We start from the raw sequence: 144179 nt of genomic DNA, 5'->3' as shown, positions 1-144179 counted from the left end.
CCAGGATTTATATACGACACCATAGTCAAATTTCAGCATTAAATGAAGTAAACTTTTTGAAAAATAAAGGAGAAAAAGGAGGAAAGTTTTCAAAAAGGAAGTTGGATTGAAAGGACCTTTCTATTTAAACATTCTCTTGCTAACATAGTGTAGCAAATTATATCATGAACTTAAAGCCCAGAGGGAGATAGGACATTTGCAGGATGTTACTATGCTTTCTGTTTAACTGACTTAAGAGCTCTAATGGCCATCTATGAATACTCTTTCTCTATGATAAGCTAAACTAATCAATGCTGTACCAGTAAATCAAGCAACCCAGGCAAGCAGGATTAGATTAACAAAGAAAATAAATGGAATAATTTTTATTCTGAGGCTGTTTAAAGATCTGGAAATTATCATGGAGGTCCATTTCCTAGAATTCAAAAGGCCAAAGGATTTTTGGAAGCTATTCTTTCATAAGGATGACTCCAGGGATTTGGATTTTACCACACAGTGATCACCCACAGTCAGGGAAAAGGACCATGACATTTCTTCATTTGGTGACTTGATAATTCTAGTGAAAACTTAATGGGAAACAAATTTGCTGGGTGTCGTCAATGGAAACATCTAATGATATATCTTGAAGCCATTTCTCCAGTATCACCAGGGGTCATTTGCATCATTAACATATTTATTTCAGTTCTCTACAGATAGAAGTTTAAGCACACATAAAGACTAATCATTTGTTGCACAGGGTATAAACATTTAAATTATCTTGGATTTATTAGACTACTTGCTGCTGTGACTTACTGGGTCCTGGGAACCTGATGAGGCAATGAGGAGGTGAACAACAGGCACACAGACACGTCACAGCATCTTTTAATAAGAAGACTTACTTTTTATGCCTAAGCTATCTGACTTTCTTGGGCACACAAAGCCTAACCCTGACTAAAATGTTAACTCAATCTTGTTGTGCAGGCACTCACAAAAATGTTAGATTAATCAATGAAGGGCTTCAGGAGTCCATGTGAGGCAGTCATCTAGGGGGTCTTGTGTGATATTTTGTTTGTGTTCTGACAAATAAAGCTTGCCTGGAGATCAGAGGGCAGAGCTAGCCACTAGTTAACCATAGAGGCCAGGCAGTGGTGGCTCACATCTTAAATCCCAGTACTTGGGAGGCTCCTGCCTTTGATCCCAGCACTAGGACCCAGCTCAAAGGGACCTCCAAGCTGAAAGGCCTTGCAGAGCTCCAGGTGACCAAAGGAAAGAGGCAAAGGGCTGGTAAAGAAAAGGCAAGACTCCTGGAAATGCTGAGGAACAATGGAAGAGAGGAGAGGGAGGTGCTGCCTGGACAAGAAGACCAAAGCCAAAGCCCAGGAGGCACTGAGGATGCAGGAGTGTCCAGTGGAAAGGACCTTGCCAGGGTTTCATATGTTAACCCAAACAAAGTCAAGGTGTATGATCTTCAGCCTAATTAACAACTTGCTTTAGTTCATTTAGTACCAGCAATTTTTCTCTTGTATTTAAAATCATGTTCTTTGAAATAATTGAGTGCTCTTATTTTCTCAATTATTTGTACCTAAAATGATAGTTGTCTTTAGTCATCAGTGCATATGATTTTTACACTAAAAAATGTGCTATTTAAATTCACAGAGTGAAGGCACTTTGCTATTCTTTTATTTGTTTATTTATTTTTCTGTGTGATACATTTGAGCCACAGCTGTAAACATTCGGTGCTGTTTCAACTGAGCTTGCTCCTCCATATTGGAAGTCCCAGTGTTTTTTGTAGTACTATATCCACTCCCGTGACTGTAAAGTAGCATCACTAGTACTGATGGTGGCATTTGTGGTCCACATATGTCATCTTTATTTTAAAAATGTCTCACTCAAGTCCTCACCCAGACCATTTAATATTTTTCTCCAAAAAGAAACACATTTCCCTTTTGTGTTTGCTGGAGAACTCATTTTGGCATTTGGCAATGTGATGATGTGACAGAAAAGGAAAGCAGTCTTCCCCAAGAACTGGGACAGTGGATGCTAATCAGACATCTCAACAGTGGGATTTCAAACTTCATGGCAAGGTGAGGTAGCATGTTCCATTTTCCATGTTCTCACTGTATTCCATGATGACTTCCAGTCCCCATGTTTGGACCCATGTGGGGTGAGATGGTTAACTCACATGAATCCTTTCATTTCATGCTTCAGCCTTAGCAAGTCAGATGATGAATTTTACCAAGTTACGTGGGAGGCACACTCACACTCTAATTATAATGAACAGTGAGATACAATGTATTTTTGGTACTTATATCACATCTGGCTTGAACTTGAGATAAATCATTTTACAGAGCAATAAATCAAATTTTCCAAAATTATGTGAAGAACAATTAACAAAGTGACATAAATAACTGGATATATAATAAATATGTAAGTATTTATTATGTTCATATGATATATACAATATATAGTTTTATATATAATACATAATATTATGTATATTTTTTTCTTTATCCCTTTCAGCAGTAACACTTGCAAAACCTCATCTTCCTCATTTGTGACAGAACTCAAGTGATTATCTGCAATATCCATTCTCAGCTTTCCTCACTTAAGGAAGTCCAATTAAAATAGTTCTAAAGAGACAAAAAGAACAAAAACTTCAAATTTGTTGAGAAATCTCTGGTGAAATAGCATTTGGGACTGCTGGTACATCTGACTGGGAAGAAAAGCAGAGTGGGTGGCATGGCAGAGCGGTCTGCACCACTGGTTGGTAAAGGAGATGTTAACCGAAATATTTAGGCTAGCTACATAACCCAAACAACCAAATACTCAAGTATATAGTAAATCCACTAGGCTTAGGATCAGCCTCGAGAGTATTAGAGGGGAAATGTCACCATCGTGTTTTCTGTTAGTTATGGTTTCCTTAAAATGTTCTAGAATTTTGGCAGATTAGTGTTTTGAAAAGTCTGTGGGTTTGCAAGCATTAGTAGAACAGGTCATGGGGAAGAGTAAAGAGAGACAGGAAAATAGAGGGGACAGGATACGAAAATTAAACACGGGTCTGTGCTCAATAGAATCAGGCCGATAGCACAAAGAGGACAGGGCACCAAAAAGGAAGCAGCTTTGTGCCAAAAGTTTGAGAATTTAGTTCCGGATTGCAGAGTTGAAATGTGTATTGATGTGAAAATGGGATTTTGCATGACAGGGACTGTATGTCACTGTCTAACAGGGAAACTCAAGTTCACTTTGTCTGAAATGCTCAGTGATCACTTTGAATTAAAACAAAATGGAACACATATTTTCATGCTGCCTAATGAATTATTTCTCATCACTGCTCAGCCAAGCGCATTTCCTCCTTTCAATGGATGGGTTGGAAGCAAACACATATTTACAGCATGTGCTAGAGAAGAGCCTCAAACCTCAGCTCCAGTTGGGCAGTTATTTCTGTGGTAAGCTCTGCTGTTTTATGGTCCTATATACTAGATTCCAGCATCGGCCCTCCCAAACAAAAATGTCTCCTTGCAGTGCCAAAAGTCCCTTGAGAGAGAACAGTTACACCTGGTTGAGAACCCTTTTGCCAGAGGTAGGGTCCCATGAAATGTTCACTGATGACAGGTGCTGAGGAGATGAGGCAGAGGTAGGTGAGTGGAGTGTGGGGAAGGTGCATTGCAGTCCAGCGGTATTCTCTGGAGCTCTGCTCGGTCCATCTCCACCGTCCAGGGTCCAGGAACAGAGCGCTGGCCCATCCAGATCTATGGGTCTCCAGGCACCTCCCTTGGCCCCGCCTTGTAGGCGTGACAGTTGCCGAAGCCTCAATGGAGGTTGGAACTTCCAGATCAAAGCTGGAATGGCTACCCACTACAGTGGAGTGTGGGAAGAGCTGCATTAAAATAATAGATGAGGAAAAGTGGAGAAAAGGAGGAGTTTGTACATGAGTCCCAAGGTTGTAACATACTGCCCCAATTCTGGATGGTTGAAAACAGTAGAAATGTGCAATATTCCTGCTTTGGAGACCATAATCAGGGTACCAGAGAACTTTACTTTCCCTCTTCAGGCTGGAGGTGGGGGAATCTGCTTCACGCCATTCTCTTCGATTCTTGTGTTGCTAGCAGGATTAGAATTTTTTGTTTATGTAGCATCATAGTCACATGCATTGGAAGAGTGAACTTCATATCTGTTTGTGGACCATAACTCATCATGAGGTTTGAGGAAGATAAGTTTCCTTCTATATTATTCGAGAGAAACAGTCATGGGGAGGATCTGGGGTGCAGCTGAAGACTTGGGTCCATTGAGGATGTAGCTGTCAAACAGAAAAGACAGCACTGAAACTGTATACCATCACAGAACCTCTCTCTAGAATCTAAGATACAACTGAAATGTGAAGGAAAGGTTGTGTGTGGCTTTCATGTGTACACGTGAGCACTGTGGGAGGCCAGGTTGTGCTTCTCCAAAGATGAAGGACTGTCAAACAAAAGGCAGTTAAGGACAATCACATGTAGGACCCTTCCTCGGTTTGCATAAAAGTAGGATATAAACTTACAAAGACTGAAGATATCCTACAGCCCTTTTTACTATGGAGTGCAAAAGTTGGTCACTGAGGGTGACTGATTGCACAAAGTTATACAAGAGGAACCAGAATTAACAAGCTCTATGAACTACGTTTTCTCTAACCCCAGCGACTCAGTCTTTGTCTTGCTACATCTCTAAAAATTTAATTTTTTTGTGTGTGTGATTTTATGTAAAGCAAAAATTCAAAGTCATTTGTTTGACAAATACTCATTCCTTGAGTGCGGCACGCTCCTCGGCCAGCGAGGAAGAACGACCACCACGCGAGGATTCTTCTCAGATCACACTTGATTGGAGCGCCTCTTGATTAAGGGAGAGCGGGAGGTGAGGGGCCCCGAGGACTAAACTGCCGCTGCTTATAAAGGGAATCAGGCAAACATGCTGTACTGTGATTGGGTCCCGCCAGAATGCTAGCACGGGGAGCCATGGGATAGGCTGAGGACATAAGGCCAATTACCATACTCGTGCATCATAGCCAAATATGGAGTTGTTTACAGCTAGGCTACCAGGAAGCCAGCGCCATCTTTGAATAGCGGCTCCCTACACTTGAGTGCTTCCATATTTATGTGAAATGCATATTTAATAAACTATAATTTGAATTTCTCTTATATATCTGCCTTTCATCACAGTGGTCTGTCCTGTTCACTACTGGGCAAGGCATTTGGGAATTATATAAGCAATTTGTAGCAAGTATAAGTTAGAAAAACTTGAGCAGAATTGAAAACAATTACCACCATCACAACCAAACCAAAACCAAGACTATTACAAAGGTGAGGCCAGAGTATAAGGAAATCAAAATAATGATGTGGAAGTCTGAAATTAGTAGTTGAAAAGGACTCAGCTATATTAACCTTTCATTAGGATAAAGAGTGACCATTGGCACAAGGGGCATTGGAGGCAGGAAGCTCATAGTCTGTGGAATTAGAAACCTAAAATGAGATTATAGCCAGTATGGGTGCAGCTATCCTGTGGGACTGCTACAAGGGGTAAGCCCGAGGGGATAAACGTTCAATGTTCCCTCCATCCTATTCAACTGTGAAACCTAACCCAAAGCTAGAAGGTAATGTAGTGTTATGGTTTATCCGAATCAGGTCTTAGCCACGAACCTGTGCTCTTCTGTACCAAGCGTATAGATAAACAAGGTGAGGGTGGATCTGAAAACCCAAATTAAATGTAGGTAGAACATATAAGAAAAGTTGTAAAGTACATATTCTTTTCTATATTATGTTATTATTAAAAAAGTAAAATGTAATATTTATTAATATGGACAAAATTAAACTTTTGATGTAAAGAGTACCACCTGTTTGATTTTATTAGTTCTTGAATAAAAACAGCAAAAATATTTCACAGTGGATCAAACTGTTAATACACAGCAGTATCTGTCTCAGGTTTGGAAGTCTGGCACACTTTATAGAGTAACAGTGATATTTCTAGTATACTATAGTATTTGTGGACTGCTTCTCAAATAGGGACACAAAGCTGAAGAGGAAAGTGTAAGGTGGAAAGTCAACATGATGGTTCTCATCCCAGCCTTCCTGAGAGTTGGAAGATAATGTTCAGGTAAATTAATTTGTTTTCCACTGTGAAACTGGGGATCTTGGCATTTCTTCCAGGTAGGCAATTTTACAGCCTCTGCTTTCTTTTGTTTTGCATTCTTTCATTCGTTATCATATCATCTTAATTATATATCTGCACTATGTTTTAGTTACACGTATTGCCATTGGTAGAATAGGTGACAGAAGCTAGTTGAGGGAGGAAGAAGGACATAATTCAGCTCATGATTTCAGAGGACACCAGTGCATCATGGTGGGAAGGCACAGTGGCAGAAGCTTGTATGTGGTTTGTTCAACTCTTGGTGGGTCAGGAAGCAGACCATTTGGCTGGCACTAGAAGCAGACAAAACCTTCAAAGCTGGATGCTAGTGACTCACTTCTGTTAGCTAGGCCACACATTGCAAAGAGTCTTTGATGTCCTGAAGCAGTGCCACCCATTAGGGACCAAGGGTTGAACCCGTGAATACAAGTAAATCAACAGACACCAAGATATTCTAAAGTCTTAATGGCTGTGTAAGCCTAAACTTGTTCTAACCTTTGGTTAGGCCATTCTCTCTTCTAAAAGCTTCCTAGCCCTCTGACCTCTCCTTCATAGTTTAGCCATCAGATGATGATTCCCTCGCTCACTTCTTACCAACGCTTAAATGGGGGCTCCTTCAGTTGTTCTCTGTGGTGATATATTTGTAATCTAAGAAATGAAGCTTATTTGAAGATCTGAGGACAGAGTCAGCCACAGAGTTAGTCATAGAGGTCAGGCAATGGTGGCACACACCTTTAATCAATCCTAGCACTTGGGAGGCAGAAGCAGAGATCCTTCTGGATTTCTGTGAGTTCAAGGCCATACTGGGCTATACGAGAGTAATCCAGTCTACAAGAAACAGAGCCAGGAAGTAGTGGTAGACACCTTTAATCCCAGCACTAGGAAGGTTGAGACAGGGAGTGATATGGCTGGGCAGAGGAACGAGTATAAGGTGGGAGGAGACAGGAACTTGGGCTCTTGCAGGCTGAGGAGCTGGTGAGGTAAGAGGTGGTAGCTACGGCTTGTTCTACTTTTCTGATCTTTCAGCTTTCACCCTGATTTCTGGCTCCAAATTTTTATTTTATACCAATTTAGCATTTGTGCAACAATTTTCATTCTTAGAATCGATTTCTTTTTATTCATTGTAATTGTTATAATTTATGACTATGTATTTGTATGGGTTTTGTGTTTACCTTCTGTCTTTTCTGACTGTAAAGTTATAGTGGCTGAGTTCATATCCAAATCCACTCATAATCTATGTCCCAGAGTTTAATCCAATGTACTTCCCATATTAGATTTTTTTCAAATTAATAGTGCTATCAATCTTTTCCACCCAGCTGTGTAAATGCTCTACCACAAAAGCACAGTTGGACTTATGAATTTTTCTATCTACGTTTTCTTTTTAGTATACATTTGTATAGATAGTGGCTTTTGATGGCAGAATTGGTCTTGGTGTTTAATCGGTTTTGAGAAACATTAACTTTGTCAAGTTTGCTTTGTTTCCTACTGGATCAAACATGGGTAATTTATCAAACAGGATAAATGCACACATGTAGTATGAATCTTAGAAGGTCTTATTAATAAAATCAAACCCCAAAGCCAGATATTGGGGTGAATGCTGGAAGATCAGAGAAGCAGAACAAGCCACAGCTACCTCACCTCGCCATTTCCTCAGCTGATTCTGTTTCCTCAGACTGGAAGCCTCTGAGTCCTCATCCAGAATGAATCTTAGCTGAACTGCTGCTCAAAAGCCTGAAGCTTAACCAGCTAAAAGCTTCCAGTTTCTGATCCTCACGCCTTATATACCTTTCTGCTTTCTGCCATCACTCCCTGGGATTAAAGGCGTGAGTCACCATGCTTGGCTGTATCCTGGAACACATGGATTTCTGCCTCTGGAATGCTAGGATTAAAGGTGTGTGCTACCACTGCTTATCCTTTATGTTTAATATTGTGGCTGTTCTGTCTCTGACCCAAGATAAGTTTATTAGGGTACACAATATTTTGGGGAACACAATACCACCACAGTAGTATGAATCTTAAAAGGTCTTATTAATAAAATCAAACCCAAAAGCCAGGTATTGGGGTAAATGCTGGAAGATCAGAGAAGCAGAACAAGTCACAGCTTCCTTACCTCACCAATTCCTCAGCTTATTCTGTTTCCTCAAACTGGAAGCCTCTGTGTCCTCACCCGAATGGGTCTCAGCTGAATTGCTGCGAGAAGCCTAAAAGCTTAATCAGTCCCTAGTTCCTGGTTTTCATGCCTTACATACATTTTCTACTTCCTGCCATCACTTCCTGTGATTAAAGGAGTGTGTCACCATGCTTGGCTGTTTCTAGTGTGGTTTTGAATTCATTGGATGGATCTCTGCCTCCAGAATGCCAGGATTAAAGGTGTGTGTGCCACCATTTTCTGGCCTCTATGTCTATCTAGTGGCTGTTCTGTTCTCTGACCCCAGATAAGTTTATTAAGGTGCCCAATATATTGGAGGACATAACACACAATTGTTGAAACAAGAGACACTGAAAGGAGGTCCGAGACAAAAGATTGTCAGAAAATCAGACGGGCGAGATCCACAGAGCTACAAAGCTGCAGAGACAGAAGCCCAGGCAGACACACAGATACACTGTGTATCAAGAAGGAAATGAGAAATGGGGGGTTAGTGGGAGAAGAAGAGCAGAGACTGGAAAGGCTCCCAGGATGAAGGGAACTGTGAAGATTGGGGGGAGATGGACTGATCTCTGTAGGGTTTTGGCCTGTCAGAGGCCCAATTTCAAGATGCTTCAGGCACTCTGCAGTGTGTTCAGGATCATTTCTCTCCTCTTGAAAAACACAGAGAGTTGTCTGTATACTGTACTGTAAGAAATCTCCCATTTGTTCTGATGACAGCCCCTGGAGAACACTGGACATGAAAACCCTTGTTTTCCTCTCTCTCACCTTCTGTCCCCTTCTCAATTTCCCTGTGGCCCTACAAATCCAAGTGCAGCTGACTTTATATATGAAGAAATGTTCAGAGCAGGATAAGCAGGCTGCAAGCAGCTGTGCAGAGCCAGGGTGGGGATGGCGCAGCCTTGAATTCTGCATTTGGGAGGACCTCAAAAGTTTTCTCCCTTAGGACCACTCTGGCCATTCTACACTTCTGCCTTGAGGTACATAGCACCAAGGCAGCTACTATCCATTATAGCATCATAATAACAGAGAAACCTGACTACACTGGGAATGGGTTTAGGTCTTGATCCACATAGAATTTGATACCTCCCTGTGGATCAGAAGGCCCCAGTGTCCATGTCCAGGATCCAGATTTCCTAACTGGCTTTTCAGATGATAGCCAGAGCAAGCCATGGTTTCAGCCAGACTGTGCTAATCTGACAGTCAGAGCACAGAACAGCTAACCTTCAGGTAAGATGCTGAGCTGACACTGAACAGAGAAAAAGTAGTTGTCATCATTTATGATGAGAATACTATCTTAATCTATGGCTATGCCTCCTGTCTATCATGATGCTAAAATAAAAATACTGCAAAGGAACTGTCAGGAGAATGGTTGCCATTGATCACAGAGATCCAAACCACGTCATGACAGTCACCATGCTGCTGTGTTCTAAAAGGGGCTGCATAGAACTGAACTTAGTGGCCTCCCAGTCAAACAATGTTCTTCACTTAGGGGGAAACCCAGAACTATATAGGTTAACACACTTGTTTCATTCTGTGAAAAAAGAGCACTTAATCTTGTGTTATTTCCACATAGGTCACTTAAGTAAACAGTAATATTTAAAATAGAAATTTCTGTGAAACCTTCTGATAGTTACAGGAATATCAACACATAGAGTGAATATCTAATATGCAGTAAAGGTAGGGATATCACTTACTGGTAGATAACTGTGTTAAACATCCACCACTGGAAAAAAAAAGCAATGAAAATCAGCTAGAGAATTCAGAAGAGGAATCTATTGTCTGGCCTAGTAGATGCACAATATGTATTCATTGAAGAAATGAATGAGGCAAAACAACTAGCACTAACTGTAAAGATGTTACTGTTATATGAGACAATCATAAAGTTATCTCCCTTAGTAAAGGCTCACAACTCAAAAGTTGTCACTTCAGAGAAGTGTTTTTCTTCTGCAATTAAAACCAATGGAAAATTCTCTAAGCAGTGAAATACTGAAGATATAGGGTGCCCAAGAGATTAACAGATGCAAACCATATGTGACTACTTAAGAAAGTACATTCTCGGCAAATGGGAAGTCCCCTGACGTCCCTGCAGACTCAAGCAAGTCCTATTTCCCAAGTCTCTTTATTTTGGATTTTCTCCTGAAGTAAATGTTTCTCTTCCCTGTAAAATTCAACAGCATGGATTACAAAGCCAGGATTTCAGAGAACTCTTAAGTTGTTTGGAAGGAATTAACCTTCTCCAGCATGTCACCTTTAAATAGGACATTTCATCAAATTCTGCCACAGCAAAATGGGTTAGGGAGCAATATTTCCTCTAGAAGTTGGGCTAGCATTGAGGCAGAATCGACCAGACTGCATGCTGCATATTTTAGATAACCAGGTTCTTGGGGGAACAAAGTGTTGTAAAAAGTTTAATGGGTCCTCATCGACTCTCTCAGGCCTCTTATATTTCACTGTATTCAGAGGGGAATCACGCAAAAGTTCATCAGAAGAACCAATTTCCCAGCCATGTTTGTCTCTTCAGGCCTTTGTTGTTTGGCAAACTGAGTGTGATGATCTGTCTGTGGCTTAAGGTCGCCTGAGTATTTAGGAAGCTGTTCTGTTTACAGCTCTCCAAATGTCTCCTGTTTTCAGAGGCTACATTATCCTGGCCCTTTGACATGTTGGAAGGACAGAGATGTTTCGAAATGGCTCTCAGAGCATATCTACTTTGATTGAGAAATTGCTAAGCAAACACAGAAAGTCCAAGATTTTCTTTAACAATACCTCCCCGTGTTAACACAAGCCAAAATAAGACTCACCAGGCTCACTTTTGCCTATAATTTCATTCAATGAATTTTTAATATGCAAAAAAAGTTTATTAAGGCAGTTCAAAGAAACCATGAGGCATTAAGTTAAATGGAGGTGAACATTTTAATTTACTGATTAAAAATTAAAGTTTACTTAGAGAATTTTGTAATACTTTGTAATAATTTATCATATATATTATTTATATAGTTCAAGTATCCTTATACAAAAATGATTCTAAAAGAATACTTCATAAAGTATATGCCCCTTTTTGGAGTTTTTTTTAAAAAGCTACCCCTTTTGTTCAGATAACATAAAAACAAAGCTTTTAGCAAGACTTTCCTAAATTATCATGAAAGATATAAGTAAAATTTTAAAAATACTGAGGGCAATAAGGCCCTGGTTTTACAGATGAACTTTGATCCATATTTAAGGATCACAGTTTCACATATTATCTATTTGACATTCCTCTGTCTTTTCATTATTGCCATTTTCTAGAAACTTCTCCATCCAGTAGTCATTTTTTTTTCCCCTGTGCGTAGCCCATGTTCTATATCGTTCTGGTTCTGTATAGAGGCTTCAGAATCACTTGGAGGCTTAGTAAGACCCAGCTGGCTTGGCTGCAGCACACTGTTTCTACTTCAGTAGGTCTGGAGACCCTGCTGAATTCACACTTGGAGCTGGGCCCCTGGCTATGGTGATGGTGGTAGTGAATGCCAGTACTGCAGATGCAAGGCTAGCATTTTAAGAACACAGATCGTCTGAATTTCTGGTTATTTCAATGTTTTCACTTTGCCATTTAATACAAGGAAAGGCAGAGAAAACTTTGATTTTAGCTCTTCTCTTTCAGTTTCAATTAACTAAAATAATCAAGCTTTCATTCATTTATTGTTTATTTATTTTGCATCTAAGGAATGTCATAATCCAGTACAGCTGTAATAGCTATTTTTAGAGGAGAGGCAGGTTTCTTCACTCCATTTATAAAGAAGCTGTCTCCTACCAAGGTTTGTGTGCTGGGACCCAAAGGACATGGAAGAAGAGTCCTGTGAGGAGCTATTCCTGAACAAATTAGCATGAGACAGTGAGAAATGAGTGGGGTTTTGGTCATGTAATTTAACTTTTGTACATTCGGAAATATGAGGCGATTTACTTCTGGTTTTCATGATAGGTACAGAATGCTACATGGAGCCTGTTGGAATCATTGGAACTATTCCTCTTAAAGTCATTGCTCATAGTAATTTTGTCTTATTAGAAATTGATTGACAACTTCAAGACATTAGGCTACCCACTGAAGCAAAAAGAGCATGAAGTCAAGTCAGGAGTGGACTGACATTGGTGGAGCTGGAGTTAGCGTTAAGGGAACATCTAAAACCCCAGCAAAGTGTGTAACACGAATCTTAAATGATCTTATTAATAAAAAACTCAGACAAGATCGGGCATGTTCAGGGTGGTATGGCCATTCCAAATATGTTAATTATATATTTTACACACTAACCTGCCATGACCTATTTAAAACAGATGATAACTGAACTACACGCCCTGTTATTGCTTACTATTGGGCCATCCTGTTGAACGCCACAGAGTTGTAGGCCATTGCACGTTTGTGAAAGGAAAAGCATTGTGGGAGTTGAGGTGCTTGGCATCATCACTCAAAAGAGAATTAGAAAAAATTGTATTGTAAGTATATATAAAAATATAATAATTAAACAAATATACAGTAAATGTATAACTAGTGACTAATATATAAATATTTCAGTAGAGAGCTTTTCCACATCATGCTGACTTCTTTCAATAATCATTAACAATAAGGGTAACCTGGGGAAACACTAACTGTTTTAGGTTTTGTGTCATGTCCATGAATTGCTTAGTAAAAGTAACTGAAGACTGAGTCTTACATAGGGATATAGACAGTCTTTTATGTCTTAATTAGGATGAATGAATTATAATTCTAATGCCAGACTTTGTTGACTCCCCAAGGGAGGCCTTACCCTCTATAGGAGTGAATGAGGTGGGGGGCAGGAGAAGGGAAGGAGAGGAAACTGGGATTCGTATAGAAAATGAAAGAAATCCTTTTTTTTTTTTAAGTTAAAAAAAAGAATAAATCTCAGACTACAAAAAAAAAAAAATTAAAATACTCAGGAGCCAGGTATTGGGGTGAACGCTGAAAGACCAGAGAAGCAGAACAAGCCACAGCTAATCTCACCTTACCAACCTCTCAGCTGACCCTGTTTCCTCAAACTCTTGTAACACGACGGTCCTGGCAATTGTTCTCTGAACAAGCAGAGGTAAACCCTTCATCCCCAGCAGCAGCGTCACTGCCACCACCATGATGAGAAATAGCCGGCAACACAGAGCCACCTCCATGGTCCTGCTGCCACCCTTTGTGGCCTTCTCCCAGCCACAGCTTCTCCTCAGCCAGTCTCCCAGGCTGCCCTTAAACTCAGAATCCTTCTGCCTCTGCCTCCTTCAGCAAATCCTACCTGAGTACACCACCACCACAATGGGCTGTGTGCAGCTCAAGCCTGAGCTGGGGACTGCAAGACCACGGGCAAGTAGCTTTTCTGAGAATTTGAACCAGACAAGTTGGATGCCAGGTCTTGTTTGTGTTCACACTGATAGGCCTCTTGGACTCTGAATTTACAAGCTATCTTAAAGTGTGTACAAGCAGATCTTATTTTTAAAAAGTATTTTGTTTGACTCAGTTAACTGAAGATATGTCCCATACCAGGCATGGCTCCTGCAACCTGGAAATTAAATAAGTACAGGTATGGTAGGGTAATATCAAACCCTATGGTTGGAGCTACATGGGGAAAATGGGTTTCATCACAGCCTGTAACAAGTTTCTTGGGCTGGGGACATTTCAAAAAGAGCTGAATTCTGAAGTGCATAATCCTTCCCCTATCAGCTGGGTCTCTAGCAAATGCTTTCTAGCTATTCACTTTGTCATATGGTGAAATAACTCCATTGGAAGAGACCACTTGTCTGTCCCAAGTATTGGTTTTTTCCCTATGAAACACCTTGTCACAAGAGGTTAATATCTTGAGTTTCTGTGGATGACCACAGACTGCTTGGAAAGACAGCAGTCCTGATAAAGTGAGTCAATAAAAATGGACAGTTCCTTCTTCCACCCCACATTGCCAAATTGTCAGCTGTATTCTCCATATACTGCTCTTTAAACACATTCATTATCACTGTGCTGACTGATGCCTTGGGATATTTATGCCCTGTAAACAGGTCTGGTATTCTTTGCAAACACACTGCAAAGGACCCCTTGGGTTCTAATGCATTGCTGTTCCTTGCTGAACATTTGTTCTTTGCAAACCACAGACATGGCCATTTTCCTTGTAGCGTTCTTCTGTGAATGACAGCAATAAAGACATACAGCTCTCAGGGAAAATAAATGAGCGTGCCTTCCCTTCATCCAGTACTGTTCCACTTTACTGGACAAATTATGTCCCTCTGCTGCCCCTTTGAGAGAGTCTTAATGTCACCCAGGAAGGGAAAAATCTTTGGACTTATTTATCCCTCTCATTAACGTTGGATCTGCAAGGCATGTGTTCACTTTTGCCACCATTTCAGTCCTCGGCAGAGGGAGACCCAGTTCTACTACCCATGCCACCATGATGAGGTTTCTTCCGTGCCAAGGCACCAGAAGCCGATGCTGTACTGATCACAAGTGACTTGAAAGTGGAAGTGCAGGGGGATGCTAACACATCCACATTTGTTAACGGGGATCTACTTGTGCTGGATGAGAGGAGCCTAATCCCATGGACGTATGCTTTCAATTTTTCATTGAAATTACAATCAAACAAATTGCCAGTGCACATTTTTCTCTGTCAGATGTTTCCCTTATGGTGGATTTGGAGTACCTCTGGGCCGGCTTTTGAACCTCACCCTCTGCCAGTGTTGCCACAGACTTCTCTCTTCAGTTTCAAATTAATTTCATCTTTTTCCCCAAGAAGTGGATACATTTGATATACAGTAGTACCTGGAGGAAAATGTCCCTTCCACACTGACTTGGTGTAGGACCGTGATGGAAAGGATGACATGTTACTGGCTCCTCTTCAGCTCTCTGTAGGGAACTCAGTATGATAAAAATCACAAAAGCCAAGAGCCTGCAATGTCCTGATTTTCTAGCACTTATTAAAATCGTATTTATCAAGGTTGACTCTTGGCTGCCGCTTGAACTGGCTCTCTGGAAGGAATGGCTTTTAGACGCTGCTTTGGGAGCAAGGGACCCTATGAACACTGCTGGACAAAGTAGTATTGGAAACGGCTGCACTGTTTTTAGACTCACAAAACCACAGGCTCCTCAGGAGAGCTGATCCCAGCTTGGAAATTATTCCTGCCCCGCTTCCCTTTCAGCAGGCTGTGTCAGGGAGAGCAAGCAAACAGTAATAAAGACCAGTTGTTTTGATGTCTGGTTCCACTGCCATGTCCTTGATGGGTGAGAATCTACATCAAAGAGGTTGTGATGACCCCAGGAATTGACTGTGTTTTTGTTTTCAGAACATCTCCAAGCAAAGGTGTGATGGAATTGATCTGGCCTAAAGCTCAGGTCATGTGACTCTTCTGGAAATTGTCAAATGTTACTCTCTGGGCCAAACCATGCCTTTGCAGGTGCTGTTTTCCAGAGCGACTGTCTCTCCCAAAGTGACCATATCTGCTATGGTTGGAGAGGAGGTGAGTCCCACAATAAAAAAATAATCTATCTACTATTAATTCTGCCAGTGGCAGGAAGGTTGTTCTGGTAAATACCTCACTGTGCATAGAAAATGTTTGAGATGGGCATGAGATAGTAATAGCCATATACTTTTTAAGAGAGCACTAGAAAAAACCAAGGCTCAGGCGCTGTCTTAATTCTAATCCTCATATAGGTGTCATGGAAGCTTGATAGCCCCACATCAAGATTTCTTCTGTACAAATTCTACTCAGTGACACAAAGCCACTGACTCTCAGGAGTGGAAGAATCCCCAGAATATCAGTAACTCTACCTGTTTAGTGCTGTTTTGTGGACCAAGGGAAGAGTCTTGATTTTTGCATTTCTTTCCCCCTGACCACTACTATGCTACCAAACGACACTGAAAGGAGAACAGAATGGAAATCACAAAGATGAAAAAACTTGATCCTTTGCTGACAAGCTTGTCACTTCGCAGAAAAGTTCACTCTATCCCGCGTAGGTATCAAGAAACATTTCTTTCAAGCTCTGGAGCAGATGGTGGGGAGACAAATATAAAAGACGCAGGTCTTTGTCTGCCTTCAAGGATTTTTTTCCTTACTAGTGAGATAGATGAGCAAATATTTAACAGCTTGGATAAAATCTTGCATAGTGGAAAGACATCAGGGAGGCTTTTCAGGGGAATGGTAGTTAGTGTTTTAGACATAGTTAATACAACAGGTGAATGGGAGGGAGCAAAGAACCGTTAGGAGAGAGGGACAGATGACAAGTAGCACTCAGGGGGAAGCAACTCTAAGAGGCTCAAGGCACATTTCTGGATGCCACAATGCCCAGGTATAAATGAAACCATGGTCTTCATTGATAGTTCATTTTCTAGTCCTAGAGAGGAGTTTCCGAACCCTGTGAAGAAGTCACCCTTTCAGTTTTGTGCTGGTTTCTGAAAACGACACACACCAAGGGTACAACCACTGCCAGATTAAAAACAATGGCAACAGATCAACCCCCACCACAACCACCACTATTAGATACTACAATTGATAGCATCATCACCCAAGGCAGCCACCGACCCACAGCCATCACTGTCCCATCCTGAGACAGGAGCTAGCTTTCTGCAGGCAGCTAGGGCAAAGGGACCATGATGAAAACTGCACGTTGCTCACAAAGGTTGCAGTGACAACAGGCTGGCATTGAAAACAAGATTAGGGGTTAATGCATCAAAGTCTGGATAAGTGGAGAAGATGAATACAAAGGCTATAGCTGTGTTTAAGACAATCAAGCTAGGTAGAGCAAAGGAGAGACAGAGCTCTGGGCCAGTGATAGCAATCACCTCCCTCCTCTTATCCTAGACCCTCAAAGAATCAATGTTAAGCACTACTGTTCCTTTATATGTTTTTCCTTTTAACATAGCTAATTTTGTGACAGAATAAAATGTAAGTAAAGAGGGCTTATAACATGAAGCTCCTCCCAGGAAAACATTCTAGACTGCTCTACAGACAAGCGCTAAATATGAGGTAACAAGAAAAGAACATAGCTTTGTCTTGGTGGCTGTGATAGAGGTAACTCTGCCAGGGTAAAGCTACAGCCAGTGCTACATAGTAAGACCTCTGTCTCAAAAATAAAGAACAGAACAGAACAGAACACCCACTTAACAGCACTTGAGATAGCTACGAGTTCAGAAGGTAGTAATGATAGCCAAGGGACTCATAGCTAGCAGACAGTCAAAGTTGGCATCAGAGATGGAGGGGGCGGGCTTTGCCTATCCCTAACTGGATGGGTGGTTCATGAATAATGCACCATCATTGAGTTGGATGCAAGAGTGTGTGGCCCCTTCATTGGCTTGACCCATGATAGTCCAGAGGATTAACCAGTCTCAGTAGAGATTGCCTCAGCCTTTGTCCAGTTTCTGCCATGGACTTATAACACCTCCCAGATGAAGCAAATTTTATATCTTTTTCTTTCCTGGAAACCCCTTCCAACTCTTGGGAATTTCTCCTAGTTAATTTCTCACTTTCCCCAATTGCTGACTTTTTTTTGCAATAGTTTTAGTAAAGCCTGCCATCTGCTTTGTATTCTCCCAGGAAAGACTGTACTATTAATCTTCTTGATTGTGATACAATGAACTTAGAACCACTTTCCCACCTTGATCTTCGATGACTGCCAGTGTCTGGCATCTTAGGTCCTTTGGATCATGCATAACTGGTCTTTAAAAGTTTCTGTCACACTCCAAAAATGAAACACCACCTCCACAAGCACCACTATCATTATTATTACTACCAGCATCTAAGGACAATCATTATCAGTACCACTGGCTACTAATCCTACCATCACTACTAATCATCACCGATGTTAAGGTCTCTGTGACAACGCCATCCCTGCCATCAACACTAGTACCACCATCATCACTCTTGTTTTTAATTTTAAGGACTTACTTTATTTTATATATCTGAATATTTAACCTGCATGTATGTCTGGTTACCATGTGCATGCCTGGTGCCTGTGGAGATCAGAGAGAACAGGTCATTGGAGTCACTGGAACTGGAGTTATGAATGGTTTTGAGCCACTGACTGGGTGCAGTGACTCAAACCCCAGTCCTCTGTAAGAGCAATGAGTGCCGTTAACTGCTAAGCCATCTCTCTAGCCCCAATCAGTCTTACTTTTACCCACAGTACTTCTGACAAATCTTCATGTCTATTTATAGCTCACGTTGGAGCTCTCCAATGGGTAAATGGACAAACAACGTTGTAGCCCATTGTTATATGCCAACCGAAAGGATGCTTTCGTAACAAACATTTCCAAAGTGACTAAAGAGAACTATCCAGTTTCAGAAAAGAAACCTGAATTTTAAATGAATTCTTTCTTAACGGAGCATACCGCTACCTTTTTAAGGCATATTACTGCACTAATGGTCAGTGTGTAGAAAACCATCTGAAATGTCTTCTTTGTGGGCATAAGGATAAAAGAACATAGTGATTACTGTGGAGATGATCTGACATGTCTCCAATACTCAGTTTTGCCCTAGGAAGTCTGCTCTTTCCAAAGACTTTTAAATCAAGGGTCAAAATAGCAAAAAGGCCACTAATAAGCAAGAGGTCTGTAATTAAAGGATCTGCTGATTCTTCCAGTAATGAATATGATTCCAATAGGTATGCACTCAGCGTCAGTAACAGAGGCAATAACATGGACAGTGGAGAGTTTTTAGAAAGTTGTTTCTGAGATTGAATTCTGGAAAAAATGTGCCTTAGTCTGGAGTCATTTTTTTTTTCTGGAAGAATCACATAATTTGGGTGAATGTAAAACAATCACAGCTGTTGAACCAAAATGATGGGTCATTTCTAAATTCTAATGTAGGATTCACTTATGTTTCCCAAGTTGTGCTGGCATCTGCTAGCACTCATTCATGTCACTCAGGAAGTATCTCATGACTGCTGTCACACGGTTAAATGAATATGTGGATACATCTTAAGGAACATTTGCCTTGAAGCTTGTTCCCATCAACAGCAAGAGTAAACTGCTAACAACATCACAGAAGGACCACGCTCTGGTGGATATGTGCCCCGAGATCCATGAAAGCACCCGAGACAGATCTCTAACTGGGGGCAGGGGGAGGGTAACAAACATGGCCAGAAAAGGAGGCTGGGATTAAACAGCATCCATTTGTCACAATGTTTTGGGTAAATTGAGAGAGTGAAAAGACATGGATGGAAAGAGGAATTGTAAGCAAAGGGAATAAGTATTTCTTGCAAAGTGAAAGGGAGATGAAGGAACCTGTAGCTTGTTCTAGGAACTGCTGAAGAGATGAGTGAGTAGGATGATTACAGTAAACAGCAGGCTCCAGAAGCATATGAAAAACTAAACATTAAAGAAATTACATCCCTTAGCAGTGCCCCTCCCCAGCCACGAACTGAAACTCCTCCACCCATAAGCAACAAAACTTTCTGGGCTCCATTTAGAAGATAAAATGCCGGAAGTTCACGTGAACATAAATAACTTCAACTAGCTGAGAGTTAAAAGAGTTATGTCTTGTCTTGGAACAAAGCCTAATAAGAATTTAAATCTATGACTACACTTGAACTTGGAGTAGAAAATTGGCAGGATGCAGAGTGATAGTGGCTGGGAATTTATTTGGGGGATTTGTGAGTTTGTGTTCTGAGGTGTATCCTTTACTCTAGGATATAATGGAACCAATGGAAAGACAGACAGTTATGAGTTGAGGCTCCCTTAGAGGGCAACAACAGAATCCTGGTCTGTACACATATTTTATTCTTGTTCAGCTACAAACACTGAAAATTGGAATGAGACTCAATGCCACTTGTAGAAAGTAATTACAGAATTTCATGTTGAGAAAATGGGTCTCTAACAAACGAGTTCTGATGGCCCATATTTTAAACCATGTTTTTAGGTTTTTTTTTTCTTTAAATAAATCCTAAGTAGGCATGCTTCCATTCATCCTAAAAAGAACTATAATGTTCTAGTCAGAATAATGATGTGTAATCCTTTGTAAAAATTAATACAATAAAGGATCTAGGAAGATGTCTTAGAGGTTAAGAGCGCTTGCTGCTCTTTAAGAGGATTGCAGTATTCTCAGCACCCACTTCAGGTGGCTCACACTGCTTGAAACTCCAGCTCCCAGGGAATTTGACATTCTCTTTTGTTCTTTGTACACACACACACACACACACACACACACACACACACACACACACACACACCCCTTACAGAATCCTTCCCTTCCTTCCTTCCTTCCTTCCTTCCTTCCTTCCTTCCTTCCTTCCTTCCTTCCTTCCTTCCTTCCTTCCTTCCTTCTTTCCCTCCCTCCCTCCCTCCTTCCCTCCTTCCCTCCTTCCCTCCTTCCCTCCTTCCCTCCTTCCCTCCTTCCCTCCTTCCCTCCCTCCCTCTTTCCTTCCCTTCTCCTTTTTCCTTCCCTTCCCCTCTCCCTCCCTCCCTCTCTATTTCCCTCTCTTCCTCCCTTCCTCCTTTTCTCTTGCTCTATTGCCTTCAAAGAGCTAAGATCATCTGGACATGTTTAACCACCTAAGGGAATGGCTTAGAGGTCCAAGCACTGGCTTCAATTCTCTTTACCTTCCTTAGAACAACAGTTTCAAATTCTTCAAGTTTTATGCTTAATTTGCCAAAATAAGGTCAAGAAATCCACAAAATGTCTATAGGGTGGATGTTATTCCACCTCTTTCGTTATTCCTTCTCCTCTCTCCCTCTTCTATCTCTCCTTCTCCCTCTCTTTCCTTATTCTTCCGCTGTCTTCTATATTATCCTGAGTTGGTAGTAAAGTATAAATGTGTCCAGGCCACTCCACAGGTCAGTATTGGTAAAACGCACAGTATACTCAAGGGTCTGTAAAGTTAACAAGCTTTCCCTGTAATACAAAAAGGCAAAGGTCAGTAATTTTTGGCTTAAAGAAAAGTTGTTAGTCTTTTTATTACAGCCTTTTTATGCCTATAAAAGAAAATGAATAAAATGTAACTTCAAATTGGACAGGCTTTTAAACCAGATTGGAAGCATGACAGTTACTTTGAAAATCCAGTTGGTTTTCTTCTTGACATGTAAACCAAAATATTTTGTCAGCTATTTTTACCAGAGTGGTAACAAAAGAATTGATATTGGCTGTATGGCAGTATTTCAGTTAATTCATGTCAAAGCAAGTCAAGAAAAATGGCACATAATGTATTCATCCCTGTTTTAGCTGGTAACTGAATCCATTTCTGTTAATAATTTTCTTCCTGGGAAATTTAATTTTCAATAGATCCATTTTAGTAACATTTTACATGCTTCTATAATACTAAGGCCTTGGGCTACCTGTCTCATATATTATAGCATTTAGTTTTTATAATAATGCTACAAAGCTATATTATCAAATATATCTTATTAAAGAAAAAATAGAGGTTCAAATAATTTAAATAATTAGTGCCTTGAAATGAAGAGAAAATTAATGGTAACTTTGAGATCTGGACTAGGTTTGGGGTTTGTAATGCTAGCTGCTGTTATTCCACTGACTTTGTGTGTGTGTGTGTGTGTGTGTGTGTGTGTGTGTGTGTGTGTACAGGTACCTTCAGAAACCAGAAGAGGGTTTTGTATATCTTGGAGCTCAAGTCACAGGTAGTTGTGAGCTGTGTGTTCTGTGAACTGAACTGTGGTCCCCTGTAAGAGCATCAAGTGTTCTGAACTGCTGAGCCATCTCTCCAGTTCTTCTGTTGATTTTTGACCTATATATTATGTACTATATATATCAAGCAAAAAAAAAAACTGGTGACTTATTTCTGAAATTTAAAATAGAAATAAATCATTTATATAACGGAATGAATATTTATTTTATTCTTAAATATTTCTTCTTAAATATATATAAAATAATTTTATTTTATATGTATGAATTTTTTCCCACATATATGTAATACATCGTGTATTCCTGATGCTCAAAGAGGCTGGAAGAAGGTGCTAGATCTCCTGGAATGGATGCTTCTAAGCTGCCATATGGGTGTTAGGAACTGAACTTGGGTCCTTTGCAAAATCACCAAGTGCTCTTAACCTTTGAGCTATTTCTCCACCCCTGGAATGGATATTAAACAAATGAAAGTCTTAATTAACTCTGCCTTATAATGCTGTTTTATTATCAAAAATGAGGAATTTAATAACTTTCCATCTGTGGTCTAAGAGCCTTTGAGTTTTCAAAGAGTGGGTCCTTAGAGTAAGTTTAAACAGTAGCCACTGCTTCTAACTTGACTCGGAGAGCATAGAAACAGTCCCTGAAGGAGTGGTTTTTCCACAAGTAGAACTGGATCATAAAGAGCTTCGGGTCACATTCAACTTCTGAAAGAAAATTCTTTTTCTTCTTTTGTACTTTCCAATTAAAAGCACAGGTTTTATTATTAAGAACAGGAAATTTGCAAAGTAGTTAATTCATACTATGATCTTATTATTTTACTGTATGTGGGAAAGAAATGTAGACTAAGAAGAAGGTGCTGTGTTATATTCCTGGTCACAGAATGAGGTAGGTGATGGAGGGGAAGAATTCTGTTTGCTCATCTGTCTCCATCCAAGTGTGTGCTTGCCCTGTGGGAGGCATCTTGGAAAAGTAGATGAAATCTACCAACACAAATCCTGTTTGTGATAGAAGAGAGCTACACGAAAGGATGGAAGAAAATTGTCATATCTAAAGGTTGGTGGGGGCCTGGAGGGAGCACTGTCTGCTCTTGCAGAAGCCTAGGGCTCAATTCCTAGCACCCACCACAGCCATCTGAAACTCCAGTTCCTGGGGCTCTGACACCCTGTTCTGCTCTGTGTGGGAAACCAGACATGCATGATGTTCACAGACATATGGCAAAACACCATACACATAGAAATAAAATATAGATGTGAAACAACTTCATAAAGCAAACTTTCCTAATCTTTGATTCTTTGCTCCTAATCTTCTACACTAGTTTATTCAATAATTATTTCTTTAACTGGGAATAAAGACAATAAGAGGAGATGATCGCTAGCTAGGTGCGGTAGTTCATGTCTGTAATCCTGTTACTCAGGAGGCTGCAGCAGGGGCATCGTGGGGTTGAGGCCAATCTTGTCTACCTGGTGACATCTCATGAAAGCAGCAAAACAAAACAAATATTCTAAATGAATAAACAATAAAACCCAAGATTCTTCTCCCTGTAAGAGCCCGTTAAGTTCAAGTCTGATAAAGAGATTATCTGTTTCTCACTTCCCCCTCCCCATCTCTCCTCTTCTCCCCCGTCTCTGTGTCTCTCCTATTTCTAAAAGAGTTTCTTCATCTCCAAAGTGTAGAGGACAGAGAAAGGGGTGTCTGCCCAGCTCTGCCCAGAGCTCAGGGAAGGTTGCAAAGAGGGGAAGCTTCATGTAAACCTTCATGTGAGTGTGTGCCTGGTAGGGAGACAGAGAAACTCAATCAACTGAGCTGAGCCTCTAAGGATCGCTGTGCAAAGAAAAACCTCAAGATTGGAAACAGAGGCTGGGTGTCAAGTTTTGTACCCAGAATTCACTTATCCACTTGCATATAGATAAACCAAATTATTCTTAATTTACAAACCCCTGAAGACACGGGGCAGCCATAGAGGGAACTTCAGAGCAGCAGCAGCAACTGAAACATAAAGGGTCTGCTCCTTCAGACAGCTTGTGTGTTGAGAACTTCAGAGTCTGCCCTAGCCTCGTGTGTTCCAGGGGAAGCATGTAAGTTTTAGTCTTTTAAATCTAAGCTCAGTGAAGCCTTTAATCTGCCAGCTTGTGTCCAGCTGTCTTGGGGGAAGGAGGGGAGTGTGCCATGTCCAGGTTTGAGGAAGAGTAGGACTCTCTGAGCCTAAGGAACAGGAACCAATGCTACTGCCATCCCAGAATTCCTGAAGAACGGCACTCTCACTTGGGTGTTTTGCCGTTGGCCTTCTCTGTCCCCAGGCTGTCTTATCTTTTCTAAAATGAAGTCCAGAAGTCACCGGCTCTCTTTGTCCCTCTTCCCAATGTGGCCAAACTGAATAAATAAATATCCTCATTGCTTTTCACTATTAAAAATATGGTTAAAATATTTAATATTAAATTTAGTATTTTAATCACAAAAAAATCCCACTCCATATGTGTGTGTGTGTGTGTGTGTGTGTGTGTGTGTGTGAGAGAGAGAGAGAGAGAGAGAGAGAGAGAGAGAGAGAGAGAGAGAGAGAGAGAGAGAGAGAGGAGAGATTTTGGGAATTCTCTTATTTGAATGTAGAAAGTGCTTCATCCCAGGAAATTCCTCTGCTTTGGGAATAATAATTTGTGACACTGAGATAATGTGTCACAAAACTATGGTGACAGTACTATATAGTGTTCTTTTATTTAAATGCTACTAATCATATCTGAAACCTTGGTTGGGAACTTGGCAGTTATGCATGAAATAGCACCATGGACACTTTGCCCAGAGAAACCATCTTGTACACTCATGGCATTATCACCTATGTGTTGATATTGATATGACCCATGGATATTAAATATCATTTATATTTAATCAAATTCACTGGTTCTCGTGTGTGTGTATGTGTGCGTGTACATATATGGGTGTGCATTTGTATATGTGTGTATAGCTTTATGGAACTTCATCACCTGTATAGATTTACGAATCTTTCACTGTAGTCAAAATATAGAGCTGTCCCATGAGCCCCAGAAACCTGCCTATTGGTTGCCCTGTAATAACCGTATCAAATTCTCTCTCATCTTTTCTGTCCCTTTTTTATCCTGTCTCTGAACCCTGGCTAGTATTCATCATCAGTTCCCCCTTCCAAAGTGTGCACATATTCATATGTTTATATAATTCATGCATTTGTGTGTAATTGGATTCATGTTGTAGTATGCAATTCTAGGGAATGACTCATTTAGTGTAAGCTCTGAAAGTTTATCTGTGTGGTTGTGGTCAGTAGTAATGTTCTCTCAATTGTTAAGTATTATGGTTATACTTACTACATGTACCATAGTTTAAACATGTAGGTAGATAGGATATGAGAATCTTTTCTAGTTTGGGGTTATTATGAGTAAAGCTGTTACACACGTTCACACATGGGTTTTCTCTGTGAATACATGTTTTTACTTTCTTTAGGATAAGTAACTAAGAGTGAAATTGTAGGTCATATAACAATTGCATAGTTTGTTTTATAACTCCACCATTTCTTCCTCCTACCAACAATACTTTGACCCATTCAGTTTCTCGACATCCTTGCCAGAGTTTTGTCTTGTCATTCTGTTTAGTGTGGTCATTCTGATAGGTGTGCAGTGACATCTCTTTGTAGTTTTAATGTGTGTTTCCCTAGCAGCTATGGTGTGGACATCTTTTTGTGTGTTCATTGTTCTCTGTACATCCCCTTTGGCAAACAGCATTCTCGTGTCTTTGATTAGTTTCTAATCAGGCATTTTTATTTTTGTAATTGAGTCCTCAGAAATCATAATGTATTCCAGATACTAGTTCTTTGTCAGACATGGTATTTCTAAATATTTTATAGCAATACATAGCTTGTCTTTTACCATTTTATGTGAAATTTTATACGGCAAATGTTTATAACTTTTTAAGGTTTCATTTACTAATTCATCCTTTTGGATTGTGTATGTAAAGTGTGAGGTTTCTTTGACTGCTCCTACATCCCAAAGATCTTCTGATACTCTTTTCCCAAAGTTTTATGTTTAGAATTTCAAACACAGACCACCTTTCATTTATTGCTAGGTGGGAGATTCAGGCTGATGTTCATTTTTGACCTGTGCTGTTCCTTTGCTTCAGCTCCACTTGTGGAAAAAATATGTCCTTGATATTTGAATTGCTTTTATACTTTTGTACAACAAATATTGATGTAGGTTTAGTTTTTGATACTTTGCTGTGTTTCATTGATCTATGTGTTTATTTATGCACTAATACCACACTATCATGTATTTACATAGCAAGACTCAGAGTCAGGCAGAGTGATTCCTTCTGCTGTTTTCTTTTTCATTAAACATCAGAGTAGGCTTGACCACATCTCCATAAGCCCAGCTGAGCCATTGTTAGAATTTCATGAAGGCTATGGAACAGGAGAGTTCACATGTTTACCATGTCACAATTTTGAACTATGTGTATAGCATACCTTGTCTCTTTATTCATTAAGATCCTCTTTGTCTTCTTTGATTAGTATTTTGTAATTTTCAGACTATCATTCCTTTCCTTGCTTGTTAAGTGAAAACCTAAATATTTCATTTTCTTTGAAGTAATTTTGATTTCATGTTTGTTGTTGGTATTTCGGATTTCCCACTGAATATGTCATGTGTAAGGGACACTTTTACTTTTCCCTTTTAGTTTACACATCTTAATGTCTTTTTTTTTTTTTTCTTATTGCAGTGACTAGAGTCAGAGTGATGAGCACTCACACTTTCCCTGATTCTGGTCTTAGAGGGAAATAAGAATGATCGGCTCAGTTTCTTTTCTTTCTTGTTCTCTTTATCAAGTTGAGGAGAATATCTTTTATTTTAGACTTGCTTGCAGTTTTTGTTATTAAAAATATAGGAGTTTGTCAAATGCTTTTTCAGTACCAGTTGATATGATCAAATGAGTTTCCTTACTTATTTCAATGTAATGATAGATTATATTGATTATTTTTTAAATATTTAGCCAGGTGTCCTTTGGGGATAAATTCCAGTTAGCCATTTTACCTTTCCCCTGCATTTTATTGGATTTATTTAGCTAATAATTTGTTGAAAGATTACATATAGTTTTGGTAAAAATATAAACTGGCCATGGCGACATACACTTTTAGTCCTGGCATTGGGGTGGCTGAGGTGAGATCTCAAGTCTGGGCTACACAGTAAAATCCTGTTCAAAATTAAAAAAAAAAAGAAAAGAAAAGAAAAAGAAAAAAGAAGTGGAAAGACAGAAAATCACTCACAGTCATAGTCAATTTATCTAGTGATATCATTCAGGCTATGTATTTTCTTGTGTTGAGTTTTAGTAATTTGTAATTTTTAAGAAATTGGTCCATTTATTCTAAGCTGTTTAATTTATGAGCACAAAGTTACTCATTGTTATTTTTATCCTTTCAGTAGCTATAAGATCTGTGGTTCTCTCTCTCTCTCTCTCTCTCTCTCTCTCTCTCTCTCTCTCTCTCTCTCTCTCTCGTGTGTGTGTGTGTGTGTGTGTGTGTGTGTGTGTGTGTGTGAGTTGGTGATTTGTATCTTCTTTCTCCTTATTCCTTCAATATTTCTAGGAGCTTTCATTTTATTGCCCTTTAAAAGTCAGTTCTTTTTTATTATCTCTAATTATTTTACCCACTTTCATTCATTTATTTCTAGTTGTATATTTGAATTTTCTTGTTCCTTTTCTTGTTTCCAGTTTACATTGATTTTTCTTTCCTAGTTTTTTTTTCTTTTTTGAAATAAAATACTTAGACATGTGAGCTTTTCTTGCTTTTGTGCATTTAGGTCTTTATTATCTTAGTGTTCCTTTAGAAGTAGTACAAATCTACTTGGGTATATTATAGTTTCATTTTAATACAGTGCTATGTATTTAAAAAGTTACTTTGATACTTTCTTTTCGACTTATGATTATGTAGATTTATGTTTCTTGTACTTGGTAGTTTCCCGTTTATCCTTTAGTTTTTTTAATCTTAGTTTGATTTGATTGGGGTCAAAAGTTACATGCTGTTAAAACTTAAATTTTAAAAATTTATTGTATTTTATTTTATACTCCAGGACACGGTCTATTATTTCAGTAATGGAAAAGGTAGAATTGAGTCCAAATGTTTTCTCTTAGAAGCTAAACTTTAATTGGATGCTAGGAATGTGGTCAAACCTTCACTGAAGAGGCCTGAACAAACTAGACTCAAAACTAATCAATAGTGGGACTGTAAAGGTGTTTCATGACCACAAATGAAATGAAAACATAAGTTTTTTTTTTTTTTGAGATAAGGCTCATTGTTTTGTTCAGATTGGCCTAAAATTCACTATTTAGCTCAGTCTCACTTTGAACTCACAATCCTCCTGCCTCAGCTTCATAAGTGATGATATTCTAGGCATGTACCACTATGCCTGGTTTGAAAGAAGCAAAATAATTGCATCATAGATCTTGTCACCATAATTTGACACTAGAAAGTTTCCCTAGAGAAAGATACTAGGAAGGAATCAGCAAAAGGGCTGAAGGAGGTGTGAAGAGTGAGTGAGAGGGATGTATAGGAAGAAGGTGGGTGTGGCTCAGCATGCTTTATGAAAGAGAATCAAAGACTAGTAAAGTGAAAATTGAACTACTCAAAACCATACGGCAAGTAGTTGAGATTGAATGACAGGTGTTCTCATTCCCCATGTAGACTGTTTCCTTATGCTTTCCAAACATAAGGCAATAGCAACTAGAGTACAAGTCCTCACTGTCTGGAAACCTTGAAAATTTAAAGTACATTTAACTAAGTTTAGCAAGCCCCTTTTTTGGACCTGACCAAGTAGCCCAGAGCCATTTTGGGGAGTAGAACTAGGTGTTATAAGCAGAACAATCCTGAAATAGCAATGACTTAGTGTAGTTACCATCATCTTCCTCATTCATGCAACATGCAATTGGGAGGGTTATCGTAGTGGAGGATAGCCTCTGTTCCTTGCAGAGTTAAAGAAAATGAACATTCAAGAACTCAGACAATGTAAATCATTTAAACATAAAACTTGCATGACCTCCTTGGGTTCCTTTCCTGCTGGTGAATTGCTAAAAAAAGAGTGTATGTTTACCTGGAAGGTTTCTAGGGAGCCAGCCAGGATGGTATGTACATATTTTAGCACATTTACTTGGTTATAAATTAGTCAAATTACATAATCCTCACTTAGACACTGGCAGGGGTTGGTCCCAGAATTGCCCATAGATACTGAAATCCCCAGTTTTCAAATCCCTTGTATAAAATGCCACCATATCTCCATATAACCTACCCATATCATTCCACAGGCTTTGAGTCCTCTCTAGATTACTTACACCTAATACAATGTGAACCCTATGTAAATAGTATTATATTGCTTAGGAATAATGACAAAATAGTGTGTACATGTTTAGTACAACAGAAACATCTTAATTCTTACAGCACAGAATAACATGTGAACCTGGTTTAATCTGCAGCTATGGAACTGGTAGATAGAGAATATGGACTACAGTAAATAGAAAATATGTCCTCATTTTCTGTCTAGGAGAAAGGTAGAATGGTTTGGTGAACAACTTTCATGTCTTTGCCACACACTATCCACCAGGACCCTTACATAGTGGATCTAACAATCATTAATGATTATTGCCATTCATTCTTTGATTTTGTAAATTGTTTAGTCAAAAGACTTGGCATGTACTTATGATGGGTATTAATGGATTTTGGAGACATAATAGTGTGAAGATTAGTTTGTCAAAAGAAATATGTATTATTCTGTTGCTATGACTATCATTTTTAAAGTATGTCATTGTACATATTGAAAACATATGATGCCAATTAATTTATAAGAAGCAGGGCAAATTTTCATTGAGGGTAACAGCTTCCCTCGCTGCCCACTTTCTTCCTGTGAGAATGTGTGTGGAGAGGGAATAAGAGAAATGATGCTGAAGTACCTCTCCATTGAGAAATATGTGGAACCACTGAGTAAGAGCAAGGCTTCGCCAAATCATTCTAGAAGGGCGAGGGTCGAGGGAAAGAGAGTGGGAGATCCCAGCTGGATCAAGAACAGAGAGGGAGAACAAGGAATAGGAGACCATGGTAAATGAAGACCACACGAGAAAAGGAAGAAACAAAGTGCTAAAAAGGCCCACAGAAATCCACAAAGATACCCCCACAAAAGACTGCTGGCAGCCGGGCGGTGGTGGCGCACGCCTTTAATCCCAGCACTTGGGAGGCAGAGCAAGGCGGATCTCTGTGAGTTCGAGGCCAGCCTGGACTATCAAGTGAGTTCCAGGAAAAGGCGCAAAGCTACACAGAGAAACCCTGTCTCGAAAAACCAAAAAAAAAAAAAAAAAAAGAAGAAGACTGCTGGCAATGGTCGAGAGACAGCCGGGACTGACCTACTCTGGTGATGGGATGGCCAAACACCCTAATAGCTGTGCCAGAACCCCCATCCAATGACTGAGGAATCTGGATGCAGAGATCCACGGCTAGGTCCCGGGTGGAGCGCCGGGAGTCTAATTAGCGAGAAAGAGGAGGGTTTATATGAGCAAGAATTGTTGAAACCAAGGTTGGATAAAGCACAGGGACAAATAGCCAAACGAATGGAAACACATGAACTATGAACCAAAGGCTGAGGGGCCCCTAACTGGATCAGGCCCTCTGAATGGGTGAGACAGTTGATTGGCTTCATCTGTTTGGGAGGCATCTAGGGTACCAGGTCCTGGGCTCATTGCATGAGTTAGCTGTTTGAAACCTGGGACTTATGCAGGGACGCTTGGCTCAATCTGGGAGGAGGGGACTGGACCTGCCAGGACTGAGTCTACCAGGTTGATCTCAGTCCTGGGGGAGGCTTTGCCCTGGAGGAGGTGGGAATGGGGGGTGAGCTAGGGGGAAGGGGAGGAGGAAAGGAAGGGGGAAAACAAGGGAATCCGTGGCTGTTATGTAGAACTGAATGGTATTGTAAAATAAAATAAAAGGAAAAAAAAAAAGAATACTAATCCTTGGATATGTTCCAAAGTGCGAAAATGTACGTTACCGAATACATATATGCATGCAATAACAATTGATGAAAAACAGGCCATGGATTTGAAGGAGAGCAGGGAGGGTTATATGATATGGTTTGGAGGGAAGAAAGGAAAGGGAGAAATGTAATTAAAATACAATTTCAAAAAATAAACAAATTTGGAAGAATGAGGCTGAAATTTCCCTCTTTGGTGTATGGAACACATAGGAAAACATCAACAGTTTGAAACAATCCTGTCATTAAAAACCTTTGGTTTTAACCTCATTGTCTCTTAACTTGTGGTGCATCTCTGTCTTTCCACTCCATATAGTTGAGTATATGGGGTATCTTCATTTGTTTTCAGTTTGGCTTTTGTTCTTTATTTTTGGTGCTAGGTGTTGAATGCGGGGCATCCTAAATACCAGGCAAGTCCTCTCCTATTGAGCCCCTCTCCGGCTACTGCTTTTAGGGTTGTGATTTTTTTCCTACTCTGACAGGCAAGGAAAAATAGAGCTATGATACATGAAAAATAATCTTGTATACACTATCAACATTTATTTTTTTCATATAAATAAAAATTACTTTCTACTGGATTTTGGAGACAGAATAGTGTGAAGATTAGTCTGCCAAAAGTAATATTTAGAATAGGCTGACATTTATAATCTATTTCATTAAAAACATTTCTAGAGAAAATTATTAATCTTCCTTTGTCCTCTTTCTTTTTCAGTACAAGTACCAGTAATTTTAGATTTGTGAGCTCATATTTGCACATAGAGATTCACAATCATTGATTTGAGGCCAGTTGAATCATAGTCTTCCAAAAAGACAGGCTTTTCCCTTTCCTTTGGGTTGGCAAGATGCACCATTATGCAGATGAATGCACTCACACACTCTTTCACAACTCCCCCCCACATACACACATACAGACACACACACACACACACACACACACACACACACACACACACACACACATTAATGATGATGAGGCATTTTTTTATTCTGGATAATTATAATTTTGCATTAAGACTACCAGAAATTGAAATATTTATAGGAGCATACTATGGTATTAGTTTGGCCCTCAGGAAATCAGAAAGTAAATATGGTGTTTCAAGGGTTATTAAACCTAAGATACTTAGTGAAATTTGCTTTAACAAAATAAATCTTAAACAATCTATGACTATGTTTCTAATAAGCGGCTATTAGCCACATGTAACTGCTCAAATTAAAATTGAGCAAAACAAGTCATTAGTTTTTCCAGTTACATTTCAAGTGTTCAGTAGTCAAAGAATTCAAGAGGCTGCTGTAATGGGAAGATGACAGAACATTTTATCTTTTCTGAAAGAAAGGGCTAATCCAACGGACATTTTTTTTTGATTCACATATGAAAGACAAAAAACTGTATTGGTGATTATTAGTCACTTCATTTAAATCAGTCTCACTGTGATATGAGATGCTTTATTAAGTAGCTGTATAGTCTATGGGGAAGAATATTGTGTTGGGAGCGAGGATGACTGGAGTTTGTCCCAAACATAAACTCATGCTTATGAGAAAATCCTTTAATGTCTTTATCTTGACCTGCAAAGGCTAAAACTCTGAGACATCTGCAGAACAGAGTTAGCATCAGGAGCCTGGAAACTGTTCTTAGGAAAATCTGTTCGTGAAGCTGGCCCTTGGCTGGCATCTGTAAACTTGTCCTTTTGGAGACTACCCATCATTTTCTCGTAGAGCGGCTTACTTACCAGAAATGCTTGTGCAGTTGATGATACAGCTTCTATATGGCTTATGTTGAACACCCGCTGTCCTTCTGGGAGTCTGGAGTTTGTGTTCATGCTAGGCGGAAGGTATCTACATGACTAGTCCTCATAAAAACCTTCACTCTGAGTTTCTAATAGGCTTGCCTGGAAGACATTTGACACTTATCACAACTTATTGCTGAGGGAATGAAGTATATCCTGTGTATGTCCACTGGGAAAGACTCTTGGAAGCTCATGACTAGTTTTCCTCCAGCTTTGCCCCAACATGCTTTTTCTTTTTCTGATTTTGTTTGTATCCTTTTTGATAATAAATCATAATCATGAGTATGACTATGCAAGCAAGTTCTCTGAGCCTTTCCAGCAAATCAGCAACCCTGTATCTGGTCTTGGGGACCCTCAGAACATTGCACAACAATGTTGAAAGGGAATTGTCATGTCTAAAGCTTGAGAACAGGTTGGAATCCAAACACAGCAACATATGCCTGCAAATTGTTGTAATAACTGTTGTGATTCTGGGGAGAAAGAAAAGAATTGTACAGATTTTAAAAAATATGCTGAAAAGTATAAGTTTTTAAAGTGACCATAAAAAGCTGTGTGATTGAATTTATTAATTCTAGAATATTTGAAGTATAATGGTGTGACTTTGCCTATTATAACTAGGAACACTTAGAATTTCAATGGTGTACTGGGGTTAGAGGGAAGATACAATGTCATGAATAAAACCAAACCAAAGCAAAACAAAGCCAGAGGACTCCATGCAGTTTACATCCATTGGAAACTTCAAGCACCATCAGAAAATGTGAGCTGGAGTGGTTAAGATAAGACTCACAGTGGAAAAAAACAGCAGTCATACTTCCCTGGACTCAGTTTAAAGAAACCAGAAAGTCTTCTGACTAGGTCCCTGGTTGTGAATCCATCTTTCTATTGTAGGCTTAAGTGACAGAGGATCTTAGACCTGAGATATTTGGGTGGATCTTGGCAGGAACTGAGAAATATGGCCTTGGCTTCTAGCACTCTGAGTGGGAGCATTTATAAAGTATCACCTTACAGTGAGTGCTCTCCTTGCTCAAACATCATAATCTTTACACAAACATGAAAATCTATCATTTTACTTGGTAGTATGGTTCAGCCATCTCCAAATTCCAAATGTTGACTCTCTCCTCTCCTTTTTGCAGCCATATTTCACATAGGATTGATTTCCTAGGGTGGTGCCCAATGAGAGTGCCCGAGTCTTCCTTCTGTTTTCTCCTCTTCAACCACCCATCAGTCTTTATCCACATGACCAGTTCTGGAAGGTTTAGATGGAAATACTGAGGGTGTCAGAACAAGTGTGGCCTGGAGTTCAGGGTACTAGGCACTGTCCAAAGATTGTTCTCCTTCTTGAAGAATCCCATAAAAGAATACCAAGGTGGGGAAAATAAAGCCAAACTTCATGGGCAGTAAAATAGTATAGGGTTAAAATTCTAGATGTATAAAAGCAGATGTTTTACTTCAACTTATATCTTTTCTTTTTTTCTTTTCTTTCTTTCTTTCTTTTTTTTTTCTGAGACAGGGTTTCTCTGTGTAGCTTTGCGCCTTTCCTGGAACTCACTTGGTAGCCCAGGCTGGCCTCGAACTCACAGAGATCTGCCTGCCTCTGCCTCCCGAGTGCTGGGACTAAAGGCATGCGCTACCACGCCTGGCAACTTATATCCTTTCTATGTATTTATGTGTGGCTGTAGGCAATTCATCACCTCAAGCCTTGGTTTCTTCATTGGTATAATGGAATAACAATAGCAACTAACTTACTGATGTAAAAACTAAATGAGTGAATACATGCATATGGCACTGAACACCTAACAAGCAGTACGTTACTATGATAACTACTTTTCATCCAAATTGAGACACATTTGAAGATGAAGAGGGACATCATCTGGAATTATGCTAGAACATCAGTAGTCCTATAATTGTCAGTGTTCACTATTAGTATTTTCATCTTTCCTTGAAAGGAAACTTACATTTTGAAGAAGCCAGCTCTCCCACAGACAATAAACTTACCAACAATTTTTCTGGAGGTTTGTAGAAGTCAGGATATGAGAAGAGATAACTATACCCTGTGATGGGCTCTGGTTGAAGGTGAGTTCCTTTGGGCATCAGAGAGCTGTGTCATCTTTGTATGAGGTTGGGGACACAAAGCTTTTGAGGACAGTAGTAACTCTTAACATGCCCGGGCAGCCTCGTGTTCCAAAGCACGTGGAGTGGGGGCCAGGCAACTTTAACCGAAGTTAAGTTGCATTAACTTCACATTGGCCAGACAGTTATCAGAGCTGCTAATACCAAAGCAGGCATAAGGCAGATCAATTTGCCATGTGTCTGGACTGGCTGCCTTTTATGAGGGTGGGTGTGCTTATTTTTTTCAAAAATTACTTTAAAACTATGATTGCTAGATTTCCATTGCTACAGCAAATTGCTGAGACAGTCAACTTACAGAGAGCAAAGGTTCAGGTTTTCCCACAGTGTAGAGATTCTAACCTATGGTTGAATGGCCTTATCCCTCTGGGTCTGTGGTAAGGCAGCATATTATGATAGAAGCAAAGATCAGAGAAAGAACTCTTACCTCACAGTCAGGAAGTAAAAAAGAAAGAGGAAGGGATTCGAGCCCCACTTTATCCTTCCATCAAACCTTCCACAGTGGCATGAAGGCCTAATATGAGGTTGCATTACCTCTCAGCCCTGCCACACGCTGGGGACCAAGCCTTTATTACACAGGCCCCTAGGGACATTTCAGATCCATAGCAAAAGTGATCAAGAGTTCTGTAGTAGCTCAAATGATCTCACTTGGTAAATATTGTTTCTTTTGGATGTCATTTGTATGTCTTTGTTTTGATTCTCATTTAACAATTACAGCAACTGTTTTTCTTCTTTCTCTCCTGTTCTCTTATCTAATTTATGGTCCTTTCTTGGCACTGTATGAGGGGAGGGGGCTGATGGGGACTAACTCTTCTTAGGTGGCAAGACTCTTCTGAGTGGATTTGCTTTCAAGGTCAGGATGATGGTGACATTGAAACAGCAAGGAAATTAACAGTCTGAACCTAAGGAAAAACCAAAGTATACCAAAGGTGTGTGTTCAAACCTTGGCTTACTGCCAAGTCAAGTCTGGTTGAGCAGCATCTATATACGCCTCTGGATTTTCTTCTGAAATTTTTGCTTTGAAGATAGATAACCTATAGAATTAAACAGATGATAGATGGCCTAAGTATGGCTCATGTTCAATGATGAATGAATGTCAAATATGAGTGTTTGGGGGTGGGTTCAAGAAGATGGTAGAGAAATACAACTTTACAAATTTTAAAATACTGTGCATTAACTAAGCTATTAGTTAAAAATTGAAAAACTGAATGTTTGCAAACATTTCTTAAATATGTGCATGTAAAACTAGCTCATTTGTAACTATAAACTGCCATTATTACAGCACAGATCAGTTAGTTGTATTTTATGTGGAATTGTGCTTCATTCTTTGAACAATAAAATTTAGGGGTCTTATGTCACATAGTTCATGACCTGAGCCGTGTACAGACTGAGTCTGTACTCTGCGCGCAGGATATGTGACGTGTAATTCTCCATACCTTCCTGCACATATTTTGCTTTTGATCTTCATAACAGTCCAATGAAGTAGGTATCATTATTGCCTCTGAGGTACAGGGAATTTAAATTGCTTTCTCTGGGTCTCACAGCCAGTAAGTGAAAGAGCAAAAGTTCAAACTCCAGAGCTCACAGCCATAACTCTTGTTCAATTCTAACCTTGGCACCATTACCAGAAAGAGATTTGAATCCGAACACATATCTCATTAATGCTAAATGCTTCGTGATTTAATCCATGACACAACAAAGGCACATGGAGGCAAGGAGCCATGAAATGTGGCTTTTGTTGAACTGATTCACAGGTCTAATGTGGATTTCAAATAACTTGTGTGTGTTTATGAGTATTTATATATTATTTGTGTCAGCTAGAAAAAGAACCAAGTATTAAGTATCAGGACCAAAGCCAAGTAAATTGAAGATGTCAGAAATATCTAAAAGCTCAGGATGAATTACATGGGTTCTTTAGAGCACCCTGGGGTACTTCCAGAAGATGTTTCTAGCTCAGCTCTCAAGGCAATAAACTCTGTGTAAGTCATCAAATAAATAAATGTAGCGCTGCATAATTTTTATTCTGCCTTGTTTGAGAAATGGTTTTCTCTCAGAGAAGCAGACCTTTTACACATGACATTGGATTGTGTAGCCTATTGCTTTTAAACCGACCAGGGCCTTGGAGGTTTACAAAAAACCTACATACTTAGATAAGCAGACATATTCCTTGAATAAGTCATTCTAAACATGTCTGTGGGGCAATCTTCTTTCTTAGCCCAGGGTTTACTGCAGACGAAAGCTGAGGAGCTCTGGCTGAGGAAAGGGAGGTGGGTGTGGTGGCTTGGAGCTTCCAACAGCTGGGACTTTCCCCATCTTGTACACTTGGAGCTCTGGGAGGCATCCATGGGACTGGTCCGAGGCACCCCTGTCACACAGTTTGGAAGCCATAATATAAAAGTCAAACACAACAACGTGTGGCAACAAAGTAAATAGAAAATTAAGGAAATAATAAATGTAAAGAAGCAGTTTCAAGTAGACTTGAAGGACCCTATTAAGTTTGATGTATACATGTTTCTAAATGACAGCTTTGTGTTGCTGAATCAAATTATGCCCATTAAAATATTCTCTTGTTATTTTAACCTTTTTGAAGAAATAATATCCCTGCATTAACTGATAAGCAAAAATTTAAACTAAATCTCTTCAATGTCACAGAGGTGTCAGATCACCACTGGAATTTTATGGAGGAGATTAACTAGAAATCCTGTGGAGTTAGCACGCCCCCTCAGACTATCCACATGTCTTTGAACTGTGGGCCTTTACAGCCTTTAGGGTCCTGGTTTTCTAAGGCGATCATGGAAGATTATAGCTATCTGTGGTTGGAAAGCTATGAGTTCTTATCTTTTAAGAAAAGGATTATTTAAAATAAATGTGAATCAACTAGTGTATGGAATTTCAAAGCTCACAGGTGAATCCAATCATGGCTTATTTTAATTTCTATGAGTAGCAGGTGGAGAGGGCACAAACTTGGGGAAAATGAGTTCTTCCTTCTGCACTGGTAAGGAGGGGAGAATACAGTTGTAATAAGGTCATTGTAGTTTAAAATTGCATCCCAGGGGGGCATTAGGAGTCCAAGGGGATGTCCTTATTCTATTCTCAGAACTGTGATTAAGAATTTGGGGTTGAGAATAAAGGAGGAATACCTTGGAACCAGCATACTTCTTTCTAGGAGTGTACTTGAACAGACTAATCTCTCCACTCAGCTTTTCACCCAGAAAACACTATTTTTTCACCAATTAAATCAGTGGTTCTCAACCTGTGGGTCACAACACCTGGAGGGGTCAAATAAACCTTTCACAGGGGTCACATAGAAGATACCCTGCATATCAGATATTTACATTGTGATTTGTAACAGTGGCAAAATTATAGTTATGAAGTAGCAATGAAATAATTTTATGGTTGGAGGTCACCATGACATGAGGAACTATATTGAATGGTCACAGCATTTTGAGAAACCCCAAATTAAACGAATTAAAAAAGCAAAGTGCTGAGAACAGTATAGTAAAAGCTTAATTAAATTTAGTGGACATTTTGTCAATGTTAGGTTTTCTAAGGTTATTGCGGTCAGCTAATATATACACACAGCTATGAACACAAAAATTGAAACCAACTTTTCAGCATGCAGATATAGTTATGAAAGTTCATCTTGTGGCACAAGGTGGTGGTACATAACTTTAATCCAAGCACTCCGGAGGAGAGGTGGGTAGATTTATGTGAGTTTGAGGCCAGCCTGGTTGACATAGTGAGTTTCAGGGCAGCCAGGGCTGTGGGGAGAGATCCTGTCTAAAAAAAAAAAGGTATTTCTTTGTGCTTGCTTCAGCAGCACAAAGTTGAAATACACTAAAATTGGAATATTAGCAATCCCTACACAAGGATGGCATGCAAATTCATGAAGTGTTTCATATTAAAAGAAAAGTTGGCTGGGCTGTGGTGGCACACACCTTTAATCCCAGCACTTGGGAGGCAGAGCCAGGGGGATCTCTGTGAGTTCGAGGCCAGCCTGGTCTCCAAAGCGAGTTCCAGGTAAGGCGCAAAGCTACACAGAGAAACCCAGTCTTGAAAAAACCAAAAAAAAAAAAAAAAAAAAAAAAAAAGAAAAGTTGATCTTATATTAGGTTATAAGAAATAACCATCAATTCCAAGCAGTTGGTAATTTCTGAACATACAGTAAAATTGACTGTCATAAGAAAGCATACTAAAATGTCTCATGTTTAGAAAGTCACAAGAAATTCAAATGATTAACTGGTTAAAAGTACTATAATGAAAAATTGTGTTATATACTTAAAGTATTGTGAAATATTTATAAAAAGGTATGAGCTAAATATTCAGGAGTGACTTTATACATAAAATGTAAAAGAAAAGATGAAAAATTAGCAAGTCAAGCATTTCCCTGTATCATGTAGTAAAAGAATAAAAGAGTCAAAATGGTAAAAGTATGAAGATGAGAGTAATAAAACATAAAGAGCAAATATTCAAGAAATAGGAAATATCATGATGTTCAACAATTCCAACAATCACATTAAAGGAAATAAAATTAATCAAAATGCAAAAAGAAGCAATGTTGAATGGACTAACAATCAGTAAACTATTCAGTCAATAATCACAGCTCACTCCTATTTATCTCACTCAAGTTCTATCAAAGAGTCTTAGAAAAGCTTTAAGCCTCAGATAGTTTTGACATTATACTTTCAAAGTATAGAAGGAAAAAGTTAATTGACTCAATTTTTAAAGCTGCTATAACTTCATACTCTTGATACTCAAACTATAAGAAGGAAAAAAGGAACAAAAAGGCTAATTATCAAGTTCACGTATTATGTTGGAGACATAAATGATTTGCCCTATGTGCAAATGTAGTGGACACGGAAATAACAATGCACATCTGAAACAGCCTTGTTGCCCTTATTTCAGAAGTCCCAAATCTGTTTTTAGAGGAATCAGAGAAGTCTACTGTTGACCTTCAAGGACCTAAGAATTTGAATGCCATTCTTCTGGTGGTTCAAAACTTCTTAGATCTATTCTGAGCATATGAAACACAGAAGAGATGAATGAAAGTTACAGGACGTATTTGATTATATTTACTATATGAACATGCATATTAATACTTAACACATGCGTATGAGCATATTTAAATTATTTGAAATAACAGATCACTATTACTATCATTTTTGTTCCTAGTCTTTCAGTCTGTTTTCTGATCTCATAACAATGAACAAAGGACACAAAGATGAAATTCAGAAAAGAGAAGTCATAGCTAGTCACCTATGCAAGTTTAGTAATGAAAAAAATTACAGCTGAAGTAATAGTAAAACATAACTCCATTAAAAAATGGGTTAGCAATACCCATTGCCAAGAACTGCCAAACAGCTGCCCAATATGTAGAAAATAAGTGATGGAGGTGGGTCCAGGTCTAAATAAGCCACTTATACCTCCTCCTCTAAGGCTCAGGGAACACTGGAGAAGAGGGGTGGGAAGTATGAGAAGCCAAGAAGATAGGATGAAGAGTTGTGAAATGCAATTCCTCAGACTCAATATAACCATCGTAATCAAGTGACATGAACTGTGGTCACCTGCACTGGATTCACAATGGACCAACCCTATGAACAATAGTCAAGGAATGAGAAGACACTCATAGGGACTCTCTACTATTGGCTGTGGATAGACTCTGAGAAAGCGGAAATAATTATGTACTCACTGCTGAACTCACCATTCTCTGACAGATACTCCAAATCTACAGTCTGACAGATGACCAAGGCTAATCTTGGTTGTAGCTAGAGTTTTCCTGCCTTGCCCACAGTCAGGACAAATCTTTGTCACCCACCAGTCCTACAGCCACTTAGACCCAACCAAGTAAACACAGAGACTTATATATTGCTTCAAACTGTATGGCCGTGGCAGGCTTCTTACTAACTGTTCTTATATCTTAAATTAATCCATTTTCATAAATCCAGGCAGTCTCCTTCTGCCTTCCTGTTCTTTTATTTCTCTTCTCTGTTAGTCCCACCTATACTTCCTGCCTAGCCAAGGCCAATTAGGTTTTATTTATTGACCAATCCGAGCAACTTGACATACAGACCATCCCCCCAGCACAGTCAAGTGCAGACCATTTCAGACACCTGCACTCAGGCCCGTGGTCCTAATCATCCTCTATGCGGACCTGCTGGGCAAAGCCATGAGGAACCCATGAACGGGCTCCCACAGGACATACAGAACATCCCACAGCACTTGGTAGGTCACAAAACAAAATGAATAGACATCATTCCAAGAGAGAGATTTGTGGGTAAGGAGGAGGGAATATAAGTGTGGTAGGGAGGTGAGCGGTGAGAATGGACAATATGAAAGATATGCATATGTGAAACTGTGAAAAAATATCAATGATTTAAAAGAACTTGAAAGCTCCCTGGGGATGGTGGCACTTGACCATAATCCTGGTACTTCAGAGGTGGAGGCCAAGGGACTGAGAGTTTGAGACAAGTCTGGGCTGCAAAGCAAGTTGTAGGTGACCTTGGGCTACATAGCAAGACCCTGTCTCATAAATAAATAAAATAACCTCTGAAAATTCTAAACGTTTATGATCTGAAAATATGAAGTGAAGACTTAAAGAAAAAGGGAACTCCCAGAGTACTGAAAGGAGCATAAGTTTTGGAATGTAATCTGACAAACAGTATCATTAGAAATATACACATGTGGCAATCTAGCAGCTCCATTTTTGGTGTGTAACCCAGAGGATCTGTTGGCATGTATGCACAGAAAGACACTTGTAAATAGCATAACACTGATTTTAAAAGTGAAGACTGAAAAATACCTAAATACATGTCAATAGAAGAGTGAATAATAATGCAGCATATAATGAAGAGATGATCATAATTAAGAGAGAAGAGCTATGTATACATGGTTTAGTATTGATAAATCAAAAAATCTAATAGGTGAACAGTAACACATATACTCAAGGATAAAATAGTTCAATGTATTGTATCCAGTTATTTCCATCTGGAATGACTGAACTCTGTGAAGACAAAAAAAAAAAAAATAAAGCTAATAGGAGAACAAAAAAAGCAGTATTAAATGGACTCAGCAGGTGATATTTATATAATTACTCATTTATAGGTATATATGCAGCATAATAACTAATAGAAAGGAAGCCATGCATTTGAGAGGGAGATGGTGGCCACAAGAAGTGTGGAGGAAGAAAATGATGTAAATACACATATACTAAATTTAAAAATATATAAAAAACAACTCCCCTGATTTCTACCAAAATAACAGAGATTTCCTGTGGAGATAGATGTAGCAAACTATGACTAGGGATACTTCTTCAGTAATATGTTATTTCTCAATAATGTGAAAATTATCAGTAGACATAAAGGCTACATCAACAGAGCTAATGTAGAAATTCGGATGTCTTCATTTGTTAATTATTGCATGTGATGGATCTGGGGGGGTGTTCTATGCTACTGTTTATAATTTTCTATATTAAAATGAGTGAAGAAGCTGAGCATGGTGCTGTACTCTTGTAATTCTATAACAGAGGAGGCAGAGACAGGAGAATTGTTGCAAAGTTGAAGTCGACTTGTTTTGCATAGCTAATTCCAAGCCAGCCAGGGATACATAGTAAGATGCTACCCACAAGCAATTGAGCAACAAGTTGTTCCAGTGTAAGCAACTCACTCTGTATCTGTAAGTGAATGAGCTGTGGGAGGGATTGTATGCTTGGGATCTGAAGTATCCCCCAAAGGCTCATATGTTAAAGTCTTACAGGCTTATGGAACCATTGGAAGGTGGGGTATAATGGAAAGAAGGTAGGTTATTGGAGGCACACTCTTGTTTCATTTGTGTGTGTTGATATGTAGTGTGTGTGTGCATGTGTATGTGTGGTTATGCACCTGTGCATGCACATGTGGAAGCCAGAGATCGACATCAGGTGTCTTAATCTATCACTCTCTACCTTATTTTTGAGACTGGGTCTCTCTCTCTCTCTCTCTCTCTCTCTCTCTCTCTCTCTCTCTCTCTCTCTCTCTCTCTCCCTTTCTTTTTTCTTTAAGAATTTTTTATTCATTTGACACACAAATCACAGATTTCCCTCTCATCCTTCCTCTCAATCCCCCCAGCCTACTCCCCCCATCCCCTCCTCCAAAAGAGTAAGGACTTCCACAGGGAGTCCACAAAGCCTGGTACATTTGAGACTGGGTCTTTCTTACTAAACCTTGGGCTCATGGCTTAGGCTTGGCTGGCTGGCCTTCAAGTTCCTCTTGGCTCCCTTTTCTCCCAGTGTTAGGGTTATAGGTACAACTGGCTTTTATATGGGTGCTAAGGAATTGAATTCAGGTCTCCACACTTCTGTAGCAAACCCTTCTTCTACTGAGCTATCTCTCCAGCCTAGGGTGGAGTGATCTTGAAAGGAATATTGGGAAACAAACCCTCAACTCTCAATTGTCTCTCTCCTTTCTGGCTATCATGAGATGAGTAGCTTTGTTGTACCACACTCCCCATGACACATTATTCTTCTATGCAGGACCAAAAGCAATATTGCCAAACGACCATGGATTGACAGTGTAAAATCATGAGCTGTGGTGATATTTTATTTGTGCAGAAATGTGATATTTTATTTGTATGTTAATAAATAAAGTTTGCCTAAGATCAGAATTCATAGTGAGCCATAAACAGAAGTCAGGCGGTGGTGGCACACACCCTTAATCTGATGACATGCTGATGGGAATGTTGTTAAGTATGCTATGTGTGTTGTTCTGATTTGGTTGATAAATAAAATGCTGATTGGCTAGTAGCCAGTCAGGAAGTATAGTATAGATGGGATAAGCAGATGAGGAGAATTCTGGGAAGAGGAAGGCTGAATCAGGAGTCACCAGCCAAACACAGAGGAAGCAAGATGTAAAGGCAAAACTGAGAAAAGGTACCAAGCCATGTGGCTAAACATAGATAAGAATTATGGGTTAATTTAAATGGAAGAGCTAGTCAATAGTTAGCCTTAGCTAATGGCCAAGCAGTTTTAATTAATATATGACTCTGTGTGTTTACTTGGGTCCAAGCAGCCACAGGGCCTCAGGAGCTATGCAGGACCAGGATAACTTCAGCTATACATGGCAGGCAGAGTCTCTGTGTGTTCAAGGGCACAGCCAAGCATGGTGACACATGCCTTTAATCCCAGTACCAACCATAGAGACCTAGAGGTCTGTATAGACAGGCAATGATGAGGAAGTAATGTGGCTGGGCTTAGAGCCAATGACAAGGCAGAACAAGAAGGCAATAAAAGCATAGGTTAGACAAGAAGAAGCTCTCCCTTGGGAAACTACAATGTGGTGGTAAGCTATGGCTAGTTGTGGCTATGTGCTATTTCTCTGACCTCTTAGGCTATTACTCCTGTATTTGGCTCTGTGTTTCTTATTTAATAAGACTGTTTAGAAATTCATCTACAAAGAGCCATAATATATTTTTTCTCATTGTAATTATCTCAGGTGTATTGTCAGTAATAGAAAGCTGAGTATCACAAGGACTCTACTTGCCTACATCATTATAACTTACAGAACACATTCCAGGTAGTCAGCACATTTTCTTCCCTTGTTTTATCTTTCTAAGGAATAAAATCACTTGCAGGGGCCAGTCTGCATAAAAAAAAAAAAAAAAAAAAAAGAGGAGCACCAGTTCCAGAGTACTTGTTTACTTAATATATCATCACCATATGGATTTTCACATGTTAAAGCTAAACAAGAGAACATTTTTATATCAGGCTTAAACTGTGATGATAATTATATGACCTCAGTATAATAAGTAAAACTGTTTTTAATAAAGTTTGAAGGATATAAGCCTAGACCAAAACATTTGATATTCTTAGATATGGAATCTTTTAGACTGGGAATTAATATTGGAGCCAAGTACCATTATTTAAAAATATTTTTTAATACAATGATGTGTGTGTGTGTGTGTGCGCGTGCACGCAATCACACATGTGTGGAGGTCAGAGGACAATTTTCAGGAATCAGTTTTCTTTTCCCACTGTCAGTCAGGATCAAACTCAAGTCATGAGGTTTGGTGACAGGCACTGTTACCTACTGAGCCATCTCACTGGTTTCTCATGTATCATTAATGAACAGTTTTTGAGTCCTTTAGATGCTCATCTTTCTATACTAGGGTCTTTTCTCAGCATTGTGTCTGGGAGTCTTGTACTTGATCGTCTTATATCAATTATCATTAAAACAAAATGTGCAAATCTAATACATCACCACAAAAGTTTTTCCATCTCTTGTGCTCTACTTAGTTTTTCAGGTTTAAGAAAAACACAGAATAAAATATTCGAACCACATGGTGCCTTAGAGTGAGTCTTGACAGCCGGACACTGAGTCAGTTTACTTTAAAAGGAATCAAAAGGAACTGAAACAAAATCAATTTGCAATGCATTAATGATCGTGTGATTAAATTGTTCCATGTTTCACAAAACCATTTGAAGTCCTGGGCAATCTGTTGTGTAATAGAAAGTGCTTTCTAAATATCACAGTGTTTTAATTAAGACCCTTTGTGCCATTCTTTTTATACACATTAGAGAATTTTGTGTGCCCTCAACCCCTTTTGGATCCAGCTCTGTTGTGTCTTGAACATCATTATTTTCAGTAGAACTGAGAGGAATGTTCTTTCATGGTCCAGTATCTCAAAGGCTGGGTCATTCATGGCTATCTTCTATAGCTGGAGGTTTTCCTGGATCCCGCCTGGTCCTGCAGCTGCTCAGACCCAAGTAAACACACAGAGGCTTATTTACAAACTGTATGGTCTATGGCAGGCCTCTTGCTAGCTAGCTCTTATATCCTAAATTAACTCATAACTATTAATCTATGTATCGCCACATGTTCCGTGGCTTTACCTGCGTTCCATTATATGTTGCTCCTTGGGCAGCAGGGTTGTGTCTATTCCCTTCTGCCTTTCTTCTTCCTGTCTATCTGCTTGTATTTCCTTCTGCCTTTCTTCTTCCTGTCTATCTGCTTGTATTTCCTGCCTTGCTAGGATAATACAGCTTTATTTATCAGCCAATCAGAGCAACACATATTCACAGCATACAGAAAGACATCCCACAGCACTTCCCCTTTTCTGTCTAATCAAAAAAAGGGTTTAACTTTAACATGTAAAATTACATATAATAGAACAGTTATCAAGCAGAAATTATAATTATAATATCTAGTCCATTCATATTTGGCAAAATTAAAGAAAATATTCTATCTATCCTATATTTATGAGTCTAAAGTTTCATATCTAATTTATCTTTTCTTGTAACCAAGGAATATTATAACTATTTAGTCTTCAACTACATCAAAGACCCCAGAAGGATATAATATTACCTAAGTAAACAGAAAATGCATTGTAAGCAACTTCCAAAATTCTTGAAATGACAGAGACAGCTGACTGCCTGGACAGTCATTCAAAGTTCTTATGTAATGTTGGGGCATCCATCTTCAGCCTATAGGCCTAGAGTCTCTTAGTTGCTTCTCCCTGTGTCCTGCAGAATGCCTGGCAGTCTCTTTCTGTATGCTGTGAATATGTGTTGGTCTGATTGGTTAATAAAGATAACACTGATTGTTATCTGCCAGTAGCCAGGCAGGAAGTACAGGCAGGGTAAGCAGATGAGAAGAATTCTGGGAAGAGAAAGGCCTGAGTCAGGAATAGTCACTAGCCAGACACAGAGGAAGCAAGATGACAAGGCAGAACTGAGAAAAGGTACCAAGCCACGTGGTTAAATATGGATAATAATTATGAGTTAATTTAAGTGTAAGAGCTAGTCAGTAATAAGCCTGAACTAATGGCCAAGCAGTTACAAATAATCTTAAGTCTCAGAGTGATTATTTTATAAGCAGCTGTGGACTATGGGGCCTGGAGGGTTTGAAGAAAATCATCTGATTAGAAATGGTGTCCAGACATGGTGACAAGAGTTTCCACCTAAAACTTGAGAGAACGTAAAAAAATTCTAAGACGGATCTAAAAACAGCTTCCTAAATGTGTCTCTCAGGCCAGCTGTAGCCTGTGAGCTTGAGCTACACTACAGCAGGTTCTCAGCATGTGGGCTTGACCTGCAGCATGGTGAATTCCTGCCATGGTACACAGAGGCATCTCCAAGCCATGCAGTATGCCATGTGGTGGATTTAGCTTTTGCTAGATTTTAAAAAAAAAAAATTCTGATCTATACGTTGCTGGATGCAGGCATGGACCCATTGCCTCCCAGAGTCAGTAGAGAACATGGCTCCCAGAGCTGGAAGTGAATTACCTCTGCCATGTTGAAAAGTTGAGATAGGCAGAGTCAGCAGCCAAGGCTGCAGCTTTAGTACTAGCCACTGCAGTTTAAAGCAACAGATTCACAATAAGGCAGATTCCAATGGAATAAGACTTTAAATGGCTTACAGTGTGTGTAAAGATGTATGTGGGCTTGGAAGATAGAGGAAAATGAATATGGACATAGTTTTAAAAAATAAAGTATTTAAAGAGACAGTAAAAATAAGCCACATAAAGATGGATATTACACAGAGAATCTGGATTGTGTTATCTTTGGGATTTTTAACTGGAGAGAGAAATTTGATTATAAAGGCTGCTGAGTTAAAGCAATATGTATATTTTAAAGGTATCGACTTCAAAATTTATGTCTAAGGATATGTTGCTTTGGAAAAGAGGTTCTGCTTTTGTTTCTACAGAAGATGAGAACTTATGGATTATTTCTAGGCTAACATAGTTTGATCAGTCAAGTCCCCCTGAGAGGTCTCCAGATGATTCAACATCCAGAACAGGAAAGATATTTTGTAGTGTGGAATTGTGGTCAGCAATGTCAACTTGTGAGCCATTACTGGAGATTACTTAACACCTGCTGTGTGATTGACAAGGCTTGCTCTTCTTGGTATACCTCATCTGTGACTTCTGTGCTTATGAAATTTCATGAACAGATTCTGGGGCAAGATAGAAAGATACTTATGACTTTAATTTTCTAGTCTTGAGGATGACCTCAGGATTTCAGAGGCTAATTGATAGTGGAGGGTAAATGACCTTCCTCTTCTAAATATTCAATGTATCTCTTGCTACTTCTAATAGTCCAGCTTTCATCTTAATGTAGTAATCATTTTTTGTGTCTTGTAATTTCATAGACTTAATGATTTAGCACTTTCTGAGGGACTTGGTCCAAACATCCATGGCAGAAGCACTCACAGCTGAAGCTGAGTTAAGAGTAAAGAGGTCAAGAGGATAAGCTTGGGCTGTAAATAAACAGGGCAATCTCTGAGTTGTTACTGTAAAGATTTAGATGATGTTAAGGACTATGAGGAAGCTCACCCTATGCCAGTATTTCACCAGGAGCTGCTGTGTTTGACTGGAATTTTTTTTTACATCTCAACTCCTTCTGTGAAGATCAAAGTCCCTCTGCGGATTCTTAGATTATGGTGCATACTTCCTGGCATGTCCACTCCTGCTGAAGGATTTTATACATAAGTATATTCTATTTGTATTGTGTCTACTCCAAGTGCTCCTGTGTCCTCCACAACCAATCCCCTTGAATTCATGACCTCTTCTGTTATTGAGTCCAGATAGTGTTGCCCTTATTTGCACATATTTAAGGCTGACCATCTAGGATTGGGGGCATTTCCTTGAAAAACAAAACCAAGCCAAACTAAACAGACCAACCAACAAACTAACCAACTGACTGACTGACCAACCAACCAAACAAAAATTAAAATAAAAACTCTTTTGCCCTCCCTCAGCAGCTGCTGACTGCTTGTGGGACATTGTGATAATTTCTTCCATCTATGTTGACTGGTGTGGTCTTTCTAAGCCTTGTACAAGCATCAAGTTGTTGAGAGTTCATGGGCACAACATTGCTATCTTGGTGGCTCATACTTTCAAAGGGAAGTTTCAACTAGTTAATTTCAATGATAGCAGAAATAAATTTCTAATTAATTTTTTATCTTAAAAAAGCTTATAAAACACAGCCACATGGCTCAGTTGACATACAGCATTCTTTATTAAATGGGTAATCAAGTTCCTTTTAAGACTCTGGGCTTCAGGATCCATAAAAGAAACAATCAAATATACTTAACATTCCAGAGTAAATTGTCTCTGCTGAGGGAGGAGACCTAACTGACACAGTGAGCTTGTGAAAAGATGGCGTTATCTCACAAAACGTCTTGGCTTTGTGATAAAATAAGATAATGCAGTAGAGGGAGGAGCAGGGATCAAATAGTCAAGTGAGCATCCAAAGACCAAATGTCACTAGACGCTAAGGAAATGGGAGTATGATGAGCACTGTGGGGACAGAATGCCAGACAGAATCTGCAAACAGTTCCATCACTCTGTCTCATGGTCTTTGGGGGAAGCAAAGCTGCCTGGGAAACTCTCAAAGTACAATTAAAAAAAAATAAAGGGATTCTGCTGCCCCAGAATAGGATAGGTGTCAGAATTACGATAGAGACACACCGAATTCTTAGTTGTTCTAACAAATGAATACAAATGTCTGTTCATGACAATTTTCTCACTGTTTCAACATGAAAAACATTGCCATACCTTTTTCATCTGTTGCCCATCTCATTCAGTTTAGCAGTTGAACTTTTTGCTTTCCCTTACCTATTTTATTTGAATTCAGGGCCCCCACAAACAAATCCTCTGTTTGTCTAGGTTTATCAATTAGCACTGACTGCTAGGTGACTCTAGAGTTCTCAGAAGAGTCTACTGGGTGTACAGTTTAACAACTCTCAAATATCTCACACATTTCTTCCCAATTTCTTTTATTCTAATATTTTATCGTTTCCATGCACACTCATCACTGGTTAAAACAACAACAATAAAGATAATAAACGAAGATAAATATCACTATCCCAGGCTGAAACATCTTCATATATATATATAAAAGGTAGATTCAACACCAGAGTACTTACAGACTTTCAAACTATCTTTAAAAACAAACTTGCTAATTAATTAATTAATTAATCAAATAGTCCTGGGATTTCAAATAGAACCTCACACATGCTAAGCACATGTTCCACAATTGAACCATAGTCCCAGCCCTGTTCATTCTAATTCTTAACTTAATCTAAGGGGTCTAAACTCAAGATTAAAGCAAAATTTAAAAAATGTATTTAAAGTTACAGTGACAAGAGATGAAAATTCGTGAATGATTCTCTCTTCCTCCTTCCCTCTCCCCGTTGTCTAAACCAGAAGACTGAAACAGATTTGGAATTTGTAAACTAAATATTCCTATCCAACATTTTAGAATACTCTCAATATAGTAAGCCAAGTCCTGTCCTTCCAGGTCATGCACAGGTAGACATCAGTCCTTACTCAAAAGAATTGTAGTCACATATGTCCCCAACTGCTGCTTTTATAAGTGAGCCTATCCCAGTGGTGGTGAGAGGCTACTTGCTCTAACATCTTGTTTTGGTCCCCACACCTGGAAGGCACAGAGTTTAAGGGAAAGCACTGACTCCTGCCCAGAGCTTGCTGGCTTGTGAGGGCATGGCATACATTACTTCTGATTCTGCACTCCTGCCTACAATACTCAGGGCTTGCTTGGTTGTTTCATCTCTTTCTGTTGTTCGTGAGGGCACACATTACTTCTGATTCTGCACTTCTGCACACAATACTCAGTGCCCAACAGACACTTAAGCATGGCAGGTAGAAGCTTTTGGAATAACTAAGTGAAGAGATCGATATTCCAGTGCAGTGCTTTTCAAATTACCTATGGAAAAGAGCCAACATAGTTTTGGCTTTCCAAACTCTTGCATGCTGATTCTTTAAAAAAAAATTCAAAAACAATAACTCACTAAAAGTAAAATATAGAGACGAAACAAAATACAAATTCCAACTCTCTCTCTTTTTTTGTTTTCTTTAGATGAGATGGACATAAAACCTCTCTGTCAAAATGTTCTAAAAGTTTCTCGATGTGTTTTTCTTAAATTCTTCACTTTTCTTGTGAACTCTCAGGTGGTGGTAGAGGACTGTACTGTGAACAGCACTTTTTAACCCTTTACCTCTACCTTAAACATAGGGAATCTGTTTTAGACACACTGAGGTCTGTTTTGTCATTTATAAAATAGAGAATTGATCTGATCCCTAGAGGCTGATCCCAAGATCATTTTGATAAGTTCAACAAGCATAGTACTGTTGAGAGTAATATAATGTTAGCTTCAAGGGTTCTCCTTTATCCTCTTACGTGATGCAGATCTATGAAAGCCTGGGACCAAGACTTTTACAGCTTAGAAGCTGTTCAACTGACAATTGGAGCAGATGAATTTAGTGTGGTAATTATCTTTCCCTCTGCTGAAATATTTCATGTCCTCTTTCCTACTTCATGTCTTATTTCTCATAAACATGCTACATATTTTACTTATCTTGTTTATAATTTATAATTTATCATCCTGTAAAATGTAAGGTTCATTAGAGCTAGACTTTTTTTGTTTTTGTTTTTTTCGAGACAGGGTTTCTCTGTGTAGCTTTGCACCTTTCCTGGATCTCGCTCTGTAGGCCAGGCTGGCCTTGAACTCACAAAGATCCGCCTGGCTCTGCCTCCCAAGTGCTGGGATTAAAGGCGTGCGCCACCACCACTGCCTGACTAAAGCTAGACTTTTTATTTTTTATTTTATTTTTTTTATTACCATGAAAAAAAAAATCTGTGCTTGATATGTGATAGATAGCAAATAGAAGAAATTCCAGAGGTTCTAGCCTAAGATCTAAGATCTAAGGATGGCTCAGTATTAAAGGCTTTCCTTTGCAAACACGAGGAACTGAGTCCATCCGAAGCAGCATCTATCCATCTATCGAGAGAGAGAGAGAGAGAGAGAGAGAGAGAGAGAGAGAGAGAGAGAGAGAGAGGAAATTTCAGCCTTAAGGAGGTGTGGGTGTGTTTTTTCTTAGAAGAGAAACATCAACTACCTGTTTTCAGATACTTTCAAATTTTCCCCTCTACAATTACACCTGACATTCTATAATCAGTACCATAAGCAACAAAGTCATCCTGATTTTCATAATTCCACATTTATACTACATTGAGGAAAAATATTGTCTGTTGTTCATGTCAAGCAGTTTTTTCTTTTCTCTCTTTTTTTTTTAGGAATTCAAACAAGGTAATGCTAAATAAGAAACAAATTTGCTTTATTATGTAACCCACCATGGAAAAGAAAGAATGTGCAGGTATTTAAACATATATGAATTTTTCTATTTATTTTTTGGCACCATGAGCCTTAATAGTTAGAAAAACAAAATTCCCGTCTTTATTTATTTATATTTTCTTGTTCTTGCTTGCTTCCATCTTGGCTAACCAACTTTTCAAGTTTCTCCTTTTGTTTCTCAATCTTTTTACTTCTGTATTCATCTTTTAGCATATTTTTTTAATGTTCATTTTCATCAACTTTTCTATAAGAGGCTTTCTATAATAAGTGAAAATTATTCCTATTTTAAAGCTTTGGTGTCTAAGGTGGGCCCAGCCAGCATCATGTTTCCTCTCCTGGGGTTCCCGATTTGGACTTCAGGGATGTAAAATACAATGGAACACGAGGCTCCAGCCTTCCATCCATTTACCTGTCTCATCTGCCCTTTCAACAAGGCTGACTTGAGAGACTAATAACGTTGAGAAAAGAGCCTTTGTTGCATCCTGCACATCTCCAGGGAGAGACTTGACGGAGGCAGTGAGAAAATGAAAAGTCAAACACGAAGACACACAGAAAAGCTGGGTTTGGGTAAAATGGGCTGGTTGATGGAGAAGCATCCTGGAAACTCAGTGTATTTATTCTATAGAGTTGAATATGGAGGCAGAGTTATCATGTGTGGCTGAACAAGGAGAAAGTTTTAGCTAATCTCTCTAGCATCGGTCTCATTTGGAGAGCAGTCTTCAGGCAGTGAACATGTCACAGGGAATGAAGGTGTTGGTTGGGTTGGGGAGCTATGAGGAAGTTTTCTGCACACACTATCAACATTTGTACTTGGACTAGGAGAGAAGCCTTTGCCATCCCTCTGATTGTTCCCTGAGTGTAAAGTTTGGGAGGCTTTGACATCACCAGGCTCCTGTCACTAGCACACATTCACTTAGGACTTCATTCTCCCAGGAATTCCTCCTCCCCAGGGGTCTTTATCCTTGCTTGACTATGTTTCCTTTCTCCCCTCTTGAGCTCTGCATGCTATGAATAAATAGGCTCCTCAGCAGGGTATATGACTTCCAGAGTCACATTTGAGGCTCCAGGAATCTCTGGGTTCTCAGCTCCAGCAGCCTGAAGGGTTTATGGATAACTCTTGCTGCCTCACTTCCCTAGCTCTTTTTAGAAGAAAGATTTTTCATCTGAAATTTAGAGAAAAAGTGATAGTGAGAAGAATGTGCTTTCTCCAGTTTAAAATTACCTACAAATAATACAACCGTTATTTTGACAAAGTCTAGATGCAGTCTAGTAGACATGCATCTGCTTGGTTACTGTGTCTGTTCATCATCACCTCTGCACATGGAGGAGAATGCTGACTTGGTTCTTACATTGAAAATAGGTGAAGATTTGTCAAGGGATATAAAAAAGGAGGTATCCTGCTGTGAAGCCCACTGCTAAAGTATGTTTTTGTGACTGGTAAAACCTGGTGCACCTTACTCTGCTGTTTGGAGCTTCAGTAGAGAAAATATTAGGTAAAATAGAGTGAGAACTAATGTGTTTGTTGTTATTCTGTGTAGGAAAGAGCCATGAAAGATTTTTAAAAAGTTACACATATGGATGTTTTGTCTGCATGTATGTCTGTGCATCATGTGCATACCTGGTGTCCATAGAGGCCAGAAAAGGGCATCAGATCCCCTGGAACTAGAATTCTAGACCAGTAGAAGTTGGGAATCAATCCTTGGTCCTCTGGGATGCCAGCCACCTCTCCGGCCCTATGGAAGATTTTTAATTGTTATATTTAAATAGTAAAAGATAAAACGGGTGGTGTGGAGAAAGTCTGAGATCAGAGATAAGAACAACCAGGAAGATCAGATGGGGGAAAATAAGGAAAAAGTAAAAAAGGACTGGAGGTCAGCTAGACAGCAATGGCTGTCTGAAGGGAGGCAGTCAAGATAAACAGGGACGATTTTAGAGCTGGAACAAAACCTACCTGTTGACTGTAGAAGTTGAGGATGAGATGGAAGCACACTTTGACAGTTCAAACCACGGGGATTAGGAGAGTATTTTCCTTAACCAAGAAAGGATATACATATATGCACAATTTAAAATTTTTCTTTCTATTTCTTTATTCCTTTATTCTTTTCTCTCCTTCCTTTTTTATCCTTTTTTCTTTCCCAAGTTTTATAGTAATCTGATCTGTTGATCATTTAATGGACATGTGCCTTTTAATTTATTGTCTCATTTAATATGTACAGTGGTTCCTTTGAGGGAGGCAGACTTTCTTTCTTTTTTTTGTTTTAATTTACAATTTTTTTTGAAATTTTACATATGAACACTATATTATTTCCATCACAATCTCTTCTCCCCCCACTCCTACCACCCCTTACTCCTTCTTAAATTCATGACCTCTTTTTAAGTTAAACGTATATATGTATATATCTTTCTGAGTTTATTTAGTGTTGTTCAAAAGTCCACATGTTTAGGGTTAACCACTTGGGATTGAACTTTGTTTTCTTGATAAACTTATTGACTTATCCTTAACTAGAATAACATGTCCAGGGTCACTGACTAGCTAATGTGGGCGCTCAGGTTGGAATCCAGTTGACTCTCATTCTGAGGGTCTTGTTTTTAATATTTTATATGGTAACTACATTTGAGGAAGAAAATGCTTTCCATGTGAAGTGCCTTCAAAATGGTAGACAAATGCAGAAGGCAGCTAGAGATATAGGTGTGGGTACCAAGGAGGAGTAACTGATTTGGAATAAGAGGATGTAAGGGAGTTAAACTATTTTTTTATGGGCTGAGTTGCAACTTTCCACAAATTCACATGTTGAAATCGCAGCCTCTACTACCCCAGAGTGGATTTATATTTGTCGATAAAAGTTCACTAAGGTGGCGATCATGTGAGAATGAGACTGTACCGTACAGGACCCTTTTACTTATATAAGAGAAACAGCGGGAACTTGTGTACAGGGCTTCAGCCTTGTGAAGTGGCAGCAAGTTCAGGAGGGACACCTTGCTGCCAGCCTGATGCAGGATTTTTGGTTACACTCAGTAAGGAGATGATGTACGTGTGTGGAGCCTCCAAATGAGCTAGCTCACTCTGGAACTAGAAGTTTTTCTTAGGAGAAGCTGAAAAAAGTCGGGGAATTGCTCCATTAAAAAGCGTCAAATGAGTTGGATGGTGGTAGCACACGGCTTTAATCCCAGCACTCAGGTGGCAGAGGCAGGTGGATCTCTGAGTTCAAGGCCACCCTCTACAGAGTGAGTTCCTGTACAGCCAGGGCTATACAGACAAACCCTGTCTCAAGAAACTGAAAAAGAAAAAAAAAAGAGTTAAAAAAGAATTAGAAAAAAACAAAAAGAAGAAGGATCAAACAAGTATTATTTTAGAGTCTGTCTAGAACAGACTCTTAAAATGTTTAAGCAGATCTGCCACATTTTCATTCCCTAGGTTAGGAAAGGGACATTAGTTCTGATTACTTAAGGAAAGGAGGCAGAGACTGTGTTAATATTTAGTGGTGAAGTACCTTCCCCATGGTGCACAGACTAGAGTAAAAGGCCATTTAAAAGACCGTGGCTTTTCTTGTGTGATTTTATTCCCATACCATGGCTAAGGGGACAGGCAGGGCAATTTAGAAATAATGAACATATAAAGTGCAAGCCAGCCACTTTTATTCTTTCACAAGAACTTGTAAAGATGCCTGAAAAAGCACACAAAAATGTTCCTTTTAATGTTTTTAGGAGCATGGCTTAAGGTTGTTTTCAAAGTTTCAAGTGCCAAATGCAAAAGATTTCACTTCTTTACAAGTGGTTTGATCCCGTGGGTAGTGTGGTAATAAACCAGATGAGCCTCTTGGGGGGCAGCAAGAAACAAGGCCTATATAAATATATATATATTTTTTTTCGTTGAAAGGACTATAAAGGAGAAACAGATCATACTTTGTGGGTTGATAAATAGTTCAGCACACACAGCCAAAAGTGCAAACCTCATGTATGTTGTATAGCTAAGCTTTTTTTTCTCTTTCTTTTCCTTTAATGCAGAAACAGAGAGAAGAAGGTTATGGGTTTTTGTTATTTCTCTGTGATGACTTCACACTTAGCATAGCAAGGAAAAAAATCGCAATTTAAAATATGACATGGAAAGAACAAGCTTAGAAGATAAAGACTTGGCTGCAGAACTCAACTGGATTTCTTTCCTCCCAATTTCCTTTTTAAAAGGAAAAATTGCAAGTGGGTTTCAGAAGTCATTGGAGACAAAACTTTGGTGGTCCCGTTGAGGTGGTGTATGAAAGGAAAATTGAACATTGACCTAGGAACAAAGGAGAGCTGGCTTTGTTTGGGAGGATCTTACACTTGGTGGATAACTTTGGAAAGCATCTATTTGAGACATGTTCATTCTACCAGAGATCAGGGCACACAGCACAGAGGGGTTTGTAGATCCTAAAAGTGGAGCAAATGCAAATCAAGCTGCTGTTTTAGCTATGGATACTCACTTTGAGCTTACCCTGTACCCACACAGCCCACCTCCTTCCCTGTTTTCCCTTTTGTTGTATGAGACATTTCTTAGTGGTTGGCTACCCATTCCATCTCTTACAGGCATGTTGTTTGGGACCCCAGGGAAAGATCAGCACGGATACTCTCTCCTCTCTTATCCCTAAGGGTTGTCTGTTCTAGATTGGGCTAAATGAAAAAAATTTTTTTTAACTTTCTCACATAAATGAAAACACCATTTCCTTAAACATCAAAGCCCATTTGAATTGGGTCACTTCATAATTTATTTTATCAAAGAGATTTTAATTTTTTCCAGATTGCAAGAATTTCCAGATTATTCCAAATTTTATGGGCCAAATTCTGCCCTCAATTATGTACACGCAACTAATTGCACACACATAACTGAGGGCAGGATTTGGCATTTGGAGCTGAAAGTCTTTGGAGTTCTGTCTTTTTAAACAGACTTTTATCTATAAATTAAAAGAAATGTGATTATTGCCACCACTCCTCTGGGGTTGTTTGCAAATACTGAGTAAGTTAGTCTGCCACACCCTTGGAATAATCGTTATTATCTTCTTTTAAATGAGAAAAATAATCCTAAGATGTGATTCCATTGTCTTCTTGAATATTGCCCCCTTTTATTAAGAATGGTGATGGTTTTATAATATTTTTCTGAATATTAAAATTGGAGACAATTTAATACAGAAAAATATTGAAAATAATATAAGCAGTTATATTTTAACCAATATGAAGGGACTTTTGGTATTTCCCTGGATATTTCTCCAGGAATATTTTATGATGTTCTCTTAAATTTTGTAATGATATAATATTGGATGTATTAGCATAATAAACTCTTTGCAACAAGAAAATGCTAGCGATCTTTTAGAGTTGAGGACTACAGATAACCTTGTACCTTTGTAACTCCCAAATTGTAGCCAATTTTCAATTTGGTTGGCACAAATCATTTCAACTTAGGCTTTTAAGTAGGTCTTTTATTTTCTGGGAAAATGGCTTTAAAGCAATAAAGCCATGCTGTCACGGATTCTTACATGTTTCATAATTAACAATAGGAAGTGACTTCTTCAGCTTCTTGGCTCTTGTAGACTTCTTTGGCACTCTCAGATTTCTATTTAAACAGTTTTTTGTCCCTTAATAAAACACAACTGAGTGGTACATACAGAATTGCATGGCATTGAAGATGTAGAATAACACAAATGAAAATAATATAAGGAAGTAAAATATTCAGAATACCTTGTTTGTTTTCTGTTTTGAGACAGGTTCTCTTAGTGTAATCCAGGCTGACCTCGAACTCAGTGACCTCCTGTTGAGTCTGCAGAATGAAGACCATTTAAAATGTGTTTTCACTTTTGGTTACCCAATTTTGACCTGAGATAATTTGGTATAGATATTCCAAATGGGTCTAGGTTTTGATTTTTATTCTTTTTCCTTGCTAATTGTTGGGGTATTGAGTAAGCCAAAGAATGAATACCTTTGACCAGGCTTTACTCTGGGAAATTAACTGTTAAGCACTGCATTTAGCGTTGAGTACTTATATGTTGGCTTCTTGATACATAGACACTCCATGGAGACTCTATACATTGCCATTCTATGATGTTCTCCACTCCTCAACTTCTCATTCTGTAGCTCACACAAAGACGCAGCCCTAACAGCACATGTTCCCATAACAGCACATATCCCCAGACCTCTTACACCCTGTTACTTCTAGCTTGCTTCACATGTGACTCTAGCAATAGTCCCTTCTCTTCCTATTTTCAGATTTTCTTCCTCTCCCAAGTTATCCTTATGAACTTATAAATATATAATTTCCCTTCATCTTTAAAGAATTTCTCTTGTTTTGTCTTACACACCATCCACCACTCTTTTGCTTGGTTCTTGTTTGGAGCAACAGAATTATCTGTATTCCTCCAATTCTTTTTCCCCTCTCATTTTAACCCAGAACAAAGCAAAACAAAAAAATCATCAAAGCCTCTTACCAAGGTGATGAATGCTTAGGATGAATTCCCAGTTTATATCTTAACCAGCCTGTCAGCATCTTAGAAACAATTTATCCCCACCCATCCCCTGTCCTTGATAATCTTTCTACTCATTTTCCAGATTTACCTACTCTCCCTCCCCATTTTGCTAGTTTGTTCTTTCTCACTCCCATCCTCTTTGTGATAATTAAATTTTAAAATAATAGATTTCTTCATCTACACTCACAGATTGAAGTGTCATTTATTTCCTAATTACTCCATATCCCCACCTCTAGGACCACCTGTCTTTAAGACGTAACATTCATGATCCAGTCATATCTCTACTGGGAAGCAGACTACTTCTCAGTCCCAACATGTCTAGGTTAAAGTCCTGGTCTTTCTCACCCATCCCTGGTCCTGCTTAACTAGTCTTTGTCCAGGCAACTCCTCATTCCAGTGTTCTGGACAATCAGAAAACCATCATCATTTTATTCTTTCACATCCTACATTTGTCTTACTTAGTTCTAATCTCAAAATCTGCCCAAAGCCTGCTTGTTTCTCACTACCTTGACTGAATCTTCATAATCCTTAGTTAGATCTCCTTCTATTTTTATCTTCTTGGAGTCTATTTTCAATAAATCATACAGCATGAGCTTTTAGAAACTTGAATCATGCCATGGAAACGCACTGTTTAAGTTCCTAAAGTAACCCCCTTTTCACTCAAGGTAAGAGCTGAACTCTGGCTACAAGGCTAGACTCTCTCTTCGGTGGTTCCTGTTTTACTCTGTTTTTTGTTCAATCTCCTGCTGCTCACATGAGCTTACTGTTCTTCATACACATCAAGGATCCTCACCTTGGGATCTTTGCTTTGGATGTTGCTTTATATGGAAAAATATTCCCCAAATATCTGCTTTAATAATGCTTTCCTCTTCTCCCAGGCTTTGCCTCACTTATACTTTTGAAGTGGAACCTTCATTGATCACCTTATTTCATTCTGCAATCAATTGCTTCCACCTCTGGCATTTAATTCAAGTCTCTACCAGTGACATAAAAACAAATAAAAATTAAAGAAGGTCCAGCGTCAGAAAGAAGAATGTTGCAGCAAGAGGAGATGGTCAATGCCTGTTCTTCCTTCGTGAGCTGTCCTGCTCTTCCAAAGATGCTGGAAAGAGTGAAGCAGAGGCTACAAATGTCATATTTAAATATGGATTTAAGATTGACTGAGGATTATGATGATTTGGGGGATGAAAAGGGATAATCTCGGGCATTAAAATATAAAATGTATGTATCTTTGGCCTATCCCATCAGCTGTAAATGATTAACAGCTAAAAATGTCAAGGTTTTGTTCAAGGATATTAAAAGCTACTCTAGGGCTTTGCAATAATGAGTTGGCCAAGACCTCAGTAAGAAGTAGACCATATATAAAGCTGTAAAGTTGGCTAGGAAAGAAAGGAAAACTTCTGAGCATTTTATTCAATTTGGCCAATTAGTGCTCCTTGGTTGAAAGCGAGTAATTCTGAAGGGCTTATTTTTGAATTCAATATCAATATATGATTAAGTAGTTAATAATCACGACTAAGAAACCATGAAGCATAGTATTTTAAAACGGGCGGGTGTGGAGATAGAGATTCTTTAAAAAGTGTTTTTTTTTTAAATTTTAAGATATAAGGCAGTTTTTAATAATTTGTTGGAGTTGTGAAAGTTTGGAGTTTTGTTTGAGTTTAGGGGGACCTCAAATGGGACATCTTATATTCCCTTAAAAGAATCAGGTAGTTGGAGACCAGAGTGTTCACTTTACAGCTAGCCAAAAGGTGGTTGAAGAATGCAGATTAGGTTGGTGACCATAGTTTTCTTCCTTCCAAACACTGACATGATAGATGATACTTGTGGATTTCTCTTCCTGTTGGGATGTTTATATGTTGCATGGAGAGACTAAGACCAGGGTCCTCAGGTGGATTGCCCCATGAAGAAAGAAAGTGGGAAAGGAAGAGGTAAAATGCTCTATCGTCCTTGCCTATTAGATTAATTAATTCATTGCTCTAGGGGAGAGGTAAGCGAGAGAAAAGCTGGAAGGTTTCTTTCTTGCTAATGTTTCCCATGATGGAAGCAGGAGCAGTCAAGACTACTTCCCACCCAAGAACAGGCTGAACTCATCACATGTGAGTGATCTATTTTGTTAACAGCAATTAAGCCATGAGTTTCTAAACATATGTTTAGGAAAGAAAGGAATGGGATTATTAAATTTCAAAATTTCCCCCTCCATTTTTTCATAAAATTACACAGAGACTTGCAAATCTGAGAGATCTATAAATTGTTGGCATGTGCACTGAGCATTAATACTCAGGAGCTAAGAGGGCTTAGATCTGGAGTGAGGAAAAAGGAAGTACATAGTGTCTTTGCTTTCTTTTTTTTATGAATTAAATTTATTCATTTATTTCACATCCTGACCACAATTTCCCCTCCCTGCTCTCCTCCCATTCCCTCCCCTATCCCATCCCCCACAATCCACTCCTCTGTTTCTGTTCAGAAAGGGGCAGGTCTCCCATGGATGTCAACAAAGCATGGCATATCAATTTGAGGTAGGACTAAGCTCCTCCCCTCATACTGACTTGACAAGGCAACCTAGTATGAGGAATGGGTTCCCAAAACCTGCCAAAGCATCAGGGACAGTCCCTGCTCCCATTGCTAGGAGTCCCACAAGTAAATCAAGCTACACAAGTGTCACACATATGACATGGGCCTTGGTCAGTCCCATGCAGCTGTCAGTCCAGTGTCTGTGAGCTCCTATGAACCAAGGTTAGTTGTCTCTGTGGGTTCCCTTGTGATGACCTTGATCCTCCTGGCTCATTCAATTCTTTCTCCCTCTCTTCAAAGGAATTCCCTTTGCCTAGTGGTTTGCTGTGAATCTTTGCATCTGTTTCCATCAGCTACTGAACGAAGGATCTCTGATGACAATTGGGATAGTCACCAATCTGATCACAGGAGATGGCCAGTTCATGTTACCTATCCACTATTGCTAAGAGTCTTGGCTGGGGACATCCTTGTAGATTTGTGGGAGTTTCCTTTTCACCCGGTTTCTACCTGACCCTGAAATGCCCCCCAAACCACACAGTGTGCCTTTGTAAATGAGCCAAGGGTGGGGTGTTGCTAACCTCTGTTGCTGGGGAAGGTAGCACTGCTGCCCTCTGGTGGTGGTGACTACTAGGAACCTAGGCATGGGAAAAGTCAATGTGAGGCGTCCTGTTTATTTGGTGCTGCGGTGGGGGCATCTAAAGATAACTGAACCTATTCTCTGTCCTCGGGAGATGGAGGGCTTAACTTGAGATATCTCATCCAGGTGATTGTAGTGACTGTGGTGCTAATGGAAAGGCCATGAGATGGAGGGAGTGTGGGAAAAGGTTTACAGAAGAGGAGCTTTGAGTTTATGTTAGAATCAAAGTTAGATGCAATAGGGAGAGATGGGGAGAAGAGAAAATGAAGCAAGTACAACTCTAGGGCTTGTGAGAGAGGTCAGTTGTAGAGTATTTTCCTAGCATCAACAAGACACTAAAATCAATCCTCACTGTTTCACAAAACAAACCAAAGACTCCTCCAGACAGCTTGAATTGCTCTTCTTTTGGAAGTAATCTACTTTTGTTTGTTTGTTTATGATTAACCTATCCAGTTTATAACTGCTCTCGCCTATTGACCACACTACTGTGGTTCCTTATCCTAAGAATGGCTTCAGAATATGGAAGCCATGGTTCTGGAATAGCCAGCATGATGCCACTTTGTCACAGTGCCTTGGCTGACCATGTTCTACTCTCTGCTGCAAAGAACATGAAAAAACAAAACACCATAACATTAGTGAATTTCTTTGGTTTGTGGTTTACCATAGCACCCATTTATGGGACTAAACTACATAAATTCAATTTTAATAGGTGTTATTTTTGTCCTAAATAGTACTTTCATTTGGTTAGAAGTTATCCATAACTCATCCATGTAATTAGGTGTAAAATGGGGAGACTTCACACTCTCCTGCCTCAACACTCATGATTTTATATTCAATATGATGGCCAATTGGAAGTCTCCTGATTATAAGCTGTGATGTGTTAGGAACCCACAGACTGAAAAGTAATAATTTTAGATTTGGCAAGAGCATAATAAAATGTGGCTAACCTAAACTGTCACCAGCGTGAACTTCGACATACAGCAGAGGGGACTTCAAGGCTGTGAGTGTAAGATCACAGAGGTGTTATTCAAGAATTTCATTTGGCTTACCTGTGCTTGTCAAAATAGGTTTCTGTCTTCCTTCCTTCCTTCCTTCCTTCCTTCCTTCCTTCCTTCCTTCCTTCCTTCCTTCCTTCCTTCCTTCCTCCCTCCCTCCCTCCCTTCCTTCCTTCCTTCCTTCCTTCCTTTCTTTCTCTTTATTTTTTGTCTTTGTGTCGGTGGAGGTTGATTTGTGTGGGACCTGAGTGATAAACCTGTCAAACACAACAGAGTTTGTGAATCCATTGGGCTCTACCATAAAAATCAGTTTTGAAACCTGCCAAACAAAAGAGAAATTGGCTGATTCTGGGCCTAGGACTTGTTGCATAGATTTGGAGAGTGCTTGCACACATGTTTTGAAAGCCTCTTAGTGCAAATATGTTTGTATTTAAAACTCCTTCAGCAAAGGATTTGTAACAGTAAATAAATACAATGGAAAACAAATTTAAACAAAGAGTTTAAATTTATTTATGTACTTCATGTTTGAAATACTCCATCCTTCACCCAAAGCTGTGTTTTCATCCACCACAACCCTTTCTTTTAAAATTCCAGTGTTCTTAACATTAATTTTGAAAATGCGTAAAGGCAGGCCAAGGGAGAGGAAACAAAGTCTAAGGCACGTCAGCCAAATTGGAATCAATGCCAGCATCCAGGACAACACAGAACCATTGACAAAGAAACACACGAACAGGGATGAAATCTACATGTATGGAGCCACAAAGACAGGCTAGACTTCTGATGACTTACAAATTTTTCCTCCTCGTCGCCTGTATTTTATCAATTTTTGAGATTTTTATCAAAGACCATTTTATTAGTGTCTATTGAGATGATCTTAGGATTTCTGTCTTTGAGTACATTTATGGATTTACATATATTAAACCATCCCTGCATCTCTGGGATGGAGCCAACTTGGTCATGATGATTTGCATGTGATCTTGAATATGATTTGCAAGCATTTTATTGAGGATTTCTTTTGCATCTATGTTCATTAGGGAGATCTTTTTTTATTGTGTTTTGGCATCAGGCCAGTACTAGCTTCATAAAGGTTTTTGCAAGTCTTCTGTCTTTTTTCTGCTTTACAGAAGGATCTTAGTAGGGCTGGTTAGTTCTTTAATGTTCTGGTAGAATTCTGCTCTGAATCAATCTTGTTTTTTCTAAGTTGGGAGATACTTTATTATTGCTTTAATCTCATTGATAGTTATAGATCTGGTTAGATTATTTATTTAATTTCTTCATGAATGCAGAAATCTCTATTTGTTTTAGATTTTTCCAAACTCAAAGGACACTGAAGAAAGAACTAGATGAAGACATGAGGTGATAGAAAGCCCTTCCATGCTCATGGATCAGAAAAATTAGTATTGTGAAAAATGGCCATCTTGTCAAGATTAATCTACTAATCCAGTGCAATCTCAGTAAAATTTCCAGAACCATTTTTCATTAACATGGAAACAAAACTTAAAATTTATTTATAAGAACAAAAGACAAAGCATAACCAAAATAATCCTGAATGAAAAGTACTGGTTGTATCACTAGTCAATTAAGAACTAGGGAGGGCTCCTGGGATTCCAACCCTCCCTGTGAATTATTGGCTAGTGATGGATTCTATAGGAGGGGCAGTGATTGTTTTCAGTGGTGTACTTACTTCGGAGCCTGCCAGGCTCTAATGGATGGTTTCCGACCTGTGGTCCCACAGATGACCTTGGTTAAATTCAGTGTGTCTCAAGGAGAAGAAAACAAAAGCAAAGTACTGAATGTGGAAAGGGGACTTGTGTGTGTGTATGTGTGTGTGTGGGGTGCGGTCACAGAAGTAGGAGGGAGTTTGAAGAGAGTGAGGGTTACAATAATTAGACCACTTTTCTTTCAGTATCATATCATTGATAACAATATTAGAAATCAAGTTATAAAACCCCTCAAAGTTGTTTAACTAATGTGATAAGGACGACCTATAGTTGGGCACTGAAAAGAAGTTATTCTCAAATGAAAACAGCAACTTGTTTTAAAGTGTGAAATCAGTTGGAGAAATAATGGAAATTCTTCAGTAGCAAAAGTTTAGTTAATGATTGTTTTACTATTTCTTAAGAAAATATGTTTATGTGTCCTCTCTAAAAATTTCCATCAAAGTTTTTATATTAGGAGATGAGGAAGTCTATAAAATAGGATCTCATTCTCTTCCATCTTCTTTTCAAACCTGGCTCAGTGTCTACTCCACTTCGCTGTTAAAACCAGGATTCCTCCATTCACATTGAGTTTAAATTACCTTTTGTCTGAGATAACCTCCTTGACTTCTCAGACTCAGGAAAGAGACAGGTTTCCCAAGAAGAGGGAGACCATAGATGAGGCGAGTTTAATTTTATTCAAGCCTTATGGAGTTTTGAGTATGAGGAGAACTGACTGATGATCTTAACTTGCTGATGTAAGTAGAACTGGAAGGTCTTATGAGAGCCAGAGACAGGTCATCTAGCTACACACACACACACACACACACACACACACACACACACACACACACACACGTAATGGGTTTTTGTTGGCTCTATGAGACAAAGATTCATTTTGTGGTTCAGATTAGACTGAAGATCTTCCTGCCTCAGCCTCTCGAGTACTGGGTTATAGGCATGTACCATGCCAAGCTTTCCTGCAGTTACAGTTACAGTTAAATTATGTATAATATTAAGGTCCTCTGTTCCATCTCCAGATATATTGACTTCTAGTTGTTGCACTAGAGTGACCAAGTACCGTGTTTATTCTAGTACACCTAATTCATTTTTTTCTTATTAACTAAGAGCTAAGGCTCCTTGCACAAGTTTGTGTTCACTACTCAGGTTATAGTTTAATAATTACATAAATTGATGAAATGTGCACACAAAAGAATGAATGTTATAGGACATGATGTTGGAAATTTTGAAAAGCATGAGTGTGTTTGTGTGTGTAAAGGGAGTGGCAAGCCAGAGAAGCACCTAGAGAACCACCGAGGGAACTTTAGAAGGATCACGTGCTCAGACTGCAGCACAAGGCGTGTCTGGAGTTTTCTCCTGTTGTCTTTCCTTGTATCCAGTTTTAAAGGCTCAGTACATTCAATGGTTAAGTTGGAAAAGTTTGACTTCTCAAAAACATCCCTAAGAATTTTTGGACATTATACACATTAATTTGCTTTAATGCTAAATATGAAGACTAACTTTTTTTTTTCTTTCCCTTGTATGGTGGAGAGACAAGTTATTGAACAACCACATACTCCCTTACTTTTTCCAACAAATTAACCTAGAGTTATTATCTGCCACATATAAGAAAGGTCACAAATCCTGACCTCTATTGTATGTAGCTGAAGGTTTTTTGTTTTTTGTGCTCACCTAGCACCAAGGACCCCACAGCCGCTTATAAAATAATCACTCAGAAACTTTTATTAATTAAAACTATATGACCTAATGGCTCAGGCTTCTTGCTAGCTAGATCTTACATCTTAAATTAACCCATTTTTATAAATCTATACCTTGCCACACAGTTTGTGGCTTACCGGTATCTTTACATCGTGCTTCTCATCCCAGAGGCGGCTGGCAACTCCTGACTCAGACTTCCTGTTCCCTGAATTCTCCTCTCTGCTTGTCCTGACTATACTCCCTGCCTGGCCACCAGCCAATCACCACTCCATCTATCAACCAATCAGAGCAACACATTCAGAGCACACAGAGCGACATCCACAGCACTTGTATATTAATTTTTCAATAGCTATATAATAAATTAGTATACGGGTAGTAACTCAGGACAATGTATACTTGTTATAACATGATTTTGTGGGTAAGAGTTCTGGGTAGTTTTGCTACATTTTGTATTTTGGGTTTTGCAAAACTGAAATCAAGGTGCTAATGATGCAGCTCCTATTGGAATTCACCCCTTCAATTCTGTTCATGTTATTAACAGCATCTAGTTTTCTCAATGTAGGGCTGAAACTCCTTTTTCCTGACTCCTGTGGGCCAAGAGCTGTCCTGGACAATTTGAATTTTTTTTTTTGTGGTCCTTACTGTGTGGTTCTCTATGTTTAGGACAAAGAGAGGTATAGGTATTGAATCATGCTTGGATTCTGACTTTCGCTTAAGCTGTCTTTTTTTTTTTTTTTTTTTTTTTTTTTGTCTTTTAGTTGTCAAATATTCTTTGGTTTTAAGGACTCATATGATTGACTTGGACAATCCAGTATATCTTTCCTGTTCTTAGGTCTATATGTTAATTTTATATGTTCATTTCTATCTGTCACATACCCAGAAGTCCTAAGGATTGGGTGTGGGCATTTGAAGGAGTTGCTCTACTTCTAACAACTGGCAACTAGAAGTTCTGGGTCTTGAAGGAACTTGAGATGTTGCATAGGATTTGTAGTGTCCCCTCCTGCACAAGACATTTGCCTTTTCTCACTCTGTCCTCATTCTGCTGCCTGGACCATTGGAACAGCCATTCTTGAAATGCGTGTCAAAGCCACACTCAAAGGATGGCCAGTCGAAAGCTGGATGGAGTTGCTTTCCATTGTGATGACCCACTTATGAGGTTGCCATTGCTTGTTTCTTTGAGTTCGTTTTCCATGAGAGAAAAGTAAGTTTACTATTTAAGTCTCCATAATTTGAACATTTCTAACTACTGAAAACTCTGCCCTGTGATGTTTATAAGGTTTCTCTTGATTCATTACAATATTATGGGCTGACTAGACAAAACATACAGATTTCCAGTTCATGGTATTTAGTATAAATAACAATTATCCAAAGTTTGAAAATGATTTTTCACATAGTTATAAACATATTTGGGTTATGAAATAAATTTTTTTTCAGTGACCTGTTTTTTTTCCCTCTGTGCTTAAAAAAAATGCCCTTCTGTGCATTCCAGTTTAATAATTTTTCCATTAGAGAGAAAAATAGAGGAAAATTTGACTGTAAGTCTCAAACTGAAAAAGACAGGAAATGCCCCATCTTAGGTTTAGAGGACACATTTGAAGTTTAGGAAAAGAATACTAAGACTTTAATGAAATACACATTGTCATAAATCCTATTCATTTAATCAGCTGCTTTCCATATTGTCTTTAAACATTTTCTTATAAGATAAACACTGAAAGAATGTCAGTTATCCCCAATTGAACAGTATCTGCTGTTCACTTACCTTGCTTATTTTGGAAGCTTTTGATTACACTCTGAAGTTCAAATGTTCTTTAATATGGATCACACAGAACAGTTCTGACAACGTCCCATAGCCTCCTGTGGATATAATATGCATTTGTAGAAGACAGAGAAGAATCAAGAACCTTAAATTTGCATCTCATTTTAACAACCTTACTGACAAAGAATTTTTAAAAACATTGGCTTAGTCTACATAATTAGCCACCTCAATTGAATGTTATTTTTTAAAAAACTAAATAGTGATAAACAGTATTTTAAAGATATTTATTGTGAAAGGAAAAAGACTGAAGAGGAACAGTTTAGTGAGTCTCTGACTCTTGGGCCTTCTCTTGGGTTCTTTTTCTTCTGTTGGTTTGACTTGTTATTTTATAAAATAATGAGTGAATGAATGAATGAATGAATGAATGAAAGAAAATCTAGACACTAGGTTAAAGGTTAACAACTGAACTGTCATTCATACTTTCTGGGAAAGGGAAAACCAGTTTTCTCCAATAGAGTGACACTGGTTATATCAACTACTCCAGGGTAGGCCTGTGTTCAGGAATTGTTGACCAACATGTAATGGATTCTACATCTTTTTTTTTTTTTTAATGTGTTTTTATTTGGTTGCAGTTTGGTGGGTTTTTGTTGTTGTTTTGTATTGTTTTGTTTTTCTTTTTTACTTTTGGGTGGTGTTTTATTTTGTTTTCTTGGTTTTGGGGGTTTTGTTGTATTGGGTTTTTGTTTTTGGATTTTTTTGGGGGGGTTTTGTTTTTTTGTTTTTTTTTTTTTGAGAAAGAACTTAAAGTTGTGTGGGTAGGGATGGGGAGAGGACCTGGAAAGACCCATAGGAAGGAAGAATATGATCAATATATATTTAAATTTAAAAATTATTTTAAATAATAAAAATATAAAAAGAAATCATAAATATTTAAAAACAGATATTTACTGTGTCTGAAGGCTGTTTGCTAATTGAAGACTTAATGTTTTCAAGGTTGTACTCATGGGGAATGCCTTTTGTCACATTCTTAATTACATAAAGCATACAGTAATGAATGTAGTATTAATAGTATAAGAAATAAGCTATAATTCTTAGTTATTGTTACAAAGATTCTTTTTTTTATTTTGTTTTTTGGTTTTGTTTTGTTTTTGACAGTGTCTCACTAGGAAGCTCTGGCCAACCTTGAACTCACAGAGATATGCCTGCCTCTGCTTCCTTAGTGCTGAGATTTAAGGAGAGCACCACCACCACTCTTTTCAAATTTAATCACATGCTACTTCACACTTGGCCTTTATGATTTTATAGTAAGGAAAAACAAAAAGAAATTTGTAAAGCTTAGGTTTGTGTGTGTTCCTAAAAATGTTTTTGAGAATAACAAATACAAAATGCATACTTTAGAAATATGTATATAGCCCTTTCACACACACACACACACACACAAAAACATCTGTTATTACAAGTCAGTGGCTGCTCCAGAAATGTCTTTGGAATGATGTGTTCTACCTTAGGAATCTGTACAGTACAATCTATGTCCAAAGTAAACATAGTATTAGATAACCCAACTTAGGGATGTGGTCAACAAAATTTCCAAACAACTTAGAGGGTTTACAAGAAAGACTAATATGTCATTCCATTGCAACAATTTGTGAATATTTTTGAAAGCGCATTTTGATTTTAATTGGCTTCTACTTTAATGTTAATAAAATAGAATTTTGAAATCTTATTTAAGAAAATAAATTTTTAAAAGTCAACACATGGTTTCAAAGCTATTTATAGTCTAAAATACTTTATGCATGTCCTCAAAGAACTTTCTAGAAATATATAAATGCATATTTTTACCAGCTACTTCTGAAATTCTTTCTACAAAATGATCTAAGTCCTTGTGTGCAAATAGGTTCTCCTTGTTTATATTTTCACATTGTTTTAAGAATATATACTTTGTTGCCTTTTCTTTTGCCAATGTTCTTTTTAGATATAGGTCTCCTTCATTAAAAAGAACACTTTATGTACTAACAAAAATAAATATTTGGTATACACATACTTAAAATTGTATACATAGTCTGTTGTTTCTCTTAGTATTTTTGTGAATGGAATGACATGTTTAAGGTAGAGAAAAACAAACTAGACATTAATGTTTATTAAAAGTTCCATTTATTAAGGGAAGCGAAGGAGCAGGAGCCATGATAGGCAGGAAATTTTGGTGGGGAATTGGACATCCCATAAATATACTGACCACATAGGCATCTTTAAAAACATTGCACTGATTAGCTGTTGCAATTGTGCTTAGAAGAAACCTCAAGGTAAAGTGAATTGTGGGACAGTAGTAATCTTCGGAAATCGTCTTTATGGCCTCTTTATTTGTGGCTGTAGTGAACCAAGATATTGCCCTTCTAATTGGTGAGAATTCTGTGCAAACCTTGTGGACACACTTAGCACACTGGTTCTCAGAGCCTTCTTCTTCCAGGGCTGCTTCTGGTGTCAGGTTACATAGTCAACATGCCAGTTCTCAAATTCCCTTTCTCAATCCTGAGTGGTGAGATTGATATTAGTGTGTTCCAGTGATGGACTGAATGCAGTTAACAGCAAGCCAGGGTGGGGGAATGCATCTCAGGTACTTAGCTAGCATCCCCATCCTGTCTCAGGTTCTGTTTTCATGGCCCAAAGACATCAGCGATTTAGGTTTTGATAAGTACTCTGCCATTACATACTATACATTTCTAAGATTCTTTATCTGAATCCAAAGCTGTCAACTGGACATTTTCACAGATCCTGGTGCTTGTAATTATTTTCTTAAATACTGAGCATTTCATATTTCACATCTCACTATCCTGCGATTCCTGATAAAGCTGTCTTGGGTGTTACAAATATCAATAATTTAGTTTCAACTGGCACTAATGACTCCTTAGACATTATGCTGATTGATTACCTTCATTGTGAAGACCCAGATCTGTAGCTAAAGTCATTAGTTATGGTGATTTTTTTAAATTGATTTTGATTGGAGTCATCAGTAGTCTTTCCATCTGCCCATTCTTTCAGATTCAGAGTGAACCATCTTTCTTCATTGAACATATGTCTGTTGGCATTACAGTCACCCAGTGAGTGACAACCATTGATTTGAAATTTATTTTGCTTTTGGAGCACTTTTGTTTAAGGTCTAATTTTGTATTTTAACCAGCTCTTGATTATAGATCAATGAGCAGATGAAGTTAAGAGAAGGCAGAATATATCTTTATCTATATCTATATCTATATATCTTTATACATACACACACACAGACGGGAGAGGAGAGAATAGGAGAGACAGGTAAAGTTCATTGAGAATACAAGCTAAAGTTACCACACAATAGTATGAATTATTAATAACAGACAAGATGAAGACAGGGAGTTGGAAATAGCTACTGAGTGAACAGATGAGTGAAATAATGTATACAAATTATAGGGGTATACTCTTCCTGGTGAGATCCATGTTGAATTGGGGAACATTCTGCAACTCATGATTCTTCTCTTCTCTCTCCACAAAAGGAATAGATACATTCACCAAATATAAGTAACTCTGTTACAAGGCATTTACCAGAAAATGGGTGAGAACTGAGTGTGGTGATGCATATCTTTAATCTCAGTACTTGGGAAGGAGAGATAGGTGAATCTCTGTGGGTTCAAGGCCAGCCTGATCTGTATAATGAGTTCCAGGACAACCAGGGCTTCATAGACCCAGTCTCTCACACACACATTCACACAAACATCACTATTGCCACCACTGCCACCACCACTACCACCACCACCAACAATAACAAAAGAAAATGTAGGAGGATCCACATTAGCTAACAAAGGTGTGAGCAACCTCAGCAACTTCCCCATTCTGTTCCTTCCACCTTTTTTTCTCTTTAACATATACAACACAATCAGGTTCTAAATACAATGAAAGGAAATTTTAGAGAAAAAGTGTTTGATGCTAAGCAAAAGATTTAGCATAGCTCTCTGGGTTCAGTGTAACAAGATAAAAAGAGCTTCTGGCAAGCTGCCTCTTTTGCAAACAGTTAACCACTTATCTTAACTTCTGTTAAACTGATTGGTTGTCCAAAACTTCCCCCTGCAACTGCAAAGGAATAAATCAGGATGTGATTTTGTCCTGTATAAGCCCCTTGCTCTAAATGAATGGAGCTATACTTAGGTCCAAATACCTGAGTGTAGTCCTAACTGACTGGAATAATGACTTTTAATTGGCAATAAAAAGGAAATATAATATTTTAAAAAGAGAAAACTTAAGTTTTAGAAAATATAACACATGGGATATAAAAATATTTCTGTTAGGTGTTTGTTTTTATAGAAACAAATAATGAAACCGTGATTCAATGACACAAACTCAAAAATGAAGTAATAAAATAGCAAATAGAAATAAAAATGTAGATTATAAATAGAACAGAAAAATGGGGCTGAAGATAGTATTGTTCCTAGACATCATGGTTTATATTATAATCCCAGTAGTTATGAGGATGAGGCAGGATGATTGTTACAAGTTTGAGGCAAGCTTGGGCTATATAGTGAGTTCTAAGTCACTATGGGTTACAGAGTGAGACCCTGTCTCATAAAACCAAAACCAAAAAATATTATTATGCAATTAAAAAACAACTTAGAAATAGTTGACACAGTTGACAGTTGAAATAGTAACTATTAATAGATCCAATATAAGCATGGTAAATATAGTCTAAGTAACTACTGAAACAAAGCCTAAAATGTCATACTCCCATACTTGTCATCCCAGAACATGGGAGGAGGCCAAGGCTAGCCAACACAAGAAAACTGTGTACCTGAATTAGGTAATATAATGAAGGCATGATACATAATCTCTTGGAAGAAAAATAATTCTATATGATAGTTTATGTCATGTTCCAAGTAAACATTTTTACATATTTGTGTTGTTATGAACTCCAACGTGGAATAATCCTCTAGTTTTCCCTCTTTTGACAGACTTGCCTTTGATTGTCCCATAATGGCCAATAACCAAAAGATAGTAAAGCAATATGTATTTAGTATTGTGGCAAAGAAAGTGTGACTAAATGATACCATACACAATCATCTTGTCACGCATTTGTAGAAGTAACTGGCAGATATTCTGGGATAGGAAAACTCAAGGAATATAACACTTAGAAACCTCCTTGAAAGAGGACTGGTGATAAAATCCAGGCATCAGCGCTTGAATTGGGGGAAGTTGTGGTTTGACTTGTGCCAAGCTTAATGCTACAAGGCAGTGGTGCAGTGGCTATAAAAGTCACGATGGAAGCATTTGAGCTGCACTCAAGAATTACATCCCAAGCCAAACTGTCTTCTGAGGATAAAGGCAGGAGACAAACATCTAGGGCAGGCCCAGGGATATAATACATTTGATCCCTTTCTGAAAAGATTTACTTGACAATAAAATGCAGACAGTGAAGGGAAAATTGAAGCATGGTCAAAGCAAATGATATAAAACAAGACTGTTTATAGAAACAGAAACAACAACAAACTAGCAAAATAAAACCAGAACGAAACTGATGAAACGGGTTCACTTATATGTAGACTACATGTGGAAATAAAAAAAAATAGGATGATAATAGTTTAAGACCACAATATAAACATTATAAACCAGAATAAAATGGAAGTAGTATGTCTTTAAAAATCAACAGAGAAGGAGGGCAGGGAGTATTATAGGATTATTTCTTTGCTTTTCAAATCATGGGTCGCTGTTGATAATGTCTCAAAGCAAAAACAACAAAACAAAACTACCCAATGACTTAAATCTGTTAATTGCCTTTGTAATGTTATTTCCTAGTGTCAGAGAACACACTTCTATTTCTGACAAAAGACCTATAGTTTAGGAGCTTATTTGCATTCCCTTAATTCTTACATTTAAATATAATAAAGTGAAATATTTTACTTAAAATGAGAAAACAGAGAATTATTTTATTTTTGAAAGCTTATTTGGGTGGCCAATATGTTTTTGCACCTATACAGGGGTTTATATGTGTGTGTGTGTATGAATATGCCAAAATATTAAATTATTGTTGATGAATTTTATGAATAGTTCAAATTTATCTTGAACTGTTCTGTATTGTGAGTTTTTCTGTTCCTGATACTATCAAATAGCAATGACTTCTACATGTAACCTTTCTTGAGCACTTGATAAAATTGATCACTTTCTAATCACTCTAGTTAGTTTTATCAATCATAAAAGTAATCACTACCTCCAGCTTTGTAGATGAAAGAATGGAGGAACAAAGGGGTGAGGCCATTTGCTGAGAATCTCACAGCTAGTTACTCATGGAATCAGAATAATCAAAACATTATAACATTTTATTAAATAAATAAGTATACTGCACAATAAATAGATGAGCCTATGTATCTCTACAAAGGTATTTCTCATATTTAAAATCCTTTCTCATGTTTGAAGGCATTTCTTCTCTTCCATCTTCTTAAAAAGCTAATAGTAATAGTATACATGGTTTGAGAGAGGGAGTTTAATTTCACACAACATTTAAAATATATGATAAAGAAAAGTCTGATTTCTGAGTTACTTTTCCTTGTAATCCTATCAATATTTATCAATATTCACTCCAAATAGAGAGGACATCACCAGACCAAAGATTTTGCATAAGTCCAGGTTGGTGAAAGAATAAATTTATTGGAATAATTTATATGATCATGGTTGAGAGCTCCAGGACTGGAGGAAAATATTGACAGATAAACTACTAGAGAATTTCTCCCTCTAAGCAATTGCTTATGGTTTATATGTACTCCAGGATGGATGGAGGCAGATAAAGTCTATCCTTATCTCTCCTGTATGTCCATTCTGGGCCTTGGTGTTGCTCTATAATCTGTATTCTGCTGTTGCAAGTAACAGAGGGAAGACTGAATCATTTATAAATCAGAGACCTCCAAGCCATATATGCCCTATTTGCCTTCTATTCTTTTGTGACCTGTATTTCTTTTGCTATTCTTAAAACTGCCAATCAATTACCACTAATTCAAGCTTTGCTTCAAGTTCTATCTAGACTCCTGGAAGTTTCCCCTGAATTGGGCTTCTACTTGACTTCATAAAGCTGCTCCTTTTCCAGTCATCTCTTATAGTTTACTTAATGCTGCTCCTATCTTATAAATGAAGAAATGGACATCTAAAATGTGTATGTAGTAGAAGTTGTATCTCAATGGACTAACACTTGTGTATTGAAGTTTGATATCCAGCACTGATAGAACAACCAAATAAAAATAAAAGTTTCAGGTAATATGTTTAAATCTTTTATTAAGTGAAGGCATTGGGAATAAAAGCCAAAATTCTTTGCCTCCTAAAGCAAATGTGTTCCCTTTTAACAATCAATACACTTTTTAAAAAGATTTGTTTCAGTGTGTGTGTGTGTGTGTGTGTGTGTGTGTGTGTGTTTCATTAACTGTTTATGTTATTAAGTCAGTAATAAATGATGTTCCCAAAAGGATTTTAAGTGGCTTATAAGAATATCTAATAAATGACAAAATAATGACTCATTTATTTACCCCAAAAGCTTATAAGACAAACAGGGTTATCTTCTGTGTCATTCTGCTTGACTTAGACGTTATTCTGCACCTTTTTAAAGATGTCAAATCTTTGTTAAGAGTTTTAGAGTAGGAATAATACTATCTGCAGTTACTATGGCAGATACATACACTATGTGTATTGTATACACCTAATGTGGATCTTAGGCAGCAGTCTTTTCAGTTGCCATACATATAGTTCTTCCATGATCATTTGAAAACAGCAATATCTATAAGCTTCTTTGTCACTTTTTGAAAGTTTTCTTTTGGAATTCTTTTCAAAAGAGAAAATAAAGTCTAGTATTCTCTGCTTAGGAGTCATTTTTATATACTCATTTTTTTTAGACATTCATTTCAATGTGTGTGTGTGTGTGTGTGTGTGTGTGTGTGTGTGTGTGTGTGTTTGAGTGTGTGTATGTGCACATGAAGGCAAGTGCAGACAGAGGCCAGAAGAGGGCGTCTGGGTCCCCTAGAACTAGCATTACAGGAGGTTGTAAGCCACCTGACATAAGTGCTAGGAACCAAACTCTGGTTCTCTGCAAGAACAGTAGGTGCCCTTAACCACTGTGCCACCCGACTCATTTATTATGTATTAACCTTCAATGTAAAGCATCTCTCTCACTGTATGAGGTACTAAACTAACATTAAGTGAAAGTATGCTCACCAGAGATTCTCTTGTCCTGAGCCCTCATGCTGCTTTAACATTTTCTGAGTTGAGTTTTGACTAGTTAACTAATTTCTTCCTTCCTTCCTTCCTTCCTTCCTTCCTTCCTTCCTTCCTTCCTTCCTTCCTTCCTTCCTTCCTTCCTTCCTCCCTCCCTCCCTCCCTCCCTCCCTCCCTCCCTCTTTCTCTCTTTCTCTCTTTCTCTCTTTCTCTCTTTCTCTCTTTCTCTCTTTCTCTCTTTCTCTCTTTCTCTCTCTCTTTCTTTCTTTCTTTCTTTCTCTCTTTCTTTCTTTCTTTCTTTCTTTCTTTCTTTTTTGAGACAGGGTTTCTCTGTGTAGCTTTGCGCCTTTCCTGGAACTCACTCTATAGCCCAGGCTGGCCTTGAACTCACAGAGATCCTCCTGTGCTAAGGGATGTTCTGTATGCTGTGAATGTGTTGCTCTGATTGCTTGATAAATAAAACACTGATTGGTCAGTAGCCAGGCAGAAGTATAGGCAGGATAAACAGACAAGGAGAATTCTGGGAATAGGAAGGCCGAGTCAAGATGCTGCCAGCTGCAGCCATGAGAAGCAAGATGTAAAGATACGGGTTAGCCACCAGCCATGTGGCAATGTATAGATTTATAGAAATGGGTTAATTTAAGATATAAGATCTAGCTAGTGAGAAGCCTGAGCCAATAGGTCATGCATTTTTAATTAATATAAACTTTTGTGTGTTTGCTTGGGTCTGAATGGCTGTGGGACTGTGGGTCCACCAGGCAGAAACACAGAAAAGTTTCAGTTTTACCGCCTGCTTCTGCGTCATGAGTGCTGGGATTAAAGGTGTGCACCACCACCGCCCAGCACTAATTTCTTTTGATTTCATGTTTATGTTTAGTCATTTGGGTTCTGTGTTTTCTTTCTTTCTTTTCTTTTCTTTCTTTTTTTTTTTTTTTTTTTTTTGGTTTGCTACATTGTTTCGATAAGACTTCCATGGATTTTTTTCACATTAAACATTGTTTACTCTATTAATTGTTGCCTCTTACCTCTTTGAAATAAAGGAGAATCTAGAAATTATTTGAAATAATGTATATTGCCCATAATTTCTCCAGGGATACATTGTTTGATTTATGAACTTACATTCAAAAGAGTAAGTATGCCTAGAAGAATTTCCTCCCAATAGTTCTTGTAGAAGGTGCAAAGTCATAAATTAACAGTAAGCATGCTCTAGAGAATTGCTACGATCATGCAGGGGATTTCCATGTTATATTATCTATCTGTCCTCAGCCAACTCTTATAAAATTTGTTTTTGTGAGAAAGATTAACAGATATATTTGAATGAATCCTTCTTTTGGAATAGTATGGGCTCAGGACCAGTTCTTTCATTTAGAATGTTCTGTGTGACATGTCTTTTTTGGGGGGAAGTGCAATAACATATTGATTTCACACTCATAATGATTAATTGTCCTCTTACAAAGTTATGGAAGTTAGAAGCTGTGAAATATTGAGAAAGTTTAGAAAGGGGCAACAAAAACGTGAATGTGATAGCAGCAGAATGTGTCCAGAAAAAGTAGACATTGAGGAGGGGTTTGATTTAAGATCTCCTAACTACTCAAAGACATTGCTGAGCTACAGCATTTAATGAATCTTTATGCTGGCTCACATTCCTGATTAGACCTTAATTTAATCCTCCAGTGCCAACTTTTAAAATGGAAAGTCAAAAGACTCAACTTTTATGAATCCCCTGAGATATATGTGCTCACTCATTTCACAAGTCGAAGAGAAAAAGGTAAGATGACATATGGAATATATAAAGCAAATCTCCCTCCCCCTTCTCTTCTCCCCCTTCTTCTTCCTTCTCCTCCTCTTTCCCTTCCTCCCTCCCTCTTTTCCTTTTTCTTATTTTGGCTCATTGTCTAACTCCTGTAGCTATTCTTGTCTCTTTAACTACACCCCAAAGATACAGGTGTCAGATCGCATTCTACACTAGATATTCCTGGACCTAACCCCAATCATTTTACTTGTTTCCAGCACAAACTCTTCATAACTCCTAACTTGACTCCACAACTACCTATAAAGTGTATGCTATGTAATTATCTTAAGAGATTTCTGCCCTTGTCATATGAGAAAATAAGTAAAGGCAGCTTTGGTTGATAGTTGAAAATTTTATTGTATGCACTTACAGTTCTCTGGAGTTATTATATTTCTGTCTCTAATAGTTTGCTTGTATCTCCAGAAGTACTGTCTCACATTTAAAAAAAGTGAAGCATAAAATGAGGGGGATCTCTTTGAATATGCACAATCTTAAGTTTTAAATCAGTTTTAATTATTAAATATCTTAGAAAACAGAAAGTGCATGCTGGATTAAAAGCAAATATTTTTATATAACTGAAGTTTATCCCAAGGCAGGACAAAAGGATACAGGAATGCAGCATCTCATTTAATTGAATTCTGTGGAAAGGATTTTGCTCTAGCCCAAAAGAAAGTGAGAGTGTCAGCAACAATCAGAAATACTGGTGTGTTTCAGAGTAGAATGGTCCTATATAATCAACTTCCCCATGCTACCCCAGTCCCCGAGAGTCAAAGCCCTGTGGAAAGTGTCTGCACAGATTTTTCTGAGTAAGTTTCATAGGTTTTCCCGAGGTTCAGATTTGGCAGGAGCAGTAGAATATTCCAGTGCAGTAAAATAGACAATAGTGACCTTAAGTGAGTTAATGATGGGAAAAAACATGAAATTGAGTTAGTCCTTGACCAAACGAGTTTATGAGGCCACCAATGACCCCTGAAGTGCACATGTTGATATCATGGACTTGAATTTAAATGTTACTTCAAGGGAGATTAGATTTCCAGACTTGTGTAGAGACTGCCAAATAAACCTTAAGTTCCTTTCTAAGAAAAGTGCCAATTAATTTTTACTATTGTCTATGAAGTTTGTATTCACATCCCTCTTTCTTTCTGTCCTTCTCCCAGTTCTAAGGTCATTACCAGTAGTGTGTGGGGGAATGCTCAGCACAAACGAGCTCATTTCTGTGTTGGCCCATTTGGATGATGATTGGAGTTTTTGTCAGTTACTACTTTTATCTGCTGTTCTGCTAAGTAGCAGTTTTGTCAATATTTACTAAAATTAATATACATATTTGCTTAAAATAAAAACAGATAAAATTTAATTTTTATTTTTATGTTTCAAGAGAAATAGAAATACGTCATTTTCCTTTCTTCCTTTCCTCTTTCTAGCCCCTCCCAATTACCCTTCCTTGAACCCCTTAATGTCCCCCATTTTCAAGTTAGTAGCCTCCTTAGCTTCATTATTGTTGCATGCATGTATATATACATATATATGTTGTATGTGTTTGTATATATTGTATATATGTGGTTTCAAGGCTGAGTACTTTGTTTTGGACAACCAATAAAGGGGCTCATCTCTGGGGAAGGCTAATTTTCCTACGACGGTCGTTAGTTGCCTGTAGTTCTTTTTCTGGGGGTGAGATCCCTCTAAGTGTTCACCCCTCCATGCTAACATATCCACTGATCCTGCTGTACTTCCAGTTTAGTTTGTTCTGTCTTTTCTAGGAAAGACTATTTCACAGAAGATTTCTTGGTACTGGCTCTTATAGTCTTTTACCTCCTTTCTATAATGTTCTCTGAGCCATAGCGATGCAGGGGCTATGGTGTAGATATAGTCCTTCAGGCTGGGCTCCCCATGATCTTGTTTGATAAAGCCTCAAGGAATTATATTATTTTGTATTTGCCTAAAATTACACATCACACACACAGACACAGACACAGCACAGACACACACACACAGAGAGAGAGAGAGAGAGAGAGAGAGAGAGAGAGAGAGAGAGAGAGAGAGAGAGAGAGAGAGAAGTTAAGTCAGTTGGGCAGACAATGTTCCCCACAAGAACCATAGATTAATACAACCTTATATACCAGTCATGAGAAACTCTCCTTTAGATTGGTTGGTCAGGGTAGTCCAAGTGACTCCCCCAAAAATGGAGAGGGTGGCCTTCAAGTCCCATTCCCACCAGTGGAAATTTCCACTGCAGTTAGCATGATTGCAGGATCAAACATTGAATGTAACAGTTAAAACATTCTTTAGCAAACAAGATCTGTAATATGAACTCGAACTGGGTAGCTCTGGTATTTATTCCTTGAGTCAGGGTATTGTAGGTGTTTGATTTCTCACAGTTAGAGGAAGTGGTTCTCACAGGCTAGCAGAGTTTAGTCAAAATTTAGCTTATCATATTTCTGCTTAGTCCTATAGCTCTCAGTCAGAAACCATGAAGCTATGGCAGTGCAAGGTAAGAGCTAGACTATGTTTGATGCATATTCAAATACTATATGTTTAATATGTTTCTCTTTTTCCTCTTTAAAATAAAACTGTATCACAAGCTTAATTGAAAGTTCTAAGGACATAAAAAATAAAAGTGAGCATAAACCATAGTTTCTGGTGACTGTCGTTCTCATTTTCTTATGTCTCCATTTGTAACAGAATAGCATCTGCTCTCCCGTGCCATCTTGTCACAAGCAGTGACTAGGTAAGGCTGCTAAGTAAAAGATGCATCTTTTCAGTCTTTCTTTTCCTGAAAGTTTAGTCCTTTAGTGACCCATCTTTACTCCACCTCAGATATTCGGAGATATGATATTTGCAGGAACCTTTGTGCGTGCTGACACGTCTGGTGCCCTTGGTGAAAGCTGTGCTGCTGTAATGAGAAAATTACCAAGGAAACGAATGTCTGAGAGAATAACTCAGACAATGAAATTAATGGACCTTTAATTATTTTCAAATGGGGAAAAACCCATCAGACAGCTTAATGGTTCAAATGAAAGTTATACGACACCATCTCTGACTTATTTCTCAGCGTGACTGATGCCAAGGTCACTGGATCACACAGCCTTCATTCTGTTACCCTTTCTATCAGAGTATCATGTAAATACAGTGTCACTCATGTCAGCTATATGGTTTCAGGAAACATGCCGAGAAAGTCATTTTTAAAATCTTTTTCGTGGTAATGTGACAATCTGGGTCTCTAATTTTATGGTAAATACTCACTTTCCAGGGAGTTATGAAGGTTGACCACCTTCTCCCATTTGAATTAATACAAAGAAACACCTCAAGGCAGGGGCCCTTGAGCTACTTTTATTTTGAGAATAAGTAGTGAATTTATTAGCTAAAGCCAATTAGAAAAGCCCTAAATAGGAACCCACATTTCTATTGTCTCTATAGATCAGATAAAAAATATCTTCTCTGTATGTATACATACAACTTTTCATTTGAAAACTGTTGTACTTGCACATTGCCAAATTAAATATAAACATGTTAAGATACAAGTGTTAGCTATTCCCATTTATCAGGCCTGGAAACTGAACCTCACAAAATCTTTCACTTTTTAGGGTCACAAAATTAGAAGCCACAGATCAAGCAGCCAGCAAAAATTCTGGCAAACCCATGTTTTCTGATTCATGAGTGATGGGCTAGCGAATGGCTTAGTGGGTAGAGGGTTTCTCTTGTAAGTCCATGGACCATAGTTTAAACCATTAGAACTGACGGGAATAAAACACAAAGTTGGGCATCCTGGGCCACACCTGTTTCCAGCTCTAAGGAGGTGCAGACAGAGAGGTCTCTGAGGCTCACTGGCCAGGCACTCTAACCTTCTTGGTGAGGCCCAGGTCATGGAGAGACCCTCAAGAGAAAGGTGAATGCTCTTTGAAGAGGGACACCTGATGTTGTCCTCTGGCCTCCACATGCATGTCCCCCAACCCAGACTCCATGTTTAAATCTCTTTCTTCTGACTACTTTTTTTGGCTTCTATGATTACTCACACCAGAAGCTTTTAAAGACATGCCATGTATCATGTACAGTGGATATATATGAATGATCATAAGTACAATTATGTATGCAGATGGACCTAATTATAAACTACTAATTAGACCTAAGGTTTTATTTAACTTTATGATATTGAAATGTGAATTTTGGTTTGCTACTATGTATTTATTTAGTTTATTCTTGCTCTTGGTAAAGCTAGAGGGGGACTTTCCATTGTGAGTTCTTTTCTGAAAGATGATCAAATAAGAAAGCTTTAAAATGAGAAATCAAATGAGAAATAGCTTTAAAGTATCCATATATTAAAAAAAAAACTAACTAGCTTTATCAAGGTCTATAGATGTACAATAAATTACACACATTTAAGCTATAAAACATGATCAAATTCAACAACTATATACTGTAAATCCATCTTTGCCACCACAGTAAGGAACATACTTTTTCCTTCCTACACCTTTGTGTTCCTTTCTTCTTGTTATTTTTCATTCCTTCTTTACTTATTGACAAGTGTTGCCTGATGTAGGTGCTGGGAACCCAACCCCTGTCTTGTCTGCAAAAGCAGCAAGTGCTTTTAACTGCTAAGCCAATAGATGGCATTATTATGCTTAGGGAGTTCTATTAGAAAGTTTCTGTAGTTTGCTGGGAGTTTTTTCTTTTTCTTTTATTTTATTTTACAATACTATTCAGTTCTACATAACAGCCACAGATTCCCTTGTTCTCCCCCTTCCTGACCCCCTCCCCTCCCCCCAGCCCACCCCCCATTCCCACCTCCTCCAGAGTAAAGCCTCCCCAGAGGACTGAGATCGACCTGATAGACTCAGTCCAGGCAGGTCCAGTCTCCTCCTCCCAGTTACTTTTTCTTTTATCATCAAGAATGGATGTTAGATTTTCATCAAAGCCGTTTCTGGGTCAATTGATACAGGTATGCATATTATTGTTTTTTGGTCTATTGTTGAGATGATAGAGCATCATTACATTTGATTTTTAAATATTAAGCCAATTTTGCATATTTAGAATAAAATCATATGATCATGGTAGGCATTAATTTAACTTTTTTATTAAGAATTTTTTTATTCATTTTATATACCAGTCACAGATCTCCCTCTCTGATCTCTTCCAGCCACCCCAGCCTTTCCCCCACAACCCACTCCCCATTCCCTTCTCTGAAAACATAAGGCCTCCCATGGGGAGTCAGCAGAGCCTGGTACATTCAGTTGAGGCAGGTCCAAGCCCCTCCCCTTGTATCAAGCTGTGCAAGGTGTCCCACCATAGGTAGTGGGCTCCAAAAAGCTAGCTCATGTACCAGGGGTGGATCCTGATCCTACTGCCTGGGCACCCCTTAAGCAGATCAAGCTACACAACTGGTTCACTTATGCAGAGGGCCTGGTCCAGTCCCATGGAGGCTCCACAGGTGTTGGTCTAAATTTCATGTGTTCCTAGTAGCTTGGTTTGGTTGTCTCTGTAGGTTTTGCCATCATAATCTTGATGTCCCTTTCTCATATAATCCCTCTTCCCTCTCTTCAGCTGAACTGGAGCTCAGCCTGGTGTTTAGTTGTGGATTTCTGTATCTGATTCCATCAGTTACTGGATGAAGGCTCTCTGGTGATAGAGTATTCACTGATCTGATTACCAGGGTAAGCCAGCTCAGGCACCCTCTCCACTATTGCTAGTAGTCTAACCTGGGGTCATCATTGTGGATTCCTGGGAATTTCCCTAGCACCAGGTTTCTTCCTATCCCCATGATGCCTCCCTCTATCAAGGTATCTCTTTCATTGCTCTCCTACTCCATCCCTGTTCCAGCTCAGTCATCCCATTCCCTTATGTTCTCATCTCCCACCTACCCTCTATTGCTCCCCTCCAGTTTACTCATGGCAATCTCTTCTATTTCCTCTTTCCAGGGTGATCCATGCATCCCTCTTGGGTCCTCCTTGTTAGCTAGCTTCTCTAGAGCTGTGGGTTGTAGTCTGGTTATCTTTTGCTTTACATCTCATATCCACTTGTGAGTGAGTACATAACATGTTTGTCTTTCTGAGTATGGATTACCTCATTCAGGATATTTTCTAGTTCCATCCATTTGCCTACAAATTTCATGATGTCATTTTTTTAGGGCAGAGTAGTACTCCCTTGTGTATATGTACCACATTTTTTTTTATCCATTCTTCAGTTGAGGGGCATCTAGGTTGTTTCCAGGTTCTGGCTATTATGAATAATGCTGCTACAAACATAGTTGAGCAAGTGTCCTTGTGGTATGATTGAGCATCCCTTAAGTATATGCCCAATTTGGTATCATTGGGTCTTGAGGAAGATTGATTTCCAATTTTCTGAGAAACCACCATACTGATTTCCAAAGTGGCTGTACAAGTTTGCACACCCATCAACAGTGGAGGAGTGTTCCCCTTGCTCCACATCCTCTCCAACATAAGCTGTCTTCAGTGTTTTTGACCTTAGCCGTTCTGAAAGGTGTAAGATGGTATCTCAAAGTCATTTTGATATGCATTTCCCTGATGAATAAGGGTGTTGAACAATCCCTTAAATGTCTTTCAGCCATTTGAGATTCTTCTGTTGAGAATTCTCTATTTAGCTCTGTAGCCCATTTTTTATTGGATTGTTTGGTATTTTGATGTCTAGTTTCTTTAGTTCTTCATACATTTTGGAGATCAGCCCTCTGTCAGATGTGGTGGTGGTGAAGATCTTTTCCCATTCTGTAGGCTGTTGTTTTGTCCTATTTACTATGTCCTTTGCCTTACAGAAGCTTCTCTGTTTTAGGAGGTCCTATTTATTAATCATGTCTGTGCTACTGGTGTTATATTTAGGAATTAGATTCCTGTGCCAATATATTTAAGGATACTTCCTACTTTCTCTTCTAATATATAATATATTATATATATTGAGTTTTTTGCATGGCAATAGACATGGATCTATTTGCAATCTTCTACATGTTGACATCCAGTTATTCCAGCACCATTTTTTAAAGATGCTTTTTTTCTCCATTGTACAGTTTTGGCTTCTTTGTCAAAATCAGGTATTCATAGGTGTGTGGATTAACTTTAGGGTCTTCAATTCCATTTGTCCACAAGTTGGTTTTTATGCTAATACCATGTTGTTTTTATTACTATGGCTGTATAGTAGAGCTTGAGGTTAGGGATGGTGATGCTTCCAGAAGTTTCTTTATTGTACAGGACTGCTTTAGCTATCCTGTTTTTTTTTTTTTCCATATGAAGTTGAGTATTGTTCTTTCTAGGTCTATGAAGAACTGTGTTGGGATTTTGATGGGGATTGCATTGAATCTGTAGATTGCTTTTGGTAAGATTGGCATTTTTACTATGTTAATTCTACCTATCCATGAACATGGGAGCTATTTCCATTTTCTGATATCTTCCTCAATTTATTTCTTCAGAGACTTAAAGTTCTTGTCATACAGGTCTTTCACTTGCTTAGTTAGAGTTATCCCAAGATATTTTTATATTATTTGTGGCTGTTATAAAAGGTGATGTTTCTCTGTTTTTCTTTCTCAGCCCATTTATCATTTGTATATAGGAGAGCTACTTTTTTTTTTAGTTAATCTAGTATCCTGCCATATTACTGAAGGTGTTTATCAGCTGAAGGAGTTCTCTGGTAGAATTTTGGGGGTCACTTATATATACTCTCTTATTGTCTGCAAATAACAAAAGTTTGACTTCTTCCTTTCCAATTTGTCTCCCCCTTGATCTCCTTTTGTTGTCTTATTGCTATAGCTAGAACTTTGAGTACTATATTGAATAGATATAGGGAGAGTGAACATCCTTGTCTTGTTCCTGATTTTGGTGGAATCACTTTGAGTTTCTCTAAATTTAGTTTGATGTTGGCTGTCAGCTTGTTGTAAATTGCCTTTGTTATGTTAAGGTATGTTACTTATATTCCTGATATTGCCAAGATCTTAATCATGAAGGGTGTTGGATTTTGTCAAAGGATTTTTCAGTATCTAATGAGATGATCATGTGTTTTTTTTCTTTCAGTTTGTTTATATAGTGTATTACATTGACAGATTTTTTTTTATGCTGAATCATCCTTGCATCTCTGGGATGAAGCCTACTTGATCATGGTGGATAAGTTTTTTGATGTGTTCTTGCATTCGGTTTGCCAGTATTTTATTGAGTATTTTTGCATCAATGTTCATGAGGGAGATTGGTCTGTAATTCCCTTTCTTTGTTGCATCTTTGTGTGGTTTGGGTATCAGGGTAACTGTGGCCTCACAAAAAGAGTTTGACAATGTTCCTTCTTTGTAGATGTAACCAACCGTCTTATTAAATAAGAAACACAGAACTAATGTAAAAGAGAAAGCCAAGAGGTCAGAGCTCAGAGTTAAAACCTTACCCTTCCTCTTGCGGTGATCTTACCTCTCCGAAAGAGAGCTACTTCCTGTATGTTTGTCTTGATAAAGTCTTTCTGTTCTGCCTTCTCATTGGTTGTAAACCCAAACACGTGACTGCCTCGTCACTGCCTGTAAGTACAGCCCTCCAGGTCTTAAAGGCATGTGTCTCCAATGCTGGTTGTATCCCTGAACACACAGAGATCTACCTAGCTCTGTCTGCCAAGTGCTGGGATTAAAGGCGTGTGCCACCACCGCCACGCTCTTTCTATGGTTCTAATAGCTCTGACCCCTGGGCAACTTTATTTATTAACATACAATTAAATCACATTTCAGTACAAATAAAATACTACCATACTTCTGTTTCTATTGTGTGAAACAATTTGCAGAGTATTGATATTAGCTCTTCTTTGAAATTCTGGTAGAATTATGCACTGAAACCATCTGGTCCTGGGCTTTTTTGGGTTGGGAAACTTTTAATGATTGTTTCTATTTCCTTAGGGGTTATAGGTCTATTTAAATTGTTTATCTGGTCTTGATTTAATTTTGACATGTGGTACATATCCAGAAAATTGTCCATTTCTTTTAGATTTTTTAATTTTGTGGAGTACAGGTATTTGAAGTATGACCTGATGATTCTCTGGATTTCATCATTGTCTGTTATTATGTCTCCCTTTTCATTTCTGATGTTGTGAATTTGGATGTGTTCTCTCTGCCTTTTGGTTAGTCTGTACTTCTATTCCTACCTCCCATGCTCCTATGTGGTCATTATCCAGCATTTTAGTCCCATATGTGCTTTAAAGTCCTAATCAGTCCTCTGCAGAACAACTAAAATAGCAAGAAAGAAAACCATTTACTCACATATGGATTATCTTCAGTACTTCTTATTTCTTTCTGTGCATCAATACATTCTCTGATAACAAAATAAATGAGTTTTAGTGATGGATCTTTCAACTTTTTAAAAATATCTGACAAGGTCTTCATTTTAACTTTGTGTTTGACTTTTTTTTTCTTTTTACTAAATATGCTAAGAACACATTTAATTATTCATTTGTTCCTTAGAGTTTCTTCATTGTTTCAGGGCTGGCAGTGCTGCTTACAGGACATCTGCAATTGCCAATATTTTGTTTCTATGCATTCTCTAGAATTGAGTGTCCTGGAGCTTGTCCCATGTAACACTGCTGTGTGGTTCTTATCCCATTCTTGGGGATTTTCTCACATGTAGGAACTGCTCAGTACTCAGCTAAATGAATAATCAGTCTCCAGAATTCTCTAATTCTTTTCTGTCTGATCCTCATCCATGTTAATCATGATGGTTTTGACTTCCTTCAGTTTCTTTTAAGATTTATTTATTTTTATTTTATTTGTGTGAGTGTTTGTATATATGTATGTGCAGCAAATGGGTGCAATGTCTGTGGATGCCAGATGAGGGCTTCAGATCCTCTGGAACTGGAGTTACAGAAAATTTTTAGTCACTGTGTGTATGCTGGGAACCAGATTTGGATTCTCTGCAAGAGCAGCAAATTCTTTTCACCATAGAGTCATCCCTTCACTCCCAGCTTCCTTGGGTTTATAACTTCATCTCTTCTCACAGAGACTGCTGACTGCCTGAAGTTCTCCTCATTGTTCTTCAGTCTGAAGGCTCTAGGTAATGTTCTGTGGGAATTATGTGGATACTTATATTTTTTCCCCATAATAACCTTGCTTTTCCAATGAATAATTTCTTTCTCTTTCTTTCTTTCTTTCTTTCTTTCTTTCTTTCTTTCTTTCTTTCTTTCTTTCTTTCTTCCTTCCTTCCTTCCATTCTTTCTTTCTTTCTTTCTTTCTTTCTTTCTTTCTTTCTTTCTTTCTTTCTTTCTTTCTTTCTTTCTTTCTTTCTTTCTTTCTTTCTTTCTCTTTTTCCTTGAGATTTTCCTTTTTTTGTTTTTGGAGACAGGGTTTCTTTATTAAGAAAAAAAGGAAGGGGAGAGAGAGAGAGAGAGAGAGAGAGAGAGAGAGAGAGAGAGAGAGAGAGAGAAAGAGAGAGAGAGAGAAAATCATTAGTGGATACTAGATGTGGAGCAAGGGATAACCAGACTACAACCCACAGCTCCAGGGAGACTGGCTGGTAGGGAAGACCCTGGGAAGGACACAGGGATCCCCCAGCAAGGAAGGGGTGGATGGGATCTACATGAGCAAGCTGGGGGTGACAGGAGTAATGGAAGGCAAGGGACAGGAGAATGAGAGCTTAGAGGAGCAAGAGGTTCGAGCTGGATCAGGAGAAGAGTGGGAGAGCAGGGAAAGAGATACCGTGATAGGTGAAGGCACCATGGGAATAGAGAGAGGCAAGGTGCTAGGGAGGTCCTCAGGAATCCACAAAGATGACTCCACCATAGACTACTGACAGTGGTCAAGAGGGTGTCTGAGCTGACCTAGTGATCGGATGGCTGAATACCCTAGCTGACCTCATAGAACCCTCATCCAGTGACTGATGAAAGCAGATGCAGAGATCCATGGCCGGGTCCCAGGCAGAGCTCCAGGGGTCCAGTCGATGAGAGAGAGGAGGGATTCCATGAGCAAGAGATATTGAGACCATGATTGGAAGGAGTGCAGAGACAACTAGCCAAACTAGTGGAAACGCATGAACTGTGGACCAATAGCTGAGGAGCCCCCCGTGGTACCGGACTAAGCTCTCTGGATAAGCAAGACAGTTGTTTGGCTTGAACTGTTTAGGGGATCTGTCCATAGTTCATGAGCCGGCTTTTTGGAGCCTGGTGCCTATGGTGGGACACTTTGCGCAGCCTTGCGGCAGGGAGAAGGGGTTGGACCTGCCTTAACTGAATGTACCAGGCTCTGCTGACTCCCATGGAAGAACTTGCCTTGGAGGGCATGGGAGGGCTTGGGGGGTGGGAGGACGGGCAAATCTGTGGTTGATATGTAAAATTAATGGAAGATAGGCGCAAAGTTACACGGAGAAACCCTGTGTATTTAAGTGGACTTAATGATCTCAAAGGGTTGGAGTCCATGATGGCAGAGTAAAGACATGGCAGCAGGAGCAGCTGAGAGCCCACATCTTGATCCACAAGTAGGAATCAGAGAGTATAAGTTCTTAATAACCATTGTTTTCTACATTTTTAGTTTTCTAAAGTAGGGTTATGTTGGTTATATTGTTCCTGAAATATTCCCCAAAGTCTTATTTATTTATTTATTTACTCAAACAATCCTTTTAACTTAACTGATTAGCCGGTACCCAAGTTTCAGGACACTCAGAGTTACAAATAGAAGAGAGGAACAAATTTTAAAATGAATCCATCATAGAAAATTAAGAAATGAATCTTGGCATGATAGATACCCGATAGAAACAAGAAAAAGACAAAAGCTTCCCATAAATCTGAAAGTGAACAAGACCATACTTAATCCTTCCTTCTTTCCTCTGTCTGCCTTACTGCAGAGTCACCTTCTGTAGTAGCTGACATTTGTCACTATTTGGCACAGACTACTTACAAAAAATCACGTATATCACTGTTTTTGAGGTTGACAGACATGTACTCACATGGGCTCAGTCCTGGTGATCGTCACATCGCATAACTGTCAGAAAGCAATGGTGACATTACTCCTCTCCTTCTCAGGGAGGAGAAAATAATGGATTACATTTCAAACCAGGAACAGAGAGAGTGGCATTGTTTTTTGGCCCTTCTGATGGCATGCTCCCAGTGATCCAGTGTTTAACCAGCAAGCACCTTTCAGGGACAATCACATTATGCACACAATACAGTAGTTTTTAACTAATTTTCTAGGATATGTTATTAAAGATTATTTTAATTATCCTTTATAGGCATTTACAAGTATCATAGGCATGGTGGGATAGAAGAAAACTGCATTTTTATGATAATGAACTTTTTTTTGGCAAGCTTATTTTGTGAACTCATAGCCAGGATGATTTTTTTTAAATTGCTTATCATTGAAATGATTTCTACATGATAAAGACTAGGTGTATATGTTGAGAAGAGATTCAGGTGGGTGTTAGTGAAACTGTGTACTAACAAAGCACACACAAGTCCCAAAACATGAACCTTCAAGATGGTTCAGTGGGTAAAAGTGCTTGATGTTCAGGCAGGATGACATGAGTTCAAGTCTCAGGACCACCAGTGGAAGAAGAGAACTGACTCAGACATATCATGCACACGTATTTGGGATAATAATAACTAAATAAAAATGAGAAATATCCCAAAGTATTTACTTGGAAAATAATTTAAAAATGATCAAAATTTGGGAAAAAGGGATGAGACATAAAGGTTCTTAAATGGAATAAAAATATAACACGTTTTCTCTCCAGAGAGCTGTGTTGGAACCCTTTTGCTAAAAATGTCACATCTGTCTTACAGAAATTACAAGAGAAAAGCAGGATTTATAGACTTCTTTCAAAACAAACACCTAATGGAAAAACATCTGCACTGTTTAGCTTGTTACAGCAGTCTGTCAGGGTGGTTTAGAGATAAGTATGCATTTTTTCCTTAGATTTATTATTGGAAACTTCTACTTAAAAGCTTGTGGTTTAAGAGACGAAATATGTTTTGATGGATTATTCTGAAAAGAAATTAATAAACTAAATGTTCAGACCATGGAAACAAGTAAGAGATAAAGGTGTCAGTTGAAAAACTGAACCAGACTTTGTAAGAAGTCATAGAAGTAGTGATGGCTGGGCCTCCAAATCTTGTGTTGGCTTATCAAACTTGAGACAAGAAACTTTACCCAAAACAGTATGCAAAGATGTGATTACCTCCTTCCCACACACAAATGAACCAACAGTAGACATCCTAATATTTGAACGGATATAATTTGAATCCTCAATCCCCAAAGAAAAGACCTTTCCCAAAAAAATCAAATCAAGCCAAACAATCCAAGATGACATGGACAATACATTTAACAGTCCCCATTGCCTTCTGAACCCATTGAAAATCAACATATATGGTAGATGCACATCAAATAATCACAATCATAGACTGTAGGATTTCTCATGGGGAAAAGCTATCTTAGCTTGAGTAGGTAATGGTAATGAGATCTTAAGATTTAGGTTGGTAGGACAGAGAATAAAGAGAGGGCATCCTCATAGAATAAACAAGCATGTATGAGTAGAGGACAATAGAAAGAAGAAAAATGTTCAGGAAGTAAGATGAAGTTGGGCATGTGGTGGACTACATTTTGACAAAAACACTTCCTGAACTTCTTAAGCACAGGGAAGTCTAATATATTTTTTTTTCTGTTTAAAAATTATGATACATAAGCAGGCTTAGTGGCTTGTATCTGCAGTCCCATTGTGTGGGGGACTGAGGCAAGAGGATAGTCATGAGCTGGAGGTAAATCTGGGCTCCATAGTAATCTCCTGGATAGCCTGGGCTACAAAAACATATACACACACAAAACAAAAATTGTGATATTTACTTATTCATCAGTATCACAACTTTTCACTTATTTCTGCTAAATATATGACTTCTGCCAATTAAATGTCAGGGGAAATGAAGGAAGGAGGCTGTATTCATTCTCTGAGAAGAGATGATGTATGATGGCTTATGTTAACTTGATATGAGCTACAATCACTGGGAAAGAGGGAACCTCAAATAAGAAAATGCCTATATAAGATTGAATTGTATGGCATTTTCTTAATTAGTGATTAATGGGGCGAGGGTCCAGCTCACTGCGGGATGGTGCTATTCCCAGGCTGGTGATCCTGTGTTCTATAAGAAAGCAGGCTGAGCAACCCATGAGGGGCAAGCCAGTACATGGCACACCTCCATGGCCTCTGCATCAGCTCCAGGTTTCTGCCCTGTTTGAGTTCCTGTCCTGACTTCCTTCAATGACGAACAGTGATATGAGAGACTAAGACAAATAAACCCTCTCCTTCGTGAGTTGCTTTGGTCACGATATTTCATTACAGCAATAGAAACCCTAACCAAGATATGGTTAAAAAATCTCAAACAAGGATATAACCTGTAGATACCACTACTACGTATCTGTAGGACTAAACCAGTATCATACATTAGTAAAAAATAAAACAAAAAACAAAAAACATGTTAGCGCATCCTTTATTAACCTGTCTCCAAATTTAAAGGGAAGCTTAGATTCTTGTTTATCAGAGGAAAGTTTGTTAAATTTTATTTGAATTTTAAATAGCACCCAAAGGTCTATGAAATGAAATCATGTTTCTTCTACTTATTAAGTGATCAATCTTAGATAATTCATGTAACCTTGTTAGTGCCTCAGTTTTTTACCTATACTGAAATGTGAGCAGTGATTCACTTACTATAAAAATTATTTTATAGAAATAGGGAATGCATTGGAAGCTTTTGGCATAATACTGAATGCTGAATATGTGGTGGAACTATAATTTTCACAAGATCAAGAAATAGAAACTGGACAAGAAACACATCATTCCTAACACCAAAGATTCTTTTAGAATCCCTATTTCCTTGGGACTGCTCAAGACACTAAAGAAAGTACTTACAAAAAACCCTTATGTGTGTAAGATGTTTAATAGTTTAGACCAATTCACATTTTAAAATGATTATTTTAAAAGTAAGTTCCATAATTAAATATGCAATGTTCATGACTTTTCTCTCTAAATTGTGGTAGGTGAAAATATATTGAAATTGTCTTCAGTGGCTTCTCAGTCATGGTAGAATAACTCACAAAGTTAAGCCTCTTATAGAAGACAGATGTAGAATATGGATAAACCATGAAAGCAAAACAAACAGATGCTTAAAGGCTATGGATTGCAATAGAGACAATGAAGAGTTTGGCTGTCAAGACTACAGTAAATGAAGGAGCTGCATTGAAGTGAACCCTAAGGTTGTGACCCACCCCACTTCCAGGCTGCTGGTCAGTTCTCAATGGAGGACATAGATTTACAGGCAAACACATACAGATTGTATCTGTCTCACAGGGCTGAAGAAAAAAGCCAAGAAAAACAAGAACAAATGTTGAAGGTCTTGAAGGCAGTAGGATTTTAGAGTAACATAATTTTCTATCAAAGCGGTTCTTGGCTGTACTAAATGTAGACACACAGGGAGAGAAATACGGTTTAGAATTCTTCAAGAAAGCATATTTCTGAAATAACTAACCTCCAGGAAAAACCAATACCGAGGAGAAATACTGTGGCATCTACAAATGAAAATAGACACGTCTCAAGTAGATCAGGGTGATTTGTCATTATCTGTCCACTGGGAAAAAGTGGAGGTTTATTCAGAGTGTAGATGATATAATAAATATATATTACATAATACATATACATTTATTATGCATAATATATATCAATTTATAGAATTGATATCTAGAATATATATAGTATTCAATATAAATTTATCAGACATGCCATGAAACAGTATCACATAACTAAATATTAAAGCTAGTCATTAGGAAGAGAAAAATAGATACTAGAATTTAAAAAAAAAAGGAATGGAAAAGGATTATGTAGCATTGAGAGGAATAGAGCCAAGCTCAAGAATTTGATTGATAGGTTTAACAGATTATTATACACAGCAGAAGAATCTCTGGATTAGAACATAGATAAGTAAAAACAAACCCCCATCAGATTGAGTAGAAAAGAGATTGAAAACAAAATAAAATATAGAAAAGGGGTATGTTACACACAGTTAAATTCCTATAGTATATGTAAATGTAATTATATACATATATACACATACACACACACACACACATATATAATGTAGCTACAAGAAGAGGCAAAAAAAGGTCAGGAGCAATATTTAAAAGAGAAACAATATTTGAGAATTTGTTAAGTGACATCAACAAGAAGTTTAGAAGCTCAATTACAAAAACCAAGTCTAAAGGAAAATTTTGATATCAGAGAAATACAAATACATATTAATTCAGGTAGGAACAATACCTTAGCAGAAACAATATAAAGCTATAGACATGTTGATGTTTTTAATTTAATTAAGAGGAAAAATATTTTTAGTTTTCTATATTTAGCAAAAATGCCACACAAAATTGAAGAGAAAGTGGTGTTTGAATTTCCACAACCTTAACAGCCTTGATGGTTGTTGCAGACCCAGGGAGAAGACCAGTTCTGAACCGAGATAAGACCCAGTGTTGTTTGAGGAGTTCCACATCTTGGTAACAGTTTCAGACAAAGCTGAAGATTCGGGATGGGGAAAGGGTTAACTCAGCAGCTGCAGTAGTAGCTGAGGAAGCAGGGTGGGTACCAGATCTGACTCTGGGTAGGACCAAGTAGAATGTGGGGAGTTTTCCAAGGCATAGGGAAAGCTTCTGACCCACGTACAGGACCCACACTGACATAAAACAATACCTGACCCTCAGAGGAAGACTGGAGATAGAATTTTTGGCCTTAAATTCCAGTCCCACAGAAGGAAAGGATACCTCAACCCTTCTAGGACTCAGTTCCCTACTGATTACTGCAAATGCCACCAGTGAAAGAAAATTGAGTAATTAAAATTAAAATGAAAACATCACACACACACACACACACACACACACACACACACACACACACACACACAAAACTAACTCCAGATGTGCTACTTCAAGCACAGAAACAGAAATAACATAAAAAAATGAAGACTACATGTTTACCCCCAAAATTACTAATACCATAATAATTGCACCTAATGAACATGACTTAGAGTCACTACCAAAGAATCAATAAGAATGATCATAAGCATGTTCAAGCAAGTCAAAGAAGATATGAGAAAACTTCAAGAGATGAATGAAATGAGGAAGTAAATAGAGGATATGAGACTAAATAGAGAATTGATGGAGAACATACAGCTAAAATGATGTTGGAAGTGAAAAACTCAGTAAGCCAAATAAAAACATCAACTGAAAGCTTCATGTTTCATTTAACAGTTCAAATTTTCTCATTTCTACCCTGACTTTTATTGTTGTGATGCTGTTTAAAAAGTTATTAAATTCTAAATATTCTTAAATGCTTGGAACTGTTAAATGAATTGTGATAAAACAAAAATGTAGAAATGAAATACTTAGTAGAAGTTTTAGGTATATATATATATATTATATATGTATAAAATAAGAAGCAAAACAGTAAAAGATCAATTACATAAGACACCTGTAGCTGTAGAGCAAAGAAAAGCATAAGTAAATTAAATTAGGACTGGAGATATGGGTCATCAGGTAAGTCCATTTGCTGTTCTTCTAGAAAATCTGGATTCGAGTCCCAGCACACACAAGTAGCTCACAACCATATGTAACTCCAGTTCCAAATGATTTGATGTCCCTTTCTGGCCTCCAGGCATACATCTGGCACACATAAATACATGTAGGCAAAAGATTCATACACATAAATAAAAACTGAAGACAAAGGCAGTAGAAATAAGAAAGTGAAAACGAAGTCAGAAAAATCATGTAATAGGGGGGTAGGGATGTAGCTGAGGTCCTGGGTTTGATTCCCTCCAAATAATTTTATAATTACATAATTTAATATGGATTTACATATTTAATGTGCACATATGTACACATATTCATTATGAAGAAAACAAACCCAGGCAGATGGAAAGAGTGTCATGAACAGCTTTGCCTAACTGCTCATGGCCTGACTTCTTTGTGTCTGTCCAACCCAGACAACACACAAATGATTGAAGAAGCCACCGAGGAAATGGCCTCTGCCTCATCCAGCATCTGATTACAGATGCATGAAAAATTGGAATGAAAACTTCCCAGCTGAGTTCAGCCAATTCCTAGATTCATCATGAAAAGAAATGGTTATTATTAAGTCCAGCTCAGGGTGATTTGTATACAGAAATATATAACAGAACTAGTTAGAAGAGATTAATACTATATAGATGTAAGCTTCTTTAAATTGATACACAGATTTAAGACAATCTCAATAAAATTCTATCAAGATACTTTGAGAAAAATTGATGAAGTGATTCTAAAACTCACGTGGAAATGCAGTGAGTGAAAAAGTAAGGATAAATAAATAAATGAAAAGAAATGCAGATGATCAAGAATATCCAAAAAAAATTGAAGATGAAAAACAAAAGTTGAAACTGAATTTCTAGGTAGAAATATTTATTTGAAAATTATGGTAATCAGGACAGTGTATAATTAAGAATAAATATAAAGCAAGGACTACAGAAATAGATCCATCTATACATCTGCTTTACAATAAAAAACTTTACCAACACAAAATAACAGACTCTTAATGTTAAAATGAGAGATTATCAGCATGATTTTTAGGAATGGGTAATGATTTCTTAAATAGCACATGAAACATTAAGAAAAACCTGAAAGAATGTGACATATTGGACTTTACTAAAATGATTACCTATTGGTCACCAAAAAATCACTGTTAAGAGCATAAAAAAGTCATGGAATTAAGAATGCATGAGCACACATTTTTACAATAGGTTTATTTTCCTTATGTATATAAATTCTTTCATAAATCAGTATTAGAAAGACATATGATTCAAAACACTCATGATACGATTCAAAATATCCCACTAGAAATAACTCATGCCAATCAAAACTAGAATAAATAAACCACAATGTATCCCCACAGTACAGTGTAATACCATGTGAAAAATAATCAATTTTTGGACAAGTAACAAGAAAGATAAATCATACTAATTATGTTCAAAATAAAATCCAAATTGAGCATTCTTATTTAAATTGTGTTGGGTGCAGAATGTAGTTTCTAATAATGCTGTGCATTTGCACACAGGTGTGATTGCTTTATAAAAAAATGTGTACATCTGTATATTTAGACCTTGTATATTTTAAAGTATATGTGTATGTTATGCTTCAATAAAAAAGCAAATCTTGGAAAATATGGTTCTGAGGCTTGCCAAAGGAGTCATTTTGGAAGTAAACTTTCCACTTTTTGAAACAGGATAGTGAAAAAAATGTTTCCATATTGAGTTCTCCCAGAGAAGAATCCTTTTATATATTCTGTTTATGTTTTTTCTACTTATGAGACCATTTTGAGAAAGCCTGGTGATTTATATATGAAGAGATGATTAATCACATAAATGGTCTATTTTAGTTTCAGAGTGGCAAAATAAATCAAATTCTATAGTTAAGAAAGTCACAGGGAAATCTCAAGTGATACAGTAACTACTAAATAGTGGCTTCATTAATTAGTGCATGCTCAGACACTGTCTGTATATCCATGAGAAGAATTATTCACTCTGGATTTTTTTTAAGTCCCACAAGGATAATTGGATTGTAGTTAAGGGACCATTGTTTTTTCTGTCCCTCTTAAAGTACTTTCTGGAAATAAACCCCCCATGTGAAAGAAGCCAGACATTATGAGCATACTCACTGCAATTACTTTAGGTGGTAAAGACCATCCAAAAAGCATTTATCAAGATTCACTAAACAGAACTCACGAAAGGAAGAAACTCATGCCCCGAGTTTAGAGTCCATAGGGAAATTATGAGGCATGAACTGAAGACAATCAGGCTCCTCATCTTATATAGCTATCAAGGTTTGGGGACATTTTTCAAATACTGTGTACCTACACATTTTCTAGAGATCCCTTTGTTGATGTCTAGTTTCATTCCATGTGGTCAAAAAAGATCCATGGTGCGATTTTTGACTTTTGGAGTTGAACCTTGTTTCATGATTTAAAATACTGTTCTGGTTAGATTTTTTTTTTTTTTTTTTTTTTTGTGAACTTGACACAAATTAGAGTCACTTGGCAAAAAGAATCCTCAGCTGAAGAATTTCCTCCATCAAGTAGGCCTGTGGACATGTCTTTGGGACATCTTATTGATTGATAATTGATGTGGAACTGTCCACTGCACTGTGCGTTGTGTCACTCCTGGGAAGGTGACGAGTATAAGAAAGCAAACTGAGCAAGCCATCAAAGAAAGCTAGAAAGCAGTGGTCCTTCATGGACCTCCTGTCTTGAGTTCCTACCTTGGCTTCCTTTGAAGCTGTGTTTGGTCTGCGTTTTATTTACAGAAAGCAAGAGAGGATATGGTATGTTGCTGTAACAGACCTGGCCATGTGGGGTTGTGGCAGAATCATGAGGAATTTTTAGAGCTTTGGGCTGGAAAAACCATGGGATGTTCAGAGTTTAATTAGATATTAGGGACTTGGAATATAATGCTGAAAGCAATGTAGCCCATGGACTGATGGGCAAAATGTTTATCTCCTGAGTAGTTTGGTTAGCTCCATTAGGTCTAAAACATAATTTAGCTTCTACATTTCTTTGATCATTTTTTTATCTGAATGTCAAAAGTGAAGTATAAATACCCCCAAGTATTATAATACTAGTGGTTACTTCTTTACATCTAACTGTTTGCACGTATTTTTATGGTTGCTATTCACTATTTTTGAACCACTTTCTCATGATATAGTTATTGTCTCTATTTCCTTTTATTAAATTGATCTTCTTATTATATACTCATCTTCCTTGCCTCTGATTATAGTTTATGACTTACTTCATTTTTTTATCTGATATAATTGCTCCTGGATATTTTGTTGCTGCTGTTGTGAAATCTATTTCTTCCTTCCCCCTCCTCCGTGTGTGTGTGTGTGTGTGTGTGTGTGTATGTGTGTGTACATGTGGAGGCCAGAGTTTGATATTGGGTGTCTTTTTCTATACCTGTTTACCTTATGTTTTTGATACATAGTCCATCACTGAACCTGGAACTCACCAACTGGCTAGAGCATTTGGCCATCGAGTCCTCACATTCTTTCTGATTCAGTCTCCCAGTGCTAGCATTTATAGGCACAGGACACCATGTCTGATTTTTAATGAATGCTGGGAAACAAACTCAGGTTCTGTGCATGTGCATAGAACTTTACCCCCTGAGCTGTCTCCTCAGCCTGGAATTTCTTTTTCTATTCTTTTACATTAGTTAGTGTGTGTTTTTATTAATAAAATGACTTAGTTTCTTCTATTCAGCATCTCACTGGGTCTACTTTTTTCCTCTACCCAAGCCTTCTAAAACTTTAAATTAAAGAATTCATTTATCACTCCAGCTCAGGAATTACCATTGACTCTAAATTTTTTTTGAGGGCACCAGATCTCATTACAGATGGTTGGGAGCCACCATGTAGTTGCTGGGAATTGAACTCAGGACCTTTGGAAGAGCAAGCAGTGCTCTTAACCTCTGAGCCATTCAGTTGGCCAGTATTCCAAGTTATTACTGATAAGTAATGAGATAATCCTGTTAAAGATGTTGTTGTATGCAAGCTTTGTATATCTCTCTCATTTATTTGTATAGTTTTCTGTACCAATAAGATCTGATTTTTTTCTATTTTATGTATTTCCCCTAGTATTGAGTTTTATAGTTTTGTATGTTTTTATGATGGGAGTTAATGTCCATTTTCTTTTGGTGTAGAATTTCCTAAAACATTTCTTATAAACTAGTCTGTTGTTTTCTTGGATTTTTTTTGTCTCTGAAAGGCTTTATCTCATCTTCATTTCTGAAGGATAGTTTTCCTGGGTATAATATTCTAGATTACAGCTTTCTCCTTTCAGAGATTTGGGTGCATCATTCTATTCTAGTCTACCCTAGTTTCTGTTGAGAAATATGATGTCAATATAATGAGGATCTTATTACATGTGATTTTACATTTTTGTTGCTTTTATAGTCAGTTCTTTTTTTTTTTTACTATAATATGTCTTGGAGAGAATTTTTCTTTTCTTCATACATCTTTGTAATTATTTGTCCTAATGTCCATCTGTTTTCCAGTATTTATTCCTTTCAGCTATTTTTAAATAGGTTTATGCCTCCCTCTTCTTGTGAGACAGTTATAATGCAAACCTTTGCTTACCTGAAGATGCCCCACAATTATCATAGACTTTCTTCATTCTCATTTTTTTCTTTCTTCCTTTTTATTTCAAGAGATTTTTAAGCTCAAAATCCTTTCATCTAATTGATTTGTGTGTTATTTTTGTTTTATTTATTGAGTGTTTGGGTTATGAAGTTTCTGTTTGGGTCTTTTTTATGATCTCTGTCTCTGTTAACTTTTTCTTCAGATCATCAATCATATTCTCAAATGTTATGCATAGTCTGTATTTCCTGGTGTCTTGCTGATGCTTTATATCTTTGCTACAGTTATTATGCTTATTTATTGTCATCATGCTACCTTGATTTTCCATGTTTCCAATGACCCTACATTGCCACTGTATAACTGGTAGATGAGTCACCTATATAAATTTACAAAGTATGTTTTTATAGTAAAAGAACTTTTCCTGGAGTTGTGTCCTAGAGTGAGGCATAGTAGCATACTGTACATGTAGTTTCTGCTGTGATCAGTGTCAGCAATACCTCTGACTATCTCAGGGACTTAGATAACTGAGCTCTAGTTCTCTTAGGCAGTTTTATGGGTATGGCATGCATGATTATAAGTATGGGGTTCCTTTCAGATTGTCGTGATTGTACAAGGGAGGGGCTGCGCCAGAAGCCCAGGTAGGTGTGTGGCAGTATGTTTACAAGTGAGGGAAGAGTCCTTGTCAGTGTCTGCTGATATGCTGGTTAATTTAAACTGTTTAATTGGCACAACTTAGAATCACCTAGGAAGAGAGTCTTAATGAGGTATTAACTAAATCAGCTAGGTCTATGGACATGTCTATGGGGGATTGTCTTGATTGTTAATTGCTGTAGGAGACCCAGCCTAGTGTGGGTGATACCATTCCTTAGGAGGTAGGTCCTTAACAAGTCAATAGAGGAGAAAGGAAGTTGAAATCAAGTAAGCTAGTCCATGTGCTTATTCTCTCTCTCCTCTTGAATGTGGACACAGTGCTTTAAACTTTTGCATTGATTTTGCCACAATAATTCATTATAACCTGGAATTTTAAGCCAAATAATTTTTTCCCTAAGTTTCTTCTTATAGGGTACTTTATCACAGTAACAGCGATGAAACTAGAAGAAAAGGACACTTTGGGCCCAGACTGTTTTAAAGATCTGGAAGAGATGCTTTTCAACATCCATGGGAATCACACATGTTTTCTCATGGCCTGGGTACATTGAATTGTATAGTCAAGACTTCACAGATACTCTGGGGTCCAATGATGAGTGGGAGATGCCACCTAACATCTTTCATGAAAGCCCAAGTCCTGATGTTGGATTATCTGGTGGCTTCCTGGGGCTCTAGGAGTGTGGGAGTTCTTACAAAGTGGGCAAGTTCACTCAAGAACTTCCTGTGGTTTGTGAAAGGTAGATAGGTTTATCCAATCTAAAGTCCTGGGAATTCACCCTGCTCAGCACAGGCTTCCCACTCTGTCATGGGTGGTTAGTGGTTTCATAGGATGCTAGATGGGTAAAGTGTCCAGGTGTGCAGCAGGACCTGAACAGAGCAGGAATAGTGTGGGCAGGACTCGTTTACTAGGGTAATGTCAAAGTGTAGAGTTCAGCAGCACCCAACGCTGGGCTCTATGTCTGTGAACTTGCAGGTTCCTTCAGCAGGAAATACTTCAGATGTCCTTGATGTTAATGAAGGTTTCTGGGCGTGTCTTGCTTTTTATTCCTTACTGTAAAAGCTGGTCTTTCTTCAGGGCTGACTTCGATTGGAGAGAAGAGATGGTGAGTGCTGTGTGCTTACCTCTCTTATTAATAAGGAGTCAGTCAGTGAGATTCCTTCCCTGCTGCTTGGGTGCTCTACCCCAAACATTCCAGTGAGAGAGCAGTTGTTCCCTTTTGTTAACTTTTTCGGAGAGAAGTACTCCAGGCATCTCTCGTTGGCATCTCACCGATATTATCCCCTATTTAGTATAATTTTTTTGATGTTTGTTTTAACAGAAACTTGTACTTACCCAGAGGACTGTTCAAAATCAAATTTCCTTTGAAAAACAATGACTTAAAATAGAAGAGAAAGAAAGAAGCCAATGTGAAGCCATACTTTTTGATGACAGTTATAAGATATTGGAAAATTTACAATTTGTAAAGATGGAGAAAAAAGTCCTTGGGTGCCAGGGATTAGGATATGGGAGATGCATGAGTATGCAGAACAGGACTGACTTCAAGTGTGCTTTGTATCCACAACCATGCTGGAAGCAGGTCCTTAGACACTTGTCCAACCTCATAAAGTGCACACCACCAAAAATGAATCTTAATGCAAACAATGGCCTTGATGGTGATGTGTTAGCTGTACCATTCTCCTGGAGGTGTTGATAGTGGGAGACTATGAAGGGGTGAGAGGATATATGTTGTGAACCCCCAAATGCTATTCAACAGTCTTTTAAAGAGTCAAAACAAAAGCTTTTATTGTTATGAAATTAGAAGAAAAGGTGTTAAATGTTTTGTGACTCAGATGCCCCTGAAGTTATTTCCATTGCTGAAGTTGGAACAAATTTAATTTGATTAGGGTGATTTAATTTGGAGTGGATGCCCATCTTCTTATTAGAGTTCCCATGATGTTAGCCAATGTTAGTACCTGAGGGCATAGATTTAAACATTCTGGCTTTGCAAGGAGGATAGTCTGTTCGTTCTCTAGAATGATGTCCTGATTAAAATCATACTGCTTCTAAATCTCAGGTCTTCTCTATGCCCAATATTATCTCCTAGGTTACTTTAAAGTTTTGTTTTCAGATCGTTGACTTGGTATTCAAGGGGTGGGGGGAAATTATTTAATGAAATTATAAATTGAAGTAGTAGTAAGATAATAACCTTTTAGGTCAATATGGGGATTTGTTTATGGATAATGAACAAAAACAAGAAATAAGTCTTCTTATTGAGATAGTTAAATAATAGAAAGTAATAGGATTCATTGGAGTCAGTAACATGTTTATACTCTGTATGAAAATTTCTTTATGACATGTGGATATCACTCTGTATAAATAAAATGCTGATTGGCCAGTAGCCAGGCTGGAAGTATAGGTGGGACAAGCAGAGAAGAGAATTCTGGGAACAGGATGGCTGAGTCAGGAGACCTGCCAGCTGCCGCCATGAGTACCAACATGTAAGATACTGGTAAGCCATGAGCCATGTGGCAAGGTATAGATTTATAGAAATGGGTTAATTTAAGATTTAAGAACTAGAAAGTTAGAAGCCTGAGCCATTAGGCCAAACAGTTTAAATAATATAAGCGTCTGTGTGTTTTATAAGTGGGCTGTGGGACTGCCAGGGCTTGGCGGGAGCTGGAGAGAAGCTCTTCAGCTACAATGACATAGCATGACTATTCATACATACTTAAAATGCTAGTATAGCGATTGGGAGATGGCTCAGTCAGCAAGGTGCCTGTCACACAAACATGACATCTTGAGTTCAGATCCTCAGCACCCATGTAAAATCCAGGCATCCAAAAGCTCCAGTGCTGGAAGTTATGTAGTAGATACAGGCAGATTCCTGGAAATCATTAGTCAGGCAACCTTGCCAAAGCGATGAGCTTTAGGTTTTGCAAGAGACTGTTTCAAAATGTAAGGTGGAGAGAGCTGAGAAGACCTCCAGTGCCAACCTCAGGCAAGCACATGCACCTGCAAACACACATGTACCCACATACACAAACTTTATGTGCATTCCCCACCCCAACAAACTGAAGTACAGGTGTGATTATCAGATGTTTTAAATTTAGATGCTAATTTTACAAATACATAAAGTATTTTTCGTGTTTGAACCTGTAAGTTCCCAGGATAAAGATTGTAAGGATTAAGTAATGAAGAGCAGGAGGCATGGAGGAGGGGAATAGAGGAAGGAGATTAATAAAAACAAAATATATATTGCCATGTATATGTGAACATGCCCCAATGAAATTTGTATTTTAACTTAAAAAAATTATCCAAAACATCAATGGCAAGAAAAAAAATGTCCAGGTACATGAGCATAGGGGCAGGAAATGGGAGGGAAGGAGGAGGTGGATCCTTATTCTGTAACTATCTTTTCCTCAGAGAGAAATTTTCATGAAGTAGAAGTACTGTGTGGCTCTGAGGTTTCAGGGCTCTCTCTTCTCTTCTCTTCTCTTCTCTTCTCTTCTCTTCTCTTCTCTTCTCTTCTCTTCTCTTCTCTTCTCTTCTCTTCTCTTCTCTTCTCTTCTCCTCTCCTCTCCTCTCCTCTCCTCTTCTTTCTCTTCTCCTCCCACCTCCCCTCCCCTCCCTTCTTCTCCCCATCCCTGTCCAGTTCCACCCTGTCCCTCCCCTTCCCTTCCCTTCTCTTCATTCCCCTCCCCCATCTCTCACAGTCTTATTTTTTTTTTTATTACTTAACAGCAATCAACACCAGTTACTTAACAGTGAGAATTATTTGTCAAATGATGTGCACAGCTCCTAGAAGTATGTCCTTAGCTTGTTCTGTAAGGCCTTCAAGGAACTGGTGTCTTTTAGGTTTTTTCCTATTGCTGTGATAAAATACTCTGACAAAAACTTAAGAGGAAAAAGGCGTATTTTGGCTCACAGTTTAAGGGTCCGTCCACCAGTGCCAGGAAACAAGAGGGCAGGACATTGAAGCAACTGCTCACACTGCATCTACTGTATGAGAGCAGGGAATGGCTAATGCTTGGTCCGAACCAGCTTCCTTCCGCTACACATACAGTCCAGGATCCCAGCCAGGACTGTTGACATGCACAGTGGACATGTCTTCCCACTTCCGTAAACACACTCAAAATAATCCCCCACAGCATGCCCAGAGATCCATGTCCCAGGGAATTCTAGATTCTGTCAAGTTGACAGCACTAACTATCACCACATCCCACACAGAATCTCTCCACATTGCCTCACCAATTATTATATTTCTCTTGCATGATGTGTAACACATTTACTTTAAATTATGGTTATTTATCTACTTGTCTCATATCTTGTCGTATACTAGAGACTCTTTAGCATCAGAGCCTATATGGAAAATGAATTAGAAGTTCCCAGAACTTAGTATCTCTGTCTAGGTCACCTTCGTCCCCCACCACCAGTCTCCAGCCCAGTGCAGAGCCAAACTTATCTGCATCTCTGCTCTTGGCTCAGGAGCAATGCTGCTTCAAATGTTCACTTGAAAGTGGTATTTAGAAATCTGATTATTAGATTTCCAGGCTGGCCTCTAAACACCCACTTCACTCTTTGTCTGAAATACTTCTGATTACAAAGGAAAAAAAAATAAAAACAATAGTAGTGCAAAAGTCATGATGAAAGTATGGAAAAACAAAATTTAATTAGAAAGTGTGTTTTAATGTGAAGCAGTTGCATTTGAGAAAATTGTATGTTTAATCTGTGAAAAATGAAAAGCAAAGGAGCCTTTAAAAACTTCTCAGCATTATGTTTTGAGAGATTCATGAAACTGCTCCTTTATGATGTCTAATTTGACATCAAAGTTTATAGATTTCTCTTTGTGTTTTTGCAGTGAATTCTTATTGTTCTGGTCTCTTGGTTTGACGATTCCCATCTGTGTGACCTTTAATCTTTGTGCCTCATCTTTTCTTAATGGTGATGATCGTAGCTATCTCAGTGGGTAACTGTGAACGTTAGATACACCAAACTTACAATGCTTAAAATAACACTATGCACACTAAATTTTCATAAAGTGTAGATATTTTGTTATTGCCTTTCTGTGAATGCTCCTATATTTAAACATACTTAATACATTTCATCTTATTTTCCAGTTGCCTGTATCTCCTTTACTTTATGAGATCTCAATAACTTAGAAGGTTATGTGACTTTCAGAGAATAAATCACATAAACTTTGAAGCACTACATGGTATCTGCAATCGATAAGTATTTATTTCAACTTCTTTTCTTATTGTTTGAAGTAGAGTGTAGCAGGAATCTTAAAAGTTCTTATTAATAAAATCAAACCCAAGGCGAGTTATTGGGGTCCATGCTGGTAGATCAGAGAGACAGAACAAGCCACAGCTAACTTCACCTGGTCAACTTCTCAGCTGGTCTTGTTTCCTCAGACTGGAAACTTCTGTGTCCTCATCCCAAGGGCTCTCAGCTGAACTGCTGCTGGAAAGCCTGAAGCTTAACCAGCCACATGCTTAACCAGCCAAATGCTGCTAGTTTCTGGTCCTCACGCCTTATATATCTTTCTGCTTTCTACCACCACTCTCTGGGATTAAAGGCTGGCTTTCTGGTATTAAAGGTGTGTGTCACCATGCTTGGCTTTTTCCAATGTGGCCTTGAACTCACAGAGATCCAGAGGGATTTCTATCTCTGGAGTGCTAGGATTAAAGGTGTGTGCTATCACTGCCTAACTAGTGGCTTTTCTGTTCTCTGACCCCAGATAAGTTTATTAAGGTACACGATATTTTGGGGAACACAATATCACCACAGTAGAGCTAAGAATAGAGGAGGGAAAGCAGGCTAATTTTCTTGGGTGACTAGGCCTGTGGCCTAAGGAGAAAGGACCATGGAAGGCCTCCCTGTGAGTCTGCAGTGGATGTAGGAATAGTAGGTGTTAACAGGCTTAACACAGGGAGACAACCTGAACTAGATGATATCGTTGACTGCCTGTTTGCCGGTTCTAGGGCACATCACAGAAAATACTCTGAAGTCAGCATAAGTTGTGTTTCTATGAATCTGTCTTTACTCTATTACTTAACATTGAACAAATAGGTTCAAATAGGCTTTGTTGCTTAGACTGTACTGCTTTCTAGTACTAAGGGTTGAACCCAAGACCTGTTACATGCTAAGCAAGCAATCTACTATTGAGATGCATCCTCAGCTAGATTTGTTTTTTAACGTTCATTTTTTTTCCTGAGGTGCTAGAGAAGGGCATTGTGAAAAAGATGGCAGGGAATGTCTCCTAGCTTGTTCTCCAGTAATGGCTATACTGAAATATTTTAGTAGCCAGATATATTAGAAAAAATTTTCAGTGAAGTCATTTTCTGCTGTCTTAGTTAGGGTTTTTATTGCTGTGAAAAGATACCATGACTGTGGCAACTGTGATAAAGAAAACATTTAATTGAGGTGGCAGCTTAGTTTCAGAGGTTCAGTCCATTATCATCATGACAAGGAGCATGACTGGAGTGCAGGCAGGCATGGGTGCTGGCTCCATCTTGACCAGAAGGCAGCAGTAAGTAAATTGTCACACTGAATGAAGCTTGAGAAAAAGACCTCAACGCCCACCCCCACAGTACATACTTCCTCCAACAAGACCACACTTCCTCCAACAGGGCCATACCTCCTAACAGTGCCACTCCCTTTGGGTACCATGTTCTTTCAAACCACCACTCCTGTTTAAGGTAACTTTAAGTAGCAACAGTATGTTTGTAGGCCACAGATTTTTGTTTGTTTGTTTCTCATATATATGATCTAATCTGGTGCAGACTAGCTTCAAGAAGACACAGCTTTGATTTAATAGCTGGTAACTAGAAATAATGTGTGTGTGTGTGTGTGTGTGTGTGTGTGTGTGTAGATATAGATACATATCAATAGGAGATTAACACATTAATGTGTGCCATCAAATAATATACCAGAAAGAAATGAAGAATGAACAAACAATGTGAACAAATATAAAAAAAATATTATGAGAGGAAATGGATACAGATAAGACAAAGTACATTTTTTTATTTAAAAATTGATTTGTTTCATTTGTAAATGGGTGTTTTGCTCACATGTATGCTTGTGCACCACCCAGAGAGTATCAGATCCCCTAGAACTAGACTTACATGTGATTGTGAGCCATTATGTGGGTGCTGGAACCTGAACCCAGGTTCTCTGCAAAGAGAGAAACAAGTGCTCTTTACCAATGAACTATCTCTTTAGCCTCACAAAGTGCTTTTATGTAAACCTCAGAGAAAGTCACAGTTAATGCAGTGTGATAGAAATCCAAACCATGGTCCCTAAACTGTCAGGGGAAGATCTTGAGGGAAGTGTCTGTGATGGTGCAGATAGCGTTCTTCTAAGCTTTGCTTTGGTTTAGTGTAATAGATGTATGTATTCTTCAAAATCATCGAAGTGTACTTGAAATTTTTTCATTATAGTTTGACCAGTTCTAACATGAAAGGACTTTTACATGTAAATTATATTTAGAACATAGTATTTATTTCAGTAAGTACAAAATGTTACTTCTCTGTGGAGGTTATCTGCAAGGGAAGTGTGCATACAGAAAGGAACTAATCTTGGTTTTGGAAAACTTAACAGCAGAGATTGCTTTCTTCCTTCCTTTTTTTTTAAGCTGAAAAATGTATAAATAAGGATCACTTATATGTAAATGTAGTCAGCTTGTAATTAGGAAGAAATAATAGATGTAGACTTGTTACACACATGGTAGACTTTTTTTAAAAATAAATTTCAGTACCTATAAATGAGGCTGATATATAAAATTAAGGAGGCATGGTTATTGCATAGTCTATTTCATTAGCTTAAAGTGTTTATTCTTTTGTATTATTTATTCTTTGTGCAGTATGTATGTGTGTGTTTATGTGTGAATGTTCACATGTGTGAGCAGGTACATATGTGTCGTAGCATGTGTGTGGAAGTCAGATGACAACCCCAGGTGTCAGTAATCCCCTTCTCTCTTGTTTTGAGGGACTCTGTTCACGGCTGTCATGGTTTGAGTAAGAATGGCCCTCATAGGCTCCTGTACTTGAATGCTTAGTCACCAGAGAACGGCACCATTTGAAAGGATTAGAAGGATTAGTGATAAGTTTCAAGGTTTCGAAAGCCCATGCCATCACCAGGCTCTCTCTCTGCCAACAGACCAGGTACAGCTCTCAGCTACTGCTTCAACACCTGCCTGCATGGTGGCCATGCTCCTCACCATGGTGCTAGACCCCTGGGACTGAAAGTAAGCCCCCAATAAAATGCTTATTTTCTTAAGAGCTCTTCAGTCATGGTGTCTGTTTACAGCAATAGCACAGCGATGAAGGCAATGGCTATGGATGCCAAACTAGTTGGCCAGTGAGCTTGGAAGAATTTTCCTCTCTGTCTCCCACCTTGCTGTAGGTGTGCTGGGATGACAGGTGGGGGCTACTATTTTGAGTTTTGTATAGGTTCTAGGGATTTGCACTTTAGTACTCACATGTGTGCACATTTATCTACTGAGCCATCTACCCAGTCCCCTGAGAGGGTTTATTCTTGTATGATATAGTGGAAAACAATTCCTTTGTTATTTGTGTGTGTGTGTGTGTGTGTGTGTGTGTGTGTGTGTGTGTGTGTTACCAGGAATTAAATCCTGCGTATAGTGAATGTTTGATAAGTACTGCTGCACAATGGAGCTCTGTTTCTATCCTTAATTTTGGATTTTGTTGAATGAATTGATTTTTATCTGGCTTTATAGTTAGTTTTTCTATCATGGGCCAACTACTGGTAGAGGTATTTTTGAATGCTTATGAGAAAACTTGGGATTGATATAGTTTATTTCCCTCTAGGTAAATGGCTTAAAAAGCAGCTGTTTCCTTGGGTTACCTGGCAGGTGGAACTGTAACTCTGGCCAGTTTTTATCTAGGGCCCTCTTTCATTCAATCTTCCTCTCTTCCTCTCCCCCTCCTTCCCCCCCTTCCTTTATATCTCATTTCCTAAGGTCAGCACCACATACATTTTATGCGCACACACACACACACACACACACACTGATATATATATATATATATATATATATATATATATATATATATATATATATATATATATACTGATGTAGGCACTGATGATACAAAAGGATAACTAGAGCAAATAATATACTTCTTTTTCCTAAGGGGCTCACAATTTAAATGGTGAGAAACTACTTAGACAAATGCAATACAGAAAATAACCTGATTCGGGTGAATGAATTTTATGTGTATTCTTGTGGAGCCATAACATCTGATGTGAATTTTGAGAAACCAAAGGAAGTGCCTAAGAACTCAAGAGATAGAAAAGAGAGTGTAGGGCAAAAAGGAGCCAAAAAGAATCTTCTGGAATATTCTGAAGCATGGAAGGACACCAGAGCAGCCAGGAAATGGTGATTATTTTCACTGTGGCTAGAAGATAGGGTATTTGGAAGGGATGTGGAGGGACTGAGGCCAGCAGCCAGTTTAGGGACATGAAGGTTTATGCATGTCAAGCTACAAAGCTTTACTTTAGCTTCTTAAGATTCACAAAGCCAACTGAAACCTTAAATCAGAGGACAGACATCATTGAATTTTGTTCTTTAGAAAAATTGTGATTAGGGCAAGAGTGCTATTAGTGTGTGATGTAGGAATTACAGAGGCAGCAAGGAGGTGATGAAGATCACAGGAGAATGGAGAGGTAGGGGTTGACTCAGAAACCAGTGAGTAGAGCCAATTGGACTTCATACTTAATTGAGTGTGATTGAAAAGGAGGATGGAGAAGAAATCAAAGATTTCACAGTCAGTCTTGAGTAACTGGATATATAGTTATGCCACTAAATAAGGCAGAGGGCTATGAAGAGAAAAAGATTTTTGATAGAGGAAACAAGTTTAAGCTACCCAGTAATAGCAATTCTGCAGATGAAGACATGGAACTTCCTTCCACTGTTAACAAACTGACAGATTTTGCAGCCAGTATTCCTTTCCTTCTTATTTACCACCGCTGACCTGAAGAGTTTTAATCCATTGTCATTAACAGGCTGCAAGGGACCCAGGAGACCATCAGAATCTCCTCAATCAATGCCAAGTTTCTGGAAAACATTCCGCATGTAGGGAATCCAACCTTTGCAAATGCTTCTTTATGAATTCCAATCCCTCACGGGCCTTTTGATTCAAACTTTGAATCTTTTCTCTTGCTTTTCTCTCATTCCTTTCCAACTTTCCTTATCCCGTACTTTCTGGATCTCAAACTGGACTGAGGACGCTAACCAATGCTCAGGGGGCCAGTTGCTTCACAGCTCTGGCCTGTTAGGCTCTTGTTAGCGCATTCCTCTATCCTCTGGCTGTAAAATAATAATCATGCACTGCTGACTCACGTTCCATTCATGACTCATGGTTGACCCTCTCAACCTCCGTAGCAGACCCGTGCTCCATGTCCCCCATCCTGAGGTCATGACAGGTATTTGCTTTTCTCTCTCCATTGCTTTCCTGGCAAGTATTTGTTATTGTTTTGATTTGTCAAAATCACTTTGGGTTTCATTTTGTCTTTAAAGGAGCTTGGCAACTTTCTCATTTTTGGGTATTAGCAAAATTCTAAAATTCAGTTAAGAATAATTTGTAAGCTGCTCAAGGTCTACAGAGCCACTTTGGATGCCAGAGATCAATGAAGAGTTTTAAAGGCTCAATGGGCCAATGTTCTGTGCTGCCTTGTAGAGGTGACTTTACTCATTATTTTCTTGTCATATATTGAATGACGATGACAACAACAACAACAAAAAGAATCAGATCTAATTGATGTTAACAGAATTTTATCATACTAGATTGTTAAAAACTCTTTTCCTTTCTTTTACGCCTTTTAAATGAGAATTACTTAGCATTTACTAAAATAATGGTTGTTTTCTAAGTCAGAAATTAAAATATCTTGCATCACTGAATTTATAGAGGCTCAGAACAAAAATTGATTTTCATCTACAAATAAATGTATTATACAGACAAGGAAATGGTTTTCCGTTCTACAGGGGAGTCATCACTGACAAAATTATGATGCATCCAGTGTCACTGAGATACAGGGAGAGCCCATGTTACTGTGATCTTTTGAGGTCAACAGATTTTTCACCATTTTAAGTGTGTCTAAATGGTTTTCAGAATCATCTCCATGTAAGTATATGTATGTTTAAAACTTACAAATAGCACAAATATGGAAATACAATAACGTCCAAAGTTGTCCAGTGCTTTTTCTTTGGTGTTTTGATGATTTATAATCTTTGATAATTATAAAAACAAGTTCACAAGGCTGGAAAGATGGCTTTTCTTACTTACTGCTCTTGCAGAGGACCCAAATTTGGTTTCAACAACCCCTAGCAGGCAGCTCACAATGGTCTGTAACTCCAGTAGGAAGGTGATCTGATGCTCTCTGGCCTGAGTAAAATCGGTAGACAGGTGGTGTACATAAATTCACACAGGTACACACATACACATAAATAGATATAATGAATAAATATTAGCTAATCATTTTAAAGTAAGTGAGGATTTAAATTAAAGATACATTGAATTAACTACATATTTGATTTATTTAGTAGTAGTTTCTCTACTATGCTTTTCTGTATGTAATCATTCATATACGTATAGATGTAACTGGTATGAAAATTTCATAATGAAATGTTTTTTTTTTTTCCACAAAATCCACAGATACTGAGGTAATTGATCCAACAGCCTTCTAGAGAGCATACTCTATGTTTTAGGTGCTCTGAAAAATGGCACAGACATGACATTGAGAAGCAATAGTCACCAGCTCTGTGCATTCTGTCTTGTGGAGTGCTACATGAATGATGATGTTACAGTCAAGAAATGTAAAGAGCATTCTAGAGACACTTTTGTGAACCTTTCTGTGTTCTCATCTGCCAAATGCCTACCACCTCACACCTTGGCTGCTGAGAGCACACCCAATCATATCAGTGGTCATATGCAGTGACTCTTACATTGGTACCACGAGAACACACTCAACCACATCAGTGGTCATATGCAGCGATTCTCACATTGGTGCCCCAAGCTTCATTTATGTGACTCCCCTTTCTCCTTTCCTTTAGTTCCTCAAAATTTATTTATAATTCACTATGATCTAGGACTGTACATATCACTAAAACATTAAAAAACCCAAAGCAGGTAAATAAAACAACTAAATAATTATGATTTGGGAGGAGGCTGAACCAGGAAGCTCCGAGTCTTGTGCCTACAGTATTAATCATACTTTTATCTGCTTTAGAGATAGAATCTGAAGATTAAGTCTTAAACTTCCACTGAAAAGTACACCTATAATCGCACTGCTCTTCTATGTACATATTAGTTTGGGGACTACTACATTAAACTATGCCATTCTTTTGCAAATATATTGCATTTTATATATTTACCTCTTTGCAACTTATATATTGTATTTTATATAAAATGCATTATAGTTGAATTTTAATAGAAAAAAGTTTCAATTTATTTTTCTTCTGGTGTTTCAAGAGACTCTAAATCCACTCAGTTAATACCTTGATCTTGATCTGCTGACACCGCATTAAGAATTTTATTTCCCTTTTATTTTCACACTGAAATTTAAGTCATTCAAAGGAAGCTAAGCTTGTCAGAAACCTTGCTGCATGGTTTTCATATGGTTTGGAGTGTTGACAGTTGTTCCTGCACTGAGGTCTCAACAACTTACGGATCAAGCGCCAATTTCTTAGTCTGAGAGCTCAGAAATTTGGGGAGACAATATCAATGATTATCATTATTTAACTGCACATCAACAATATTATGCAGTTTATTTTCTGTTTTTTCCCCTTTTGCTTCACATAAAGAGGATCTGTGTATTTAAAATCCAGATTTCAATTAACATCAAGAATTGAGTTTGAATGCAGGATTCCATATGTACATATTTTGAGATGAAGATGCCTCACATACTTGAAGTATTCCTATGAAAAGCCTCTGCTATTGTCACTGCCAGGTAAGTCTGTAATGAATCTAGTTGATTAACTATTTAATATTTTTAAAAACGTCTTTCCTCTTTTCATTTAATATCATGACTTTTTTCTTTCCAGTTCCCCTTTAAAATATTTATATCTATGTGTGTGTCTGCTCACATGAGTGTAGGTGTCTGCAGAAGCCAGAAGCGTGTGTGTGTGTGTGTGTGTGTGTGTGTGTGTGTGTGTGTGTGTGTGTGTGTGGTTGAGCTGGAGTTACAGGAAGTTGTGTGCCACGTGATATAGGTGCTGTGATCTGAATTCAGGTCCTCTGCAAGAATACTACATATTTTTAATCATGAGCTGTCTCTTTAGCCTCCTAGTTTCTCTTCTTAAATCTAGCAATTTCCTTGTATTAAAGGATAAATTGTTCAGGACTTCATGGGAATAGATCTACTGGCTCATGTCATTATTTTGAAAATGTATGACATATATCAAACAGTGTATTTGCTTCTCTCAGTCACTAGAAACAGCTTGCAGAGCTGGAGTTTCTCCTGCTGGTTCTAGTCAGGTTGGGAAGGGCATCTTTTGTGAATCACTGTTGCAGACTCAGTGCTGGCACTGAAAGGAAGCTTAGAGCTCCAAAATGCTTTGTAACTGTTAATTAGTTAATCATATCTCCAGCCTCAAGGGCTCTGAGTAATATAAAGCTTGGTTTTCCCTTTGCTGTTTTTGGTTTTCATTATAGCACCGTTTATTTTGAGCTCCCGATCTTGGTTTTATTGGGATATGTTTCTCTTGGAAGTGTTTGTAGTTACTTTTCATTTTTTTTTTTTTTGTAATTTTGCTAGCATGCCCAAGGGACTTGAGACAAGGCTGCCTATAAATTAATACAAAAATGAACTACATTTGTATTCTTTGTCACTTGCCAGAACGCCATTTGGAATCCTCTCTTGGAATATGAATCTCCCCAGTACTCACCACAGTGGAATTCAGGTGCAAAGTAAACACAGTGGTTCTGGTATCAGCGTCCACTTAGCTAGGGTGAAATAGGACTTTTGATGCCTATTGTTATTGTGAACACATCGTTCACGGTGCTGTTCGAAACAAAGAGGGAATGAGTGACTTAAGAATCATATTTTAACTAATTAAGCAACTTGCACATTGACAGTTTGGCTTCCTCAAGTTTGTGAAATCATAGCCTGAACAGAAATGAAATCTTTGCTGTACCAAGCTGTGGTTCGAGTGACAAAGGGTGGTTTTAAAATTTGTTTATTTGTAACTCATCAAGATGTTTCCCCTTTAGTTTATTACCTGCACAAACATGGTGAGAAAACATGTGGTAACTGTTTGTCCAGGGATGCAGCTACTTAAACCAAAACTCCTACTGTGTTAACATGCGTGACTGGTTTAGCACTAATTGGTGCTATAGATGACCAGGTGGCCTGCAGATCTCTCAACAAAGAGAGTTATAGTGAGCCCTCTGACTCTCCCTGCCTGCCTGCACTGTAGATCTGGCTGGAGCAACACTTCCACATCTGCTACATTCACACACATGATCCGTGTTCAACAAAGATCTCGTCCCATATCTGGGCCTGGATGTTAAATATGTGTGTTAACGCGAGGAGGCTTTGTTCCAGCTGGCAATGGCTGGTAGGTTTCCAAAGGCAGAATTTCATCTGAACTGGGACTCACATGATCTGAAGCACATTTATGTTGGTGCTAGGAAAACTGGAGTCATAACAAATAGATTGAAAGATCATTTCATGATGGATTATACAAGACACCGTTCTTCCAAAAACTGCTTTCTATCACACAAAGGCCAGAGATCACATAACTTCCATTCAGGACCATCTATCAAGTAGGCTTCCTCTCACCAAAAAGTTACATTGCCAAAAAAGACATTGTCAGAAGGATTTCAGCATTTGGGATTACATGTAATACCTACCATAATCTAGTTACTTTGAGAATGGTCTGGTACCCTATGCTTCAGAATCATGTTTTGTTGAAATTGAGTCTAAGACAGTAGAACAAATTGGCCAGATTCACCAGTTTCTTAATTACTATCTCAGACTAGAGCCCTTCAATGACAAGCCCTCAATAGTCTCAAGACCTTACTAAGTTCAACCTCTTAGAGCAGTGGTTCTCAACCTTCCTAATGCTGTGACCCTTTAACCCAGTTCCTCATGTTTTGGTGACCCCCAACCATAAGATAATTTTTATTGCTACTTCACAACTGTAATTTTGCCACTGTTATGAATTGTAATGTAAATATCTGATATGCAGGATGGTCTTAGTTGACCCCTGTGAAAGGATTGGTCAACCCCCAAAAGGGTTGTGGCTCATGACCCTTTATCACCTAATAGTGCCATGCTGTTGATCAAGCCTCTAACAATCTATATGTAGCAAACACCATCTAAAAGACTCTCAACTGTTCTCCAAACTGGTAGTTATTTCACAATTGAGCAAATATACATTAAAGCATAGAATACCAGAAAACTTTCTCATAAGGGATACAAATAATTATAAGTTACAAGATATTATTTTGTTTGATCATGAGGTGTTTTTGTTTGCTTGCTTTGAGATGGCAATCTCATTTTCTCTTGACTTATGCTTGAGTACTTATGCTTGAGTTTAGATTTAGTGAGTGGAAGTTTAAACTTTTTGTGTCTCCAATAAATACATAAAGAAAGCTACTAACTGTCTTCTAGAAAGTTCAATTCTTTTTATTGTATGTTTTAATGCTAAGAACCAGATTATCCCCAGAGGGTCACAAAAGCCCTGAGAACTCTTGTCTCAACAAAAGGCCTCATTTCTCATTCCCATATTCTGGTTCCCACTCACTGAGAAAGATCTTATTTCAGGTTCTCGGACATTCTGCAGGATTCAACCTGGGGGACTTCAGGCAAGATAAAGAGAGTCCAACATTTATAAGTCAAATCATTTGCGGATTTAGTGTGTTACAAAAACATTTTTAATAGCTAGTTTTAGAAGTTATTGTCATCTCAAATAATCTTCTTAATTATTGTGGCTTTCACACTTTTATGTGGTGACTGAGTGACTTAGATGCCAGCTGTGGTGTATTTAATTTAATTTGAATATTACCAAAGGAGGGAAGATGTAGGGTTAGCTCAAGAATTCTCTGAAAACCTACCTGTTGCTAAGAACCTTTCTGAGGCTCCATTTTGTTATATAAGCAAGAATATCATTGCCTACCCAAACAACTATTTTATGTATTAATCACATAAAATGTTTATAATGAAGTGCTAAACAATTGCAAAATATCATTTGTCTTGTACAATGAATGATAAACAAAGCTGTAGAACCCAAGCTAGAAAGAAAGCAGTAGTTAGATGTGGCTTCTTTAGTATCAACTATATATTTCTGATTGGCATAACAGTTTCTACCTGAGTTTTGATATTAGAATGCTTGCATCACTTCTGAACTTATATCTGATGCCCACACCTAGAAATGGAAGATTATGCTGTCAGGCATTCTGATATACCATACCATACATCTTCATGTAGCAAGGGATGAAAATGAACTGTGTAAAGCATGTAACAAAGGCACTTGACCTATGGTTCTCAATCCACTGTACCTACCTTTCAGGCAGGGGCTGCTGAAATAGCTGAGGAGGAGAGAAGGCTGTGAGCCTCTGTATTTGATCCAGATGTTTTTACTCAATGGCCCGAATCAGAAGTTTACTGAGGCCAGATGAGACATAAATGGGAGTCTTCAACAAATGCAGCTTTCTCTTTAGTTAACGTGTGCTGTCCTTCTCAAGTCTCTAAACCACTCAGTAACATTTGGCAGTGTTTTATTGTATGAGTAAGTCTCATACTTTACAGGAAAAGGGGTAGGATTTTTTTCTTATGTATTATTGTGTACCAAATTTGGTAGAAAATCAGATGGAATCGGGGCACCAACATCTCGAGTGAAGGAAGCAGCATCCTTTTTAACAAAGTCCCCTGAGGAGACTGCCAGCCCTTACTATCACCTTTGCAAGCATATATTAGGCAGCCCCCTTCATGTTAGTGTATCTTGGCCAGTTAAAACTCAGACTCTTTGGCTCTCACATACTTTTTGAACATAATGTATTTTGAAACAGAAACCTCACATGTTCCCTTTATGAACTTCCATTGTCTTGAGTATGGGCCTAAAACTCTGTCATCCATCCCACGGATATCTAGATAATATGTCTACCACCATGTTACACTTGCTCTAGCCAATGTGTTTGACTGAACACATAAACCAAGTATAGAAGACATTTTTCAGTATGAGAGCATTGTTTTCTATAATCCTATACTCTTCTAGATGCACTCCATACAGAGAAGCCACAGATAATCCACTCCCATCATTTCAATGCACAGCAAAGCAACTCCATGAAAACCAGCTGCTGGCTGGGTTACAATTTATCATCATGTTAGTCAATAACAGCTTGGAGAGTCCTCTGGGCACATTCTAGCTTGCTAAAAGCAATTTAATCTGGAGGAAAAAAATGTACTTTCTCCTTTGGAACCTCATGGAAACATGAAATTCTAAACGAGACGAATAGTAAGTCTGATGTTTGTGGGTCATGCATGGATGTGTTACACTAAGGACGTTATTCAAACTTTCATTTTTTTCAGCATCAGGAAACCATGAACATGAAAATTTCCCCTATAGTCATCCAAAAACTTTGTTTTCTGGTTGTTTTATGTTTTTTGGGGGTATGACCTCAGCTATAGGGCAGGGTTGTCAAATTTTTCAATGGGTATTTCTGTACGTCATCATACACAGCAAGTTTATTTTTAGTTTGAAAGAATGCAAATTATTGCACAATCTTAATGATTCTTTCCTTTCGCTGTGCCCTCTTCACCAATTTTCATAAGTAGTTTCTTTTGTCTTGCAATAAACCATAGGAGGAGAAGTTGATGCTGTCATTTTATCCTCATATCCAGCACTCTCTTAAGAAAAAGCCATATGGTTCATGCTGCTCTTGTTCAGCCTTGCTATGGATTTTGAAAGAGAAATACATATCTGTTCTGTACTCCATTTCTAACATACTATCAACACCTGGAGACATGATAAGCCAGTAATACATTGTCTAATAGGTATTATATCCCCAAATCACTTTGTATTCCAACTCCACCATTCTCTTGTCGAGTTTAAAAGTAAGTCTCATAGAAACCATTTTTGCATGGACTATGTGATTTAGAATTTATAGACATGCTTGGCTGTCATATAGTAAGTGCTATATAAAATTGACTATTAATTTTTTCATATGCTGTGGTTTGAATGTTTTCTCCCTCAAATTTGTATGTTGAAATCTGAACGCTCTAGGTGATGGTACTAGCAGAACCTTTTGGAAACAGACTAGGTAATAAAGGTCAAGACCTCATGAATGGAATTAATGCCTTTTGATTGAGTTGTTTTTATTAATATATTCTTATTAATTGCCTCCTATTGGAGAGAATCATCCTTGTTATTTCTTCCATGAGAGGATGCAGTGAAGAGAGACAAGTTAGAAATGAGGAAATAGGCTCTATCCAGATACCACATCTACCAGCATCTTGATTTTGAACTTCCCAGTCCCCTGAACTGTGGGAAATGAATTTTTTGTTGCTCATAAATTATGAAGTTTGTGGTATTTCATTGTAACAGTTGTAGTGGACTCAGACATTTTCCATTAGTGTGTAGAAATATGCTGGCTATGGAGAAATATGTGGTACTGGAGGGAAGTGACTTTTTCTCTAATTTTTTTATTATCAACACATATTACTTGTTATTACTTCTAAATGAAAATAAATAGAGTAACATGTTCTGGTTGGTTATATATATTTTTCTCTTGGTAATGGGAACTTTCTGTGGTTTTGCTTTGATTGGTAATCTCGGTTGGAGTGTCAGCAAAACTGTCCTCAGATGATGTCAGCTGGGGCCAGGAGCCTGAGTGTCCCATTCTGCACAGTTCTCCGGGGGGCTGTCACATTTAGCAGGCTGCTGTGTCTCCCCAACTTGTTTCTGAGGCAGGTGTTTATGTCTACTTCTATACCTATGGAGCATTTCTGTTCCCTTTATAGAGGATTTGGCAGTTTTAATCAGAAAAAAGGACTTTTTAAAAAAATACATCTTTGTATATATCTGGGCAAAGAGATCTAACGTCCGAGAGGACACAAGAATAATGCTATTCTATAGTGACCTAACGTAGTCTGGGGACCTAGAACCAGGATAAGAACAGGTTGTCATGGCCAGACATCTTAGAAATAACTTATCTGTAAACTCTATTTGAAATATGATTGTAGCTGGAGTTTTCAGCCCCGGCAGTTCGACAGCCCACTTATAAAATAAACACACAGATGCTTATATTGCTTACAAACTGTATGGCTGTGGCAGGCTTCTTGCTAACTGTTCTTATAGCTTAAATTAATCCATTTCCATAAATCTATACCTTGCCAGGTGGCTCGTGGCTTACCGGCATCTTCACATGCTACTTGTCATGGTGGCGGCTGGCAGTGACTCCTTCTGTCTTCCTGTTCCCTCCTTTCTCCTCTCTGTTAGTCCTGCCTATACTTCCTGCCTGGCCACTAGCCAATCAGTGTTTTATTTATTGACCAATCAGAGCAATTTGACATACAGACCATCCCACAGCATATGATTTTCTAGTGATTTGATAGTTAAGAAAATTACTTGTCTTACACATTTTATATTCACACGTGGTATGCATCCTCTGGTTAAAATCTTATTTTCCATGTTTAGTAATAATGAAAAGATAAGCAATTTGATGAAAGTCAGGCAGTGGTAAGTGGTAACCGGGTCTCACCACCTTCCATTGCTTGTGTTAATCAGTTTGGGGAAGACCTCTGCCTTTGTTTGTACTTCTTATCCTCAGGAGGGTTTTCTCCCTGAGTCTGAAAGTGAGAAGGTTGCTCTGTCCTGTATATTTTCCCAACACATAAACTTCTTGTGGCAGGAAGTCTCACAGATTTAGCAGATGGTGGTTAAATGTGAGCATGGTTGATCAAAGACTTGTGGGGGCGGGCTGGCTGCACGGTTTAATCAAACATGCACACTATTGAGAGGACGGCTGGAATTCTGAAGAATCAGGCCTAATCTTACTTATCTACTGTTCCTCATAAGACAGCAGAAGTTTTGTGATCTGGTGACCTTCCATCATGCTGTGGGTCCACAGGAAAGTATATCTGTAAAATACAGAAATGAAGAAAATCTTGTTCTCTTGTATAAGGTGAGGAGCTGCGTTTTGCAGTACAAGGGACAAAGGAGAGGAGGAATCTAAAGGACCTTCATATTTTAGGCCCTCAAAGATTGGGGTATCCACAGCTCCAGAGAGGCTAGCTAACAGGGAAGACCCTAGGAGGGACACATGGATGACCCTGCGAAGGAGAAGTGGATGAGATCTACATGAGTGGACTGGGTGTGTGTGGGGGGGGTGGCAGAGGGCGAGGAGTGGGGAATGAGAACATAGGGAAATGGGAGGGTCGAGCTGGAACAGGGACAGAGTGGGAGGGCAGGGAGAGAGATACCATGATAGATGAGAACATCATGGGAAAAGGAAGAGGCAGGGTGCTGGGGAGGCTCTCAGGAACCCACAAGGATAACAGCACCTTGGACTGCTGGCAGTGGTGGTCCAGAGGGTGCCTGGACTGGTCTACTCTGGTGATGGGTGCTGTGGATACCACTCTATATAAATAAAACACTGATGGCCAGTGACCAGACAGGAAGTATAGGTGGGACAAGGAGAGAGGAGAATTTGGGAAACAGGAAGAAGGGGGGAGAGACACTGCAGCCAGCGCCAGGACAAGCAGCATGTAAAGACGCCGGTAAGCCACAAGCGACATGGCAAGGTATAGATTTATAGAAATGGGTTAATTTAAGATATAAGAACAGTTAGCAAGAAGCCTGCCACGGCCATACAGTTTATAAGTAATATAAGCATCTGAGTGATTATTTTATACATGGATTATGGAACTGCGGGGTTTGGTGGAACCTGGAGAGAAGCCCTCCAGCAACAGACGGGTCTAGCGAATACTCCATCATCATAGAGCCTTTGTCCAGTGACTGATGGACAAAGCCTTTGTCCAGTGACTGATGGACTCCATCATCATAGAGCCTTTGTCCAGATTCAGAGATCTGTGGCCAGGTGCCAGGCTGAGCTCCAGGAATCCAATAGATGAGAGGATGAGAGAGAGGAAGGATTCTGCAGGTGGGGAACATCGAGATCATGACCGGAAGAAGTGCAGAGATGACCGCCCACACTATTGGAGGCCCATGAACTCTAGACTAGGGGCTGTGAGGTCCCCACAGGACTGAATTAGGCCCTCTGGATACGGAAGTCAGTTGTTTGGCTCCAACTGTTTGGGGAGCACCCAGGCAGGGGGATCGGGATCCGTCCCTGGTACATGAGCAGGCTTTTGGGAATCCGGTGCCTATAGTGTGGCACCTTGCACAGCCTTGGTACAGTGGAAAGGGGCTTGGACCTGCCTAGGCTCAGTGTGCCAGGCTCTGCTGACTCCCCATGGGAGACTTTGATTTGGGGGGTGTGGGGATGTGGGGTGGCTTGGGAGGGAGGGCTGGGGGGTGGAAGGAGGGAGGAGGTGGGATCTGTGGGTGGTATGCAGAGTGAGTAGAAAATTTCTTAATAAAGAAAAATGAAAAAAAAGATTGGGGTGTCTTCAGAGGCTTTGACAAACACACATATTCCTTTCCAGAAATTGCATTAAATTCACTAAATTCTTCATAGTTTGCCTGAGTTGAGACGAATGCATTCTGTTGGACTGAGGGTTGCATATGTTTCTAACTTTCCTTATTTGGCTGAGTTTATCTTTATTGTGTTTGGGGTAGCAGAATATGCCAGCTGAGAAGGGACTGAGCCTAGGAGCAAAGGGAGTGTAGTCTACATTACCAATCTTAGTGGGGGTGTCCTCTTAGACTATGGAGAGCATTTAAGTCAGTCTGCTACAATGATGAATTGAAAAGGTATCCATGAAAACCAGTGATTAATCCTTATTTGAAAATATATATTTCACTTTTTAAGGTTCTGAATTTTTATGGATACCCTGAAAAGGAGTCCTATCTCTCTGTTTTAACAGCTTTTATGCCACTTGGGATTACATGGGTTTGTGAATTACCAATGAACAAAACCAAATGTGAGGCTTCCAAGTTTCTCAGCAGGCTTTGAAATAGTAAGGGTTGGACTTCTCCAACACAGGCTGACTCCATGGCAGCCTCTGACTTCTTTATGCATCTGTAAACTCCTGACAAAGTCACTATTTAAAGGCAACTCCAGACTGTGGAGATAATCACCTAATCTGACAATACAAAATATTTTTTAAGTTGATTGACTTGATGTTTTTATTCACTCATACCACGGTGGATCATATAAGAAGTAGCATCATGTAAAAAACTCAGAAGGCTATGTTTTCTGTTGATTCACATCTAGGGCAGACTTGGTTGAAATGTGAGCTCCTTCCTTTGGCCTCCGTGTAACCCTGACCTGGGAGGACAGCATTTCTCTGGGGTGGAAGATAATTTAATTTCCATGCATGTCAGGTCCTCCAGTTCTTCTGTGTGGAGGCTGCAAAGAAGTGTCAGATTCTGCAGAATCAGGTGTTTTGTGCTGGAGATGTGGAATCCGTTCTCCAGGGGTTAGAGTTGAGACCACCAAGTAGACTTCATTTTAAGGTCTTAAGGGAGCCTTGAAACCATAGATTGTGAAGATGGAAAATATTTCTTTACCCTGTAAACTATTCATCTTCCATTTCACTTTTAATAAGTGTGCTCATGATAGCATCAACACAGAAAGTTCCAAAGGCCACATTCAGAACATCTAAGTTTATTATTTTATGCTTTTGCAGTTAGAAACAATAGTTGAAAATTCCAGTGTGTCAAACAAGGCTTGGATTTCTAATGAGTTCCCTGTGTTTTTTAATCACCAAAGAATTGTAGCAGACTGCTCCCAAAGGTTATGTGTGGGAAACTCTGTAATAGCTACAAGATAAGACTAATTTCACTTGGCTACTTGGGTTTCCTTCTTTCGCCACATATCTCTGGTTTGTGGAATTGACTATTATCCTGTAGAGTACTGTACACTTCTATCAAGACCCAAAGTAGTGGCCTAACATGATTTAACACTTCAGTGATTCTGAAATCATAGTTATGTAAGTTCCATGCAAAATGATCTCATCTCCCTTTCATCCTGTGTGCTCTCTGTGGATCTCCAAGGTCAGCATCCTACTATAAGAATGTCTCTGTTCTTACAAGTGAATTATAGTAGCAAAGGAGGAAATAGCTTTAGGATGGTCATTGGATGAGTCATGCATAAGAAAGATGCAAAGAGAAACTCCAGCTGAGAGACACTTTGTAAAGTTCCTACTGGCTTGGCCAAGGCTGACACTTACACAATGAAAATGTTTTAGATTTCCAAAGAGTAACAGATTACTTGGCTGTGCTGTGACTTGACAGTGATAATATCTTGGGTATTTAAGCAACAAATGACTGCTGAGGATATTTTCTCAATTTGTGGATAGTATTTTCATGCCATTTTACTCAAAGTCTAATTCCCACCAATACTCCTTCCTATACTTTTTGTTTGGTGTTGGATAGAAATTTTGTGTAAGGTGGAGCAAAGAGAAATTTGAGGCAAAATGAAAGGATAGTTTAATAGTAGTACATATATACTGTAACAAACACCTGAAAACAGAGTAACAACACAATAAAGGTCCTTTTCTTCTATGTAAGTTCAGTGCAGGTCAGAGGGACAGGGACTCCATACTATCCTAAGATTCTTTTAGTCTGTGGATGGATATCTTGGTATCATCTATTTGAACTTAAAGAGACAAAAAGGCACAAAGAAAAGTAGATACCTATTGTTAACAACCTCTATGTAGAAATAAAAACTACACAACCACCACCACCAACCCCCAAAAGTACAAATGCACAAGAAGCCTAGAAAATGCAGCCTAGCTTTGTACTTAGCAAGAGGCAAAGCAGTGGCTGAGCATGTAACCATTCTAGGACTGGAAGTTAGCAGAGGTTTGGAAGTGGTATTGCTTGTATATGAAATTTCTCCTATTGGCCACATGAGATACGGTTTGTTGCTAGTTGATGGCATTATTAGTAAGTGATGGAGGAACTTTTCCTGATTGGAGCAAGTAGTTAACTGAAGGCATGCCGGGAAGGGGCTCTCTTGTTCCTGCCCATTTTTAACTTCCTCTCTCTATCTCTCTCAGTTTGCTAGATGTAATGAGGTGAGACGCGCCCTCTTCCATAGGACCTCGTCTATCTCCATGATATTCCACCTCACCTTAGGCCTAAAGCAATAGAGCCAGTCCTCCATGAACTCAATGGATGAGCCCAAATAAACCCTTTGTTTTCCCCAAGCATTTTATCACAGCAACAAAAAGAAAATCTGATTAACACAGGAAGAATGAACTTTGTCCTGTGGGGATGAGATGAAGAAGATAGATTCTACTGAGGGATAAATGGAAAAGATTGCATGGTTCTCATTCCCTCCCCGATGATGTCAGCAGTGCTAACTTGATCGATGTTAACTTTTCCAATTTGAAATGTCAGTGTCTGTGTTTATGCGACAATATTTTCTTTTCAAATTCGTGTAAATGCATTCCCACGCTTGTGGTCCCTGGATGGAAACTGAAGACTTTGCCGTGTGTTTGACAAGCTTTCCCTTCAAAATATCCCTAAGGTATTGGTTTTTAAGATGGAGATCCAGGGATGAATGGCAAGCAAGGCTTTGCACGCACGCCATGAGTTGATGTGGTTAGCAATGCAATCTTCCTTGGAATGCAACATATACTAGGTATGCCTGAGGTTGAACTGAGACTCTTCCAAGAAAGAAACCTCAAGAAAGATGGAGATATTTACTAAGGGCTTTCAGAAAAAAAAAATGGCACATCCCCAGAAGAGAAGAGGATGGATCCAACCTGGCTCTTTTAAGAGATCCCAAAGGCATTTTAGTTTCAGGAATGGAAAATGTTATAATGTATTCTGATTTCAAATAGAAATACCACTTTCCTCATCTCTTCATGGAACTTAGCCTTATCGTTAGCTTTACGTGTATTTTTTCTCTGGGCATATTTTTATCTATACAGTTCTAGAAAATTCTTAGTGACTGGTGTCACTTGGGAGATGCTTTAATTCTTAGCTTTTTGCTTGCCAGAAGTTATTGGCGTTTTACTGAAATTAAGAATTAGAATTATTTACTTGTACAGTATGGGAAACATTAGGATATGTTTAGGGGCAACAGAATATCAACTTGTTTTACCTGCATTTAAGCACAAGAGTAAATGTCCTGAGGTTGTTTGGTGGTCTGGGAAAAGGTGCTTTTGTGACAATTGCTTTTGATTTAGAAAACGAATCCAACTGTTACATTTTTCACTGTGTGATTAATCGGGCACTTTTGTGCCTCTGTGTGGTCTCCAGCCTACGGTTTTTGTTGGTGTGACTTTTCTTTCATAGGTACTGATAGGATATCACACCAGTAATACATATTATAAAAAAAAAAAACAGCATTTAGGGGCTGGAGATATGGCTCAGTCACAATAGTGTTTTCTGTGAAAACTTGAGGATCAAGTTTGGATCCTAAGCATCCATATAAAAGTCATGTGGTACCAGCGTGAGGAGGTGGAGACAGGGTCCCTGGGGCTTACTGGCCAGCCAGTTTAGTTACTATCTTATCATGCTGTCTACCCCCTTGATTCCTCAACAATAAGGCTTCTAAAACAAGATATAAACAATTACAATACTAATATATACACTAATATGGAAAGGGCAAATCTCACAGTGTCCTGCCCCTAATCAAAGAGCTACAAGCAACTAATGACTGCTGAGAAAGGGAGAATTAGTCTGTGCCAGGGATGAGCCCTTGATTTGGTTATCTATTAGAAAATGATCAGCCTTAAAATCATATACATATGAGGGATATTAAATGACTAATCAGGTTATATTTATATTTATGTACTTATATATTGTATATAACAATAATAATCAAAGAAAATGCCATGAATTAAGAGGGGATCTGTGTGTGGGAGATAACATGAAAGGGGTTGGAGCAAGGGAAGAAAAAATGGGAAGTGATTGTGGTAGTTTGAAAGAAAATGGTCCCCAAATGGAGTGGCATTGTTAGGAGGTGTGGCCTTGTTGGAGTAGGTGTGGCCTTGTTGGAGGAAGGGCGTCACTTTGGAGGTGGGCTTTGAGGTCTCACATATGCTCAAGCCACACCTAGTGTCTCAGACCACTTCCTATTGCCTGCAAGTCAAGATGCAGAACTCTCAGCTCCTTCTCCAGCACCATGTCCACCTGCATACCACCATGACACACTATGATGATATCAGACCAAACCTCTGAACTGTAAGCCACCCCAATTAAATGTTTTTCCTTTATAAGAGTTGCCATGGTCATGGTGTCTCTTCATAGTAATTAACTAACACAATGATATAATAATATTTTAATTAAATTAAAATCAAACAAGCAAAAAAGAAATGGAGTTGGACTTTTATTGAGTAACCCTTTAACAACTTTTCTAGATTGGCATTTAAATTGCATTCTCTAATAAAAATAGATGAAAATTCTCTTCATTGTCCCTTTATTGTGGTTGTCACTTCTAATTGAAAAGATCTCGATTTATGTGGGAACAGATTCAGAGAAAGCATAATGCACATTTTGTCAAAAAAATATCTTTAAACATTAATAGTGCCATTTTTAAATTTTTTAATTCTTAGAGATGTGCTTCTACATATAATTGTTCTTCATCACCAGAAGTACATTGAATTTGAATAAATAAGAGATGTTTGTATCTAGAGTAAATGTGCAAAAAGTCCAAAGCAAAGACACTGAGGATATTAACTGTCTGACAGGCTTCTTACATTTAGCTCATTGAAATCCTAATATGATTATTGACTTAAGGCTCAGTTCAATATTGCATAGGTATTATACAGTATTTAGTTACAATTGATTTTTTAGTTTTTACTTATGTTTACATGACATGTATGTGAGGGGGTGACTATGAAGGTCAGAAATGGGTATCAGATCTCTTAGACCTGGAGTTACACGTAGTCATGAGCCACCTGATGTGGGTGCTAGGAATTGAACTCTGGTCCCCTGAAGGCAATGAGCGCTCTTGACCACTGATCCATTTCTACAGCCCATGTACTACATTGATGGAAACATTGCCATCATTTTTGGCCATGAAAATGTGACACTGCAATGATACCCAATGGGGAGGAACGTGCTGAAAAACACGGGGTTATGAAAACTTTCTGAGCCTCTCTGCAATCTTCTACCGATGTCTACGGCTGCACACAGTGTGAGCATGCAGCCAAGGGTCGTTTTCTAAGCAGCAAAATGAAACTTTGATTTACGCAGTGTAACTTCCTCTGCTTCAAGTGCTGTCCTTCGGTCTGCCTCATGACACCCTTCTGGCGCAGGCTGACATTTCATTCCAGGTCTCCAGGCTTTCTTCCTGAGGCAGATACCCTTGTAAAAGCTGTGTGACTCATTGTTTTTTGTGAAAAGCTCTCATCATCAAGTCCTGTGAAGTGCTCATCCAAACACTTACAGTTTTACAACTACCATCTAGAGGCCCAGAAGCACAAGTTAATGCAATGCAGTGACTCTACTTGCTTCTTAACAGGCTTGGGGATGAAGGAACTGTTTTACATTACTTGGTGTATAGAAATGCAAGGCCTGTCGTCCCTGTGATGGTCATTAAATTTAAAGTCCTAAAGCCATCCAGAAAGACATTCTAGGATCTCTTGGGACTCCATCAATGTGCAAAGAAAGCATACATAAATAAATCACTGTGTTGTCTAAAACTACAAGAAAAATATGTTGCTTTGACCGGTGTACTTCAGACATTTAAAAAAATTTTATTGACTTCCTTTTTGTTGTTGTTGTTGTTAGTGGTGTATTTTTGTTTTTAGAGACAAGGTCTCTACTGTAGCTCAGGCTAGCTTGGTTCTTAATATGTAGAGTAGGCTGGTCTCAAATAGCTTGGCAATCCTCCCGCCTTAACTTCTTGAGAACATATCTAGTTTTATTGAGTCATTCGTACTTAGGATAGGTTACACTAGTCCTTCCTTATATGCATATGATGTAGTCCAGTGTTAGCATGATTCTATTTCAGGGTGCAGAAATGACAGGGCTTGAACTTGAACCAGTCATAAGTGGTCAGAACTTGGTACCGGTAAAGTAAGAGTCTGGGAAGGGTGATCTTGAGATGTACAGATGGAGGCTCTCTTTTCAGTAACTGGTGAGAATGATATTGATGATGATGCTTTGGGTTGATGTGGAGTAGAAGAGGCAGTTATTTCTGGAGAGTTAAGGTACAAAGGGACTGAGGATGAAACCCCATAATAGAATGTTTGCTTAACACGTGCAAGATTCTGCACAACTCCCAGAACCCCCAAGGAAAGAGCTGAGGTAAAGCCTCATAAGCCACTCAAGCAGAAGCCTTTGATCTTGCTCCCTGCTGCTCGTCTGCTTTAGGGACAAGCACCATGATGGAGATGGAAACTAGAGGAGCCCTCTTCCCAGAACAGCACCTCCTCTGAGAACTCCAGCACAGCTGCTCTCTACCTGTTCTCTGGTAAGCTTCTAGCAGCTTCACTTAGGCAAGACGAATAGTTTGCTTAACCAGAGCCTTCTGAATTTCAAATGAATCAGACAGTTGCTATGAAGTCGTCCAATTATGTGCCACAGAATCAAGAACAGGATGGTCAACTTGCCCCGATGAAAGTTTCCCAGCACCAAAATGTAACTCTTACAAAACCAAAAATAAACAGCTGATTCTAAGGATTTTCTCTATTTTTAAAATATTGAATTCTGGCCTGTCATGTGTCTGCTGAAACCCTATCGAAATAAAATGAAGGCAGATGTCTTTGCCAAGCAGAGTTTGCCAGTTGGGGCAATTTTTTATTTTCTTCTGAAAATACTCAAAGGTATTTCCTTCTTTTGTGTATATTTTGTTACATACATACTTTCCATTGTTTAGTCAAAGAATTTTAAGGCTCATGAGTCATTTAATTTGATCATAGAGAAGTATTTCTCAGCAGTTACAAGTGCACCATGCATGTGCACTATGCAGAAGGGTTGATGGTGTTCCTGTTTCCCAAAGCCTTGTAGCTCAAACCTTATTTTACTGAAGAAATAAAAATAAAACCAGGAGGCTGGGGCTGGACTGTTTGTAGGTGGAGATTGTTTCCGTGGCATGCATGGGGCTGTGTTCAATTCCCAGCCTGAGCCTTACCACCAATAATGTTGATAACAACTACCACCAAAGCAGTAAGAGAATTGTAGTTGATATATTGTGCACCCCAATAAACTTATCTGGGTGTCAGAGAACAGAACAGCCACTATATTAAACATAGAGGTTAGGCAGTGGTAGCACACACCTTTAATCCTAGCATTCAGTAGGCAGAGATCGGTCTGGATCTCTGTGAGCTCAAAGCCACACTGGAAACAGCCAGGCATGGTGACACACACCTTTAATCTCAGGAAGTGATGGCAGGAAGCAGAAAGGTATATAAGGCGTGAGAACCAGGAACTAGGTGGGTTCAGCTTTTAGGCTTTTGAGCAGCAGTTCAGCTGAGATCTATTCAGGTGAGGACATGGCGGTTTCCAGTCTGAGGAAACAGGATCAGCTGAGGAATTGGCAAGGTGAGGTTAGCTGTGGCTTGTTCGGCTTCTCTGATCTTTCAGCGTTCACCCCAATACCTGGCTCCAGGTTTGTTTTCATTAATAAGACCTTTTAAGTTTCGTGTTACAGAGAATTATCTCTTTCTTCCTCTTCCTCTCCTCTCTCCCTCTCCCTCTTTCCCCCTCCTTCTCTCCCTCTCCCTCCCCAACCCTCCATCTCTCTCCACCTCCCTCTTTCTCCTTGTACAATTGCACACACATATTGAGAGCTCTGAGTTGGAGCTGGTGACTGAAGAATGATACGTACGAAGCTTTGCTGACTGTAGATTTATAACTGGCTTTGGATCAGCCTTTCTGAAAGGACCACTGCTTGGGTTCATAGGAATTTCTGGGCCCGGCAGTTCCTTCTCTGACCCATAGGTGCTCTAACCTCAGGCACACATGACACTTGGGTTCTGAAACAGGATCCGGAGCCTCCTCCCTGGAGCTGCTGCCCTGCACTGTCACACGCTGTCATCTACCCACTCCCCAGCGAATGATTGATTCTGAAGATTTCATTTTAATTTTCCCCTCTCGCTTTAGTTTTAGATTGATAGCCTTTCTCTCTTGCCATCTGTGTTGGCTCTGGAAGAGGCTGTCCAAACCTAACACGTTACAATGTTTCTTTATTATCTTTATAGAGAAACAGGGTGTAGATGTGTGACCATAATTCAAGAAGCTTGTAGCAGGAGACTGGGAACTTGCTGGGGAAAGTACCATATGTACTTCAAGGACTTGGGAAAGCAGACAAAAAAATAACACAATATGCTTAGTTCACATTTCCCCCAGTTCTGTGCCATTACAGTGCGGAGTTGTTCTGAATCTTTTTTTTTTTTTTCCAAGCAAAGCAAAAAGTTTCTCGGTGTAACCATGTTGGGAACATCTTACAGAGATCAAGGCTCTTGCCTAGACATTTCCTTGATTCCTCCATTGGCCAACACAGCTCCTCTTTAGCTACCACTGTCTCATTTGTGCTTGGTGATTGAGACTGAAATGTCACCCTATTTTGTTCTGGACAGTTTAATAGTTCCCTAGGAACTGTTGTTTCTTTAAGATGGGGAGATAATGAAATTTAGAGGAAGTGAGGGGCGTAGGTGTGCACCAAGACAAGAGTGAAGCACCGTGCCCCAAATCAGGTTGCAGCCAGGCTCATTTTGTGTTGATAGCATTACCCACTTCTAGTCTATCAAATGTAGAATTAAATATGAAATCTTTAACAAAAAACAAACAGTGCTCCCAAAGGATATTAAAGAATCTCAGTGACAGCAGACCTTTCAAAATGAGGATGATTTCCCATGAAACAATTCCAATGAGAGGTTATTATCTGTAATTCTACAGATGTCAGTGGTCACCTGTGGAAAGACTGAGTAGTGACAAATCTTTCAAAGGCTTTCTATCATAAAGAAAAGTAAAAATATGGCCAGGAAGATGGATCACTGGGCAAAAGCACTTGCTACCAAGCCTGGCGACCTGAGTTCTGTCTCTATGACCCGTATGACAGAAGGAGGTAACTGACTCATGCAAGTTGTCCCGTGACCTCCCCACCTGTGCTGAGGCACAGGCATATGTATGCACACAAACGCAGTAAATTAATATTCAATTCAAAGAATGAAAAGCAAAAGTACACATTTTCAGGAACTTGTAAACTCTGGTGTCTTATTCACAGTGCTTTTTGATAGTCTGTACATTTGCTTAGGACAATAGTAGGACCATTACAATATCCACAGAGAAGGGAGACTATCTCAATTGTCTGTGTATGCTATAAAACTAGTTTGTGGTGTGTAAAATAGCAGATATAGACAATGTATATTACACACGAGCTACACATCAGCATGTTTCAACACCTTGTTCAAGTAATAGTCATTAGGAGAGTTACCTATTAAAATATACATGGGCAGTATAGCTCAGGAATCTGCCATTCAAAACAAGACTCAATGAAATCCAACTTAATTTCCATTATTATATATTGTGCCTGCTGGAGTTTAATGTGTATGTGATTCAGTGATCTCATTACCACTAAGTTATACCATTCCCCCAGAAAACAACTTTGGAGAATCTAATACCAACTGTGTAATTCTGGAAACAAATGTGACATATGACCTAAATAACTTTGATGAAAGTCTCATAAGAAAACATTTAAAAGTCATTCTTACTTTATTTTTAAAATTTTGTGTGTGCATAAATTTAAAAAAACATGTGTGTGCATACATGTTTATGTGTCTCAGCATGTCTGTGTCCATATGTGGATGCTCATAGAGGGTGTCAGATTCCCTAGAGCTGGAGTTACAGGAAGTTGTGAGCCACCTAGCTTGGATGCTGGATGCCCATCTCTGGTCCTTTGCAATAATAGCAAGTGTCTATATCTGCTGAGCCATCTTTCTAGTCCCTAAAGTCCCTAATTAATCAGGGAAGATACAGAGCAAATACTCTGGGTTTGCTAGCCTCCTTTTATTTTTGACTGAAATAGTACTCTAACTTACTTTTGCTAATCTATACTTTTAATTAAAATGATCTTAGTAAAATAATAATTCATATTCCTCCTACATCTTGCCATTGCAGCTACAGTGAGAGGTAATTTGGATTCTACATATTCTAAAACTGGTTGTTCGAAATTTTTTAGATTCCCTGAACTAACCCATATGCTTTCCATAAGTTCTTTTCATTTTCTAAGCCCAAAACAACTCCAGGAGACACAATACATAATAATGGAAGTCAGCAGTTGAGTTTCATTTATGAGTCTTACTCTAAATGCCACAGATCCATGAACCACACTGCCCATCTACATTTGAATGGCCAGTTGTCCTGAGTTCTCATGACTATTGCTGAACAAAGTGTTGAAACATGAGGCAATGTGCAGTTCATCTGGAATATCCATTTTCTGTATCTGTTCATTTTTTTTTTGCACTACCAACAATTTTTATATTGGAAATTCTCTTCTCATTTTTCTTGTATGTGTTGATACAGTTTCACTTGCAAAGGCATTTTCTTAGGCTATGAAAAACATTAAATTTCGTTCAGTTCATGGGAATTGTAATAATGCCTATAATAGTGTATTTTATCACAGAATCTTGGTGGAACATTTCCTGCTTTGTTGATCTTATTTGACTAGAATGAAATAAAAACTTGGAAGCCGGCACACATCTGAAGTGGATGATGGTTGCATGTCTCAACCCGTGCCACAGAGGACTTCCCATACACTCAGAGCCTGTGAGGCTTATATTGGGAACTAGTCAGAAAAAAGCTTTGGTGCTACAACAAATAAATAAAAATTAAGTCAAGCCATGGGCTTGTGGAGCTTATATACTGATGAACAGACCTAGGCTGTGTCAATGGTTGTTGTGGGTATCCAGACTACCCACCCTCCAGATTAGGTTTTTATAAGGTATCTTGCATTTTGGCCAAAGGTGTAATAGAGGCTGAAAAATAGGCAAAGTTCTAACAATCTCTTTGTCTGCTGAACCCAAAACTAATCTGAGTTGGAATCGCTTAATTTGAGGGGAAAAACACTTTGGTTTTGTTTGTTTGTTTGTTTGTTTTTGTTTTTGTTTTGTTTTGTTTTTGAAACAGGGTTTCTTTGTGTAGCTTTTGAGCCTGTCCTGGAACTCGGTTCTATAGCCCAGGATGACCTTGAACTCACAGAGATCTGCCTGCCTCTGCCTCCTGAGTGCTAGGATTGAAGGCGTGTGTCACCGCTGCCTGGTGGAATTTTTGTAAGAGTCCAGAAGCACTAATAGCAGACCTACCTCAACATGTATTCACATACATACATATCAACACTGGCTCTGTTTTCAAAATGGAGAGTTACAGTTCATGACACATGGCTTGGTTGGGGTAATACTAACATGATTTAAATCCTCTCAAAACATTATTCTCACAAGAAACATCGTCCTAGAACAATAACCAAAGAAGTACTTCACCACAAGGTATTTCCTTCTACATTTACTACAGGTTTCTCTGCTCAGACAATAGAAACCATTTCTCTTTCACTCTGTCATGCTGGGCATGAAGAACCCGAAGCCCCAGTCAGAAATGGTAAATAGAAATTTTCTCTGGATTTCCATACTGAAACATACTCCCTTGTTGGCATCCTCACCCTCATAATGGACGGTATCATGCCCTTCACACATCACACACTGGTACTTGGAGTGGAAGCTTGGACTTGCTCTTGATTCTTCTCCCATGTCTTCATTGGAAATGAAGCTGTCTTCTTAACTCCACCTTTCTATTCTATTTCTAAGGTATTCTTTCTCATTTTAACTGAAGCTACCATATGGTCTTCTCTAGCTCATAGCAAGAAACCTCTGACTAGCTGCTATTAATTCTCTGTGTCTATGGCTGCTGCTTTCCTTACATTGACACCTCACTGTACTGTTGCCTTCAAAACCCTTTAGTAACTTAGTGTTGTGTTTAGACAGAAACCCAGATGTTTTACCAAAGCCTGAAAAGGCTCACTTCTCTCCCAGCTTCCCCTGCTCTGATCTTCTTGTTCTTTCAGTATATTGATCTCATTCCTTATCATTCCTTAGTCAAGACTTCAGTTTTAATTTTTTGCCCTCCCCACGTGATTTATTCTGGTGATTCTGAAATTGTCTCTAATGCTACTTTCTCAGGGAATCCTATCTCTCCCTATTCCTATACCTGCCTTATTCTGTGTAATATTTATTAATATACCAAATTAGCTATCAGTTAAGAGTTTTTTTGGTCTAATTTCAGCACTGAGGTGTGTGCTGTGCCTGCCAAACTATATCCATATCATATGCTGAATCATCTGACCCATAGTAGGCCACCAAAAATATTATGTTTTGTAGATGTATGCACTTGATGTTGGGAAAACAGCATTTTCTATCCTTTATGCTTGTTGTTGAAAATAAGAACAACTTCAAAATAAATCTGAACTCAAAGGAAATTTCTTTCACATTGTAGAAGAGCTAGAAGGAAACACTTTTTATGTACAACCATGAGATTTAATCTCTGGCTTTATTTGTTTTATATATAATTTAGTTATGTCATGGCTAAAATTATATAGTCTTCCAGAGTCAAGAAAATATGGATCAACTCATATTCCAAATCTACAATCCCACATCAGAAATATTAAGACATTGGTGTCCTAGAAATTCTTCCACAAACTATGGTAATTCTTCTGTTGATGACCTAGACTGAGCATGTGTATGAATACAGGCATGAGCCAATGCAGATTTCTGGAAAATATGAGCAACATACATTAGTCATTTATCATTAAGCCGCAGAGGCACTGTATTAGTTTCAGCTGTGTTCTTGTTAATGGTGTTTGACATTTATATACCCCAGGGCTCTCTCAGTTGTAAGTGACTGAAACCCAATTTAAACTAGCTTAAGCTAAGTACAGTATTTACTGGCTGGTGCAGTTGGCAGGTCAAGGATGGGATCTGGGCTCAAGTGGTGTGTCTGTGGCTGAAATTCTGTCTCTGTCTCTTGGTTCTACTTCCCAAGCTTGTACATGTGTGTTGGCATTTTTACATGGATGGGCTCTCGTTATGTAGCAGAATTAATTTCTGGTCTATCTAGATCACTGGCACTTGTGAGACAAATAGAGCAGGCAGTGCTGAGAGCATCCCTCCCTGAGAAGGTTCAGGTTGACCAAGCTGAGGTCAAGGACCCAAAGTGTCATTGTGCTGAAGGGAGAATATTGTGTGCTTATTGAGCCAGACTTGGTCATGTGCCCACTCCTTTACCACAGGGAGTAATTATATCACTGACAGCTCTTCCTGGAACCACCAGGAACAGCAGAGATGTTCTTAGAAACCAAGAAAGAGTGGCAAATCATATGGTTGACTGAAATGCTGAAGTTGTTTCATTGATACAGCATTGTTTCTTTATATTCAACTAAAGAAAGACAAAGCTTTGTAAAAGAGAAATCAGTCAAGAGTTACATCATATTTCTTATATTGTTTTAGTTGAAAATAAAATATGCTGGGTGGTGGTGCATGCCTTTAATCCCAGCACTTGGGAGGCAGAGGCAGGTGGATCTCTGTGATTTTGAAGCCAGCCTGGGCTACAGACTGAGTTCTAGGAAAGGTGCAAAGCTACACAGGGAAACCTTGTCTTGAAAAACAAAACAACAATAAAAAAAAAAAAAGAAAGAAAGAAAGAAAGAAAGAAAGAAAGAAAGAAAGAAAGAAAAAGAAAATACTAGAATTGATAAATATATACTACTAGCTACATCTTGAATTATGGCATTAAAAACACTAATTGGAATCATAGTTACATAGAAAAAGAGGAAAGTGGCCATACAAGAAAAAAAATAATGAAATCGAAAGTCAATATGAATGATAGATACAATTGTGCATGAGAGGGAGACTAACCATAAATCTAGGAGCAGAAGAAAAATTTAACTCACAGTTATTAAATTTAACAATCATACTTGCATCATGCTTTATTTAAGAGACAATTTAGTTTTTGTTTGTTTGTTTGTTTTTTGTTTTTTGTTTTTTTTTCCGAGACAGGGTCTCTCTGTGTAGCTTTGCGCCTCTCCTGGAACTCACTTGGTAGCCCAGGCTGGCCTTGAACTCACAGAGATCCACCTGGCTCTGCCTCCCAAGTGCTGGGATTAAAGGCGTGCGCCACCACCGCCCGGCTTAAGAGACAATTTAGTTGCTACTTTTCAGTACTTCTCGTGATAGGCCTGTCCATGTCTTGGTGCTTTGCCCATAGTCTGTTTGCTTACCACATCTGGTTATGGTTCTCTGTGAAACGTGTCTCCACTGAAACTCAAACTGTATATTGCCTGTTTCTTTCCCTGTTTTAGATCTTGACTCTGATTCTCTCCCTCTCTCCACCATCCTGTGACCATCCTTTTAAAAAAAGACAAACCCTATCCCATTAGCAATAGCTTGACTGGTTCTTGGGCTATTATTTTCTCTTTGCTCACTATAGTAATTTTCAGGCACAAAGACACTTAGAATCTGCCTTGGCTAACCCAGCTTGCTTACAATGACCATCTCCCTAGTTCCTTATCTTTTCTGTCTAGGACGAGCTCATTAAGGCTGTTCTGAGGCCATCAATCAAGGTGGAGCCTGTTAATCAGGCCTTCCTACTTAAAGTCACCAGGGAGTTCCAGTTCACTTATTTATTTTTTTTTTTGTCTTTGCTCCCATTGACACTCTTTGATACAGCTCAGTATACTTTGTAATTTAATATGGTCACTATTAATTATCCCCAAGCTTTTTTTCTTCTCTGGAAAATAGGAGATTTCAGCCTTTACCATTTGGTAAAACTGTCTCCTGACTTGGGAGCAGCACTGTGCTTAGTAGATCGAATCTCTGTGGGTCAGTCACAATGTAGCTACACAGAGACCAAAAAGTGAGCTGAGAGCAAGCCCTAAGGTTGGCTTCTCTTGGGAATCAGCTTGGGTCTCTTTGCTCTGGCTCGTTCAATACATGATAAGCAAGGCTTGGAATGAGAATGACTCCTCAAAGGGTGGATTTGGTTTTACCTCATATTTTCCAAAACTTTATTATTCCAGAATGAGTTTGGAATATACTTGCTAACTTTTGGCATGCTTTTCCTTGTTTACTTTTGAAGAGACTCACAAAATATCTTACTGGAGAAGTCATGATAAAGCTTATTGCTGGGACAATTAATCAAAATATATCTGCTAAGTCAAAGAGTGTTTTCTATATCACACGTTGAAGCCATTCTTCCCTTTTCTGTTAACGAATAGGCCTCCTTAATCACACATTATACACATAGTCTTTCTGGTTCCACTACCTACATTTTCCCTAACACTTTAAAGGTAATTTATAGTGTAATGAGTTTGACGGTTGTAAGTTCATGGGAGTGAAGGGCAGGCTAGGCTTGCCTTTCCTCAGGAGACTAGAAACACAACATGTGTTTGACAAGATTTTGAAAACTTTTCCCCATAGGGCAAATTCCAACAGACATGTGGTAATGAGCCATGACTGAATACAGACAGCACAGTTAATCTCATATAGGCAGCATGCAGTTAGAATTTGGGACTCTTGGCTCTAACATCTTGCCCTCCTCTGTTTAGTTTTTTAAGTGCATCACTTTGAAAGGGAAAAACCTCCTATGTGTCCACATGGTCTATTTCTTCCTTTAAAGCAAATAAATGGACATGTATCTCTGTACAAATTCTCTTTTGAGTTACACAATGAAATAGGACTATCATGAGTACCTTCTCCACAAAAGTTTGTGTGTCAGTCATATATATATGTAATAATATATATATATTACTCATGCACATATACACTTAATATGTTGTATATTTAGTAGGATACAGCACTAACAGTTATAGTATATGAATCTCAGCATAGTGCAAAATGATAGAGCTCCAAATGAGCATTTCAGAGTGAAGATTATTCATTCAATTAAACCCAAATTGACCACTTCCACACTTAATCTTGTACAACACCAGGACAAAATAAGAAAGGCAATCTGATACTTAAAATGATTGGTCTTCCTGTGTGCTCAGCTGTTAGCTGAGATCTGACCTCAGACTCTCCTCTGGCTGTATAACTTCAAGCAGCCTATGTGAAAAGAGTCAAGTTCTAGAAAGCTGACATGACATTCAGCTCTTGCAAGTAGTGAACATCAAATCCAAAAATCCACTTTGATTTTTGACAAGTCATACAATGGGTTACTACAAAGCATTCTTTGTAGATGTTTTTATGATGCTTATAAGATAATGCTTTTCTACTGTGGTCAGATAACTGTAAATGACCAAGATAGGAGGGTGAGGTTAGCAGAAGAAGGAAAGCTCAGTTTGAAGTAGGATTTCATGAGAACAATAATTGGAGCATCACATATTTCAGAGTGATGGCCAAATAATACACATTGGTCAGAACTGCTTTTCAGCTTGTTCTTCCAAAAGAACCTGAAATACAGATGTTACCATTGCATTTACAATGAAAAAATTCCTTCCTTGAAAACTAAATTAAAGCTGGATCATGGAGAACCATGAAGTTCGTGTTCTTTGTGGCTCTATTTCTTTGAGAAAGTTTTATAAACACTTCCTAAATGTTTTATGAACTATGAAAAGAGTTGTGGGAAACTGCAGCCACATAAAGGTTATATTTTAAGTACACTGCTGGAAAACATACAGTAAAAAATGATCAGCCAGCCACGTTTCCCGACCTGCTGTGGTCCTGAGGCACATCCGCCTCAAACTGCATTAGTCAACCAGCTGGGATGCTTTTGAATCTCCCATCACTTGCAAAAATCATGTTTTTTTTTTTTAAATGTACAGATATATAGGTCAAAGTCTTCATTTCATATAGTTCTATAATTTTGCTAGTAAGGAAGTAAGTTGTGTCTTCAGTGGAGTGTGTTTTTCAGCTTCCCCAAAATGGATCAAGTTAGTTTTGTTTCACAGACTACTACATTTCAGAGAGCCAACACTAAAGCCATCTTTTTTTTTCCTTTTGCTCTCTGTGATTTACTTCTAGAAATTGTTTATTCCAACTGTTATTGGTCTGGTTTTGCAGTATTTCCTTCTCTACAGCTTTTTTATCTCTCTCTCTTTCTTTTATCTCCAGATTAGTGGTTATCTTAGGCTATGGGAGCTTTGGTCAAGTCAAGTAAGTGGAAGTATGTATGGAATGTTGACGTTAATGACAGATAAGAGCTTATATTTCAACTTGGCTTAGAGTCACAAATACACCCAAATACGTCTTCTTACATTGACTTAGATGACAATGACCAGCTAAATGAGAGCTTTGTCCACATGGAAGAGCACACTAATGGTCAGCCCTGAAAACATACATACAAGTAACATTATACAGACTGAGCAAGTTATATTTATGTATTTAAGTGTGTGTGTGTGTGTGTGTGTGTGTGTGTGTGTGTGTGTGTGTGTGTGTGTAACAACAAGTAAAGGAGAAAGAGGCTGATGGGGGACTGTCTTTCTGTATGCTGTGAAAATATGTTGTCCTGATTAGTTGATAAATAAAGCCATTCGGCCTATGGCATGGCAGCTTAGAGGCAGGTGGAAAATCAAAACAGATAGAGAGGAAGGAAAAAGACAGAGCAGAGGAGATGCTCCCAGCCACCTACATGAGAAACAAGATGTAAAAGTACTGGTAAGCCACAAGCCATGTGGCAAAGTATAGATTTATAGAAATGGGTTAATTTAAGATATAAGAACTAGATAACAAGAAACCTGCCATGGCCATAATTTAAAAATAATATTAGCCTGTGTGTGTTTATTTGGGTCTGAGCAGCTGCAGGAACTGGTGGGTGAGAGAGATTTGTCCTGACCGCGGGCCAGGCAGGACACAGTTTCCTTTCAGCTATAAGAGGCAATGAGTTAGAAAGAGCAAAGAGTGGTATATGGAGGTGTTTAGATGGAGGAAAGAGGAGGAAATGATGTAATTATAATTTTAAAAAATAATTTTTTTTTTTTTTTGGTTTTTCGAGACAGGGTTTCTCTGTGTAGTTTTGCGCCTTTCCTGGAACTCACTTGGTAGCCCAGGCTGGCCTCGAACTCACAGAGATCCGCCTGCCTCTGCCTCCCGAGTGCTGGGATTAAAGGCGTGCGCCACCACCGCCCGGCAAAATAAAATATTTTTTGAAGTACAGTTTAGGATTCTAGCATATAAGTCCTATGGATGGTTTTGTAGAATTTGAGAATCATAGTGGAAAGAGAGCAATTCAGTAAACTTTTAATGTGTGGAGGAATTTTAGAAATAAACTACTTAAAATCTTTTATTTTTCCAGACAAGGGAATGGCCTGAGCAGGTAATGTCGTCAGTTCTCACCTCTCACGGCCATTTACATTCAACAGTAGCATTTCTCAGAAAATAGAACAATTTTAGTAAACAAAAGGCATATTTTTATTAAAAAATTTAAAACATTTATGTATTTTTATGAGATTATGTATTCATAATAAGACACCATCTCACCAGTATGGCTTAGAATTCACTATGCGGCTCCAGCTGAGCTCTGGTGTCCTGCCTCAGCCTCCTGTGTGCCTGGATCCCAAACACATGATGCCTAAGAAATTTTTTGTGTCAGTGTGGGGGATTCTGGGGGCCATGGAGTAGCTGTGCTACAGTAAAAATAACCCCGACTTTATGAGTCCTGTATCATAATCCTTTTCTGCATCTTGGTGACCGTTCCTCTATGAGTCACACTGTGATGTTGCCAGTCTCTGCATACGGGGCAGCATTGCTTCAAGACTGCATGTCTCTTTTCCAACAACTTAGGAAGAAGAAACTATTAAGGGGAATAGCCTATGGTTTTGATTCATTTTAAGTGAAAGTCATCCTCTTAAAAATGTTATTTAAGAATTTCTGACTGATGCATATTTATAAGGTTTAATGGTTCTTAATACATTTGTTACTCTCAATGTCCTTAGGACTTTAAAGTCATCTTTATTATTAGCATAGATGGCTGGCATAGTGCTTTCCACTTTCAATAAAATCAAAGCTCATTGTTTCAACATAAAATAATAAAATTTAAAAAATAATAAAATTATATACTTTAGGTTCATTTAAACCTAAGTCAATATGCTTGTTTTTCATAATGCACCATGCATTTTGTTTTGTCTCACTGAGCTGTGGAACTAATGTAGTACCAGAGTGGCAGAATTAGCTAACGTGTCAATCATTCATTTGTTTATCTATTCTATGCCAGATACACGGAACATATAAGTATATAGTACTTAATGAGATAGCCAAACCTTTGCCCTCACAGGGCCCAGTAATCTTTGCTGAGTTGCGTAAACTCTCCGGCCATCTGTAAACAAGGGCGCTGAACCAGCTGGTTCGGAATGTGCTTTCTCACGCTGGCTGGTGGGAGATGAAGACTGTGGCTTCTATCCTTTCCTTGCTCTCCTTCCCTCTTTCCCCTGAGAACATTAGAAGATAAAGGAGAGACTTGAATGGAAGCACTTCTTCGGAGACAGAAAAGATGTGCTAGAGAAAATAAAAAGAAGAAAAAATCCCAACCTACAGGACTTTAAAGCCTGTGGTTTCAATTTGGAAAGCTTTTGAAATTGGGAACATTTTTTCTTGGTGTGCCCTTCATGCTCTGTCCAACCTGTGTTAATCCTATGCTCTATTTGCATAACTTTGTGTTTCTCTAATCCGTGGTTAAGGAGCCCATGAATAACCCGGAGCACTTCCTGAATGCTGTGTGCAGGCACAGCTGAAGTGTTTTACTTGCATTATTCCCCTAAGGAGAGCTTTGTGATTACCTTCATTATCCAAAGAGTTCACAAAACTGGTCCATGCCCCACAGTTAGTAAGTGGCAGCGAGGATCTGAGTGTCTTTTGCCCACCACTGACCTGAGCTTCTTACCTAACTGAAGAGCCACCTGCAGGGCTTTATGCCCCTTCATCGACATCTGCTAGGAAATGTGGCTGATGAAAGCTTCTGCTGGTGTTTCTTTCCATTACACACTGATCACAAAGCCAGTTAGGATCCTGTCCTGCCCTTTCCCATCACTAATAAAAAAAAATTAAGTAATGATGATTTCCGTGTGTGCCTGCACTAGTTACCTTGGGCTGATGCAACAAATTACCCAAAGCTCAGTGGCTTCTAATGACAGAAATGCTTTGTCTCCTCATTCTGGATGCTGGAATTCCACGGTCAAGTTATTGGTGGGTGAACTTGTTGTGGAGACTCTGGAGGAGAATCTCATTTGTGCCTCTCTCCTGGATTCTGGTGGCTGAATAATCCTTGGCTTGCTCTTTAGATGTATCCTTATGGTTTCTGCCTCTGTCTTCATATGGCTTTCCCCCAGCTGTCCCTGTGTTTCCAGACTATCTAAATGAGTATAAGGCACTGGCTTTATGACCCTTCTTAAATACAGTTATTGTATCCTGAAATTCTTAATGCAAAGTCCTATATTCAAATAGGCTCACAGTAGCAAGTACTGGAAATTAAAACTTGATTAACTTGTGGAGGATTCTATTCAAGTCCACTATGATAAATCAATCCCAAACCTACTGGGAAGCTTTCTTTCCTAAGTGAGAGGAAAATCATCTATGGCCTTACCTAGTACTAGAGTCTGCACACTAAAATATGGACCTGCAAGTCAAGATATGCCCAATGGTGCATTAGTAGGATGATTGCTATGTGGGCAACCAACCATTTCTGTTTGGATTTGAGGTCTATTCCAGAAGAGGGAATTCATGCCCGATACTATAAAGGTGACCGAAAGCCCCTGGCTGAGAAGGATATAGGCTCTGTGAATTTAATTAGGATTACTGACAGCCAAACTATTAAGATACACACATACCACCACCACCACCACCACCACCACCACCACCACCACCACCACCACCACCAACAACAACAACAACAACAACAACAACAACAAAACAAAAAAAACCAAACCAACAACAACATGAAGAACCAGTTGGGAAGACTGGTGGGAGTGGGAAGGGAACAAGAGAGGGCAATAGGGGAGTTGTTACCAAAAATTTTGGGTAATCTTGCCTGAGTCACCACATGCTACTAAGGAAACTGGGGTAGTCTCTTGGGTCTTAGTCTCATTAACCAAAAAGTTTAAGTACAGACTCAAATGGAAGCTTGAAAACAAGTTTTTAAAGAGTTTAAAAGAAAAACCTCCAGGGCTGTGGTAATATTGTGTCCCCCAATATATTGTGCACCCTAATAAACTTATCTGGGGGTCAGAGAACAGAATAGCCATTAGACAGACATAGAGGCCAGAAAATGGTGGCGTAAACTTTTAATCCTATCACTCAGGAGGCAGAGATCCACCTGGATCTCTGTGAGTTCAAAGCCACACTGGAAACAGCCAGGTATGGTGGCACACACCTTTAATCCCAGGAAGTGATGGCAGGAAGCAGAAAGGTTTATAAGGCATGAGGACCAGGAACTAGAGCCCTTTAAGCTTTTAGGCTTTTAGCAGCAGTTCAGCTGAGATCCATTTGGGTGAGGACTCAGAGGTTTCCAGTTTGAAGAAACAGGATCAGCTGAGGAGTTGTTGATGTGAGGTTAGCTGTGGCTGGTTGTTTCTCTGATCTTTCAGCGTTCACCCCAACATCTGGCTCTGGGTTTGTTGTTATTAATAAGACCTTTTCAGATTCGTGTTACACAGGGTAGGAAAGTAGTAAATTTAACAGCAGCCCAGGGGCGGAAG

The sequence above is a fragment of the Peromyscus maniculatus genome, chromosome 6, assembly GCF_049852395.1.
Source record: "Peromyscus maniculatus bairdii isolate BWxNUB_F1_BW_parent chromosome 6, HU_Pman_BW_mat_3.1, whole genome shotgun sequence".
NCBI classification, from domain to species: domain Eukaryota; kingdom Metazoa; phylum Chordata; class Mammalia; order Rodentia; family Cricetidae; genus Peromyscus; species Peromyscus maniculatus.
This window is presented reverse-complemented; position numbering follows the sequence as displayed.